A 136,784-nucleotide genomic window follows, 5' to 3' on the forward strand; every position below is an offset into this window, starting at 1 on the left:
GCACGTGACCTGCCCCCCCTCTCCCACGCACGTGACCTCCCCCCCCTCTCCCACGCACGTGACCTGCCCCCCCTCTCCCACGCACGTGGCCTGCCCCCCCTCTCCCACGCACGTGACCTGCCCCCCCTCTCCCACGCACGTGACCTGCCCCCCCCTCTCCCACGCACGTGACCTGCCCCCCCTCTCCCACGCACGTGACCTGCCCCCCCTCTCCCACGCATGTGACCTGCCCCCCCCTCTCCCACGCACGTGACCTGTCCCCCTCTCTCACGCACGTGACCTGCCCCCCCCTCTCCCACGCACGTGGCCTGCCCCCCCTCTCCCACGCACGTGACCTGCCCCCCCCTCTCTCACGCACGTGACCTGCCCACGCACGTGGCCTGTCCCCCTTCTACCACGCACGTGGTGACGATGCGCGATCAGCAGCTGTTCGTGACATCCGGTTGGTGCGTCACATCCGCCCCCCGCTGTCACCTTCCGCCGACGCCCCCCCCCACGTGGTGGCCATGTGCGCCGATTGGGAGTCGCAGGCGCTGGGTGCCATCGCTCCCGTTCTGTTGCTGCTCTTTGTGTTGTTGGTGGTCGCGACGCAATACACGTTCACAGGTAACCCCACGTTACCCCACGTTACCCCACCCCCCTCCCTCCCTTCCTGCCTCCCGCCGTCTGCTTCCGCTTAAGAAGCGGGTCCGCCCATCGCCCGCCAAGTGAAAGCCCAACGCTTTGGCCAACGGGATCCAAACACGCGTGTGTTATACAGCACTGTAGGGGGCACATGTGGGTGCATGGGCCAGTCATCTCAGTCATCTCAGTCGGTCGACCCGTGTGGCACCGGGGTCTCGCCCCGAGACCTCCCGCCGGCGGGCGTTCGACACTTCACGTGGCCTCAACGTGCACCTAGCCTGGCACAAGCGCCGCGGTTGTTGTGTTGAACTTCTATCTCACCGTACGTGACCAACCGTGCTGATCGGAGTTACGCGGGGGAAGGACGACTGACTAATGCTGCACATGTTGTTTGACTCGCTACAGTGGGCACGCAAGGCATGAAGCTTTTGAGTTGGTCACCGGTGGTGATTTCGCTTGTTGCTGTTCGAGACGGCCCTGCTACATTGAATACCCCGGCAGCATTTTTTTCCATGTCCACGCGCAATGATTTGGACCAACACCTGCTCGCCCCGTGCGTTCGCATCTTCTAGTCCGCTCTCAAGCCCCGTCGCTTTTCCAGGGTTCCGTGCCACCAAACTCCATCGTGTGTTGCCTCCGAAACGTCGTGATTTTTATTTTATTTTACTTTTATTAATTTTTATTTTTTACCTACGTGACTTTACCGAAAAAACCTAAGAATATAAATCCTTGCAGTCACGAAAGCTTCAAATCTAGAATCCATCTTCCCACTTTGTGGCCATGTGCTTCCCAATCTCAGTCTTTCTCTCTCCCTTAAAACGTGCTAACGTTGAACCAACGTTTCATATTTACGGTCATCTCCAAACTCAAAACATCGTGTCACTCGGTGTTCTCCCATCCCCCCCCCCGCAGATAACAATATCACTTAATAGAGATACTGTATATTCTTTATAACCTCCTGAGAGCTTTTCACGGCAACATGAGGCTTTAATGCGAGACCATAGGTTGCTGCTTACCTTCCTTAGAATACAAAACAAGTGCACGTTTAATATTAATGCATAATTGCACTAACTTATGCAATGGGGAACAGGACTAATCTTAAATTATCTTAAATGAGCTGCACACACTTGAGTGGAGAGAAACCCTTAGCCCAGAAAGTCTCTCGAATTTCAAAGTGCTCCTGAATAGCGCGACCCAGGGGCATGCTAACAGGCCTGATTCTCACCTCCAATGAGCACGATTGGCTGCTACGTACGGTGGCAAAGAAGTTTAACACAGACAACATTTGTCTGCTCAAGTAAATGTTGCCGCAAGACAGCGGCTTTGAACGCCGATCGGCTGATGGACAAACGCGTTATTATATTTTTTTGTAGTGGCAGACGCTTGCCTAATTATTAATTTATACAATCGTCAACAATGACAGACTGTATTTAATTACGTATAATCAAGTAAGAACCGATTGTCCTGGCTCACAAAAGCAAATACTCTAAAGCAGTGGCTCTTCTTCTGCTTAACCTGGGCTGCATCACGCACCGCCTGGGCGTACGAGATGTCCTTTCTGGGGGTGCGAGACAGGGCCAGACTTTTGTAAGAAGGTAAATAATCGAAAACACAAACTAAGCATGGGCATGTAAATACAGTTTCATCAAACCATATGTATTTATTAACATTGTACTTTTTTAACGAATTAAAATCAAAGGGATGCAAGGCTGCAGTAAATGTTATGTTGAGCTTATTTCGCACCGTACGTAGCCATCCGTGCTAATTGGAGGTACAAACGGTACAATAATTGCAACAACAAAAAACGTAAACATATCAAGGGCTTCATAAATTGGGTCGTGAACAAGACTTGCTTTCTTACCAATGCCGATATTTCTCTGAGAATGCAAAAAAAGCCAAAATCGCACATTCATATGGCAAAAATCCACTTTTGGCTTTCTAATAATTGGCGCTCATTCTGCTGGCGCTTGACAACATCGTACGTTGCCATTGGCAGAGATGTTTTCACTTGTGCACTGACCATTGAATCATTAATTGTGAGCGGTGTGTTATGCAGTTATCATTAGGCACCATTTCAAATATTAACGAACGTTTTCTAGTCCTTAGGCCCACTGGCCTTCCAGGACCAATGTGTTCCCAATGTGTTCCCAGCAGAATTTATTTAAGCAGGCAAATGCTGTGTTTAGTGAACAGTTAAATGCTGCTGGGTAGCCCATGTCTATGCATGCAGGAGCACTTTGCAAATTGTGAGAATTTCCACTCAAGTGTGTACAGCTCGTTTGAAATGAGCTTTGCCTCATTGCATAACTCGATCTTGTGCTTGAGCTGCACTGATTACGAGGTCACCGTTTGCCATCTACTGGGGAAATTGAAGACTTTCACCATATCCAAACAAGTAAAAGTAGGAGCAATTGTTCCACTTGTATGGATGTAAAAAATAAATCACCTCTCATTCACTGGTTCTGAAATACATTTAAAAAACCTAACATTAAAATGTTAACATTAAAAATATTTGACCGTGCCAATTATTTTTGGTAATTAAAATTTTTTACACCATCAAATTTTATGGATTGGTTCATTTAATGAGGAAAATAAAATGCCTCATGCAAAATAGTTTTCATGAAAATGAATAATGTACAGACCTTTTTAAATCCTCTATTGTATGACAATATCCCCATGCTTTGTTGGTTGTGGGGATGGTTTGACCATAATTCACGACACTCGGTCATTTGCGAGTTGATGAAGCAGAGGGACTGATTCACATAGGAATTCCCACTGAGATTCACCGTGGCTGGGAATTGAACCTGGTTCTCTGGGTTCATCGGGCAATGCGTTTTGGGAAAACAGGAATGCAAAAATACCGAGGCCAAAATATTAAACAAAACTGAAAAGTCTTCGTGCCAAATAACCTCAGAGCTGTGCTTTGAGAACATGAATATTGTCATGGTCATGTGGTTAAAAAAAAAAACCCATGCTCGCCTTCACTCGTCCATGTGATCAAGTTCATCATCACACACTGACACATTCTTCAGAATGTGTCGGTCAAGTGCACTGTATTCCCGGTAGTAATAATGAAGTCTTGCTTGGAAAAATAACATGATCGTAAAACATTTGAACACTTGTTCGTTTAAATTTAGATGTTGTTTATGTTACTGTTACACATGGGAGGAATAATGATGATACGTCAATGGCATCTTCGATTCCTAAGCTTAGCACACGTGCATTGCATTAAATGTTTACAATCAGTACATGTGTAATAAATGGACTCGGACACTTCCTTCTGTCTTCGTGTCTTTTATTGGGTTCTCGTCTTCACCCACACGGCACTCTGTTATAACTCTGTATTTGTAGCCCCCGGCTATTCACTGCTATTATAGCTTCTTCTTCCCTCTGACTCTCTGCTTCATCTACTGTAACCTCCTCCCTGCAGACTCGCTGCCACCTCTATGCAGACTCCCGCTGCCACCCCTATGTGCAGACCCTCTGGCTGCTACCGTATGCAGACCCGCTGCTGACTCTGTATGCAGCCCCGCTGCTGACTCTCTGTGCAGCCCCGCTGCTGACTGCAGCCTCCTCGCTGCTTCGGGTCGGTCACCGCTGGCCAACGGTGCCGATCCTCGCTCCCCCGTGTTCGTGGCGATCTCGCCACCCTCCGCTTCGCCCTTCGTGGCCTCTCTCTGTTCCTGGTTCCCCGTCACTCCCCGTCCTCTTCCGGTTCCCCTCCTTCTATAGCCTAACCCCTCACCCCCCCACGTGACCTAACTCCTCCCCTCCTGACGTCACCTCCGGAGGGCCGTTTACGCCCGCATTACATCACCCTCCCCCATAAAGAAAATCCAGCCGACCTCGGCTGAATTGCAACCTGACAAGAAATGCGGGTGTAAAGGGCCAACACGTAAAAAGACACGAAGCATGCAACAACAATATAACCAGAACACAACACAATACAATTTCAACGAAACGTGAGGGATTTCGAGCGAGTACGGGCAGCCGGGCCGTCCCGGACGGTCGGCAGACCACCCGCCGAGCGGGAACGTGGAAGGGTTTTAGGGGCGACGGGCGCAAGTTTTTCCGTCGCCATTGGAGGCCCGCCACCGTCCCGCTCGCGTCCAGAGACATCCCGTACTCGCATCTGCGGAGGGATAGGAAGAGCTGCAGGTCCCGTGGGTTCTGCGGCTCCAGTCGACGTCCCACGAGCGGAACGTCCTCCTCCCTGCGCTGTCACGGCCGGCTTGTCTGTGAAGGGTACGACAGGCGCTCTCGCAAGGTCAGCAGACACAGGCAAGGGCGAGTCGGCAGCAACAGACCCCGGCAAGGCAACTTCGGGAGATGACGCATCCGGCCGCGGGGCAATGTATGGCTTCAACCGGGATGTATGCACGAACCAGCGCCGTGAACCAACCTGAACACGCGCCGACTGTGGGTTGGGAACCTCAATGAGGCGGACCGGACCCTGCCAAGGTCTATGTAATTTAGGAGAGGTACCTGGCCGCACCTGTGGGCAATGAAGCCAGGCCAGGTCCCCCTTTTTCCAGGGGCACTCCCCCTTTGATCGTCGGGCACACCGCTCATTCCTGGCCTGAGCCTTGGCAGTAGCCATGCGGGCACTTTCCCTCGCCTCAGCGACACGCCGAACTTTGTCCTTAATATACTCAGGAAGAGGCTTAACAGGCCCCCTCGCGCCGGTTCCCAATTGTTCATTAATCGGCGGCACATTCTCACGGCCGTACATAAGGAAGAACGGCGAGTATCCAGTAGCCGCGTGCGGCGTCATGCGATACGCCGAAAGCACCCCAGGGATATGCAAATCCCAATCAGATTGATTTTCCCCGACTGTATGGCACAGCATGGCGGACAGAGTCCGATTCAACCGTTCCACCATACCATCCGTTTGCGGGTGGTAGGGGGACGTCCGTATCTTTTTAGTTCCAAGAGCCGCACACACCTCCCCCAACAATTTGGACGAAAAGTTACGTCCTTGATCCGTAAGGAACCTCTCCGGCGCCCGTTTGTCCATTACATACCCAAATAGAAAGGCGTCAGTGATAGACGCCGCTGACTGGTCAGGCAAAGGCCAGGCCATCGGCCAGCGAGAGAGGTACTCAACCCCCACCAGTAAATACTTATTTCCCTTAGCGGATGGCGGAAAGGGTCCCAAAATATCTAACGCCACCAGCTCATTAACCCGAGATACTTTAATCGATTGTATCGGCGGAACATATGGATGTTTAGGTGGTTTACGGCGGGCGCAATCGGGACACGCGCGAACGTGACCGACGACATCCGTCGTCATGCCGTGCCAATAATAGTCTCGTTGCAGCGTCAATAGGGTTTTCTGCACCCCCAGGTGTAAAAGTGTGTCACAGTGCAAAGATCTAATCAACTCATACCGCAATGACGCAGGCACAACGAGACGCCAGTGTTCCTGTATCCCTTCCCTCCACATCAGTAACCCATCTCGGAGAGCAGTTTCCGAAATACCACCCACACCGACTTCCTTACCCGCCTTCTCCGTTCGTTTTCGTAACGACACCAAAGATTCGTCCAACATTTGCTCCCGAATCCACACAGACCTTGGAAGACGCAAAATCCCGTCAGCCGGTCCCCCATCAACCGGTCCCGGTGTAAGCGGAGTTTCGAGAACATCCACTGCCAGCGCGACAGGCTGAGGGGGGGGCTGAGTCGGTCCACACCTATGCGTCCCCGACGCACACGCACAAGGGGATCGTTGCGGCAACCTGGACAGTGCGTCCGCGTTAGCGTGACGCACACCCTTCCGATGGTGAATTTGGAAGGAGAATTCTTGCAACGTGTCCAGCCATCTCGCCAGTTGTCCGGATGGCTGGTCCATCTTAAGAGCGTACTGCAAGGCCGCATGGTCCGTGCGGACAATAAACGACCGACCGTACAGATACGGTCGAAATTGTCGGAGAAAAAACACAATAGCCAAAAGTTCCCTGCGAGTGACGCAGTAACGGGTTTCCGCGGGAGATAAAACCCGACTCCCATACGCCACCACACGCTCAACACCACCTTTTGACTGGGACAACACCGCCCCAATACCAGTGTCACTCGCATCAGTATCCAGAATGAAGGGATGTTCAAAATCCGGATAATCCAACGTCGGCGCAGTAGCCAGTAAATCGCGCAGGCTCCGAAACGCCGCCTCCTCCGGCGGTCCCCACACAAATTTATGCCCCTTCCCAGTAAGGAGATGCAAAGGCCTGGCGATAGTAGCGAATTCGGAACAAACCTCCGATAATATGAGGCGAACCCCAAAAACCGACGCACATCACCCACCGTGGCCGGGGTTGCCCAATCCCGGACACACGCAGTTTTCTCTGGATCCGTGGCCACCCCGTCCGCACTAACAATATGTCCCAAGTATCGAACGGAGCGTTGCAGTAGATGACATTTCTTAGGCTTGAATTTCAAATTAGCAGAACGCATTCTGGCGAATACAGCCTCCAACCGCAGTAAATGCTCATCAAATGTGCGGCTGAAGACTATAATATCATCTAAATAAATGAGACATGTCTCCCACTGCAACCCCGTCAATACCAACTCCATCAACCTCTGAAAAGTGGCAGGGGCAGCATTCAACCCCATCGGAAGACAGTTAAATTGGAATAACCCCTGCGGCGTACGGAAAGCTGTCTTTTCTCGCGAGGGCTCGTCAAGGGGGAGCTGCCAGAAGCCCGAAGAGAGATCTAGCGTTGAAAAAAACTTAGCCCCTGACAAGGCGTCGAGAGAATCGTCCATACGCGGCAGGGGATACGCATCTGCCACCGACACTTTATTCAACTTCCGAAAATCCACACAAAATCGCAATTTACCATCCTTCTTTTTAACCAACACAACCGGCGCGCCCCATGGGCTATTAGACGGAGATATAATATCCGCTTTCAACATGTCTTCCACTGCCCCTCGAACATGCTCACGCTCAGCCGGACTCATCCGACGCGAGTTCAAACGGATAGGGGCAGCGTCCCCCGTGTCGATATGATGAGAGAGCAGCGAGGTGCGTCCCAAGTCCAAATCGTCCGAGCTAAACACATCGGAATAGCTCGATAATAATTTATGAATCGCACAACGCTGCTCGGTGGAAAGGGCCGAATTTTCCCCACATAATTCGGCGATCCAACGATCATCAACCCCTCCATCGTGTGAAACACCACCCACAAGCCCCCCGCCTGGCAGGTCACTCTGAGCCGTAAACGCCGTAGTGGCATGTGCCACAACGGTACCAGCCGGCACACACACGCTTTCAGCACTCGCATTTAACACCTGCAAAAACGGGCGCTGATCTGGACGGACAATAGTTTGCGCCCCTACCAGCGCTAAGCCGCCCGTAACCGCGGCGGACGGCGACAGCAAAATCCCAAGAGCACCCTGCCGACCCGGAACCGGCTTCCGGTATCGTAAGGGAATGAGCATCTGAGAGCCAGGTGGAATATCAACCGAAACTTCCGATAGCGCCTGCACCTGGGCGACAGGAGCCGGTCGCCCCCAGGCGGACTGTAAAAATTCCAATTTCCGGCCCCCCGGTAGTTCTATGCAATTTTCATTGATTCTAATTAGAATGGGCATCTTAGCCAAAAAATCCGTACCCAACAGGCAAGGAACCGCCAGGGACCTCGAAATCAACACAACGCCCGAGGCCGAGACACCCCCGATAGAAATGTTAGCGTCCACCTGTCCCACGATGCCCATACTACCCCCGTTCGCAGCGATGCAGGAAGCGTAAGCCGGCCTCACGGCCCCCGGTGGGATGTTCAAAAGATGGAATATCACATCCGAAATAATGGTCGCGGACGCACCGGAGTCCACCAAAATACGCACGTCCACCCCTTGGATGGACCCAGGTACAGTGGACGAACCGGTAGCGGCCGCGACAACCCACCGAGCCAGCTTACGCCACTGCGTTATCGAGCGACAAGGCTCAGATACTGGCCTCCCGTATTTTACAACATCCGCGTCGCATAACAACGGCGATGAGTGAGGTGCCAGGCCTTGCCGGGTGTCTGGTACGCACCGACTTGCCTGTGCCGGAGGGTCTTTCTTTGGGGCGTCCGCTGTCGAGGCCTCCTGCTGGGGCGGCCCCGGAACCCGGGCCCAGCAGTCCCTGGCATAGTGGCCCCGACGGCCGCAGCGGAAGCAGTCGACGTCGGGGTGGCGCGCAGCGGGCACCCCGTCCCGACGCGGCCGCGCCGGCGGCGGAGCCCGCGGCCCTGGCCCGCTTCGAGCCGGCCACGGAGTGGAGGCGGCCGACAACTCCTTTGGGCCGGTCGCATCCGGCACGTACATGGCCTTTGTAGGATCCCACCCTACGGCCCCCCCATCGACGACAGGACCGCCCGTCCACGCCGTGACTTGTTTCCAGCGGCGGAGATTGAACTGGGCGTCCAAACACTTGGCCGCGGCCCGGGACGTGAGTTTTTCGTGACCGCACGCCGGCATAGGAATGCCCAGATCCCGGGATAACTCCAACATCTTCCCCAAGATGAGAGGTTCCAGCAGGTCAGGCTCCGTCTCCGGGTAAGCGGCCATAGCGAGTTCCAACACGGCGCCCCTGTACGCTACAGGCGACTCCTCCGGTGCGCGTTGCCGCTGCACGAAGCGGCGATGGGCGTCATCCGGTGGCTCGTACGCGTCCGCCATTTCATCGAACACCCCACGCAGAGTTTTCTTCTTCGCAGCTTTTATAGAGCGAAAAAAACGAACGGACTCATCATCAAGAAGAGTCGGAAGCACCTCCAGTGCCTCAGCGTCCGTCCACCTTGCCGTACGTACCGCCGCCAAAAATCTACAGGCGAACGCACTCCAATCGCCCCCGATGGAGAACTCTTTGACGGTTGTAAGGTGACGACTGCGGCCCCTTGGCCTGCTTCCGTCCGTCGCTGACTCTTCCGGCGGTAAGTTCAGCAAGGCGTCGCAACGCGGTGTCGCCAAGATGGCGGACGATCCTCACGGCGGCCCCAAAATGGCGGCTTCCCGCCTTCCGTGGTGCGCCACGCCCAAGATGGCGTCTTCACGCCGCGTGGCCGATGGCGGCGCCATCGAAGACAATCCGGGCTCCTGCCGATCACCACCGTCCCCCTCCAACGCCGCCCTTGGCGTGACAAGGTCACACAACTCAGTGATGACGGTTTTAAGAGTCGCCAGCTGCTTCGCCATTCGGGTCCATCTTAAATCTTCGTCCTTCAACGCAGACGGGGCGGACGCAGCGGCAACCTCCTCGACACCCGGGCCCTCACGGATCTCTCCCTCCGCCGAAGTGAAGCCGACCTCAGGAGGAAGATCGTCGTCGTCCGATGATGAAGCCGACGCCGGAGATGGGATATTCTTTTTCCTCAGTTGTTTCGCCATGCCGTTTCACTTCTGACTCCAGTGTAATAAATGGACTCGGACACTTCCTTCTGTCTTCGTGTCTTTTATTGGGTTCTCGTCTTCACCCACACGGCACTCTGTTATAACTCTGTATTTGTAGCCCCCGGCTATTCACTGCTATTATAGCTTCTTCTTCCCTCTGACTCTCTGCTTCATCTACTGTAACCTCCTCCCTGCAGACTCGCTGCCACCTCTATGCAGACTCCCGCTGCCACCCCTATGTGCAGACCCTCTGGCTGCTACCGTATGCAGACCCGCTGATGACTCTGTATGCAGCCCCGCTGCTGACTCTCTGTGCAGCCCCGCTGCTGACTGCAGCCTCCTCGCTGCTTCGGGTCGGTCACCGCTGGCCAACGGTGCCGATCCTCGCTCCCCCGTGTTCGTGGCGATCTCGCCACCCTCCGCTTCGCCCTTCGTGGCCTCTCTCTGTTCCTGGTTCCCCGTCACTCCCCGTCCTCTTCCGGTTCCCCTCCTTCTATAGCCTAACCCCTCACCCCCCCACGTGACCTAACTCCTCCCCTCCTGACGTCACCTCCGGAGGGCCGTTTACGCCCGCATTACACATGTATGGGGGCGGAACGGTGGGATAGTGGTTAGCACACTGTATTATGAACCACGCGACCAGAGTTCAATTTCCGGTCACGGCTAACATCGGTGACGAGTGAAATCTGACCCTGTCCTGGAACCCTTTTTTACAAACCCATGCTGATTAGGGTGGGAAAAGATGATTAAACAACCCCTCACGGCTTACACAGCATGGGGAGACCTTCATCCAGCAGTGGATTGACAGGGGCTGCCACGTACCACGATGTTAGCATTCTCGAATCTAATCGTGGCAATGCAATCCCTGGGCAGGGGGCGTGTGAGCGCCAGGGGGTGGTGGGGATGGGGGGGGGGTGAATTATTCCACCCCGAGTCCACGTACACCTCGCACTAGCTGGCTTTGCTGTCACTGCTTCTAGCGGTCCACCACTTGTGGATCCATACGCTCGCCATGAATAAAAACCGAGAGCCCGTGGAACGTGGCCGTGGCCAAAGCGCTGTTGTGATGCCTTTTTGCAGTTTAAGGTGCGACGATGTCCTGGGCAGCGAGGCTGCTGGGCTGCACCGCTGTCCGCGCTGCTGGCAGGGCAGTTGGTAGTGTTCACGCGAGGAGGCACATTGCCCTGTCGACGACCTTAGTCGGTAAATGCACCGCGCACGTTTGTTGTTTTTTTTTCCCTTCCTACCCCAGCGGGCAAAACATCCTTGGCAATTGTGGATTGGCAAAATTTGAACGGCAATAAAACTTGGAACGAGTTTAGTAACAACACTGCGTCGGCTTCCGCGGCTGTTCTGTGTTGCTTTCCGGTGCGTTTTCTTCGCGTTGTTCCTCGTGTCGTTCTGCACTACGTACACATGGCCTAATCCAAAATCACACACGGATCATGAATGCATATCATTCCGCTCCACGAGCAATGGAGCGTTTTTGTTCGGCACCCGATTTCCTAGAAAAAGCTCCCCAGCACGTTGAGCGAACCGCCGAACATCGTGCCGAACGACACGCGGTTGAGCCCAAAGAGACGTCGGAGAGTTATTAACCGGCTTGCCAAGATCGCCGCTGCTTGTTTTTGTTGTCATTTGGCGGACAGCGAGCGATGGCGATGGCTTTTGAGGATGCTCTTATCCAACAGTGTATTGATCAGAGTTGATGATGGGGAGTCGTGGCGGAGTGGCTTGCGCAGGAGGCTTTGGACCCGGTGACCTGAGTTCTATTCTCTTCCTCGGCTGATGTCAGCAACGATTGAAATCTGAACCGGTCCTGGGTACCCCCCCCTCCACTTCACCAACCGGCACTGAGCAGCCATAGTAAAGTATGGTCAAACAACCCCCATAACTGACACGGTGAGCGAAAAGCTTTATCGAGTAGTGGATTGACGCACAGCCTTGTATTTTTTTGATTGTTATGGGAAGACAGAGATATTGATTTTGGCAAAACGGCATTTATGTTGACATTAGGGTATTGAAGCATTGCCCAGGTAGCATCAACTATTGAGTGCCGAGGATTTTAAAATGTTTTTTTTTCTTCGGGTAAATGTCAAGGACATATACAAACAACGCACAAAAATGTCAAAAAGTATTGTGGGAAAAAAAAATCCATTCGCTTATTTGAAAAAATCTGCGGCACCGATTTTAAAATGAACCTTGGGGCCGGAGGGGGGGGGGGGCCTTTATAGGCCAAGAGCAACACGGGTAAGCCGAGCGTGTTCGTTTGGCTCAAAACAAGAATGCCGTTGTATCCGCACCTTGTTTTATTTTCTTGAAGGAGAGTTCTGCGTGATGCTGTCTGAGAAGGTGCTACGTTGCCTGTGGGGAAGATGCTGGAGGTCCTGTTTTCCGCCGTGCAAAGCGCCCCTCTTTGGGGCCGTGTTTTATTTTGTGACTTGCTGAGCTTTCCTATAATTTGCACTCCGATCTGTTTTCGTATTGTTCAGTGTTGCAACTTCCTGGACATCTGTGATAAAGAGCTTCATAGCTCATCGGATTATTCCAGTCTAAATAAAGATTTCATTCTCATGATGGCTCAGGAGGCATCGGGTTGATTTTCCACCGCCGTGCCGTTAACATCACACAAAACGAACGAATCGAGTCGAGGCACGGTTGATGCTGTGTCTTCGCTGTGCTTGCGGCCAATGTCGCACGCAGCGAACCCGTCAATACCCCCACGTCCCGCTTAGCCCCGAGCCAGATACCGAAGTATTTTGATGGCAGCATGTAACAGTTATGTTCTGGCTCGGCTCGGCGAATAGCCAGTGCAAAACAGCCTGCGCCGTCGAGGGCCTCCCGCCGCGTGAGCTCCGCCTCAGGTGTGCCGCTGGAAAGAAGGTGGGGGCATGAGAGGGTTGCCTGCCCTGCGCTGTGCCCACAGCTTCGTGCAAGGACACGAGGACATGTCGCGTTAACTTTGCGGAGGAGGAGCTCCGCAAGAAATTGAGCCCCCTTGAGTTCCACGTGACCCAGGAGAAGGGCACCGAGCCGTGAGTGCCTCGCTCCGTCGTCGCCTTTCGTGCCGTGGTCGAGTCCGTCGGAAACGCAATCTTTATTTATCCTGGAGGGATTAAGCGGCCGCCCCATTAGATATCGACACGGTGTACCCCACGTGTGCCACCGTTGGGTGGCATGTTGTCTACAGTGACATGGGCGTTCGACGCCTGTTACACGTTTTGGATACAGCAATCACCCTGGATATTACTGCGGGCTGTAATGGCCTTCATAGTGTGAAAAATGAGAATAGGGTTTTACCCTTTCTGGCAATTAACCAGGTGTTAAGATGTTCAAACACCAAATAGAGACCTTTAGCAAGGAATCAAGTCTGCATTAACCACACGTACTTCTGTATTGTATGCACTGTCCTTGAAACTGATTTGCCTACACCAGAAACAGCCTTCTTTATGGCCTAGTCTCACCAGTGTCAGGCCAGAGAACAACGCCAAAAGGTTGACAGTACAAAGACAATGCACGCATCAGAAAATGTATAGCTCGGGGTGAGCAGCTGTATCATGGGGCCTTTTTACCAGAATCAAGGTATGAAAAATAAGAATAGGTTTTACCCTAATAATAATAACCTTAATAATACTGCTTCACAGTGGACCTCAAAGGATCCCCTGACGCAGGCGTGGCCAACCTGTAAGAGGCCAGGTGCCAAAAAGTAGCCATGAGTCCTGCAATGAGCCAAGTGTGTATATACAGGGTGGTGCTTCAAAAATGTTTTAACACTTCTGAGAATTTGCAACAACACCACAAGAAATGTGCCTCCGGGCTCTGGAGACCACCTGGAGAAGATTCCAGGCACGTGTTGAAAACGATGGCGAACAAGTGGAGATTCTTTGACTTTTTGAAGCTATTAATATTACATTTGTTATCATGTTACAGTGCATTATCCGTTCTTTTTCCATTAAAAACGATAGTCCCATATAAGTGTTAAACATTTTTGAAGCACCCCCTCTCTCTATTGACAGTATTCGGCACAGCACGGGATACATTCATTGTTCTTTGCCACTGTGGGAGCGCATTCTACGTCATGCCCCCTTCGATGGAGCCGCACGCGGCTTGGGAGACACCGGTTGGCCCTGACGCCATTCGCAGTGGTAGACCGAATTGACCAAAAATATTAAAATAAAAACTTGCCCGCAAATTACTCAATCGGCATTATACATCGTAGTCATCGCCCCCCCACCCACCCAGACGAATGCACCGTCACCCTTGCAAATGAGTCTCACCCTCGTCTCTTGACTTCTCACCTGGTTTTACAAAAAACTAAAATGTGAACCCCTGAAAAATGTTTTCGTGCACCACCCTGCAGTACAGACTCCAACGGTGTTCCGTGAAAGAAATTGAACGTGAAGCGGTGTCGCCGGACCGCTTCCCATCACGACCTTGCCGAACTGCAAGTGGTCTGCTGACCTCCGGTTTAGGAACCACTTCTCTATACGGCGACTCCTCTACATACGAACGAGTTAGGTTATCGTAACGAATTGGCATGTTTTGTTTAAGTGACAAACCTTACTAATTGGCAGTGTCGGGTGGTGGCGGGTTTAACGACACATTTATATTTACGTGATCTAACCCAAAAAAAACCTCATTCCATAGGTTTGTTCGTAAGTCTAATGTTCGTAAGTAGAGGAGTCGTGGTACTACGAACACCGTGGCATACTGTAGGACAGTGCTTTCATTCAGCGGGGGTTTGCTTACTCTGGCTCGCATGTGACACCTGTGCTGTCACCATATCCAGTTCTAATTTTGTTAATTAAGTTACCGACATAAAAATGTGTCAACAAAGTGTGATTTTATTTTAGTCAACGTTGATTGAGTGGGACAAAAGTCATCGTGCGTGACGATTGCTGCAGTGCTAACGACAACTAAGCGTGAATCATTTCAATTAAATTAACTATTCGGAATGCAGATAGTGTATTACCGAAGGAAGATCAAACATGGTATTTAGCTATCTTTCTACCTTAAAAGAATTACCGAGTTGACGGACTGGCCGACCTGATAATATTTGGGGGGAATTTAAAATGGGCGCCCCTCGCACCAACATTTAGTTACCTAAGCGTTGACTACACCTTAGCCTGCTTTTGTCGCTAAGGCAATGACTAAATGGGATCCACGGGCTAAGTAAGACTGGACTCGAATCGCGCAGTTTGTCGTCTACCGGAGCCGTGAAGCGTGCGACTAAGAAATGCTGACTGAATTCTACACTGTTCCCCGTTCCCTCCCCAGTGCCTTCACAGGGAAGTTTGCGGAGCACAAGGGTAAAGGGACGTACGGCTGCGTCGTCTGCCAAGTGCCACTCTTCACGTACGTTGTCGAGCGTTCACGGATATTTTTAGCGAGCCCCCCCCCCCACCACCACCAACCCACCCACCCCATCTACCCCAGCCATCCCCCATGGTGCAGTTGACAAATCACAACTTTTCAAAAGTGATTTTTTTTTACTGTAGCATAGCGGGGCTGCTTGTGTTGGCGCTTATCAGCCGCAGAGCGTTTGACGAATTTGGCGGTTGTAATGGCTGGTAATGCAGTTGCTTTTCTTTCAATACCAGCCTTTCAGTCCAATTTAAACGCCAGATTGTTTAACATTCTTTTTGAGCGGACGCATTTCGATTTATGATTGGCTTACGCCTCCACCTGCTTTCAACCGGCTTCCTTGAATTTTTTGATCGCCAGACATTCAAGGTTACGTTTTGTACAGTTTAACAATATATTGCTATTATTTTCAAATTGATTCCTGTGTTGTGCCGCGTGCTATGAATGTGGTAATTCACTTCATCAGCGGGGGGGGGGGGCCGTGGAAATCTTAAACGCGAGAAAAAATTCCATGTGCCCTGACGAATGTTTGAAAATGTGGTATTCAAACAGTGCCGTTATGCTGAACGCTTTTGTGCTTTATTTTATTTTCCAGTAAAAATTATTCCCCGGACGCCGTTGTGCTTTTTATATTTTAATGCTTGAAGGTGAGGTTTAAAAATGAACTGCACGCGAGGTCGCCGCGACATCGCTGGTGCACCTCAAAATGTTTTATTTGTCCCGCAGATGTATAATTTAATTACGTACGTACGATGCTGTGTTTTTTTAAATTTACGTTGTAAAGATTCTGCCTTTGGAAACGTACGCAATAAATAACGGGCTCGTGAAAAATAAAAATTGGAATTTTGAATGCCACTGAGAGAACGTTTCAGCTGGCTCAAGTTTATGATTAAGATGGGGGCGGGGGTTAACATGGTGAAATGTGTAAATAATTGAATTAAATACAATTATAATGGGGGTTTTTTTCAAGTGTGGCAAAAATAATTTGTATGAAAGGATGAGCTCTTTCCTCTCAGCAACTGTACAAGCACCATGCTGTGATTTTTAATTCACCTGCTAACCGCTTTATATTAATGTTACATGAAGCAAAACACAAATGATCATGTTTGTCCTATTTTTGTTTCCTATTTTAGATCACAAGCAAAGTATGATTCTGGCTCCGGTATGTTGTCTTCAGTTGAGCAACATTAGATGGGTGTATTTTTATGTTATTTAAAATGTGAGACATTAAATGTAATGTTAGCACAAATACTGAAAAATAATTTTAAAAAATTCATTACATGTAAGTGGCAGGGTGGGCAGCAGATAAATCTGATTGTATAATTGTGAAATTTCTCTCAACTGAAATTTTTATTGGCTCCATATTGTGCTTTTAATTTGACTTTTTAAAAATGATCTAATGGAAACCCCTGATTTGTGGAAGTGATTTAGTTACTCGTTAAATAGTCTGTTTCTTTCGGTAAAGTCACGTACGTAGAAAAATTAAATTAAATAAAAAATAATATATCACGACGTTTCGATCCAGCAGTTTCCACTGCTTGATTATTTTTTCCGCCTGAGGACGACCGCTTGTGTTGCGATCGAAACGTCGTGATTTATTATTTTTTATTTTATTTTTCTACCTACGTAACTTTACCGAAAGAACAAAAGAGTATGGATTCCTGCAGTCACGAAAGCTTCAAATCAATATACTCGTTAAATTTAACAAAATTCAACACATTCGCCTTAAAAGTAAAAAAATAATAGGTGGCATTTGGAGAAATGGTGCTTCTTCACAACACATAAATAATTTGTGTGAACAATTTTTTCGCATCTCCGATTAGCACCGTTGGCTACGTACGGTGCGAAAAAAGTTCAACATATACATACTTGTGCTCTGAAGAAGGTCATTGTCTGATGTCACCTACGGTATTATATTTTGTTATTTTAAGGCACTTTATTGACTGATGTGGTGAGTTATTTATTGCTCATTGTGTTTTTGCACAACTGCCAATGCAGCATTACCAAATTATTAAAGAGTCTGTGACAGCTGAACACGCTTTCGCGACCAACAATATCCATAACAGAGGTTATTTGGGTTCGATCGCGTAAATATAAATGTGTCGTTAAAAAACGTGTCCGTTAGTCTGTGACATGAGTGCAGTGTATTTTGTTCTGCAGGATGGCCCTCGTTCTACAATATCATAAGTGCAAATGCGGTCTCGCACTCCAAAGACCGTTCGCATGGAATGCACCGAACTGAAGTGACATGCGGCCAGGTAAGAACACCTTGCTTTTTGTGTTTAATTTGTTGTCCTTCCCCTCCGTACCTCCGTCTAGCACGGTTCGCTACGTGCGGTGCGAAAAAAGTTCAACATACATACACTATTCATAATCAACGTTTTTGGGTCAGATCACGTTATTTATAAATGTGTCGTAACCCTCCACCACCCGACACGGCCAATCGGCAAAAAAGTGTCACGTTGACAAAAGACAAATAGTTCACTGCTTTAGCCCACCGGTGTGTTGAAGCGTGAAACTACAACATTTAAAAAAAATTTTAGTACGATGTTTCGCTGGTAATTGCATCCAGCATCATCGGGCAATTCGCCAGCCTACGTGTTAATACATACACTACACTATTCACTACACTATACACTACACTATACACTACACTATACACTACTCTACGCTACACTATGATACACTACATTACTATACACCATCACTATACTAAATTGAAAACTAATTTTTTTAGATCTGCTTTTTGTGTTTGAATATGGGACCTTTCTTGGCAATATAAAAAGCTAACACTAGGTTTGGCCCTTTGGCAATAAAACAGTTGTGTTTAGATGTTAAAACACCAAACAGAAACCGTTTTCAATTAATCCTGTCTGCATTAACCACACGTACTTGTGGTGAACATGCAAACAAAAACATGCTATGATACTGGTAGGAACCTCCTGGTTACACCAGCCCACAGGGGATTATTGTGTCCATCCATCGTGCAGGGAGGGGCTGGGTGGGGAGGGAGGGGCTGGGTGGGGAGGGAGTGGCTGGGTGGGGAGGGGCTGGTTGGGGAGGGTGGGCTGGTTGGGGAGGGGCTGGTTGGGGAGGGTGGGGAGGGGCTGGGTGGGGAGGGGCTGGGTGGGGAGGGGCTGGATGGGGAGGGGTTGGGTGGAGAGGGTGGGGCTGGGTGGGGGTGGGAGTGGTGGGACTGGGTGGGGAGGGGCTGGTCACCCCGTGGTGCCCTTATAAAACTCAACGTTTAACCTACTCACGCCAGCTTGTGCCCGCCCTCACAGTCGGGCATATTTGCGGAATACACCACGCCGCCGTTGACCCTGGCCATTGACCGAGCAACCCAACGTTCCTACCAGCTCACTCCGCAGAAATGTGTTTATAATATATCCATTGTCTTTGAAACTGATTGGTCCACACCAGCTGTCTCTGGTGTGGACCAATCAGTTGTGTGGTTAATGCAGACAGGATTCCTTTTAAAATGATTCTGTTTGGTGTTTTAACATCTAAACACAACTGTTTTATTGCCAGAAAGGGTAAAACCTGTTGTTATATTTTTTGTGTTTCGTTTGTTGTCCTTCCCCTGCACCTCCGACTAGCATGGTTGGCTACGTACGATGCGAAATAAGTTCAACATACGTACATACAACACCTCGGGCTTCCTCTAGGCTAGTCCACTTAAGGCTATATAATCCTAGGATTGTAGGCAATTATTTTTGCTCAACCCACTCATTGTTTGCCGACTCAGACTTTATTTTAGCTGGTGAGGCCCCATTGAGCTCAGCAGTTATCTTCCAAGGACATGGCCACAGCCCATGACCATCGCTGGCAGTGGGCGGTTGCTGCAGGATTCGCAGGCGGGCAACGTGCAAACTAACAAGAGCCGAAAAAAAAAATATTCCCGCGAAAGTCAACATGCTTCCGTGGTTTAATGATTAGCTCAAGATTGGAAAAAAAAACTTCAAACAACTAAAGTCTCAATGGACAACCTTTCCTCAAATGTCAAGCTACACAGCCAGGAATTATTGAAAAGACTGCCACTCACGTATCGGTCTTCTTCGCAGCCACAAGTCATGATACTGTCAGCAGCATGATATGCGGTCCCACAGGACAGTGCCAACAATGGTTAGGGCCCTGGATCGTTGGATTCATCCCCCGGCACGACAGTGAAAATCATGTCCGAGTTTCTTCAATCACTCACGGCCTCTGTCGACCCAGCTAGTTCAAGTTAATTTATTTGGTATAGCCCTGTGAGCACATTCGGCTCTTGAATCGGGTGCAACCGCAACAAACAAAAATATGAACAAGAAAACATCTTAAAGTGACTATGTGACTAAGTGCAAACAGAAAATCCAGGAAAAAAAACAGCAATTTAACTTGATCGGCAGTTCTCGTTTGGTGGGTGAAAAGTGTGGGTACCCCCAACTCTTTGAAGATGCCAGGCGAGCAGGGAAGAGTAGGCAGAAAATACCCCTCAGCGGATCTCTAGAGCTCCCTCTAGTGGAGGCCCTTCCGCCAGCAGTGACGTGAGCAAGTAATTTCAGGGTTGCACCTTTACTTTTGCCATTGAATTTGGCAGACTATCTTACAAGACACTTTGTTTTGTAATGGTGTAAGTTATGCATAGAACAGTCGGAGACAAGTTTAAAAAATAATAAGAATAACCTTTTAAGGTTTTTACAATTAAAATCAAAACCTTCAGGCAACTGTTTCTCAAATGTCCCATGTGGTCAGTTGCCATGGTTTAGTAGGTTTTAAGCGAGACGATAATTGCTCAACGCACGTTCTGATAGCAACACAAGAGATTCACGAATATCATGTTCACGGTTTGTATGTACGTATGTTGAACTTCTTTCGCACCGTACGTAGCCAACGGTGTTAATTGGGAGGCACAGGGCAGCGATTGACTCCACCACCACTGCGTTCTCCCTCCTTACTACCCACTCCCCCGACAGTGTGGGGCACACCTGGGCCACGTGTTTGACGACGGGCCACCCCCCACAGGGAAACGCTTCTGCATTAACTCCGCCTCGCTGACCTTCAACCCCGGCGCAGAGGAAGAGGGTGGCGCTGAGGCTGTGGAAGAGGCGCCCGTAAAACCGGAGCTGTGAAAGTGTGCACAACGCGGAACCCTTTTACGTTAGCATTTTATTCGTGGAAATGTCGTAAATTAAGATGCAACTACAAACATACTGTTGGCTTTTATCTTTAACAGTGGCATAGCATGCTTGGCATAGGCTTTGGTGCAGGGAATTAAATGACGTGGCTGCCGCCCTGTCCAATTTCTCATCTCTCTTTGGAACCTGCCGTCTGGGCCTCTTGGGCCACCGGTTGCAGTTGCACCGACTGCACACTCGATAGCTAAACAGACCGATGTTGATAAATCACTAGAGCGTATGCGATGGTGGCGATGCCAGGCTTTAGATTTAGAGAATATATTTTTAGGATCAATGAAACTTGAAGCTCATGTTTTACAGTTCGAGACACAGCTAAAATACACGCCTAAAGAAAAAGGGGTGCCTGTTTATTTGGTTTTATATTTACACCTTGTGGATGTCGCTTGTAGCAACCAAAATTAATTGCACTTAAGTAATGTGCATGACAACCCTCCGCTGCAGGGACAGAGTTGCCCGCGTGTGAGGTGGTTAAAAAAAAATAGGTGACCGATCTACAAGTGTGGGATGTTATACAATACAAGTTGGATTTTGGACCGCATCCCAACAGACAAATTCAGGAACCTAAACAGGAGGTGGATTTCTCCACAAATCTGACTGCCGCCTGTTGATACCGGTTGTAATTATTTGGCGAAATGTCCTACTCAAGATTGCAAATGTTGTGGATTTGCTCTCCAACACACCGGTGTGCTGTACTAGTAACGATTTGACATGTTCTGTTTACGTGACGAAACTTACTAATTGGCTGTGTCGGGTGGTGGCGGGTTTAACAGCACATTCATATTTACGCGATCTAACCCAAAAAACCTGTATTATAGATTCTATTGGTCGAGAAAGCCTCGTGTTAAAATATGCTGTCACAGGTTTTGAACTATCCATTCCTTTCTCTGATGGTTATTTGTTTAATGTCTAGATTTTTTTGCACACAAATTGTAGGCCTATATATAATGTTGTTGCATCTTGGTCTAGCTACCTGCCCATTAGCTTGTACTTGTCCCCTATGAAGAGGCACACGATTATTAATGGTAAGTTTTATTATGAATCGTATACTTTTGTGATGGTGTATGCAATAATGTTCAAATAAAGGTCATTCAATGGATGTGTAGGTGTGCACAGTGTATTATATTGTAATTAACTAGTATCACGTCATACTCAAAGGCTATTATTGTTGTGTTTCAAAAGGTATATCAAAACAGTCCTAATACATTCTAGATTTGAAGTTTCCCTGACTGCAAGGATCCATACTTTTAGTTTTTTTCTAGAAAGTCACATAGGTAAAAATTTTAATGAAATCAACTAAATTAAATCACGACGTTTCGGAAGCAACACAAGCCTCCGAAACGTCGTGATTTAATTAAGATTTAATTAAAATTTTTACCTACGTGACTTTACCGAACAAAAACAGTCCTTATACATATTTGTGATCATCTACTTTCTTTGCAGTATTCACTGGGTAGGCATCGGCAGGATTTAATTTCCCACTTTTCAGTGCCGCTGATGGGGACTGCAGTAGGTGGGCATTCGTCTCCGTAACTGGACATCTGTGAAAACGAGCTTTTTATAGCTCATCGGATTCCTCCAGTATAAATAAAGATTCTTATTCTGTGACCACAACCAAAGTGAGTAGCTATACTGGATGTGGTGTGCCAAGTGAGGCAACAGTCATTCCCAAGTTCTTGACTTGGACAAGATCAGGGCTTTTATCTCCAAATCTTTAATGAAGGTTGTCAATGCCTTCCTAAAGTGTTTTTTTGCGTCATCTGATATATGTTTTGCTTTGTTAAGCTGTTGTTAACTTATTGTTTTCCAGTGTCCTTGGTTATTCAATACCATCCCATGGCCATCTTTGCTTTTTAATGGTGCCTGCAACTTGAGCTCTTCAAATTTTGTTTTAAAGCTTTCGTGACTGCAGGGATTAATATTCTTGGTTCTTTCGGTAAAGTCACTTAGAAGGGAAATAATAAACTCCAAAATATATAAAACAATAAAAATTCTTTTATTTTTATTATTTTATTATTTCCCTTTTACGTTACTTTACCGAAAGAACTAAGAATTTGAATTCTTAAGTTTCATTTTTTTTCCTACTGCTGTAATTGGTTCTCTTTTTGTTGTGGTTCTGCTTGGTTTTGGGCTTTAATGGCCTGTGTTTGGTGATGGCAGTTATTGTGTTTGAGTTTGTTTTCATTGTTCTTTTCTTCGTGTTTATGTTTTTTTATGTTTACTGATGTCCCACGATAATAGAAACGCCAAAGAGAGAACAACACGGAAGGCTGATTTTAACAATTCATTCGTTAAGGGGCCGTCCATAAATGACGTCACGCGATTTTGGTCGATTTTTGACCCCCCCCCCTAGTCACACGGCGTCACAAAGTCAGACCCCCTCTCAAATATGACGTCACAAAGCTCTGCCCCCCCCCCCCAAAACCATATTTCCATTTTGAAAATAAAACATGCTTCAAATCGCTTTAAACTATTGTCATTGTAGTGCGTATTTAATGTGGCGCTGCACTCTGATGTTGTAGTAGAAAACATTTATTAAAAAGTCTATTTAAGTAAGTAGAACGTGTTTATATTTTTTTTAAGTTGCGCATTTTGATGTGACGTCCCATTTCTCACCCCCCCCCCCCTCGTCACACATCGTCACAAAGGTCTGACCCCCCTAGGTGCGTGACGTCACAAATGCAAGTGTGGTCAAAATCAACCCGGCGCTGGAAATGAAACAATTCATAACGAGCCTTGCTGTGCGCGGGGAAGCTGCCGTTTTAAACCATTTGTAACACTTTCTGTAAGCGATGAGGAAATCCTCAGGACTGAAAAGCTCGTGAAAGTTTGAAGCAAAAGTGATGAATCCACACAATTATATTCCTAGACAGCAGCTATAGGTAGTAGGATCACTCCTCCCGTCGTGTCCCATGCTCGCACACGGCTGTTGCTGTGTGGATAATCACATTGAGTGTGTATTATTAATAATTTTATTTTTGGGGATAGTAACATAAAAACAACCTAAGGTGAACATACCCATATGCTTGGTTCTTTTGGTAAAGTCACGTAAAAGGGAAATAATAAAATAATAAAAATATACAAAATAAAAATTCTCACGACGTTTCGACTGCAACACAAGCAATCATCATCAAGTGTGAAATCCACAGCAAGAAATTTTAAAAAAAGTGATTTCAAATTTTCTTGCTGTGGATTTCACACCTGATGATGATTGCTTGTGTTGCAGTCGAAACGTGAGAATTTTCATTGTTTTATTATATTTTTATTATTTCCCTTCTACGTGACTTTACCGAAAGAGCCAAGAATATGAATCCCTACAGTCACGAAAGCTTTAAATAAAAAAGTTAACATACCCCTTATATTCCTGCATACATCCGTGGAAAAATTACGAGATTACACTTAACTTGTTGTGCAACAATAGGCCACTTTGGTGTTTAATTTTTTTTTAAATATCAATGACCACCCCGTCCACCCAAAGATCCCCTATGTAGCCTTATCAGACTGTTGGGGCAAGTGCAACAGCAGGCGAGCACCTTTGAAGGCCGGCATGGTTACACGAGGGGGTGGGTGTGCCAGCACCACGCCCGGCCGCCTTTGTCTCCCCAGTGGCGATGATTTTACACAACGCACCGGATACTCATTTTTAGGCTGAGTCGACCTAGGGTATTGGTGGCCGTGAGCGGGATTCGAACTCTGGTCGCTGGGTTCGTATCGCAAGCACGCTAACCGCTGCACCACCGCTCCCCCCATCTGAATCACGCCACGTGATCACTTCCGGCATATCCATATTTGGACATATCACGTGATGCACAATTCCCCCCCCCCCCACTTCCCCCCCACTCAACCCCCTCCCCACGTGAGAAACCGTCGCGCGCACGTGACTCCGGGGGGTGGGGCAGGGGGGTCGACAGCTCCTCCCCCTTTACAACCCCGCCCTCTGGGGGCCCCTCCCCTCCTACGCCGATGTTTATCCGTAGTATGAAATATAACAGGGGGCGCTCGGGCCTCGCGCGCGACACCGCAGTTAGGGTAGGCGGCACTCATTGCATTTACCAGCGCGGATAAGCACAGGCGGGTCTATGTGCAGTAGCTTACACACAGTGTGTATACACACACACAGACACACACAGAGAGACAGGGAAAGCACTGTACATAGGACGGGGCCGGTGCGAGGCGGTCCGAGGCGGCTTTTTATTCATCAAAAACTATGTTTCGAAGGCTTTTACAGAAGGCTCCGGTGGGTAAAATGTTTTCCTCGTGGGCGGTGACGATTTGGTTGGTCGTTGTCACTGAGACTACGGCTCGTTGTTGGGATTGACGAGACTAATGCGAGGCCTTAACAGTGGAGGAGGCGTCGGAGGCGAGCAGGTGCATTGTGTGTTAATGAGCCGCGCTAATTGACGAGCAATTAATTGTTCACCCGAGGTGAACGTGCTCTGTGGACGTGTGGGATCGTGTGTGTGTGTACGTGTAAGGAGCGGTGGCGGAATGGTTAGCGCGCCGTGCGACGAACGGGTTCCAACCCGGGTTCGATTCTCGGTGGCACGTGGTTGTTGTGAAGCCTGTGCCGAGCCGGCCCCTAGGTCGACTCGGCATTAAATGGTTGACGGAGACAGCCTTGAGTAGCAAGCTCCGGCGTGCGTGGGCTTTGTCAAATGTTGGGGAGACAAAGGTGTCCGGGCGCGGTTCTAGGCACGCCACTGCGTCTGCTGCCATTGACGTGCTCGTTAATGGCATTTGCCGAAAGCAGCCTGCTGTGTGTCCACACGGGGTTCGTGTGTGTGCGTGACAATGTCTTGTAATAATAACACACGAATCAAAGGCGATGGTTGATGGAGAACCCTGGGGCAGAGCTCATAGTACAACGTATTAGAGCCTGAACCAGGTGAGCCTTGTACAATAACCAGGTGAGCTGAGAGCCTGAAGCAGGTGAGCTGAGAGCCTGAAGCAGGTGAGCTGAGAGCCTGAAGCAGGTGAGCTGAGAGCCTGAAGCAGGTGAGCTGAGAGCCTGAAGCAGGTGAGCTGAGAGCCTGAACCAGGTGAGCCTCGTATTAGAGCCTGAACCAGCTGAGCTGAGAGCCTGAACCAGGTGAGCTGAGAGCCTGAACCAGGTGAGCCTCGTATTAGAGCCAGAACCAGGTGAGCTGAGAGCCTGAACCAGGTGAGCTGAGAGCCTGAAGCAGGTGAGCTGAGAGCCTGAACCAGGTGAGCTTCTGAGAGCCTGAAGCAGATGAGCTTCTGAGAACCTGAACCAGGTAAGCTGAGAGCCTGAACCAGGTGAGCCTCGTATTAGAGCCTGAACCAGGTAAGCCTCGTATTAGAGCCTAAACCAGCTGAGCTGAGAGCCTGAACCAGGTGAGCTGAGAGCCTGAACCAGGTGAGCCTCGTATTAGAGCCTGAACCAGGTGAGCCTCGTATTAGAGCCTGAACCAGCTGAGCTGAGAGCCTGAACCAGGTGAGCTGAGAGCCTGAACCAGGTGAGCTTCTGAGAACCTGAACCAGGTGAGCCTCGTACGGTGGCCTCATCCAGGTTAGCCTCATCTGAGAGTTTTGAACCAGGTGAGCCTCGTATGAAAAGATTAACCAGATTAACCTCATTTGAAAGCCTGGACTGCTTTAAGCTCCATTAGGAAGTGAACTCAGAAATCGACGCCCTTATTCAAAACGTCGCATCTTGATGTTAAAGTCGGTGGTGAAACATCTTAAGCCACCGGTGATGAGTTTTATTGGAATTAGATCATTACAAGATACACACACTATCTTTGTAAACCTGACTACCATGTTGAGTGGTGGAGGGTTCATGAAAATAATTTTGGAATGACCCCAAAAAAAACCCAGTATGGATCATTGCATTGGCTGTGATAAATTACGTTTTAAGTGAGAGGGATCTTTGATTATGTTGCTTAACTCAACTATCGAACGTGCAAGAGAGAGTCATTTTGTCAATGCATTGCAGCACGAGAGAGCCCCCCCCCCATGCTGTTGGTCGGTCCTGGACGTCATTTGACCTCTGGGACTGTGAAGACTGGGAGCATAGATGTAGAGTAGAACAATGCAGTTTGGTGCATCGTCATCTGCTGCTGCCCACCACACATAGCCCAACACACGTAGCCCCCCACACATAGCCCCCCAAACATAGCCCCCCAAACATAGCCCCCTACACAGCACCCTACACACAGCCCCCCACACACAGCCCCCCACACACAGCCCCCCACACATAGCCCCCCACACATAGCCCCCCACACATAGCCCCCCACACATAGCCCCCCACACATAGCCCCCCACACATAGCCCCCCACACATAGCCCCCCACACATAGCCCCCTACACAGCACCCTACACACAGCCCCCTACACACAGCCCCCCACACATAGCCCCCCACACATAGCCCCCCACACACAGCCCCCCACACATAGCCCCCCACACATAGCCCCCACACACAGCCCCCCACACACAGCCCCCCACACATAGCCCCCCACACATAGCCCCCCACACATAGCCCCCCACACATAGCCCCCCACACATAGCCCCCACACATAGCCCCCCACACATAGCCCCCCACACATAGCCCCCTACACAGCACCCTACACATAGCCCCCCACACATAGCTCCCCACACAGCCCTCTACACATAGCCCCCCACACATAGCCCCCCACACATAGCCCCCCCACACTTAGTCCCCCACACAGCCCTCCACACACAGCACCCTACACACAGCCACCCACACAGCACCCCACGATAACAACCTGCTGTGCACGCTCGTTAACCCATCCAAGTAGGTACAGTACTATCCAGTTCCTGCATCGTTTCTGAGATCTGACTATTTCCAGCACGCTCCAGATGATCTGGTTCACGGCAACATAGCACGTACACATGACACAATAAGAATAAGAATGTGGCAATTATGAGTGTCATACATAATAGTTTTTAGGTCAGATCACGTGAGGACAATTCAAATGTGTTTTGTCCACCCTCCTCTACCCAGCACAACTGAATAAAGTTGTCACGTGAACTAAAGCGCCACTCTCTATTGCTCCAACACACTTCTATGTTGAATAGCAGTCAGTCAGGTCGTCCGATGTTTCGCTGGTAGTTGCAACTAGCATCATCAGAATTGAACTGCTGAGATAAGTATCACCCAACATATTGTTGAGCCCAGTGACAATCCGATTATGTATGATCCCAGGCATTGTTAAAGCAATGCCTTTTTAAAAATCTTGTTTATCCAGGGGAAAACCCCTCACTGAGTCTTAAGATATTGGAGTGGCCTGCATAGGAGATGTTTAACCACATTCATTATAAAACGTCTTCAGTATGTGGGAGGAAAGCGACCCACTATGGGCAACGTGGAATAACACGCATAGTTCTGAACAGATAGATTAAGTAGCCACATATTGTAGTGGCATCTCCTGGCCACCTGTCAGCTCACAAACCGGTAATCCACCAACCTTTGACTCTAAAACATGCACCATAGCGCCCAGCAAAATACTCTATTCTTACTTCCTAGTTGTGCTGTGGATGTTGTATGACGTGTTAATCCTGGAGGTTTGTGTAAAATATTTTTTTTATTTTCAGTGGGTAACCAATTATGTGATACATACGATGTTGTCTCTGTTGTTTGGGCCCTGTGATGAGGCTGTGTTTTGTTCACCCCGTCTGTATGTTTGTGTTGTAACCCACTGTATGTATATACACACAGCACTTTCTTTGTGTTGTGTGCTGTGTCCATAGACTCCTTTCCAAATTGTATCACTGTGTTCCAACTCGCTGTATATAAACAGAATCATGAGCGATGGGCAATTCTGTGTAATATCTATCCAGTGGCAACACATAGACAAATATAGTCCTGTCTGTTTAATCTTGCCTCTCGTACGATTAAGGGCTGTGCATGTTTTTAATAATTTACAGCCCCTTGCCAATGCACTTCTGCATGAAGGTCTCTCCATGGCTTGGAGTTCGTGGGCAGTGTTTGACCGCACGTCACCCTGGTCAGTGCCGATTGGTTAATGAGCAGGAATTCGTACCGGTTTGTATGAGACGAGCCTCTTACGTGAACATATTGGGTCCATAGCGTCATGTGTGAACCCACTGTACCACTCTTCCCTCCCCCTATTAGACCGTATGAGTCACTTCTCTGCAAGAAGGCATTGTGTGCCAAATCCCATTTACAACATTATCAACAGGCAAGTTGTCTTTTTTGCTCAAATGAGCGTAGCGTGGATGTTCACGTCTGTTGGCAGTCACAAAGCAGTTGTGGAAATTCCACATTGCCTTAGAGGGGGGCGGGTCAAGCCTACCCACAGGGTGACTTGCCAGAAATTGGTATTAATTTCACGGACCCTGGAGGGGAATTACGTTACAAATTGACTCTTTAAAAAAAGATATTTGAACTCGCGTAAATCCTATTGCAAGTCGAGAAATACAACCGCAGTGCTAACCCACCAGAATTATTATACTCCGGTACATGCCTGCAGTGTTCAGTGGCTAACCAATATTTTATGTTTCGTCTCTCTTTGGGAAACAGACTTCGATTAGTCGATATTAGTAACTCATTATTTTGCATAGGATAGCCACACTGAGTGTCAAGACTCTTTTTTGTGTAGGATGGTGCAGATTTGGATGTTTAGGCTAATTACATTAAAGAGTGTTTGGCTTATGGGAGGAGGCTTGTGGGAGGAAACCACGCAAATCAGGGAGTTAATGCTCAAAGCGCTACGTGGATCGATTCGAGAATCCATTGCGATAATGTAATCTCTTGGCCACCTCATGGCTCAAGCCTACAATACCTGGCATTCCCAGGCACTCACCCAATCAGAGCACTAACACGGCTCAACCCAACTTATCCTGCGAGATCTGTTGAGATCGGGGACGTTTCAGGGTTATTTGATCTCGGACAAAAAGAGACTTTTGTTGCCTTAAGGCAACGTTCAAAGAAACATTACTGATTGACTGGCTTATAATATGACTACAGTAACACACTATTGTTCCTCCCACGATACCCTTTGCATAAAGAGCCGGAAACAAGTGTCGGGATCGTGGGTTGTCGAGCCGGAGTTGGCTCCTATGGACGTCTGCCAAATTGTGTCTAGAAGTATAGTAATAGGTTTTTACCCTTTCAACTGGTACAAAAACTGACACCTTTATACAAGGGATCGTGTTTGTAATAACCACAACAGAAGCAGTCAAAATGCAAACAAAAAAGAAACAACTCTGATTATGATAATGATATGCACTGTCCTTGAAGTTGATTGATCCACACCCGAGACAGCTTTTCTTAGAGCCCAGTCTCCATTGGTGTTGGACCAGATGACGCCAAAAGGCGTACCATTAGAGTATTGAGAGCTCGGGGTAAGCATTTGTACACTTAGACCTCCTTTACCAGTGGCAAAATATAGTAATAGGTTTTTACCCTTTCAACTGGTACAGAAACTGACACCTTTATACAAGGCATCATGTTTGCAATCACCACAACACAAGCAGTCAAAATGCCGTGCGAGGTTCAGCGTGGAAACGGGAGTGTCGCAGGCCACGCTTCGTGCGACTTGAGTCCAAGGTTCGCAGTCGGCGCACCTTGGACACCCCCGTCCCAGTTCCCATGGTGATGTTGCAGTGAAGGGGCAGTGTCAGAAAGGATTGTCGAACGTGCACTCTGTGATAATGCTGGAAGGTCATCCTTCTTCTGAGCCCCATCGTTGCATTGGGGTCGGCTGCTCATTATTCTTCGTTTTGTGCCTTCTCAACTCGCACCCATTACACTGGTCAACAACAAAAAACACATTTTTTTTTCTGGCCTGGACTTTTGCAGCTGTTTTGGACTAATTTTAGGGTGCTGATTCCAAATCTGATCTCAGATTTGCTCTATCACATCTAATTTTTATGCTATCGGCATACTCCATTTTCATTGATTTTACCCGAAATTAACTCTGTCACTTACGATTGCAAGGTGTTGCGAGTCAGTGACTGCTTTAGTGTTAAAATATGGTGCTGTATTTTTAGGATAGTGTGTTTATAATATCATTTTATGTAGATATCCACATTTATTTAATATTTTTCTTCTGCAGTTTTTATTGAAAATGCAATATTTGATATCTCAAAAACCTAATGTGATAGACAAAAACTGATGCCAGATTTGGAATCAGCACCCCAAAATTACATTAAAACCGTTGGAATACCTTATGCCAGAAAAAATGTGTTGACCAGTGTTATCCTTATCGAGATCCGTAGACTTACATACAGATCTATAGACTCACACGTACATGATTCGTCGACTTACATAGACAACCATAGTCTTACACATCGAGACGTGTGTATTATTCTAAGCCTAAATTCCTATTATTGAATGCGGTCGACTGCTTGAATATTTTTCCTCCATACACTGCTGGGGTGCCACGGTGGCAACAATATGTTACTGCCTTGTCTGGTACACAACAGGGCATGGGTTCGATCCTGACCCTGACACCTGTATTTCTGGAGTTTGCATGTTCTGCCAGTAGTCGCGTGGATTTTTGTCCGGGTCATCCGGTTTTTCCCTCCACATTTAGAAACGTGCGTTTTGGATGAAAATGAGCTAATGGCTCGGTGAGCTTCACCTGGTAAAATAAATAAAAATGATATGCTTTGCTCAGCTAGTCACATCCAATGTTCTCATCTTGCCCCACGGCATCCTTCCATCTCGCCCTCGGGTCTCTGCCTACTCCTTCTGCCCTGCACCCCTTCTCACCACATGCCCAGACCATCTAAGTCTCGCTTCTCTGACCTCGACAATATTAGTAACCCCTGCTGAGGCTATAACATCTTCTGTCTCCTTTCCCTTTGAGATATTCCCCAGATGCATTCAATTGTAGGTCATTGGATGCCACAAAAATCCCTGTGCAACGTGCACTGATGTTTTACGCTGGTGAGCATTCAAACTGCGTGGCCTTACTTTGAAAGCTTTGAGCAGCTTGGCAAATTGTCAAATACTGTATTGCTCTTCTTGGTTCTTTCGGTAAAGTCACGTAGAAGGGAAATAATAAAATAATAAAAATAAAACATAATAAAATACAATTCTCACTACGTTTCGGCCGCAACGCAAGCAGCCGTCCTCAGGTGAAGAACTTTGTATTGCTACCAAGATGTTTGTACATCCGAATGATGAAAATCATGGTCCACGTGTATGTATGGCTATCACACGTTCCAGGCATAGTGGTGCACGTTCCTGTAATACATATCTTTGTAAGGAGAGGTTCGTGGATCACGCAGAAATGTGTGAAACTCCCAAAGCTGATGGGCTGTGAGGTGGCCACTAGGTGGCAGTGTGGCAGGTCATTCTGTTCACCCACTCGCGTTCTCCCCGTGGTCGCGTGGATTTTTTCCCAGGTCCTCCGGTTTTTCCCCTCCACATTTAGAAACATGCTTTTGGAATATTTGGCTGCTATAAATTTGCACGTGGTAAGCCACTTCGTTCAGCTACCATTAGTAGCCAGTTCACTTCTGAAAAAGAGCTACATTGCTCAGTGGGCCTTATGTGGTAAAATAAAATAGTTTTTTGCCTTATCCCCATGACATCCGTGGGTTTTCTCAGGGTAGCCCGATTTAATCCCGCGTGAAAGAACGTACGCTTGAAATGGAGTTGAATCAAACATCCCGATGCAGGATCCTCATGGAAAAAACGTCTTGATACTTGGTGAAGTTTCCTCAAATGAGTACACGCCGTGCCCATTATTACAGTACAAGCTGTAACAACTCCTGCAGTGCCTCATTAAAACACGAGAGTGCAGAGAGACCCCCGTATTTATAGCCCCCAAGTAGCGTGCTCTAATTGTGCCTTGTTGCTACACACATGTGTTGACAAAGTGTCCCCCCCACACCCCCCCAAATTACATCTGTAGCACTGATGGCTAAAGATGTTATTTCGGCAAATTGTTGTGGCTCTTTCTTTGGCATTGCACTCAAAGAGTCTTAATCACGTGACAGATAGCTTCAGAACTCTATGCAGCTCCAGCTCTGCTCCCTTGGAGTCTGTTGTTGGGGTGGGGGGGGATGACGTTGAAATGCATTAATTTGCTTCTCCCAGTAATTGTCTGCATCAGTCAGCCGCAGCAGACGCTTTGCCACCACCGTTGTTGCCGTGGCTTTTCCCTTGGCCGTGCCACCACGATCGAGGAGTGACGGTGACCAGCTCGCCGCCACCACCACCACCGCCAAAACCCCCGTGGTCCGGCGCGAACGGATTGTGCGGGGACTGCGAGGCGACAGCGGCGGTGGCGGTGACAGCGAGCCCGGCCCTTAGCCAAAGACGCGTCGTGTAGGAGAGCACGTTGAGAGATGGTCGAGGCCGGTGGGTTGGGGGGGTGGTGGTGGTGGTGCTGTGTTCGGAATCGGAATGGTGGAGGAGCATGGTTGCGGCTCATGTGTCACTTTGACGTTGTGTGCACGTGCAGGTTTGGGAATCCCCTAAATGTCCCCCACACACCCCCCCAAAGCAGTAATGGGTCGGTGTAGGAATGTAGTGTTTCTGCCCTGCTTTGTGAGTCTTTCAATTGCCACGATTTGGTGTCATGATTTTTTTTGAGAATCAATTGTTTATTTTTATTTTTCGTCTTCTTCCGGTGTGGTGATTGTAGAACCAATACTGCCTGCAAGGTTTTTTTTATTGCTTGTCCACAAACTGCTTTTGTGTGCGTCTTGGCGACTAACCACGGTTTCGGAGCCTTTCCAAGTTTGCCATTCTTCTCCACTCAAATACAGATCGAGTTCTTGCACGCCGCACATGACTGATGATCGCTAAACATGGTCCACACAATGAATAGAGCGTTGATTAAAATTTAAAGCCCTCGCTGACGCATGGGACAAAGAGATTCGCGTTTATACATAACGCACACGCAAAATCTTGAATATTAATTTCAATCGCCGCTTTATATATCTTGTAGGACGTGTTTAGTAATAAGGTTTGTGCAGCAATGAACACATCAATGCATTTTATTTAAGAGAGAACATTGGTGAACATGTAAAGGTGCAGTGGGTTGCCACCACTGGACTTTGCCACTGTGTGAACGAGTTACAGCGTACGCATACGAAAACAAATCCGCCCGTTGAGATGTACGGTTCACCTAATTATAAGCATAAAAATCTATTTTAATTCATGCATCTACACATCGCTGCATGCATCGTGCGGCGTTAGTTTCTTAGAATCATTCATCAGCTCTGATGGTGGTCGGCACATGCGCGTGCTATTTTCAAATTCGTCATAACGCCATCGTAGTAGCCTTGGGAAAACGTGCGTGGCCCAGTTTTCCTACTCCCCTGAGGCTATTAAGCTCAAGAAAAAAAAAGATCTCTGCAATTAGAGGCGCGTTATTTTTAACGTTGAACGACACAACAGCGTGCATTGGGCCGCTTACCCCACTTACAAACGCAGAGACCACAACCCATAGGCTCCCAGCGGCAATGGTACCACCTTGACTTGGAAAATATATAATAGGCGACGTTTCAGGCAATGATCCGGCTTCATAGCGTTGTAATGCCGTCACGGTTATATGCTGCAGGATGTATACGCTATGAAGAAGGGCCATAGCACTAAACGTCAGGGGCGCTGCGGTGGCGAGATGTTAACTCCTTTGCCTGGTATACAGGAGGTCGTGGGTTTAATTCCGACCCTGATACCTTGTATATTTGGAGTTTGCGTGTTTTCCACGTGGTCGCGTGGATTTTTCTCCAGGTCCCTCCGGTTTTTTCCCTCCACATTTAGAAGCATGCTGTTCGAGTATTTGGCTGCTTTAAATTTCCACGTGATAAGCCACTTCGTTGAGCGATCATTTGTGGCCAGGTCGCTTCTGAAAAAAGAGCTACATAGCTCGGTGGGCCTTACCTGGTAAAATAAAAAATAGTTTAGTTTAAACGTCACCTATTATATTTTTTTTCCATTGAAGGCCGCAGTGTGGTGAGGTTTTGTTGCTGTTGGTTGTGCTTGTGCACCAACCAGCGAATGCGGGATCACCACATAATTTGTCTGGCAGTGGGACTTCCGTGCAGTATGAAGAGTGTTGATTGTAAAAGTGATGAATTTTAATGTCTTGGGGTAGGGGGCGCGGGTGACGTAATGGTTCGTGCACTGAGCTGTGAACAATTCCCAGTGCGCCCCCACTTCTCCCGGTCTCTCTTCTGACCAGCGTGGCTAAACAAATCACTTAAATACAGAAACATAGACTGAGAGGTCTTCATTCAGAGTGGAATTGCAAAGGGTTGTAAAAGATAATAACTTGAGTTAAGGGATATGTTCCGCGGAGGCGCGTGCACTGTTTATTGCACGTGCTTATTTTGTAAAAAAGTATATATATGATCAAAACTGTTGAACATTGATCGTGGCTGAGAATATGAACACACACGTCAGTATGTTGGAACACTCCAGCCTTTACTTCACAAGTGAGATATCTTCAATACGAATCATATTTCCTGAAGAAGGAAATGCTGACGATTTAGCATTTGCACAAAGGCTGTATTAGAGCTCTTCACACATTTTTTACGTGTGATATGAAACTCGTGGTTTTTCAGCGTGCACTATTATTATTCTGTTATGATGTTTTTTTTTCATCATTTGTAGATTTGATTGACACAAGGATTTTACAGTAGTAGTAAACATTAGCATGGAATACTGCTCCATCGTGTTAGGTTCATATCGCCTACGACCAATTTACCCCAAATGCACCCAATTGCATCATGTCTCGGATGCTAAGCAGGTTTGTTCCTGCTTAGTTCGAGCTAGCCAGAGCCAGACTAGCAGTACTTGAGTTTTACCTCTTTGTATCCGTGGGTTTTTTCCTTCAATGCAACAAAGGCAAACTCGTACTGGCCAAACATACCGATGCAGAATGTGCCTGAAAGAAAGTTTCACCAAGTCCCATTGCCCGTTGAGACTTTCCCAGGAAAATAATAGCATATTATCATTATTATAATATATGGACTGAGAAGTATTTGCATGCCACTAGAACCAGAGTTTGTAGCCTATCGGACAAGAGTAATTTGAAAATAATGACACCAAAACGCCTTTATGCCTCACGAACAACAGGTGAGTTTTGTTTCGTTTTTTTTTAAGGGTTTAATTTCTTTGAGCGAAGCCTGTTTTGAAGCACCCTGGTGAGTTTCAGCTGGGTTGAGCTTGATCGTGTGTCTGCAGAGGCTGTTTTTCTTCCTTAATGTCCGCTTCCTTTCCACCGCCAAAAAGGCGCCCCTTTGTGTTTGTGCCGAATGTTAATTATCGGGGGCCGCATGCTTTTTCTGCACCGCGGCTGTACCCTTAACAACTGCGCTTCCGTGCGGACGATTCTTCTGCCAAGAAAACGTGAATGAATTACTGTAATCGGTCAGTGGAGTGCGGGCGGAAGTTTCGTGCCCAAATGAAGTTTTAAACTTTTTTTTTGATGGAAAGCGTAACCCAAAACTGTGACCGCATCTCGCACTGTGTTTGATGTAGACTCCAGGAAAACCGGGTACAGATGACCCCTCGGCAGATGCCAACAATGACTCCTCGGAGGTAAGATGATGGCGTACACACCTACAACTCACGTTTGTGGTCGCCGGTCGGAGAGAGTGGCAGGGAAGTGTAGTGCAGCAGATGCAGGAAGGGTTAGTTAGGAGACAGCCACTGGCTTTTGTTTCAGTCGTCGGATGAATCACTCAACGTATTAATATCACAATTGCCCTTTTTTATGCAAATAAGTTGTGCAACTGCTTTTTTTTTAAGCGGTGTCTCTTTAACAGCCACTGCTTTAATTGTGTTCTTTTATTGATTAATATTTAATTTATACAGTGTTCCTGATTAGAACTGTCTCTTACTTTCGGCCGTAAAACACGCAGCATCCTAAATTGTATTTTTCAGCAAAATACAGAAAGCTGCATAATTTATTTGTCCTTTTGGCAAGGAGTATACTTTTTTTTGCAGGGATGTATACCTTATTTTATCCATCCTATCGATTTCCCAGCAACTTTTATATGAATGACCGATGGTTGTTCGGATAAAAAAAAGTGAATAGGCATCCTCGGTAACTGCCGCCTATAACTTAGCTCCACCTCGAGCTGTGATATCATGTGCCCTTTTGGGCAACAGAGGACCTGCATTGAATCTTCCCCCAAGCCCCCTATGTTAATAACTACACTGCTGATTCAGGTTCGGGGTGATTGCTATGCTCCATTACTGACCGCGGAGGGAGGATACGTTGGAGGGATGACACAATGGAGGGAGATCACAATGGGGGGAGAACACAATGGGGGGAGAACACAATGGGGGGAGAACACAATGGGGGGAGAACACAATGGGGGGAGAACACAATGGAGGGAGAACACAATGGGGGGAGAACAATGGAGGGATAACACAATGGGGGGAGAACACAATGGGGGGAGAACACAATGGAGGGAGAACACAATGGAGGGAGAATTCAATGGGGGGAGAACACAATGGAAGGAGAACACAATGGGGGGAGAACATAATGGGGGGAGCACACAATAGGGGGAGAACACAATGGAGGGAGAACACAATGGAGGGAGAACACAATGGAGGGAGAACACAATGGAGGGAGAACACAATGGAGGGAGAACACAATGGCTCTCAGGGGGAGACCTGAAGACACAATTTTCCTTTGCGGTGCAAGATTGGGTTATGTGGTTCTGCAATCATATATCCAGTGTCTACAACATTATCCCACAATTAAGTTACCAAAAAATGTAAATAATTATCCAATATATGGGTCTCGGGGAAGGAGCAGTGGTATAGTGGTGAACCTGGCGAGCCAAGTTTGATTTCCAGCCATGGATAATATCACTGGCGAGCGGTATCTGAACCGGTCCTGCCCCCCACCTTTCTCAATTTGCACTGACCAACATGGTGAAGTATGCTGAAATAAAATAAAAACGCGATAACTGACATAGCATGAGAGGCCTTCATCTGTCGGTGGAATGAGAATGGATTTAAATGTTTACATTTTATGGGTTGCAGGTCTCCCCTTCAAATAAAGAGTTCATCTCATTTCACAGTATACTATTCATTTTACCGCGCTTTATTGAACCAGGAATTATCCCACTGAGATCCATTATTAAACGGGACGCCCCTCTGGGCGTGCGCATCCGCCACGAAGGCACGCCGCTGCAGACGTCAACGTTTCTCAGCAAAGGCGACGTGACGGGAGGGAGGGGATCATCACCCCGGAGTGCCCGGGTTCGTTTGACTCTCGAGAGTGAACGTGTCTCCCCAGGGGTTCATCTGCCCCGTGTGCATGCAGCCGTACAGCTCGGCAGTGGAATTGTTCTCGCACCACGAGTCTGCGCACAGCGTTCCGCCGCTGGTCAGGGCGCCCGATAGCGCCGCCCCGCCACCCGGGCACCACACCGAAGTAGTTTTTTTGTCGTCGTCTCTTTACATCGCTGGCTTGCTGTGGCGCAAGGGCGACCTGCAGTGAGGGCGCTAGTGGGAGCGCGAGATGGATTAGGCTGCGCTTTTGAATTAGTGAAATGAAGCTTCCCCCCCCCAGCCCATAATTCGGGTACGGCCAGTCTCAGGAGCGGACGAATTTTGTTGATTGAATTACATGTTTCTGCACACCACGTCTTCTTTAAACGTAAGAAAACTAAAACAAATGTTGGCCCGCTCCTGTTTTGGCCTCCCTGCAAAAGAGCGGAGTGCCCAATTCTCTAATTGAAGTGCAGTTTAATTGATCCCTTGCTAATCTGGGTTTGCATGCTGTGTGCTCGTTATAGGGGGTTTTACTGTGTGTGTTCGCGCGACCTTTTAAAAGCAGACGTACCAACTGACCCACAATTTGTGGATCACACTCACGGTTTGAACATTGAAGCTCAATTTTGTATTGCAAATAAAACATTGAATTGATGGAAAATTGCAGTGCTATTTAATAAATCGATTAGAATGGTTTTCATATATATAAAGGCATTACACAGGATGCTAGTTCAATCATATCTCTCGCTACAGTAAAACCTTGGATTGCGAGCATAATTCGTTCCGGAAACGTGTTTGTAATCCAAAGCACTCGTATATCAAAGCACTCGAATATCAGTTGTGATCACGTGACGCTCGGCAGACAAAGCGTATACACGTACTACTTGTACTGCAAGACCTCGCTCGTTTATCAAATTAATATTTATTTACATTTTTGCTCGTCTTGCAAAACACTCGCAGACCAAGTTACTCGCAATCCAAGGTTTTACTGTATTCATAAATTGACCCACAAATGAGGACGAAAAAGTTGGCATCTGTTTAAGGCCACTGGGACTGCTCGAGTGTGGGTTTGTTTGTGTTGTTTGGCATTGATGAGAGAAGCGATTCTCTTCGAGGGAGTTTGCCGTGCTGGAAACCTGCTCTGATTTCACCAAATAGCATGCATGGCGCTGTCTTGGATTGCTTAAATGTTAATTGCAAAGGAGACCCATTGGTTTCTTCAATTAGCGGCATCCTGGAACAAGCCACGGAAGCCCTTTTACAAATGCTCATTAAAAAAAGTGTGTGTTTACCGTGGCTGGGGAGGAGACCATGTGTTGCAAGCAATCGGCTGACCAGAGCAAACGCGTCGCTTATCTGCCGTCCACGGTCCTGGTCGTTTCTGCATAACATCAGCGAGCAGCGAATGAGTGGCTCTCTTGCCACCCGTGCGACGACGTGTTTGCTTGTTTGTGCGCGCGTGCGTAGGGTTTCATTTGCCCCATTTGCATGAAGTCGCTTGGCTCGGCAGATGAGCTCAGCAGGCACTACCAGAGCTGCCACAGCGAGGGGTCGTCAGCGGATGGAACGCCCGACTCGGTCAGCGTCCCGTCCCACAACAGGTACCGGTCGATTGTGCCCACCCTCCCGTCATGTGTCATGCCACTTTCCCGGTTTTCCATAGTATATGCGGAAGCGTTTTGTTGGGGGAAGGACGTGCGGTTCGCAGGGTTTTATGAATCCCATTTACAGTACCCATAAATGAGGTTGAGTTAAACGCGTTTGTTTTTCCAGGTGAGAACTCAAAAGAGAGCAGGATAGTATAATTTGCAAGAGTTGACCTCGGTCACCGAAGTGAGAGAAGCAGATCAAATAAAAGTACGGCAATGAAGCGAACGGGAATCGGAGCGAAAAAAATTGTGTCACATGAGGAATCTAAAGTATTGCATGAGATTAAATCGATGTAAAAGGAAAAAAAAAACCCCGAACGTACATTGTCTCAGGCAGATTGTGTTTAGACAATTGAGTTAAAGAAACCATAAACAGATATAGGGTGACGGGTACTTTTATATAAACAAACAAGGATACAGTAAAACCTTTTTCACTCGCGTATTTTTCTTACGCGAAATTTGATGATACACGATATTATAATTGCATACCGGTTTCAGTTTTCATGCCTTTTCCCCTCTACTATTCGCGATTTGCCACCACTGCATCCTGGGGGGAGGGGTACTGTACTTGTGCAGTACAGCGGTGGATTGTGGACCATTTGCCACCATCCACAGTGCTTTTACTCTTTCAAGTGCCTTTTGCCTTCTGTGCAATTCTTTCCTTATTTTGTGATGAGGTTTTTTTCATATTTCGATCATGGGGCCTTAGAGTCAAGTGAGCGGTGGAAATGCGAGCCACAGTAAAAGGCAGAAATGAGTGATGAGTTGAACTCAAAAAATAGTCGGTGCATGACTGTCGATAGGCGTAATTAATGTTATGGAACATTTACATTTTCTCGCGTATGTTCAGTCAGATACGGGAATCTAACCCCCTTTATTGCCATATGAACATAGTCTCTACATTCGCGAATTCTACTTTCACGCAGACTTTCAACAACAGAACCCTTGCGGATGTCGAGGCCTTGCCGTGTATGTCAAATGCAATTGCAAATGAAGTCATAAAAAAAATCGATAGTTTAGCATCAAGTTCGTCTTGGTATTGATTTTGGCTCAATCACAGTTTTAAGGACATCCCGTGGATTTCCACAAAACAAACACTTTAAAATGTTTCTGATAATAAGGCCGATGTGCATTTCCAGGGACGGGGAGGTGACCATACTGAGGCAGGAGCTCAATGAAGTTCAGACATCGCTAAAGGTGAGGCATTCATTGTATATGGCGTGAGTCCTGAAGTCCTGTTGAGTAAAGACTTGCATTCTTGGAACCCAAAAACACACCCAGAGATGTGTGGTAAATGTACAAGCTACTTATGTTGTATACTAGTTTGTTTCTCCAAAACGTAACTGTTGGTGAAGTTCAAGATTATGTCATTTGCCGTGACTCGGTAGCGCATTCTACATGAGAGAAATTAAACTGCAAGGTGGCTGGGTGTAATAGAGGTCAGAGCATTGCGCTGACACCACTGAAATCCTGGATGTGAATCTGGGTTTCAGCTTCCCGCGATCAAATCGAGTTGTTAAGTGTGGTGCGTTATCTCAGCACAGTTCACCAACGACCTTACTAAAAAAAGACGTCACATTAAACTTAGTTAATATGGATACATTTGATCTCTGAAAATGCTAAATATTGGTTTTACTGCCATGTGATGATCATTTTCCGATCTAGCAGACATCTGATCGCATTTACCCACGAATGTATGAATACGCAAGGGCACTTGAAGGGGTCTCAGAAGTAGTTCTGTGGTATTTATTTTTTAAGAGCCAATTATTATAGGCATAGGTTTGCGTTGACACTGCGAGGAATCCGATTGGCACTCTTATGACATTTCACCGATCGTACAATTGTAAAAAAAAAATTCCGTTTAATGTTTTGGTAAATTAAATATTTTTGTCTTATTAAAGATTAAAGTCCCAAACAATTGGGTTGCACCAAATCAGTTCATATTTTTTTAAATGTATAAACGTCCTCGTGTTTGTCTCACAGAGGTGGTGTCAAATCTGTGGGACTGTACCAGTTAACATTTAAATAATCTATATAATTGTCTCCTTAGCCACTGAATGTGTGGTCTCAGCCTGCCTGACTTACTGAAGAGTTGTCGTGTTTGTAGGAGGAGAGATGGTACTCAGAAGAGCTCAAGAAAGAATTGGAAAAGTTACAGGGGCAGCCCAAGCAGGTTCGTTTAACTCTGGTTGAAAGCCATTCTCTGTCAATCGAATAATGGCATGCTTTGTGTATGATTGCTCCGAGGCATGGATTTCCGTTCAAGCGCAGGTGTTTTTTTCTGTACAAGACGGATTAAAAGTGATGTTTAAATGTCAAGAATGCAATGATTTACCATGCTCACAGTTTGGTGGATTTTCAGGTTTGACAATCAAAATTCCGTGAAAGAAAACAACTCGGCGCGTTCGTCAATAACACTTGAGTTATTTAGTTAACTGTACTTGTGCACTACTGCCAACCAGGCATGTCCAAATATTTTTTTCAGTTTGATTAAAGGGTCAGTTCTTCTTCAGGTGTACATTCATTTGTACTGTATGATATGCATTGCATGATATGTCTTCTTCTGTCTTACTCTTTATTAGGTTAAATTAACACTTGCATTACATTTGCAAAAAAGTGGAAATAATTATTCCATGTATGATTTGACACATACATTAAAAGTGAAAGATACAATTTAATTAAATTTGTGAGTCATTATACACGTAGTAAAATGTGAATGTGTGCAATTAACACATTCATTGATTCACGTGAACAACCCCACATTAGATTCTAATTAACAACACATAGCTGAGCAGTTATCGTGCGTTCGAGCCTAGTTTATGACTGTTTGTATCTTTGCAGGAAGGCGACAAAGACGGTGAAAAGGTTGATACGGCAGGTACATGTTTACCAAGGGTCTGCTCTCTCTTCAGATAAGCACATTTCGCAAGCCTGATACAAACCCCTTTTTACATTTAAAGACGCAAAACCATACTTTTTGCGAACCGCGTGGGCACGCAGAGTCGTCGAGTGTGCACGTGTGCCCGATTCGTCGTTGCAGAGGTGCAGGCCCTGCAAGCCCAACTGGACGATGCTCTGACGGCGAACCAGGAGATTCAGCGCATGAAGGATCTTCTGGAGCAGAAGGCGGCCTCCTTGGCCTCTGACATGGCTGGTGAGAATAATCATCATCATCATCATCGTCGTCATCATTTATTGTAAATTATGTCACACCTCACCTGTATTATGTGTATAAGGGGGAAGGCCCCGGGACCATACAGTGTAATTGTGGACATTGTCAAAGCAGCAGGACCGAAATTGGTGGACTTGTTCATGAAATGTTTTAAAAAATAATTAAAATACCATAATAAGGGAATGATGCCTCAGGCCTTCTTCTCAAAACAGGAGGAAAAAGTCTACAGCCCCAGAAGCCTCCTCTTTTAGACACCACGGAGTTGGAGTAAAGAGATCGCTTCATTTGCAGGTTGCTAAATGGATTGTTGCATCGATAGGATGGTGAAAAATGGTGGAGACTTGGGCAGGCCTTCATCCAGCAGTGGATTGATCATGGCTGCCCCTGATCATGACAGGACCTCACACCTCGGCGCCAATATAGTTCTCGCTCGTGTTATTAGTAGTAAGTTTATTACCAGTCTTGGTAATAAACATACATTTTACGAATCGTAAATCATCTGTATGCAGAACTGTTTGGGGCTCACTCGACAGGAGGGTCTGCTTTATGCACTCGGGCATGAAATCATTGCCTCTGACAAAATCACTTGGGTCACGCCTGGTATCGTTAGATCTCTGGAGCTAAGCAGGCCTGAGCCTGGATAGTGCTTGGATGCAGTGCCGGATTATCGTTGCAGCCATAGTAGCATATTCTATGGGCCCCGCACTTTCAAAGGCTCCCGGCTAAATGCTTTGAAGCTATCAATTCCGGTTCAGTGATTCTGCACTTGCTCTTACTATAGTACTATTCAACTTTATGAACGACTGGGTGTTTAAGGTTAGCGATTTGTCGTATTATCTGGCTGTATAGCAAATGAAAAAATACAATTACTTTACTATGCAAGTAAAAAAATTGTGTTTTAATATTTATGTGGTTTATTTATTAATTTAGGGCCCCTTTATAACATGTGCTACAGGCCCCGCGCTAGCTTAATCCGGCACTGCTTGTATGAATGGCCGCCATGTAGAACACGGGTTGTCGGCTGCTGTGGAACTGCATTGTTAACCGATGGTAGTGCAGAAAGATCCATTCTTGAGCTGTACTTTTCGTAAATGTTTTGTGCTGCACAACTTTTGCCAATCTGCACTGATCCAGCATTGTAAAGTATGGTCAAACAACCCCCAGAATCTTGCGCAACATGAGGGAGACCCTCATCCAGCACTGGCTTGACAAAAGGGCTTCACACGTACGTGACATTATCATGTTTGAAACGGATGTATTTTATCCAAAGTGTGATAATATATTGTTTATATAATTATTTCTCAGGGACATTTGAATAATTCCCATTTTAGAGCTCACAAAGTTACACATTCTTGCCTATGTAATTATCAGTGCTCTGAAGATGAAATTACAAAAAAAAACGTTGAAAACGTACATTTGAATTTCTGATTGCTAAAATCCCATGTGTTTTGGTTAGCGCTCTGATGTGCAGCCGTCATGCTTTGTGCCAGCATGTCGGGGGTCATTGAGAGCGGGCGAACCCGATGATTTCAGACTGGCAATGAACTCGTTTTTCTGCACTGCCACTGGCTCGCGACTGGCGTACGATGGCATGCAGCTGCTGTTCCCCTCCTGCCGCCCCGCAGGCGTGAAGTCGTGCGTGGATGAGGAGAAGGGCCTGAAGGAGGCCGCTGAGGAGAAGATCAGGGAGCTGAGTGATGCCCTCACGAAGGAAAAGGCCGTTGTGGAAGACTTAAAAACAGAGCTGGTATGATTGTGGCACGGAGGGACGAGTTGCGTTAAGAGGGGGAACCTCGCTGGCTCGTGCTGCGTTACGTGTTGGGAACGCTAACTACAGCCGCCTAATGTGCATGTGCTCGGTATTGTCTTGCTAATTATCCAGTCCGTCTGGCTGAATGACATTGCACAGCCTGATGTCATGAGCTGTGGTGTCATGTCTACCATTATTTACACTGGACAAAGTATAAATGTGATTTTTTTTTTCAACAGCTGTGTTTAAGTTTGTTTTATGCGTTGTTACCTAATGAATATTGCTCAGTAATTAAAAAAAATAATATGCACACATATCCATAGACGCTTGAGACATGTAACTCTATTGCCAAGGATAATGCGAATGTGAATACAAATTAACAGTTGAACCTGTGAGAGTGCACGTGTAATAATTTTAAATATTGGCAGCAATGTTTAATTGAGTCCCAAGATTTAGCTGTTACAGAAGATCCTGTCCAGGATTATTTATCTAATTCTTCGTTGTTTTTCTCTGAGCACATTTCCATTCTGGAGGAAACTTCGAGTGTCCAGGAGGAAAAAAAATCCTAACTCCTGCAAACGAAACGGGCAGACAACAGTCAAAACCCCTTTAAACACTCCGCTTTGCAGACTGACAGCCCATTAACAAACCTGCTTGCTCCGCTGCCCAGATGCAACGCCCAGGCGTGGATGATGTGGAGGTGCTAAAGAAGGAGCTGGTGCAGGTGCAGACGCTCATGGACCAGCTGACGCGTGAGCGCTGAGGAGGCATCCGAGCGGCTCAATGAGCAGCACCGACAGCTCCAGCAGAAGCACAGCCAGGCCCAGGTGAGGGGCATGGTCGGGAATAGGCACAAGGTGCATGCCGAGGTATAGGTGAAGGGCATGGCTGGGTTACAGGTGGGGGGCATGGTCGGGTTTCGGCAAGGTGCATGCCTAGGTACAGGTGAAGGGCATGGCTGGGTTACAGGTGAGGAGCATGGTCAGGAATAGGCAAGGTACATGCCTAGGTACAGGTGAGGGCATGGCTGGGCTACAGGTGGGGGGCATGGTCAGGTTTCGGCAAGGTGCATGCCTAGGTACAGGTGAAGGGCATGGCTGTGGGTACAGGTGAGGGGCATTGGCAGGCATAGGCGAGGGGCATGGTCAGATATCGGTAAAGGGGCATGACTAGGTACAGGTGTGGGGCATGGCTGGATACAGGTGACGGGCATTGGTAGGCACAAGTGAGGGACTGTGGCTGGGTACAGATGAGGCGCATGCCTGTGCACAGGTGATGGCACAGGCATGGGTAATAGTCAGCTCAAGGTGAAGGGTGCAGCTGCTTCCCACTTACTGCTACGGAGCTTTGCATGGCTGCATTTCATTATCTTTTTTTTTAAACAACGCCTATGCAATTAAATATGGATTTATAAAGTGTGTGTGAGAGGTGAATGGCTTGTTGCATTGTGAGAAATGGTAACAGCTTGGCGTAGACTTTCATCCAGCAGTGGATAGATGATGATGATGATGATGAAAGTGCATACTGTCCAACCCGACGAATACAAATGGAAGGCTGCCGTTTTTTTTAATCCTTGCGCCACATCCTCATGTTCAAAGCTAATTGTATCACTTAAAACATTAGCTGTGGGAAAAAAAAGTTGCTTTGACAATCGGTATGCGGTGAAAAGCCTAAAAAATCGGAAGCCTGACGCTTAAATGGGGGCAGGGTGTTTGGCAACTGTGAAAGTGTCTCAATGTGACCACGTGGCGAGACACTCTAGGGTCGTGATCAATTTATCGCAAGAAGATATTTTGCTTGGCTTGTCATGAAAGCTTAAGGCCTCAATATTTTGTGAATGGGACTTAATGTTTCGTGGAAAATTGACCTCTCTCTATGTTGTCAGTTTGGCCATGCCGTGGTAACATGAGAGGAAACTCTCCTTCCGCCACGGCACTAAAATGGGCTGTATGTGCGCGCGGCTGGAAGTGTGCTTTCTAACCAGAGTTGACGTAGCATTCGTGATTACTGCCATCATTATTCATGTATTAACCCCATCAATTGCTGCGGCTATGCTATTAGCGTTACCTTTGTGTTGCATTAACTTACGTCATGATTGTTTTAATATTCTTGTGCAGACAGGGGCGGCCGGAAGTCATGTTTTTTTTCCCCCATTGAGAAGCCCATTGCATGTGTTTTATAACACAAAAGTTGCACATTACTATAAGAATAAGGAATGTAATGATCAGCCCCTAGGTTATTCTTAATGACTTTCCACAAATCTGGATTACGATTTGATTCACGGATCGATTGTTTTCTAAACTTCGTGGTGAGTAGCGCCTCTCGTGGTAGCAGTGGGTCACCCAAAATGGTTGCGTACAACACGCAGATACAGAAAATAATCCATCCTTACGCACATGGTTTTAATCCATGTACCATGCCCTTAATAATCTATTTATTGATCTACCTAATGTTTGTAATTTTTTTCGCGCTGTACATAGCCAACCTCGCTAATCGGACAACAAGCTAACCTCAGAAAACAGTTCGAATTCAATTAGTTTTCAAGCGATTAAATATGAGCATCAATCTCTGTACATGCTGATCAAGCTTCTGTTAACACTCTACGACCAGCCTTTCTTGGCTTGGCTTAAGGTGCGCGTGCATCTTCATGTTCAGTGTGTGCCGTGCCATCGCTGTGTCTCTCCACTCATCCCCATTGTTGTCGTCTTTTCTCACTCACGCTGCTCCGAGGATGAGTGTGCTTTGGAGGTACTCATCGCAGCTTCCGTTCAGCGACCAGTTCCAACATTAATTGATTGCTGCCCTGACAAATGCTGCCCCCGAATGAGCGATGTTAGTTCAGCTGTCGCCTTCACAGTGAGTTGTTGCGGCCAATATTGTTTTTTTTAAATGACGGGCCCGCGTTGGAAGTTTTATCCAAAGTTGGTGCATATCAGCGCAGTCGTCATCAGTTTTGTCGCTGTTGTGCCAGCCAACTGTTGAAGAGTAGCTTATTAATGAGATCTAAGAGAACACTAGTTGTACAACTCACCTAATGTTTGTAAAAAAAAAGATTGACTGGTATAATTATATAATCATGTCGATTACTAATTTCTTAAATAATTTATTAAGTGTTTCTCAAGGCAATAACAAAATGTGATTTACATTCGCATTAACTTCAAAATTGTGTAATTACTATTTCCATTACCCGAGCGTCGACTGTTTTATTATCCTCGGGCTTCCACCAGTCGTAGCGGCACTGTTTGCTTGCCCCGTGAGTGCCGCTGCGTGTGAAACTTAAACGCAGACGACTCTTTCTGCCGTGCCGGTGCTGCCGTGAAAGGACACCATAAAGAAGCTGAAGGAGGAGCTCAAGAAGGCCCCCAAGGAGGTGGCAGCCCTCTCGGAGAAACTCAAGCAGCTGGGCTCCACCAGCGAGGAGACAAAGAGGCAGCGCCAGGTCAGGGCCACTGATCGCTCCGCGCGCGGGAACATTCACGCAGGGGATCTTGTCACTCCACCAAGCAAGCGCCTTATGCCAAAGGTTCTTGAACTGGCAGACCCTGGGACAGAAGCGGCCCACGAAGGCTCCTGGAATGGCTCTCCGAGCCTTGGCCCTCCAGGAGATAGTGGCTCCCCGAAACATAAAGAGATGCGGATCGGTGAGATGTCACGTGGCCTGCCAGCATGCGCTAGAAATACGCGTTGAGAGTATTCGGCTGCTGTACATAACCACGTGATAAGCCACTTCGTTGGGCTATCATTTGTGGCCAGGTCGTTTCTGAAAAAGAGCTCTATAGCTCAGTGGGCCTTACCTGGTGGAAAAAAATTGACTATAGTTTTATTGACTTATGTTGTCACCCGCCAGAAAATAAGTTTAATAGAGCATCTTTATAGCTTGATTTCAACGGCCACATCTAACCAGCACATTGCTCTGCTGCCGAGAACAAAGTCAAGTAGGAAGTGACTTTGTGTTGCAATACAAGATGAGATGTGCCACGACCATATCACCCTGAATGTGCCCGATCCCATCAAATGTCGTAAGCTAAGCATGGTCGAACCTGGTAAGCAGTCGGATGGGAGATTACCCGGGAATACCCATTCTCGGAGCTTTTTCTCGCGTCGAGGATGTGACGCCTGGGTGGCACATGCTTGCGGGATGGAGAAGGGCCGGTTGTCGAGACAGCCATTGGGATAGTCTCCACGAGTACGGCGACCGAGGGGAAGACCTGAGACCAGATGGTGCTATCGTACGGCACACCTTGCAGGCCACGTGTCTGCTGTGTAGCAGCTGCAGGATCTGGCAGGGATGGATACGCATCGACGGCCTTTGGCCACGATGACATCTTTGGTCTGGATCGTATTCTCCGCCGGCGCGTTACGCGAGGTTCGCCTTTTCCCCAGGCCCTAGAGCTGGAGCTGGTCGGGAAGCGTGCCGAGTGCGAGCGGCTGTCGGAGCAGCTGCAGGCAGGCGAGCCACGGCCAGGCCGGCCTGAGCGGGACCCTGGAGGAGCGGCGCACTCAGCTCGAGAAGCTGCACTCGGAGCTCAACGCTCTGCAGGTGCGGGCCTCGGTTTCATTGGCTCTGCGAGCGAGAGAGCCTCGTGGGGGGGGGGGGGGGAGTCAGAAGGGGGGTCGGTCTGATCGTCATGGGCAGTGCAGCTGAAAAGTATCCCTCACATCGTGCGAACTTCCTGCATGTTGCTCCATTAAAATGTTCGGAAGTTTGTGAAGCTGTATCTGTATGCAGAGGGGAGCTGTGGAATGAAGAGCGTGTGTACTGCACTGGCCCACAGCAGCCTACAGGCTTCGGCAGTGCAGCTCCTCTCCATTGGCAAGCGTTTAAAACCCACACGTGGTGATGACAGCAGCGGTGGTGCCGCTGTGGCGAGATGTTAACTACCTTGCCCGGTATACAGGAGGTCGTGGGTTCGATTGTGACCCTGACGCCTGTTTATTTGGAGTTGGCATGTTCTCCCCGTGGTCATGTGGATTTTTTTCCGGGGCCTCTGGTTTTTCCTTCATTTAGAAACATGCTTTTAGAGTATTTAGTCGCAATACATTTCCACGTGATAAGCCACTTCGTTGTCGGGCCTTCCCTGGTAAAATAAAAAATAGTTTCCAGTTTAGTTTCAGTCCCGTCGTCCCACAGGCATCACACGGGGAGCTCAAGGCGTCGGTGGCGACGCTGCGGGAGGCCAACGCTGGGCTGCAGGGGGCGCGCGGCACGCTGGAGGCCACGCTGGCGGAGCGCGACGGCGAGCTCGGGCGCCTGCGCGCCGAGCTGGCCGAGGCCGAGGCGCAGAGCCAGCGTCTGGGCCTGGAGCTGAAGCAGACGCGGCAGAGCAAGGAGGAGAAGGAGCAGCAGAACGCCCAGCAGCAGGGAGAGATGAGCCAGGTAAGAGCTGGCAGGTGTGCATCATCATTAGCATCGTCATCAGCATCATTCTCGAAATTGAAAACTCAGTTCTTTAGAACTGCTTTTTGTGTGTAGTTGTTTGTTCTTCCCCCGGTGCGAAAGAATTTCAATATACATAAATAACATCAGCATCGTCGTCGTGATGTCCGACGTTTCGCCGCACGTGCTGGGAGCTTCGGTAACTAACGGCGGTCCGCGAAGTCGATGCTCTTACAGCTCGCCGATGTGTTTTTGGGTTGCTTTCACGCGTCGTTTGGCACGCCCGGTAGTTTTATTCTCCACGTACTGCGAGGGGGGTTACAACCCAGAAAACGCACACCGGGAGAGCTGTAACGGTGGCGACCGCCGCCCTCGCCAATCGCTTCACCGCGGGGTTGTGTGCAGCTGCATGCACGGCTGCTGGAGACGGAGCGGCAGCTGGGCGAGGTGCAGGGCGTGCTCAAGGAGCAGCGGCAGGCCTCGGGCGAGCGCGTGATGGAACGGGAGCAGCAGCTCTCCGACCTCACCCTGCAACTGTCGCTCATGGAGGAACAGGTTTGTTATGCCCGGGTATCCCCTTCATCGCTCGATGTTGGATGAATTATCGCGTTTAGCCTTTTTTACCCCCACCCCACACCTATTTGTGGTTTAATCCCTGAGAGCTGCCTGGTCACCGCTGAATCACATACTTTTAAAAGTCACCCAACCAATGCCAACTCTACCCCCCCCCCTTCTTATATGATGCTGTCAGTGTACCCTGTACTCTATGCTTCTTTGAATACACCTTTTCGCCTGCTGAGCTGGACATATGTCCCGCTGTTCCCAGCTGGGCGGAATGCATTTGAATGAAAAAAAACAACGGTGGGTGATGCTGCCCACAATTGTAACATATGGCGTCATGGTGCCTTTTTAGACGAGGGTTTGTGTGGCGATAGGCGGCGCGCTGGAAGTTGACATCGTTATTATTGTTGTACGTGTCTGCGTGCGTGTGTGTGGGGAGCGGTCGTCGAGCGGTTAGCACTACGCTACGCTACGAACCGGATGACCCGAGTTTGATTCCCGCTCATGGCCAACACCAGTGACGATTATCTGCACCGGTCCTGGGCCTCAAATGAGTACCTGGTGCTGTGTGTAAAAACATCGCCATTGGGGAGACGAAAGGCGTCCGGCCGTGTTGTTGGCCACCCACCCCCTCGTGTGCCGTGCCGGCCTTCATAGGTGCTCGCTGACAGCACTTGCCCCAACGGTCTAATAAGGCTATACGTGTGATCTTTGTCTTTGTGCGCGTGTACGTGTATGCGCGCGTGTGCAGCTACAGCAGAGCATGGCGTCCGTGGCCGAGGTGCAGAGCCAGCTGGACAAATCGCACAAACAGAGCCAGGAGCTCCAGGCCGCAACCAGACCAGCACGGCGAAGCTGCGGGAGGCACAGGTGACATAAAATAATAAATAAACACACGAGCGTCCGCTCCAAAAATAACAGCAATTTCTATGTATATACAGCGCGTGCATGCAAGGTTCATGTGGAAGATACTTTACGCGAGTGTTCTTCGTTGCAAGGCCCGCGGGCCACTAGCGGCCCCTGGTGGCCTTTAGTGCGGCCCCTGACGTGCGGCCCCTGACGTGCGGCCCCCGACGATACATAAATCTGGAAGGCCACCCCCCCATCGCGCTGTCAAAAACCCAATGGTTTCACATGTGTGGCGGCCCTCGCGCTGATGATGTCTTAATGGCGAAAGTGTCCCACCCTCTCTGAAAATGAGTGATGAACACTGCTCAACACAAATGTACAAACTACATCCGGGTAGAATAGTGGGGTAGTGGGGGGCAGCGGGTCGGGAGAGAGGAGGAGAGAAGAGAGCAACATCGTGTAATAGCAACCGTCGCCCAACACTAATCAACAACGACAACGACGACGACGAGCGAGCGCCGGTGATAGCTGTGGCAGCCAGGGCAGCACCACAAGTCCTAGGGAATCCACCCAGGGGGCGCTGGGACCCCATTCACCAACAAGTTGAATGCAGCTCGGCAGTGTTTGATTGACAAGCCTCTCTCAGCTGATGACAACCCGAAAGCTCTAAACCATTCCAGAATTTACTTAGATCAATGCTGTTGGATAATATTAGTGTTCAAGGCCTTAAGGGTGATTTCACGAAAAAAAAATTATTTTTGACGAAAATATGTTTATTATTATTATTATCCATAAAGCTCCGCAGTGATGCATGTTAAGTTTTTGTTTGATCGTTATTTTATTACTCAAGATCGACCATGATCATGCATAATACATTTCGTGGCTCCCTCCAGCTTGTACGAGGTTATACAACCCAAAGAATTCAAACCGGCATGTGCCGAGCAATGCCATAGCGTAGTGTAAGCACGGCATCAACTCCTCCCCCCCCCCCCGCCCCTACTTGCATGGCAGAGCGACCTGGAGCAGGTGCTCCGGCAGATTGGGGACAAGGACCAGAAGACCCAGAACCTGGAGGCGCTGCTGCAGAAGTCCCGCGACACCGTGGGACACCTGGAGGCCGAGCGGGACGAACTCTTCGGGAAGATCCAGGCGGGCGAGGGTGCCGGCGAGGCAATCAGCCAACTGCAGGAGAAGAACAGCGGTCTGCAGGAGCAGGTGACGGTTCCCCGGGGGAATGGCGGAAAGATGGTTGGGGGTGGGGGTTAGAGTTAACGGTTAGGTAGAAGGGTGCATATGGATGGTATTCCTAAGGCGGCCTGGTCGTTGGGAGCTTCCACAATTTGGGGATGCGCTTGGAGAGTCGGTTGCCGAAGAAGCTCCCCAGCGCGTGGAGTGAAACGTCGGACTTCCTAGCCGAACACCGCGCGGTACGACCCGACAACACATCTGAGAGCTGTACAGCACAACCGCAACAACTTCCGCAGTTTTATTGCTCGACTATTGCTTCATATTAATTAAAATTATCCAAAAATAATGTTTATTAACAACCTGACTGACGTTGAAGAGTATTTACAGTGCAGTTGTTTCCATTTTAGCATTAGTCATTGCCGTGCTTTAAAAAATATTAAATGAGGCTTCATCTTCTTGGTTCTTTCGGTAAAGTCACGTAGAAGGGAAGTAATAAAATAATAAAAATAAAACATAATAAAATAATTCTCACGACGTTTCGGCCACAACGCAAGCAGCCATCCTCAGGTGTTTTATTTTTATTATTTTATTACTTCCCTTCTACGTGACTTTACCAAAAGAACCAAGAAGATGAATCCCTGCAGTCACGAAAGCTTTAAATCAAAATTTGAGGCTTCATCTCTTTGTATGAAACTAACTGACAAGCCACAGAGTCATCTTGTCCGATTGTGTGCCCCCTACTCGCCCAAAACCTCGTGACACTTTGTTGTTGTTGTCGTTGTCGCTGATCCTCGCTGCTCCTCGCCGCGCGTGTTGGTTTACCGCCTGCAGCTGTCGCAGCTGACGGAGCGGCTGGCCCACCAGACGGAGAGCCACCGGCAGGCGCAGGAGGACCTGCACAAGAAGGTGCAGGAGCTCAAGACGCAGCTGAGCGCCGCGCAGGATCGCTGCGCCACGCTGGAGGCGGCGACGTCCGAGCTGAACTCGCAGCTCGCGGACGTGCGGGAGAAAGCCGCGCAGCTCGACTCTCAGGCACGCGGTGGCACGTCCCTGTCCCATGCCTGCCACGTGGGCTTGAACCACACCTGATTCCACTGCTTCCTTTACACCAAGGCTTGGGAACCGATGTCCCACGCGGCCCATAAGGCCCCCTGCGGCTTCATTTCATAAGGCCCATGGCCGCGCGAGGTCAAACAATTAAATAAAAAGGGCTTACGCGTCACTTGCATTCATCATTGCCAGCATATTAGCAGCACGAATAAGGTACTGCAGGGGAATAGATTTGACCTGGCCACACTGTGTATGTATTTTAGTGCACTCGGTCAATTCCATTGGGGTATAACACTGAAAGCTCCACACAGATGGGACAGGAACCCACTTGCTGTACTGTCATTTCCCGCGCACACCGCAGACCCAGCAGGTTTGGGATCTTCACAAATATATGTGATCCAGCAACCCTTACTCTCAAAGCCCTGGATTATTGGTGCGTAAAACGTCGATCAAAACCCAGGGTTACGACACGCTGCTCACAGGAGCCGCGGACTGGACTTTCAACGCGTGGCATCGTGAACCCCTCTTTGCTGGTAAACGGTGCGAGCGCTGCGCACATGCCCGTGTGATCACCTTGGCTCTCGCTCCTTCAGGTGAAAGCCAAGTCGGAGTTGCTTCTGGCAGCCGAAGCGGCTAAAGCGGCCCTGAGGGCAGATCTGCAGAACCACACGGAGCAGTCGCAGAATGCCCTGCAGGACAAGCAGCAGGTGAGAGTTGAATGTTAACCTCCTCAGACTCAATGTGAATTTGTGTGTGTGTGCACACACGTAGTGGTTAGCACATTGTGCTATGAACCCGGTGGCACGAGTTCGATTCCCAGCCTCAAATGAGTAACACGGCGCTTCGCGTAAACATCAGCGCTGGGGAGACTACGGTTGCTGGGAATTGGGCTGGCCACACCATGCTCTCCTCGCGTGCCATGCTGCTCTTAATAGGTGCCTGCTAATGGCATTTGCCACAAATGTCTATGAGGCCTAGGTTCTGTTCCCAGCCACGCACATTAGCTGAGTTCTGCTTAAATCTGCTAAATCATTACGTGAAAGAACCTGGTTTATACACCGGTGTCTCAAACACAAATTGGAACCCAGGAAACTCATCGGTGCCGGCTCAGCATCCTGACTCCTGAGCCAGCCAACTGTAGGAAACAGGGCAACCTCCGTGTCCGAGGTATATTCCGTTTCTTCCCTTCACGCTAACCGCCCCCCCCCACCTCCTCCCTCCTCGTGTGCCGGGCAGGAGCTGAAGCAGTCGCTGTCGCAGATGGAGCAGCTCCGTGCAGAGCTGGCTGCGCGGGCCGAGAGCTGCTCGCAGCTGGAGGGCAGCCTCAAGAAGCAGCGGGAGAAGCTGCTTGTGGCTGAGCAGCAGACGGAGGAGCAGCAGGCGCGAGCCAAGGTCTCGTTGGTTCCCCTGCTTCACCGCGTCGTCCCAACTCTTTCGTTCATGTACAGCCTCTTCTCCTGTAACGCGTGGTTAAAATTCCGCGAGTTGGATATAACGAGATGAATGTATGAGGGAACGCATCTTTTTTATAACGCGGCTGCGAATTGGATATATAACGCGATCGAGTGAATGGAACTACGTCGCGTGAGTGGGAATAGGCGGTTGTGCGGGTGCCTCGGCACAGTATCGCACGAGGCGGGATGCAGCTGGATGCTGCTGGATGCTGCTGGATGCTACCCACACGCCTCGGTCTTTGTTCAGCCTGCGTACGCATCTCACGTGTTATCGCGGCCTGTGCTTTGCCCTACGCTATACATTATAACGCGACTTTTCCATAACGCGGTGTTCTTCAGGAACGCAATTACCGCGTTATAGGAGTACAGACACTGTCTGTACTTTATTTCAAGCCAGGTGAGAGCCCAGTGCCTTTGACCAAATCGTGCAGAATGCTCCCGATCTCATCAGATCTGAGAAGCTAAATAGACTTGAGCCTACTTTTAGCGCTTGAATGGACGACCGCCACGCACAGCAGGTCTCGTAGGCTGCGGGACTAAGTTGTGGGCAGCAGAGGGCAACGCAGGAAAACCCATTGTTGTATTGTGCTTCTATGCTCCTACGTCTATGTTTTCTACCTTCATCAACCAGCACCGACGAGCGTGGCGATTACGTTCAATTAACCTACCCCGCCCACGACCAACGTTCCTTGAGGAGACCCTCATCCAGCAGCGAACGGGGCCTGTGTCCATGTGCCATGCAGAAGCTGGAGGGGGAACTGACGCAGGAGAAGCGCATGATGGAGAAGGCCCGGCAGGAGCTGGGCGAATCCAACAAGCAGCGGCAAGAGTTGGACGCTCGAACACAGGAACTGGGACAGCAGCTGGAGTTTGAGAAGGAGAGGTCAGTTTCGATTTAAAGCTTTCGTGACTGCAGGGATTCATCTTCCTGGTTCTTTCGGTAAAGTCACGTAGAAGGGAAGTAATAAAATAATAACATTAAAACATAATAAAATAATTCTCACGACGTTTCGGCCACAACGCAAGCAGCCGTCCTCAGGTGAAGAAACAGGTCTGTCGAGAAGATACCATCTCGACAGACCTGTTTCTTCACCTGAGGACGAGAAGATACCATCTCGACAGACCTGTTTCTTCACCTGAGGACGGCTGCTTGCGTTGTGGCCGAAACGTCGTGAGAATTATTTTATTTTATTACTTCCCTTCTACGTGACTTTACCGAAAGAACCAAGAAGAAGAGAGGTCAGTTGCGCACCACTTTTCCCACTGCGTGTAGTTTGCGTTTTTGACATCGCCGCGAGGAACACTCGCCTTGCCTTTTTTAAGCAATGAGTGGTCGGTTTGTGAAGAGGAGCAGCCGGCGTCGCCGAGTGATTGGAGCCCGCCTGCTGTAGAGCCAGTTTGTGCGTCTCATGTTGTATAAGCCCGGAAGGTAAAAAAAAAAAAAATCCTATTTTTGCATAGTTTGTATTTTTTTAAATTAGATTTTTGTTGTTGTGATGTGCAGAATCCTCCAAGCATGCTATCTGGCCTGAAGCAAATCCAGCCCAATGTTCTGAATTCCATATTCTGTGGGCCTTTCGGTAAAGTCACGTGGATAGGTTGAAAGAAAAGAACAAAAAACTACGACGTTTTTGTTATTTTCTTTCAATATCAAGATAAATAGTTTCTTTCGTGGTTTTACCTGTCTCCCTTATGAGGTAGATTTGTTATATCAATATTTTGTCATCTAGTCAAGTAGAGTATTGATTTCATGAGTTATATTATTGACGAATCGTTGTTATGTGTGGGTACAGCGGTGTTGGATGCCCTCCTCCAGCAGCCGATTGACAAAATATGTCGTAGTGTACTTACATATGTCCCTACGTACACTAAGAGGGTTTTCATGGATTAATTTTGTTTCCTTGAGTCCGACAACCAAGGCGAAGACCTGATCACCTAGATAGCGTGGGGACTAGGACAGGTCTGGGGAGGCCGTTTGTCTACCGTGCAGCAGCCCTCGGCAAGTGGAAGGGGGTCGACGGCGTCGGTGAGCTGAGTGGCGGTATCGACCGCTCGGGCCACGATGACATCTGTCCGTTGTTCCCTTCAAGCCTCGCCCGGTCCAAGGCTGAGCTGGGCAAAAGAGCGAGGAGCTGGCATCTGCGGCGGCGCGGAGAGAGGAGGAGCTGCGCGGGGAGCACGAGCGACTGAAGGGCGCCGCCGAGAGGCAGCGAGCGGAGGCGGAGGGACGCGCCGCCGCGTTGGAGTCGCAGCTCGGCGAGGTTCGGTCGGAGCGAGATTCCCTCGCTCGGGAGCTCTCCGAGGGCAAGCGGCAGCTGGAGGAGCTGAGCGCCGGCGTCACGGACGCGCAGTCGCAGCTGGGAGCCGAGAGGGAGGCTCGCAAGATCGGCGTCGCCGAGACGGTGAGCACGTCCGTGTCACGAGCGTCCCTTTAAGTGTGCACGCCCCGGAGTCGGCGTTAATCTGCACCAAAGTGCGGTTAATCTGTACGCGGTATCTCTGATTATCATGGTTGGCTACGTACGGTGCGAGAGAGGTTCAACATACGCACGTACGTAGATCCGTCCGTATGTGTTCTAACAGGACCAAACAAGAAATATGCCGCATTGTAACGATATTTATGTATTGACGCCTTAACACAATTGTGTTTGTGGAATCAGAAAAAGAAGCACAAGGCAGCGATGAAGGAGGTCCAGGCGCAGCTGGAGAAGGCGAAGAAGGAGCATGAACAGCTGCTCGGCACTCTCACGCAGACGGAGGCGGTAGGTTTCTGCATCTTAATCATCATCGCGATAGTGGTTAGATCATGGCTGATGATGAAGACTATCAGCGATAATGTTTGGCGGCCAGAGAACAATTTCTGGTTGTGATCCAGTACGTTAAAAGGCCAGATGAGACGAAAGAAATCCTTCACTTTCCGAGAAATAATTTCATTTATTGTTTATCCTCTTGGGTTTTGTTGAGAGTCATTAGGTCTTGAACACAGAGAGTGCGCTTTGCTAATAACACCGATTTGAAATCGCTATTCAGTCTGCAAGAATCAATCGCGTGAACTCTGGAGAATCTCGTTGGTAATTTTACAGTAATTTGAAGCCACTCTCCCACATGATACACTGCACACTTGCGTGATAAACTGTACGCCGCTATAATGGGGGCCTTGCATGTACGTTCCCGTCTCAAGTGGTGTCTCTGGCACCCCTGTGAACTTTGGCCGACGGGTGTTCTCCTCCGGTCAGGCGGCGGTTAGCGTTTGTTGGTGTCAGGCGCGGCGCAGAATGTTTCAACTCTCGCTTTTTCGCCCCTCGCCGTGAACGCGCCCAGACGGCGCAGTCGCTGCGCGATCAGGCGGCGGGTACTGCGGCTGAGCTGGCGTCGCTGAAGCAGACCGTGGGGCAAAAGGAGGCGGAGGCAAAGCAACTCCGCGGCAAGGTAGCCGAGTCGGAGAAATCGGCCAAGCAGCAACGGAAGGACCACGAGGGGCAGCTGTCCAAAGCCGCAGCCGAACTTGCGGCTCAGGTGGGTGTGACATAACTTGTGGCGTCACGGTGGCGAGACGTTAACTACCTCGCCTGCTATACAGGAGGTCGGGGGTTCGATTCCGACCCTGACGCCTGTTTATATGGAGTTTGCGTGTTCTCCCCGTGGTCGCGTGGATTTTTCTCCGGGTTCTCCGGTTTTTCCCTCCACATTTAGAAATATGCTTTTAGAGTATTTGGCTGCTTTAATTTTCTACATGATAAGTCACTGCGTTGAGCGATCGTTTGTGGCCTTATATAGAGCAATATATAGCTCGTTGTGCCTTACCTCGTAGAATAAAAATAGTTTAGTTTTAGGTATGAGCCATCTGGGAAACAAACTGAAATACACATTTTTGTAGCCCTGTTAATTTCATTTCATGTCATTCATTCACCATTTATAACCCTTAATCAATCCACTGCTGGATGAAGGTTTCACCACGCTATGTCAGCCGTGGGGGTTGTCTGACCACGCTTCGGGGTTGGTGTTAAGGTGTTCTAAGCAGTATGCAGTCTCCCCTCCAAACGATTCTCCATGCCAGTAGGCAGGCTTACCCCGCTGCGCTTCCGAGATCTGCCCCGGTCGGGGCGATTTGGTCATGGGAATTGTATCGCTCGACCCGTCCCATTCGTGCCGTCCGACCGCGCTGCAGACGGAGGACCTGCAGCTCTTGCAGCAGGAAACGAAGGCCACCAACGAGCACCTGGCCCGGGAGAGAGGCCACGTGGAGGACCTGCAGGGCCGGCTCCAGGCGGCACAGGCCGAGAGCACCCGCCTGCAGGAGGACCTCTTCGGCAAGGAGTCGGAGGTCTCCGCCACCTATCAGGACCTCAAGGTAAGGCCACGGGTGTTACCCCGCCAACCTCGACAGAAGTTGCCGTTTTAACGCGAGTATCGCCCGCCACTGCGCCCGTTTGTATGGAGAGGTTGCGGTTTTAACATGGTGCAGGAGGCGGCCATGTATGTGGATAATCACGGGAAGGTGTTTACCCTTTCAACTGGTACAAAAACTGACACCTTTATACAAGGCATCATGTTTGCAATAAGCACAACACAAGCAGTCAAAATGCAAACAAAAAGAAACAACTTCTTCTTGGTTCTTTCGGTAAAGTCACGTAGAAGGGAAATAATAAAATAATAAAAATTTAACATAATAAAATAATTCTCACGACTCTGATAATGATAATGATATGCACTGCCCTTCAAGTTGATTGGTCCACACCCGAGACAGCGTCATCTGGTCCAACACCAATGGAGACTAGGCTCTAAGAAAAGCTATCTCGGGCGTGGACCAATCAACTTCAAGGGCAGTGCATATCATTATCAGAGTTGTTTCTTTTTGTTTGCATTTTGACTGCTTGTGTTGTGGTTATTGCAAACATGATGCCTTGTATAAAGGTGTCAGTTTTTGTACCAGTTGAAAGGGTAAAACCTATTACTATATTTTGCCACTGGTAAAGGAGGTCTCATAGTGTAAAATCTACGAGGTCAAATTTAGGAAGTCGCTGACTTCCTGGGTTTTCCTGAAGATGCTTGACATAGATTCAAGCGATAAACGTTGTATCTAATTGCCAATTTGGTTTATAAATTTGTTCTTCAGCTTAGCGGTGAGTGGAAACAATAATGACTGGCTCATTAAACACCTAGCACACATGAACATTGGAATAGTTTTTTTCTATGTAGGGTGTTGGAGGGTTTTTCGGCAGAAATATGGCCAGATCATTTCGTGGCCTAATCCTAAATTCAATATGTGAATAATCTCTTATAATTTAGGTGTTTGCCTAAGCTCTGTGCATTATTATACTCGCTGTCTGGCAAGAGCTTAAAGCTCGTTATATCACTGTGATGTCACCTCCATGCTTTTTACCTCCCAATATAATAATATCAGTAGGGCCCAGCCACAGACCACTTGAACCAAACGTCACAGCGTTGTTCTCCTCCATAATAAAGCTGAACACCTGTGCTGGACATGCAGATTATGTAGGTACATATCCACAGGATAAACATAAAGTGTCTTGTTGATATGCCGCTCAAAAACCCATCATCGCACGTTGTAACTGCCATCTCACAGCAGGTGGCAGCAGAGCTCCTATGCTGTGCATTTGTCACAGAAACGTGCACGTGCAACAGAAGCGTCACACCCATTTCCTGCTCCGCTCGTGCAGAATTCCGCGTTGCTCATCGGTTCCTGATGCGTGTGAGCGCTGCCTTGTTAATTATTTGTCATCCGTCCTTCCCTTGGTGGGGTGTCGGGGGCGCGGGGGGGGGGCACTCAGGCGGTGGAGAAGAAGCTGTCGGAGGCGCAGGAGGAGCTGTCGTCATCGCGCAACGAGCTGAGCGGTCTGCAGCAGCGTGTCGTCGAGCTCGAGCAGGAGAAGGCGGGGCTGGCGGCGCGAGCGGCCTCTCAGGCCCAGGAGCTGGAGGTCAAAGTTCAGGCCGCTCAGCAGCTCGAGAGCAGCAAGGTCAGGGCCGGCGCTCGGTGCTGTCCGACTGCTCTGCGTGGTTTTTTTTGTGTGCGCGTGTGTGTGTGTGCTGTACTGTATCGTGCACCAATCACACAGTGTATTGTAGGCACCGCAATCAGTGTTGATAAGTTGCGTCTGTCGCCGTAAGAGTCGGCGTCGTGACATCGCAGCAGGCGCGGTTTTCCGTCGATCTTGTCTGTTATTGGAATTGCCTGCGGACGTGAGGCCACAATATTATCTAAAATCTAACCTGAATCGAATTCCGTTGGAACGTTGTTTTGCAACTTTACAAGCTTCACCAAACTCTTTGTTGACGGACGTTGATGGTGAGCATGGCCTTCTCATCCCCACGTAGAGCCTGGATGATTTGTCGGTTAGTAAAATTATAATCGGCTACTTGTTTGGTGGTCGATAACTCGGGCCCCTTTCAAATTGATAGCCGCCCCTAAATGTTGCTACATAAAGGTGGGAAACCCCTCTCCAGTTCGATGTCATTACCAAGCCCCGATCTTCAACTTCCGTTTGGCGACACATATGGTAACAGAGGTGGCCATTTTTTTCGCGATTTGGCAAGTAATTGAACCTATAATTATTTATAGCCTAATCGATTACTTTAGTAATGGGATATCCCTGTGCCTGTGCCCACAGGCGCACAAGGAGGAGGAGCTGCAGGCGGAGAAGAAGGCCAAGGCTGCGTTGGAGAAGGCTCGCTCCGCTCTGGAGGAGAATCATGGCAAGCTGAGCGAGGAGCTTAAGTCCAGCAAGGCGCAGTGGGAGAAGGTACGGCTCACCTGACCGGCACACGTTGTCGCTCGCTGGCACTCGGGGAACTTCGGTGTCGAGATGTTAACACCCTCGCCTGGTATGCAGGAGGTCGTAGGTTCGATACTGACGCTGACTGATGCCTGTTGTAAATTTGGAATTTCCGTGTTTTCCCCATGGTCGCGTGCATTTTCTCCGGGTCCTCCGGTTTTCCCCTCCACATTTAGAATCAACGTGCATTTATAGTATTTGGCTGCTATACATTCCCACATGATAAGCCACTTCGTTGAGCTGTCATTTGTGGCCACATCGCTTCCGAAAAAACGAAAATCTTTGTATGCCAGCCACGCGGTACGTGCCCACCAGCTCGTGCTCACGCCTACCTCCGCGCTGTGACCCCAGGAGCTGGCCGGCTTGAACGAGGCCAAGCAGCTGCTGCTGCAGCAGAAGCGGGAGCTGCAGTCCAAGGCAGAGGGGGCGCGTTCACTCATGGAGCAGGAGAAGAAGGACCACCAGGCGACCCGCGACGCGTCCACCCAGCGGAAGCAGGAGCTGCAGCAGGAGGCCGCCGCGCTGCAGCAGAAAGTGGTGAGGGTTCCCCGAGACCGGCTCGGTCGGGAGGGCCTCACGCCCATCGAGACCTATCGCAGTCGGTGAGATGGACTGCCGGTTGGCCCACACTGAGAGGTGTAGTTTCGTTGGTGCGAGCAATTACGTGGAGTGAGCAATTGCCCGCTCACGTTACTACCGTTTCGAGCCGGGGTCGGCGACCTGCAGCTCCGGAGCCGCATGCGGCACTTTACGGACTGCTTAGTGTCGTAATGTACGCTATGTTATGTATCAATAATACAGGTTTTTTGGGTTAGATCGTGTAAATATATAAATGTGTCGTTCAACCCGCCACCAACCAACACAGCCAACTAGTAAGGTTTGTCACGTAAGCAGAACGTGACAATTAGTTACTAGTACAGCAACACCGGTGTGTTGGAGAGCCAAGCCACAACATTTACAATCTGAGTACGACGTTTTGCCAGTAATTCCAACTAGCTTCATCAGGCAACAGACAGATTTGTGGAGAAGTCCTCCTGTTTCGTTCCTTAAATAGAGGCGTAGATGTGATGACAACAATTGTGTGCTCTTCTCGCGCGAAGTGCGGGGGATTAATGAATGTATGTTACGTATTTATTCGCGTGCATCGTGCAGCTCTTGAAATATAGAGTTATGTACCGAATCGGAAACAAATAGCTGCTCTTGTTATTTTGGTTGACGACCCCTGATATCAAGGGAGCTTTAATTTGGCCTCCTCTTCCATGCTGACCAGATGGCTCAGAATAGGTGGGAACGCCCACACGTTTACTGACCCCACCACGCACGCGTGTTGCCGTCTTGGCTCGTGCCGCTCGCGTAAGCGCCCGTGCCCCCCCCCGCCCTCCCCGTGCCCCCCCCCCCCACCGCCCCCCCGCAGGAGGAGCAGAGCCGGGAGGTGGAGAAGCTGCGCAAGGCGCACGAGGAGGCGGAGTCCCGCGCCGCGCTGCAACTGTCGGCGCTCAACGAGAACCTGGGCACCATGCGCAAGGAGTGGCAGTCGGCGCAGCGGCGCACGGCCGAGCTGGAGAAGCAGGGGGACGAGCTGCGGGGAGAGATCGCGGTCATGGAGGCCACCGTGCAGAACAACCAGGAGGAGCGGCGTGTGCTTTTGGACAGGTTGGCGTTCAATAATCCACACGGAACCCTTGGGCTCTTAGCCACCTCGGGCTTTTCATTTCCCTGATACGGAGGCCACTGCGGTAGCGAATGGGGCATGACCCCTGGCACTCATGCGCAGTATTGTTTGGAGCATTTGGCTGCTGTATATTTCCACGTGATTTTAATAAGCCACTTCGTTGAGCTATCATTTGTGGCCAGGTCACTTCTGATGAAGAGCTGCATGGCTCAGTGGCCCTTACCTGATAATAGTTATTCTTGGAAAACAAGATTTTGCCACTGGATGCCAGACCTGCAATGTGATCAAAGTTGGCCGCGCCCTTGCACGAGTGCACGTTAGTGGAGCAGTGAGCTGTCGTTATATATTTTTTAATCTTGATCTGAGGGTGCAAAGGTAGAGTGAAATGGATACAACAACAAAGCTACAATCTGGGGACAAACACGTACGAATCGTGGTAATGTTTACGAAATGGTTGGATCGGGAAGTGAGCAGAAGTTTTAGGGCAGTTGATGCTTGAAACTCGAGCCAAGGAACAGCGACTACCCCTTGATATGTGAGTGTTTAACCCCTGACTGCCTGACTATGACCCCTTGACCTCTGACTTTTTTATTTTGCTCGTTAGTCCCTGACTCCCGCTGAGCCTGAGAGCTATTAGCGCTGTTTAAAGAGCTCATTGAGTGCTATGAACGCCATCATTTATGCTGATTGTGCTGAGCATGAGAATTACTCCACGCATGTAGTAGTGCTTAATAAGCGAGAGTTCTTCTGGGGGGTGGTAAACTGGTTTGCTCCTGAGTCGATTAACAGACTCGGTCATTTCCGAATATGTGTACAACCAGCCTATTATCAAGCCCTGTTGGGAAGTATAAGGCAATGCAGGAAATTGCATTGCTGTACTCTGCTTTTATGCTCACCACCCTCCCCAACCCACACCCACCAGCATGGGGAAGTATGGTCAATTAAACCCATTTTGAGCAAAGCAACACCGACAAAAACATTGTTGTCATCAGCATTCGTCATCATCATCAGTCGTGATAAATGCACTGCTGGTTGAAGGCCTCCTCCATTCCGTCGCTATCAATCACGGTCTTGCATTGTAGCAATCCGCCGAGCACCTGCACACGCCGATTTTGTTGGCTCCATTTCCGCGTTGGACATTCCCTCTCTGGCGCATTCGCTCATTGTTGTTGCTGCTGTGATGTTTGTCTTCACCACCAGCGATCATCCCCCCCCCCCCCCCCCCGCTTCTGAAGTGTCGTGCCCCAAGGCCGCTTACTTTTAATGAGAGTCAATGGGACGTGTACAACCTTCGTTGTTGACAACATTTTTCCGCTAGAAAATGACACACCACTAAACTTCGCCTGAAGGCAACGACATTGCGCAAACGTTTCCTGAATGGGGCTCTCCGCTGCGTCTCGATCTCGCACACTTTGCTCAGAGCCGTTTGTCATCTGCCGTCTCACTTGGCCCCATTGGCCCTTGCCGGCGCCGGTGCTGCCGGGTCTGGGTTTATTTTGTCGACAATTTCCTTGACTCACTTACTGGACCTAACGCTGACGCAGTCTGGCGGGATCCCCGGCTCTGTTCCCTGGCCCGCGGGAGGGTATTTTTAAATCCTTTATATTAAGTTCGCTTGCTTGCTTGCGTGCTTGCGTGCTTGCTTGCTTGCTTACGACCGTGCAAATCTTTCGGTCGTTTTTTAACCCACTTCCCGTGATCCAATCGAGCTGACATTTTGCACACATACTCGTTGTGCGAGACAATTAATATTCGTGAAATTTTTTTTCCAAAATTTTACACTGTTTAGGGAAAACAAATTAAATATTTAATTACCAATTGCTTAATACTGGCAGACAATCATCTGACCCATAGGTGGCAGCCATCTCAAGCCAGAGGACGAGAAGACTCTAGCCGCCACGCATATCAAGGATTTATAGTGAAAAACTTTGTTTTTACGGGTTAATTTTTTACCCACCCAATAATAAAATATTAGCGAGAGTTATTTCTGAACGCGCTCGCCTGAGCGCATCAGGTGTTCGCCGTATGGATTGCAAGTTGATAGCCGCAGTAGTGGCGGGCACAGAGTAATTCGAGTTAGCGGAGTTGCACGTACTCAATCTATCCTGCGCGTGCACAGCCGTAGGCGTTCAAGGGAAGGCTCAAAACATTTTGAGAACAAGACGCACAGAAGAAAAAGTCCGGACGACCTAGCATTTGGGTTTATTTAAAGCCGTTATATATATGTTAATGCATGACCGGGTGATAAGACAAATGATTTGATCCTACAGGTTGCTAAATTAAATACGTCAAAAGTGTGAATGTTTATTTATTATTATTACTGTGCTCGTACATGTTTAGAAATCCCCTTATTTGTTTATTTATTTGGCAGTTATCGGTCATTCAAATGCAGCCTTCTTGGGCCCTCATTAGGTTGGGTCAGCCCAAATGTACTCTGGTATTTTCATCTCTTTTACAATAAAAACTGTTTTATCCAATTGATCGTGGATGAGATTCTGAAGAGGCACCATCGTGCTAATTCAATAAAAAAATGTAAAGTAAGACGTAACCAATAAAACGATTCCGTTGTAGTGCATGGCATTGTGTTGAGGAACTCAATGCCAATGTTGAGGTCTGCTAGCCGCGAAGACGCCTTGAGAGAATTTGTGTGATTTTGCTGTTTACCTACGTGACTTTACCGAAAAAACCTAAGAGTATGAATCCTTGCAGTCACGAAAGCTTCAAATCTAGTATCAGTGCATCACTGCGCGTTAGAGAACGGCCCACTGAAGGAGATTTCGTAGAACTTCTAATGAGCTTCCTTCAAGCGATATATTTTTTTATCTACAAGCTAGGGGGCACACTTCTTCTTAAACACCTTGCCATTAGAGCCATATTGAGACATAATTATCACATTGCAGTAAAAAATACTATTTTTAAATTCTCAGAGCTCAAAATGTTTGCCGACTAAAAGCGGAAAACCATTTTTTTGGGTCTTTTTTTTCATTGGCGGTTGAGTTGAGACCATAAATTCGCCATGCTTGAGAGCCCGGTTTTAATCTTGTCCGACTCAAACTCGGGATCTCAGCGATACCGGCTCCGTGCTCACACCTCCTAAGCCACCCACCCAGGCCCACTCCAAATGTCCACGTGTTTTTTATTTTTGTGTCGTTTCAATCAAGGTGCATAAAGAGCGAAGGCAGATATCGAGAAGCTGCAGGCGAAGGTGACGGAGTTGAGACGGAAGCTGGATGACGTCACCGCGGCCATGCAGGAATTGGGCCGGGAGAACCAGTCTCTGCAGGTGGGTGGGGGAGTCCGCTAGCGCCGTGACGCCAGTGCGCGAACAAGCACCACTCAGCCACGCAAGTGGTCAACTTTCCCAAAGCGGGGACCCAAACTAAAATAAAAAAAACAAACTATTTGGTGATCTTGCTGTTCCTGCATTGCACAGCAGTCCACAAGGGACCAATAACAAAAACAAATTAATGCATTTGTCAATAACGCTGTCGCCTTAAAAGAAAAAACTATGTAATAGGTGATGTTTTGGGCAATGGTCCTTCTTCATAGCACGTGAAGGTCAATGATTTGGTGAACATGAGAATCTGGCCAAAGTTGTGAGATTTATCGAAACCATTTTTGGGTGAATAAAGTACATTGCTAATGTTTAATCCCTCAGTTTTATTTCAACTTGCAACCTTCTGACTTGTGGGTTAAGCGGCAAACCGTGGCCCCTTCTCGCACACGGTGTTAATTATCAACGTAAATGTCCCTCGGATGTTTGCCTAGCGTTAGCCATTGTGCGCCCGTGTCATGGAGCAAGAGATGCTCGAGTGACTGAATAATGAATCCCTCTTACGTAAGCGATCATTCCTGGCTTCTCTTGTCGTGACATAAAGGATGCTGGAATTGACCGTTTTGACGTGGCCCCTTGCAACACCCAGCACACGACACCGCACAACCAGTCATCCGAGCACAACACGCAGATTCGTAGATCACATCGTCTTCAATCAATTTGCTGGATCTTCGAAGCCCTTACCAATTTGCCTCCCATCTCTCACGCTCCAGCGATGTCGCAGTCCACCGAGTAACTGCACACGAGCTGGTATATGCTCGAGATAGATGCGCCGAATCATTAGTTCGAGAATCGATTATTTACAATGCATGGAAATGATATGCATGCGTGTTTGGCTATGACCAAATCACCCAGAATAGGTCCGTCCAATCTCGTGAATTGACAATGTAATCAGTGTTAAGCCTGGATAGTGTTTGCATGGGCGACCACCATGCCTTAACTGGTGTGGATAGACCGCTGCGGGGCTACGTTGCGGGCAACAGAGGACAGTGCAGCAAAATCCATTGTATTGCACTTTTATGTCCCCTACATCTATCCTCCGCAAGGTGTGGGAAGGCCCTTGTCCTGCAGGGAATTGAGGAAGGACTGTGCATGCAGACGCCCATGTTGCATTTAGGATAATGGAGGGAACAACAGTGTACAAATTAGAAATATGCACACTGAAAGGTACAAACAGATGGTAAATCCAATACATTACGATCACCCTTTGAATCGAATCCCGACAATGAGCCGTTAATTTTCTAAGCGGGTAAATAATTACACGCCCAATAGTCGCCGCCAAAGATTTAACGTCGCACGCATACTGAACTCCACGCAACCGTGCACAACGCGCGCCACGCCACGCTCGCTTGAGTCACTCGTGCACAAAACACTGAATTCGCGACAGCAGTCTGTTGCCGTCTCATCCATCCCGTGTCTATTTTGACACACTCGTCGGATAGATCGCCATGCATCATTCACGGAGCCGCCTCTCTCGCGTGCACCTAAACTCGGCGTCTGCCCTGTGACAGATCAAGCACACTCAGCTGCTCAGCCGAAAGTGGGCGGAAGATGGCGAGGTGCAGAACTGCATGGGGTGCGGGAAGGGCTTCTCCGTCACTGTGAGGAAGGTGAGCGTTGTTCTCCAGCCCTGCCTTCTTGGCCTTCACCGCTACACTTACCCACCCCTCTCATCATCGTCGTCATTATTTTTTTTATCGCCATCATCATCATTGCCGTCGTCGTCAGGATCATCACTATCAAACGCAGGCGGTGGCCGTAGCTATCGAGGGTGCAGGCTGTGCAACTGCACCGGGGCACACGGACAAAAGAGGCCCTTGCGTTGGGACACAAAGACCGGGGGTAGAATTGGACAGGGGGCCGACTCCATCTCATTCGTTGCCCCAGGGGCAATGCCATCCACGCTACATCACTGAGCACAAGTTTTTTTTTCTCATTCTCCCTACCAGGTTTGGTGTTGGGAGTCCAGTGGTGCAGATGACACCTTTTTAAGTTGGGGTTGCTGTTAATCATTTACTTGATACAGCAAGCGTACTGTGACGGTTCCTCCTGAAGATGGTAGCTTGTGTTGCCTCCGAAACGTCGTGATTTTAATTTTATTTTAATTTTATTTTAATTTTATTTTACTTTTATTAATTTTAATCTTTTTACCTACGTGACTTTACCGAAAAAACCTAAGAATATGAATCCTAGCAGTCACGAAAGCTTCAAATCTAGAATTGCTGTTAATCCTTTTGGCTAACTGTTGATAGCCACTTCAGTTTTGAACAAAGCGGGGGGGTTTTCTTTTTAATGACCGCATATGTGGGGACGCTCTTATTTTTTTGTCCAGTTTTTTGTTTTGTATAATATGAATCGTGGGAGAAAAATAAAATGTTTGGAACGTAGCGGGTCATTTCAGTCGGCGGCCGCCACCTTAAGTGACTGCGATTTGCCGAGGCACTCCGCCCCACACTGCCTCACCGGCCTCTGATGTCAGCCTGCTCTGTGTTAATGCATCTCTGAGATCCTTGACGCGGTCTTAGCATGCCGCGTGTTTCCGCGTGCACACACGTCTACTTACCGTCACGTTTCCCAAGCCGCTGCTGCAGTTTCTGTCGAGGTGAAAGGTCACAGCCAAGGCTGCGTGTACGGATCAAGTGCCGTCTTTTTTCCCACCCGTGAACCTTTTCGAACGAGGCAGTGGCTCTTTTGTGACAGTCAGCATTTTGTCGTCTTTTGGCCTGGTTAAGTTGCCTCGTGTATTTAATTATATAGATGTCAGAGGTTGGCTCTTTAGTCCCTATCTATTCCCCACTGAGTCTGATTATGTGGAAATTTGGACCAAATCCCTGGCTTGGTTGTGGCAGGATTTCATGAATATGTGTTGAGGTCGTGCACAACTATTTGTCATTGCCATGACTGCAGTGAAATTAAAGAAAAAATATTCACTATGTTCAATTGTATTCTGTTAATGAATTAGTTTTCTTTTACCGTCCATGACCACATGCCAATGCTTTGTCTACAAACAAACAAAACACAACATTTGTGAGACTGTTACAGAAAGCGAGGGTGAAGTGAAGATTGTGGCACTTCCATTTTTTGTAAACTAAATGTAGCCATGACACCATTAGGAGAGAACGCAACTAACGTACGTGTGTGTGCGTGTCTTTGTCTTTTTGTTCTGTCCCGCAGCACCACTGCAGGCACTGCGGGAACATTTTCTGCGGAGAATGCTCGGCTCGGAATTCGATGATCCCGTCCGCCAAGAAGCCAGTGCGGGTGTGCGACACGTGCTTCGAAGAACTGAAATGATGAGGCCGAGCCGAGTCCGCAACTGTGGCGGGCACCTACCCGTGTGTGAGTGCGCGTGAGTGCGTGTGCCTGCGTGTGCCTGCATTTGTAAAGTGTGCTGTCGAGCGTGCCGGTGGGTACGTGTGAGCGATACTGAGCGTCGGTGCTTGTGCTTGTCCGTGCGTGTACTCGCGCGTGCGTGCGTGCGTCTGCGTCGGTGTGTGCGTTGCGCGGTCCTCTTCAAACTCTCCGAGCGTCTTACCGTGGAAAGATCTTCTGCATGCGACCTTGAGTGTCTCATGGATTAACACTACACTGAATGACATCATATATATTTTTTTATTAATTGTTTGAAAGTCATCTTAAACATGAAGACCTTAGAAAACAGGATTTTAATTAATCTTTCAAGAGAACAAAGAAAAAACAATGCAGAAATTGTCTCAATTTTTATTTTGCATTCAACAGTTCCGGCTCGAAGGCGTTTGGGTCACACGCAGATTTGCCGCACAACGGGCGGCATGCACACGGTTTGCAGGCAACGTGCGAAACAACTACAGCCCCAGTGGTAATACCTCTAATCGGCACAGACAAAGCACTGCCTCACCACGGTGGGGATGCAGAGAGCAGCCTCACCTCGTCAGAGTGGGTTCGGCCATTCAGCGTTCACGTAACAGTCCGATAACGGCTCGCCTCTAATTCATCGAGAACGCAGCGGGCTAGCGTTGCTGGCGAGGCTATTTTTAGCGAATCACGTTTCACCGAAGTGGCTCCAAGAAGCGGCTCTCGCTCCATTGCCTTACAAGGTTCTCGTTGTTAAGTTCTCCACATTCCTTTTGCCGCATATTTGTTTCGTCGCCCGTGATGGCACGATCGTCGGGTCTCGCCCAGCGAGGTCGGGCATCCCGCTGTAACAGCTTCTCGTTCGTCCGCAACGCCTCGGCAAAAACGGTCGGGACGATCGCGGCCGGTGCGGGAGGCGTCGTGTTTTAAACGCTGCCCCTCGCATTCGAATGTGTCGATCCTTTTCTTTTTCTTTCGCGCGGCGCCGAGCGGTGCGGAAAACCTCGACCCGCCGATTCCGCGCCGGACGAGAAACGCCTTAAAAGTGACGGCGTTCTCGAGAGCTACCGCGATAATAATCACCGCGGCAAGTTCTCTCGCGCCGGAGCGCGGCAAGTTCTCTCGCGCCGTAGCGTGGCAAGCGGTGGCTGCCGCGAGCCTGAGCGCGTGCGTGCTCGCGAGGTACAAGCACGGCACGCTGGGGCGCTTTCCGCTTGCGCGGTGAAGGAGTTCGCGCTCGGGCCAGGGGGGGAAAGACAACCGCAGAACGACACTTAATGGCGTGAAGCTACCTGCCATCCTGCCCGTGTATACCGGGCACGTAAAGATTTTACCAGCGAAATTTAGACTTTTTTTGTTTGCCGTCGGGGAGAATGTAGCGCCTCTGCCGGCTGCAGGGATTGCGCGAAATCCAGTTCTTGCATTCGATGCGTTCGGATTGAAAATGATCGATTCATGCATGGGTTGTGAGTGCAAGAATCGGGTTTAATTGCCTAATTGGTGCATCGTTACATGCCTACTCCAAGTAAAACGTGAAGTTATGTAATATTCTGATAAGACTGATAATCACGTCAGCTGTATAAACTAGCGGTACACAGCTAACCAGACATACCACGTATCAACAAGACTGACGATTTTAACAAAATTATAATTTAAGAAGATAATATGATTTTTCTTATTGAATGTTATAACGTGTTTTAAGGTTACTTAATTCCTCGTAACGGAGATAAAAGACACTGGGATTGTGCATTGTGGCTTTGTTCTTGCTCTGATTTTCCTTAGCAGACGAAGGTGGGGGAAGGATGTCTGCTCGGTGCGGTGGCCATGATGAGCTCAAACCTTGTTCGTCAGTAACACCGTGTGGCCTTATCAGTAAAAGTTTATTCCGAAATCGGCAACTTCACGGACAGTGGCCCCTTCATCAGAGCGGATGGATCAGAAGTGCAACTAAGAAGGCACTGTTGCCCGAAATTGTCGTCCGCGCTCTATGCTGTCTATTTTAATGGCCACGGTGTCGATGACGAACGGGTCGAGTTTTATTTCTTGTGCGCCGCGGCCAATGTGGTGTCACCAACATGATGAGTTTCGGCGGGGTGAGGGGCGGTTTGTGAATCACACGAAGTTTTGCAGAGAGAGAACGAGGCACCCACCTGGGTGTGGGTGCCTTTGCAAGTCAATACAGCAAGTAGGTTTAATTATAGGCTCTGGGCAGCGTGGGAGCGGGTTTTCGTATTGTGTGGATGTTGTCGCACACGCTTAACGCACCCGAGGGACTGTCTGATGGGGCCAAACACGGGACCCAGCTGGATGTGAGGAGTAAACTCCGTGAGGATCTCGTGGGTAAAGGTACAGCCCTACAATTTATTTCTCGCACCGCTGCTGTCGGCAGGGCCTCCGTTGGAGGGTGTTGTAGAGAGCGCTCTCAAGAGGATAATGTGGCCTGCTTGCTAGACATCGTGGATAAAGGTGGGAATACTCACACTTTACCCCACCGTGCCACGACCTGCCCATGGACTGACTGCGGCCGTACCCAATTCACACGACTGGGAAATGCAGAGGAGCTGTTGTCCCCTTGGGCTCTGTTCGGCTGTGCCGGTGGTGCGACAGCTCGCGATGTTGTGGACAAAACCTCGCTAAAACTTAAACCGAGGAACCGGTTTAAGTTTGAGCGAGCGTTTGGTATCACAAGCACCGATACATTTTACTCCAGAGGCTGTGTTTTCACTCAACAACTTACGTTAACACACATCGACGTCTGAACGTTTTTTTTCATGTTGGCGTTAACTGTTCCGGTACATCGAGAGAGACGGTCAATTGGATGTGGATTCTCAAATGATTTGCATTTCAATGATTTATTTTTTGATCTCCGCCGTGGAATAAAAGGCTGGTGGTTGGCATAGAAACTACGATACTTTTGGCAATTTGTGGAGCTGCTTAACACGGAACTTGTTTTGCCAGTGAATACAGCATCGCTGTAAAAATCCTACCCTGCCCGTGGTCTTAAGTCGAGAGCAAAGCGTCGTCTCCTGCCTAAAATCTTAAGCGGGTGCGCTTGCTGTGCGCATCGCACGGTTCTTGTAAGGAAACGTCGGTTATTTTTTGTGTCATCTGGCCGATCCCAGATGCCTCTGTGCAGAACCGACACCAATTCTGTTCACCGTTGCTCCCTGTTCACTTTCCCAAACAACGTCCCGTGCCAAAAAAAGCGAAACGACACGGTCCCTCGTGTCAGCGCTGAGACACGCACGCTCCGGGTACACGCGCGTACACACGCGCGCCGACGTCGCATCTTAAAACTCGCGGTCATCTCGCGGCACCGTCGGTCTCGAACGCCCCCCCACCCCCATCTAAGTGTGTTTGGGGCACACTACGCAGAACACCCGGACGGATTGTGGAAACTTAGAAAAGGTTGCGTGGAAGTTGCGTGCGCGAAGGCAGGCGAACGCGGCGTGGTCTGACTTTTTTTTGCCGACGTCTCGCTCGCTCTTGTTGTGAAATCGTCGTCGAGGTGACGCCGAGCGCCGCCTCTTCGTTGTGATGGTCGCGTCGCGTCAAACCCCGCCAGCTGTTTCCGCGTCGGTCCGTCTGCGTTTGAAACTGTGGACTCTCGGTCGGCGGCTGTCGGAGGCATGGATGAGCGTTCATCCTCAAGCCCTGCCTGGAGGCCGTCGCTTGTTATTTATTGCTCGAGGAAGCTTCGATGCGCGTTGGGTAAAATGCAAGCTGCTTTTCAAATAAATCCTAACAACGCCTTCTAATCTCGCTGATGTTAATAGACGACGTCTGTTATCGTCATTCACGCGATCATCGTTTCTTACGTACATTTGTTAATTTGCACTGATTTGTTTTAATTGCGGAGGCCAGAAGTAATTTTTGCACAGCTTTGTAAAATGTAGTTTTTGCATTTTTTTCTTAAAACTACATCTCAACCATGCTTTGGCACCTAGATTAAAAAAAAAAACATCACATGTTCTTTTCAGGATTCATCTCCTACCCACTATCATGATGCGCAGAAAAACGAGTTGTTTAGTCTGTGCCTAGCTCCTAATTAAAAACAAATGTAAGCCTCTGTGCTCAGCTAGGTTAATTAAATACAAAATAAATTAACGTAACATGGGTGAAGATCAACTCCGCGTGCATCAGCCAGATGGATTGTTGCATCACAGGACGGTGAGGCACGGCTTGGGGAGGGAGGCCTTCATCCAGCAGTGTATCGATAATGGCTGATAGCTTATATCACACGGTGATTAGTGACTGGATATAGATTATCATCGAGATGTCGTTCAGAAGCTTTCACCTATCGGGGGCTCACTGGATTATTAGCAGAATCACGAGAGATGGCTGCGGCTTGAGAACGCTTTCGAACAGTAGTGGATTTGTCAGGGCCGATGACAACCCTTGCGGGGAGCTGCTTTTACCCCGAGTGAGAGCTCGCGAACTGCACCCTGCATTATTGGCAGCAGTTAGTTTTTTTTGTGACAGAGGCCTCAATCCATGTGATCCGGCCAATCTTCATCGCTCTCCTTTGCACAGTTCCGATGGCTTTGGTTTTGAAAACGGAATGCAGTCCTATGAAGCTATAACGAGTTGGCAAGCCTAGAGCAGCAGTGAGCTTCGAGAATCGGTGGCCGATAGGAAAGGCGAGGAACGTGGCGTGACGGCTTTTTAATGTTTTTTTTGTTTTTATATATTTTCATAACGTAACTTTCAAGTTGTAATAGGGCGCTGAGATTTTAAGTAAAGATTTATGTTGTGTAGACATTACGGATCTGCATGTGTTGAATCATATTTTTAAATAAAATAATACCTGGGGAAACTACTCTGATGGTGTAGAGCTTGTGGATGTATTTGTATTGTTTCTGCATAAATCCTCTAGGTCTGTCAGATGCGAAATAAACGTTTGACCGTTTTTTTTTAAACCAAACCGTTGGGGGAGTAAACTAAAACTTTAAATAAACATTTAATTTTACCAGGTAAGACCCACTCAGTTTTTTATCTATTTTTCAAATTATAGCTCAACGAAGTGGCTTATCACATAGAAATGTATAGAAGCCAAATACTATAAACGCGTGTTGATTCTAAATGTGGAGGGAAAAACCGGAAAACCATAAAACCGGAGGTCTCTGCACTTACACGTGGAGAGAGAACATACAAACTCCAAATATACAGCAGCAGGCGTCAAGGTGGTGATCGAACACACGACCTTCTGTATACCAGGCGAGGTAGTTAACATCTCGCCACCGCGGCGCCCAAAGCTATGGACTCACACAAGATTGGCATCCCATGATCTGATGCCGATAGAATTAGAATAAGCTGGGAAAACGACCCACGAAAGTTGCAGAGGTGGTGGTGCATTTAATGGTCCTGTTTCCTAAACCTCTTCGGATCTGTGCAACGATGACTTTTCCAGTGTTACCGCATTGAGTAAATTTATTACATCAAGCGAAACTGCTGACCTTAAATTATCCCTTTTAAAAAAGCCCATAAGTATACCCCCAGCAGATTCAACAGTACATTGGGCACGTAATGATATATTGGTTAAGATTGATTCTTATAACCACGATGCGTGAAACTGCAACGAAGCGCTACTTACAATTCATGCGACTTGTACACAAATGGTGGCTCTGGTTACATTTCGGCTCACGAGAGCGCACACAATGGCTTACCTGGGGCAGAACAAGAGAGTGGGAACACAAACACGATGGCAACAAAATGAATGGGAGGGAAATGTATTCTCAGATCAATTCGCGACAGCAGATCGTGATTATTGCTCAAATTTCTGATGGAAGAGGGCATCAGACTTTTTTGTAATTTTGTTTCCCCAATTGTGACTTTGCATTAAGACGAAGATTAGATTTGTTTCCCGAATCTCTCAAAGAGAACGGCTCACACATACGGATATCACAGAACTGCCTCCGATATCCCTTCAAGTGACATCTGGTCCGCATAGCAGCGGGCAGCACATCGCAGTCAAACTTTGCATTTTCCGAGCCGGAGTTTAGTCAAATTTTACTCTGCGTATTTTTTCGCGTGTGCAGCCATCGGTCACCGGGCTGGTACCAACAACTCGCTGTCCTTGAGTACCCAGGCTTCAATGAGAGGCGGCTGCCTGCAATCAAACCCAACATCTCGGCAGCTCCCGACACCCATGTAACGGGTACACGTGCGTGTTCAGTTGAATTCTAAGAGTTTTATGAAGGCGTGAGAGCTTTAGAGTAAAACCGTTTCAGGGCCTGCCGACGCCACTGCCGCCGCTGCCGCTCGTTGCTTATTTTAGCCGGAATCGATTAGTTGGGTTGCAGTTACAGGCATCTCCTTGCTCTCGACCGAGGGCAGCAGTGAAACGCGAGCCGGAGGTCTCAATTCGATCCCCATGCGTGCCATCTGCCGCTGCGCCCTGACTCCGTTGCCGCAAGGTCAAGTTAGCGGCAATGATGTCGCGTCTCGCACAATGGGACTTTAAACCGGCTCAGCTGTTGGTGGTGATGGTGCTGTCAATTCATAACAGCCCTTGTGTCAATCAACTTCTGGATCGTCTCCCCGTCTCCCCCTGTCAAATTCGTGTGAGGGGTTGTTTCGGTGCGCCGTGCTTCATCGCACGCGCTGATTATTGTGGGCTGGCGGAGAGGGCCTCGCGGTCCAGGAGTGGCTCTGAAATCACGCGCCACTGATGTTAGCCGTGACTGGCGAGGGATCGAACGCTGGTCGCCGGTCCCATAACTCGGGTTACGCGAACTCGTTATTGGGAAACTTTCTGGCTTAAACGCGTCTGACGTTTCACGCGTCTTGAAAACGACAATGGAGCGATAAATAGGTAATGAATGCCTTTTTTTGGTCTGCGGATTCCGCTGTTGATGCGCTCTCACTGCCGATTGAATGCAGCGGTGTCTGTGCCGCGACATGACGTCTTTCTGTGGTCGTAAGTCACGTGATCAGCTGAGCTCGATGATTAAAACATGTTTTTAATGGGCAAAATATTACCCTCGCATCGAAACAAACTTCTGCTGCAACGGATCGACGCGGTTATTTCTCTTTCTCTCTCCAAACCAACCCCCTCCCCCCCCGTCTGTGACATTCATGAATGAATGATGAGACGCACTGCAGGGGTCTATCCTTAATGCGGGTCGTCAAAGAGATGCAGTTTCTCCCTTCTCGGTCCGTTTCACTTTGCCCCCCCCCCCACTCCGAAAATGCGTGCGTGCATTCCACCACACGGCCAGGTGGCAGCGACCTGACGTCACGTGTCCACTGCGTTCACCAGAAACGAGGGCAGCCATGCGAACGTCACGTGTCCCCTCCATGAGAAACGAGGGGCAGCGATATGAACGTCACGTGTCTCCTCCATCAGAAACGAGGGGCAGCCATGCGAACGTCACGTGTCCCCTCCCATCAGAAACGAGGGGCAGCGATAAGAACGTCACGTGTCCCCTCCATCAGAAACGAGGGGCAGCGATATGAACGTCACGTGTCTCCTCCATCAGAAACGAGGGGCAGCCATGCGAACGTCACGTGTCCCCTCCATCAGAAACGAGGGGCAGCGATATGAACGTCACGTGTCTCCTCCATCAGAAACGAGGGGCAGCCATGCGAACGTCACGTGTCCCCTCCCATCAGAAACGAGGGGCAGCGATATGAACGTCACGTGTCTCCTGCGTTCATGCGCAACGCAAGTGGCGGTTGGTTGAAGACGTTCCATGAGCGGTACGCGATGTGCACGCTCGGTCGGGCCCGCACTCGTTATTCATCCACGTGGTCACCGCTGCCTGAGAAAGATCATCGAAGCCACGTCGAGGCTATTCCGGATACGACAATTTATTTTATTTGTGACATTAACAACGGCGCTTACAATTGGTTGATACATCATCGCAATAATGTCGATTGTTCATTCGGTGAAAGCGTCGCTGAGTGTCAAGACGTTTTTTTACATTTTTTTATTTTCAGGAGGGTCTTCCCTGCCACATTGGGATGTTTGGTGAGTATCGTTCACTGTTGAGCAATATATTAATTGGGATTGGGCAGGAGACGGCGATCGAATGAGTGGCAGCCAAATAAGCGAAAGACGCCTGAAGATGAACAGCTGCACCACGTGACCGCGAGGGGTGGCAGCAGCTCAGGGAGGCCTCCGTCCGGCAGCAGTGGATAGAGCATGGCGGACGACGAGGCCACGTGCGGGGACGCACGCGGGGTGCTGTCCGCAGACGCGAGGCATCTCACCGAAGTCTCCCTCGCAGAAGAGACGCGTTCGGCGCTTGGGACTCCGCTTCTGAGTAAAGGCCATTGATTGCGAGGGAGGAGACGTCGTGTCGAGCGTGGATTCCAACATCGAGCCCGCCCTGTTAGACTCGGCTCGTCTCAGAGGGCTTTCGCTTGCTTCTAAATAAAGGTGCAGCGATCGATCGATCGATCGATTGGCCGATTGGCTGCTCGAAGAGTGAACCCCAGAATGTGACGCGGCTGCGTTCTGATCGGACCGCCCCGGCTCACCACAGCAGCGGCCACTCGCTGTGTCAGCCACGATCCACTGCTGGATTAAGCCCCCCCCACCCCCCCGTCAAGCCGTCACCAAGTCAGACTAGAGGAGGAATCCGATGAGCTGTGAAGCTCTTTTTGGCAGATGTCCAGTGTGGATGGGCGGGTTAGCAAGTGACAACAACAAGAAAAAACACGATAAATAAGGGAAAAGGGGGAGCAGGTCACGAAAAGTAAATAAATGAATCGATTAAATATATTTCTATAAGTCCGATGTATCAATCTCTCACGGTCTCGCGTCGTAATAATCCACCAGAGCAGCTGCACAGACCTCATTTCATTGCTCCATCTCCTTCCGGGTACGGCAGCTCGAACACACTCCATTCTGCGGCCGTCTGGAATGCTCTCCCTTCCGATATTCGAAATCCACTGGTGGCTATGCACTTTTAAAGTCATCATCTCGATTGAAAACGCATCTCTTTACAACTGATCTTTCGTGTGTTCGTCTCTTGCCCTTCTCCCCCGCATCTCCGATTAGCACGGTTGGCTACGTACGGGGCGAAAGAAGTTCAACATACGTTCCTTGGCGACCGCTCTTGTCATTATTCTTGACGACAACAACAAAAACGAGAACACCAAATGTTGGTGCAAAATATGTAACACCGGCGGTGGTGGTGGGTGTTCATTTCTTTGACGTTAGCCACGTGTACAGAATACACGCAGATTCGAAAGTCGTCGCCCGTTCCGTTCATCTTTCAGAAACGTTGCTTGAACGTTTGTGGAACGTTGGGCTCGGCCGTGCCCCACGTGCAGTGAACGAGGTGACGCTGCTGCTGCTGCTGCGAAAATGCACGGTGCTGTTCAGCGCGGAGTGCTGCCGCAGCGAGCCTCCAATACCACTGGGGAACATTCCCCACTCACACCTCCCACTCACATCTCCCACTCACATCTACCACTCACACCCCCCACTCACATCTCCCACTCACACCTCCCACTCACATCTCACACTCACACCTCCCACTCACATCTTCTACTCACACCCCCCACTCACATCTCACACTCGCTCGCACGCGCGCCCACAATTCTGGAAAAATCGCCTGACGAAGCTGCTGGTGGTGGTTGTTGTTATCAATCACCAGCGGACACGTCACAGTACTCAAACTGTAAATGTTGTTCTGGGGTTGCTCTCCAACACACCGGCGTGCTGAAGTAGTCACTAATTGGCACGTTTTGTTGACGTGACAACCCTTACTAATTGGCTGTTGTCGGGTGGTGGCGGGTTTCACGACACATTTACGCGATGGAACCCAAAAAAAACCTTTACTATGGACCGACTGCCATGCCTGCCACTGCTCCACCCTTCCAAAGACAAAGATCCCCCGCGTAGCCTTAGACTGTTGGGGCAAGTGCTGTTTGCGAGTAGCACCAATGAAGGCCGGCACGGCACGCGAGGGGGCGGGTGGCCAGCGCCACGCCCGACCGCCTTTGTCTCCCCAGCGGCGATTTTTTGTTGTTTTTACAAACTGCACCAGATACCCATTGAGGCCGAGTTGACCTAGGGGGGAATCCCAGCACCGGGATTTGTACTCGGGTCGCCGAGTTCGTTGCGCGGCGCGTTAACCGCTGCGCCACCACTCCCCCTTCCACCACCACCACCACCGCCGTCGCAGTCTCCTCCATAATTGATGAGCGGCAGATTTGAATCTCCTCCAGCCTCACCCACCCACCCACTGCCGCCCTCCACACGCCCCGCAAGCAGGCGGGTCCTGGGTGATATTTCAACCGTGGACGCCTCTCCCCCATTGAATCGTTCTCTTCCGGATCTTCCCGATCGATCGTTATTGAAGGCTCGATTTGATTCCCCGCCCTCGTTGATAGGATCATTTTTTTTTTGCGCGCGCGTGTGCGTTTCCCGAGTTCGATTCCCGCTCACGGCCAACACCAGTGACGGATTATCTGAACCGGTCCTGGGCCGCCCCTAGGTCGATTCAGTCTCAAATGAGTACCTGGTGCGGTGTGTAAACATCGCCACGAGGGAGACAAAGGCGGTCGGGCGTGGTGTTGGCCACCCACCACCTCGTGTGTTGAGCCGGCCTTCAAAGGTGCTCGCTAACAGCACTTGCCCCAACAGTCTCTTAAGGCTACGTTGGGGGGGGGGGGTCATTGTCTTTGTGCTGATATGTTAAGTTCGTTGGGAGCGGCGGTGTTTGTGGTGGTGAGTGCACCGCTCTCCGAACCACGCAACCTGGGTTTTATTCCCGGCCACGGTTAACGTCAGTGCTGTCGAATTGATGTCTGAATCGGTCTTGGACTGCCATTATGTCGACTCAGCCCCGCAAAATGAGTACCTGGTACGGTGTTCAAACACAAAACAACACTGGCAAGACAAAGGCCCCCCTACATTGAGTGCTCTGCTGGCTTTTCATAGGCGCTCGCTAACAGCATTTGCCCCAACAGTCTCCTTGATCTACAGCGGAGAGGGGTTAGTGTCTTCCTCGTTCCGGACTCCTTCGATGGCCAATTAGTTTGCAAAAGACAATGCAAAGCACATTATTATCAGACCCATGTTTGTTTACACGTTTTGCCACAAAGTATTGTGTGTGCTCGATGCGGTACTCGATCCCTTGCGAAATGTGTCTATCTTGGCGTTTGAACATCTTAGCAAAACTCTAGTTTTATTGCCAGAAAGGGTATAAACCTATTTCTTGTTTTTCGCAACTTGAGGAATTGCCCCTCTCCCTGGTTACAGTGAAGGCCGCGTACACTTCACGTCTTCGTTGACGTGAACGAAATAAAAATATCCGCTTTTATACTTTATTCATTCCATCAAGGACACCGGAATGAAATATGCATCGTAAGTAAAAACACAAGTAACGTGCACCAATGTCACAATAAGCCTCCCTTTAATGTTTGACTGTTTCCAAAAGGAACTCAAAACCCAAGGCGGTGGAGAGATGGAGGCAGGGCGCGATAGATAACCGCGTTCCAGATTGGCACGCGGGGAGGGCGGGAATTTGGGGTTCTCACGTCTCTCGTGCCACCAGCAACAAACTCGGAACATCTCCTTTCTTCAACGGGCAGAGCAGTGAACCACGCTCCAGCCCTTTCACATCTCTCTCTGTGTCTCCCATCTCCGTGTCTCCCACCTCTCTCTGTGTCTCTAATCTCTATCTGTCTCCCATCTCTCTCTGTCTCCCATCTCCGTGTCTCCGTGTCTCCCATTTATCTCTCTCTGTTTCCAATATCTCTCTCTCTGTCTCCCATCTCTTCTGTCTCCCATCTCTGAATCTCCCATCTCCGTGTCTCCCACCTCTCTCTGTGTTTCTAATCTCTATCTGTCTCCAATCTCTCTCTGTCTCCCATCTTTTTTTGTGTCTCTGACCTCTCTCTGTATCTCCCATCTCTCTCATCTCTCTATCTCTGTCCCCCATCTTTATGTGTGTCTCCCACCTCTATGTGTGTCTCCCATCTCTCTCCGTGTCTCAATCTCTCTCCGTGTGTCTCCCATCTCTATGTCTCCCATCTCTCTCCGTGCATCTCCCGGCGTCTGCCAAACCCTCCTCTCCACCCTCCGCGCACTCCCCCCCCATGCCCCACTCCGCCTCTGCCTTTCAAAGTGCATCAGGCAAAGCTTCAATAATGCAGCTACGATGGGAGTGCTTAACCCTCGCCAGCCCACGGGCACGGGGTTGGGAGTCGCCACTTGCACCGGAGATGCCACTCCCACCCGCTCGCTGCGTTCCTTACGACGTTGTTCGACCGTGTGAATTGCGCTCTGCACGTGGACCGGGTTTCCTTTACCGACAATGTCGCGTGGTGCGACAAAGTCACCGTTCGGATGTCTCGCAGGGACCACGGCAACCCCATGTCGCGTTCGGAAACATTGGCCCCACGGAAGCGGATGCCGCAGGGCTATCTCTCAGAGATCCTGACACGGGACGTCTGCGATTCACGTCAGGGCCCATTTCAGTTTAATTTCATTTCAGTTTCATTTATTAGGTATAACCATGTGAGCCATGCGGCTCTTGACTCGGGTGCAACCGCAACAAAACAAAAAACATGAACAATAAACAGCCCATGGCATCCGACAGATGATTGCTCGTTTGAACAGGAAGACGTTTGGTCAATTGATTTTCAAATCGAGCCATGATCGGTCAACATTTATCCACTGCTGGCTGAATGAAGGCCTACAATATCACCGTCCCTCATGATGGGCCACTTTGTTGAGTTATCGTTTGTGGCCAGGCCGCTTCTGAAACATAAGTGAATATCTCTGTCGGCTTTGCCTGGTAAGATGGGGATGGTTTAGCTTAATTTGTATGAGTTCGGGTGATTTATTTTGCACTACTATGGTGGTTTTGTACTGTTTGTTGTTGGGACGCTCTTACCACGTGCACCGAACTGGACATCTGTGAAAAAGAGCGTAATAGCTCATCGGATTCCTCCTGCAGTAACACATACATATTCTGATTCTGTTTCGCCTCTCGGCTGCGTTTACCCTCGTTTGTCTTCCATTCCGTCACGGGTCTCGTCCATGGACCACCGCCCTGTCTTATATATATAAACACATTTAATACTTACTGTACGCGATTGTCAATACGATGTCGCCATGGCACGAGCTCGATTTTTTTCTCTTGCAAGACGGAATGACGATGGCCATTGGCGAGACCGGCAATTAAATGGCAGTGAAATGCGAGGACGTATCCAGGATGACGGCCTCCTGCGGAGATGGATAGACGAGATAAGCTCATGTAAACGAACTACATTTTACAAAATGTGTTTTTATTTTACTAGGTAAGGCCCACGGAGCTACATAGCCCCTTTTCAGGAGCGACCTGGCTATCACAAATGGTAGCTCTAACGAAGTGGCTTTTCATGCGGAAGTTTACAGGAGCCAAATACTCTAAACGCGTGTTTCTAAACGTGGAGGAAAAAATTAACCCGTAAAAACAAAGTTTTTCACTATAAATCCTTTATATGCGTGGCGGCTAGAGTCCTCTCGTCCTCTGGCTTGAGATGGCTGCCACCTATGGGTCAGATGATTGCCTGGCACCATTAAGCAATTTGTAATTAAATATAATTTATTTTTTCCTAAAAAGTGTAAAATGTTGAAAAAAATTTTTCACGAAAATTAATTGTCACGCACAACAAGTCTGTGTGCAAAATGTCAGCTCGATTGGATCACGGGAAGTGGGTTAAAAAACGACCGAAAGATTTGCACGGTCGTAAGCAAGCAAGCAAGCACGCAAGCAAGCAAGTGAACTTAATATAAAGGATTTAAAAATAACCCCACGCGACCATGGGGAGAGAGACGCCACAAACTCCAAACATACAGCAAGCGACAGGGTCGGGATAGAACCCACGATCTCTTGCACACCAGGCGAGGGAGATGACATCTCACCACCGTGGCGCCCAGGAGGAGTAAGACGATCGGTTAGCAGCACTGGACCGTTGACCTTTCATTGTTGTCGTGGTTTGGAAAAATGTTGGTGTGGTCCGTTTGGGCGATTGTGTATTGGTGTGGTTCGTTTGGATGATTGTGTTTTGGTGCGGTTCGTTTGGGTGATTGTGTTTTGGTGTGATCCGTTTGTATGATTATGTTTTGGTGTGGTCCGATTGGGTTTTTGTGTTTCTCTCCTACGTTCGTCTTTGTTTCCCGGGGCTGGGAACACGACCCCATTTGTGCGCGAGTGGGTGCTGGGGAGGGGGGAATCCTCCACTTTGCACATCGCTACTTGCCACTGGCGCCAGCCAACTTTTATGCAACCGCAGGGGTTTATCAAATATAGACCGAGTGAGTGGCAGCTCACGAACAGCGCCACGCAATTGCGTTTTGGACTTGAGTGGGGGGGGGGGGGGATATTCTGCTAGTTTTAAGGTGTACACACTGTATATGAAATGCCGTGTGAGCTTGGTTTGACCCTCTCCTATGCTGACTCGGTCTAAAATAGATATATTTTGCACAATGTTTTCAATATCATCACCGGGGAGACGAAGGCGGACGTGGGCAAATGATGCCTGTACCAACTGTGACCCTCTGTCCTCGCCGACTCCGACAATGATGAAAGAAACAGAAAATATAGCGTGCGTTTGGCTACGTAGGGTGCGAAAGAAGTTCAACGCGCATACAAACAATTAATCATAACCGGTCATGATCTATCTGCTTCTGGATTAAGGATTCTGCAAAATGCGCTGTCTCTCTCGCGATACACCAATCCCTCGAGCGAGCATCAGCACGTGGGCGAGATGCCATCTCTGGCCGTGTTCTCTCCTTTGGACGCCACTCATGATCTCAACTAACGACGTCTCCAGTGCCCAAGGTCCCTCTGGGTTATTTAACGTAGGACGCGATGCGTCTAATGGACGTTCTCTAATCCAAAAAATATTTCCATGCACCCAGGGAAATTTAATTTTTCTGGAGCCCAGCCCAGGCACAGCTTCGGTTGAAATTCAGTACGATGTACTAAATAAACTACTGTCAACTATTTTATTTATTTTACCAGGTAAGGTCCTCTGAGCTATGTCGCTCTTTGTCGCAGTGACCTGGCCACAAGTGATAGCTCAACGAAGCGGCTTATCACGTGGACACTTATATTCTTTGGTTATTTCGTTAAAGTCACGTAGATAGAAAAATAATAATACAAATAAAGTGAAAAAAATACACTTATAGCAGCCAAATACTCTAAACGCGTGATGTTGATTCTGAATGTGGAAGGAAAACCCAGAGAAACATCCATGCGACCACGGTGAGAACTCACAAACTACAAATATGCACGCGTCAGGGTTGGGATCGAACCCACGAACTCCTGAAAACCAGGCGAGCGAGTCAACATCTCCGAGCCACCGTGGTTCCCGGCAGTGTCGAGTCACGTGTTGCCGCGTGTCCTGCGGGCAGCCGCTCCACTCCGTGATTCTCCCGTCTCGTGGGACAGCAGCTGGGAGATTACTACCGCAGTGGTTCTCAGGTGGGTGGGTACGCAGATGCCCTGGGGGGTACGTGAGCTGATTAATAAATGCGTGACATTATATCATGCACCAGAGTCATTGGTGAATAATCGTGTATGAATCTGCCAATGTAAAATAACTAAGATAATATTAAATTTCGATTTAAAGCTTTCGTGACTGCAGGGATTCATCTTTTTGGTTCTTTCGGTAAAGTAACGTAGAAGGGAAATAATAAAATAATAAAGATTAAACATAATAAAATACAATTTTCACGACGTTTTGGCCACAACGCAAGCAGCCGTCCTCAGGTGAAGAACAGGTCTGTCGGAAAGACAGCGTCTGAATGAACACCACCAAGCTTGGCAGCGTATATTTAAGCTGGGTTAGAGGAGGAGAGCGCCTTGACAAATCTTTTTTAATCCACGTGGTAATCTATTAACGATATAAACGACATTTCTAAACTCATTGATCGTGAACAATGTGGTTCCCAATAGAGTGCTAACAAATTGCCTCAGTAGTTACTTAACCAGATTAGAATAACCTCACAACATTTACAATTTGGTAACAAAAATTATTCTTTCTCAGAACCATGTTGGGTCGGGCAAAGTGGCGGGGTTACTCGGTTGAAGCAAATTCAACACCTGGGGGACACGTGGGAGGGGGGGCTACACAGTAGGAGTCAAGCACAGGTTGAGAGGCACACTGCTGCGTATGTGTAACAACGACTTTGACGAAGTAGTGAGAGCCACATTTTACTTGCACACAGCGACAATACGGGACCCTAGGCTTCGTTCGTGTCGTCAGCTCGTAGCTTCCTCCCAGCGTCGCCACTTCTCGTGCTCTCAACTTTCATACTCCTCAGAGCCCCCCGTCTTCTGGAACCTTCTCGTCCTTGTGTTTCTTTTGGGGTTAGATCGCGTAAATGTGTGTCGTTAAACCCGCCACCACCCGACACAGCCAAATTAGTAGGAGGGTTTGTCGCGTTAACGAAACGTGCCAATTCGTTACTAGCACACCACACCGGTGTGTTGGAAAGTAAACCCACAACATTTACAATTTGAGAACCGGGACGTCTTGGTACAATGCAAAAAAAAAATCGCTTCTTCGTAACAAAGTTTTTTGGATTAGATCGCGTAAGTATAAATGTGTCGTTAACCCTCCACCACCCGACGCAGCCAGTAAGGTTTGTCACGTGAACAACACGCGCCAATTTGTTTACTACTTCAGCCCACCGGTGTGTTGGAGAGTAAATCCACAACATTCGCAATTTGAGTAGTACAGCGTTTCGCTGGCAATTACATCAACCAGCATCATCGGGCGATTTGCCAGAATAGTGAAGCCATCCACCTGCTTCCAGTCTTAAATCGAGCAGCAGCAGGACGACATCATCAGTGGACCCATCAGGGGCAGAGATGAGAGGCGGAGGACGTGGTGCGGTGGGGTTATTGTAATTATATAATAGATTAGTAATCAGTGAATAAGTATGTGTTTCCTCTACAAGGAATTATAGTTGTAAGATGTATTACCTAATCATAATAACACGCTTTCATGCCTACGCGTGCTTTATACAACAGCGAAACGCGACAAAACTGCCTCCTTCCCCCCCCCCCACCACCTCTCTCTGCACTGCACCAAGGATTTTTTTTATTGTCGGCAGACTTTGCTTGCTGACTTGACGACAACCCTCGCGAGAGAAAAAAAACCGCGTGCGTGCGCACGATGGGGTAGCCGGATTCACGCAGAAGCTTTTGGGGCTGCAGACCCGTGTTGGTTACCCCCCTATCCACTCCCCCTCTACCCCCTCCTACCCAAAAACAAATCAGAAAATGTATTTATAGTGGGGAAATCCGATGAGCTATAAAGCTCTTTGTTTTTTTTCTTCTTGGTTCTTTCGGTAAAGTCACGTAGAAGGGAAATAATAAAATAATAAAAATAAAACATAATAAATTAAAATTCTCACGACGTTTCGGCCACAACGCAAGCAGCCGTCCTCAGGTGAAGAACAGGGCTGTAGGAAAGACAGCGTCCGAATGAACACCACCAGGCTTGGCAGCGTATATTTAAGCTGCTGGGTTAGAGGAGGAGGGCGCCTTGACAAAGGGATTTGCATATCAGCAGAGGAATTGAGCATGTTTATGGGAAATGCAGATATGGGATTAGTCACCACTTGTGTAGGTGGTGGGGGGGGGGGGTCTCAAAGTCATATTATGCTCGTGTATTATGTAGGATTAGCAGTAATAAAGGGAGGAAGTAGGATTAGCAGTAATAAAGGGAGGGAAATTTTATTCGTAAGGAGCTGCAGCAGCCAAAACCGCCTCTTTGTTTTTCCCAGATGTCTTCAGAATAAAAGCCCCGATCTCTCGCAATGTGCGCTCTCTAAGTGCTGCGTGACGAAGACAAAGATCCCCCGTGTAGCCTTAACAGACTGTTGGGACAAGTGCTGTTAGCGATTCGCAGGTCCTATGAAGGTCGGCACGGCACACGAGGAAGTGGGTGGCCGGCACCACGCACGACCGCCTTTGTCTCCCCCAATGGCGATGTTTACACACCGCACCAGGTACTCGCTTGAGGCTGAGTCGACTGGGAGAAAGGCCTAGGAAAGGGTTCAGATAATCGTCACTGCTCCTTTTGGCGTTGTTCTCTCGTCTGACACCGGTGAGACGAGGCCATGAAGAGGGCTGTCTCTGGCGTAGGACAATCAGTTTCAAAGGAAACGCATCTCTTATAATTACCGGAGCATGTTTTTTTGTTTGCACGTGTGGTGAATGCTGAATTGATTCCTTGCAAAAGGTCTCTCTATTTTGTGTTTGAACACCTTAACACCAACTGTTTTGGTGCCGGAAAAGGTCAAACCTACTCTTACTTGATAATTGTTTTTTTACCCTTTTATCTGGCAACAAAACTGACACCTTTTTTTTACAAGGAGTCATGTTTGCATTGACCACAATACCTGCAGTCGGAATGCAAACAAAAAAACACAACTCTGATAATGTATGCACTGTCCTTGAAATTGATTGGTCCACACCCGAGACAGCTTTCTTGAGAGCCTGGTCTCACATGGTGTTGGACCAGATGACGCCAAAAGGCGCACAACTCAAGGACAATGCACCATCAGAGTATGAGCGCTCGGGGTAAGCATTTACACCATTGGTACCTCATTTGCCAGCAGCAAAATATGATAATAGTTTGTTTTACCCTTTTATCTGGTAACAAAACTGACACCTTTTATTATTATTATTTTATTTATTTAAAAAAAGGTGTCAGTTTTCTTGCCTGATAAAAGAATAAAAAAACAATTATCATATTTTGCTACTGGCAAATGAGGTTCTAATGGTGTAATTCTACTCTTACTTTTCATAGTCGCCACTGGGTGTTGGCCGTGAGCGGGAATCGAACTCGGGTCACCGGGTTCGTAGTGCAGCGTAGCGCTAACCACTGCACCACCGCTCCCCACTGCTGCGACGTGTGACTCACACGTGCGCACGCAGACACACACAATGCCGCTCGCTCGCTCGCTTTCTTTGTGTGGATTATCACGCCTCTGCATCGCGTGGGACACGTGTAATGGATTCGGCAATCTCCGCGCCACGCTGGGCTGTTGTTTAGCGATCGTCAGGCACGCAAGCTGGGTCACGACTTGATGTCGTGTTTGTCGACGGAGAAGATTGGTAATCATGCGCGGGGTGGACTGTGGTAAGGACGTGAAGAACAGAGTTTGGGAAGTCGTAGATTAGAGGTCGGGTGTAAGGCCGTGGCTGTGGCGTTTATCAATAAAGTACAAACAAATATACTCTTAGGTTTTTTTCGGTAAAGTCACGTAGGTAAAAATAGAAATAAATAATAAAAATAATAGAAATAATAATATAAATAAAATAATAAATCACGACGTTTCGGAGGCAACACAAGTCTCCGTCATCAGGTGGGACCGTCACAGCTAAATTTACTGTATCAAGTAAAGTTACCTACGTGACTTTACCGAAAAAACCTAAGAGTATGAATCCTTGCAGTCACGAAAGCTTCACATCTAGAATACACACAAATAATGAGTGATTGCAGGTTAAAAGTATTTGGAGGAAGGGAGATGTTGTGTGTGTGTAAGCTTGCCTTTATTTGATCCCTATTGTGCTATTAGACTCTTTCGATTTAAAGCTTTCGTGACCGCAGGGATTCATCTTCTTGGTTCTTTCGGTAAAGTCACGTAGAAGGGAAATAATAAAATAATAAAAATAAAACATCATAAAATAATTCTCACGACGTTTCGGCCACAACGCTAGCATCCACCCTCAGGTGAAGAACAGCTCTGTCGAGAAGACAGCGTCCCGACAGACCTGTTCTTCACCTGAGGATGGCTGCTTGCATTGTGGCCGAAACGTCGTGAGAATTATTTTATTATGTTTTATTTTTATTATTTTATTATTTCCCTTCTACGTGACTTCACCGAAAGAACCAAGAAGATATTAGCATTTTGTCACGAGATTAACAATACATTCGGATCTCTCACATGCCACTACAACCCTTCGTGCTCGATTACGGCCCACGGAACCGGACATCACAGAGCTACGTCTGAGATTCCTTCTCGTGACCTCTGGCCCACACAGAAGAGGGCAGCACTTTCCCACCCACTGCAAATAGAGATTGACATTCGTCACATCGAATTATTATTAAAACTATTTTTTATTTGACAAGGTAAGAAGGCCCACTGAGCTATGTAACTCTTTTTTCAGAAGCGATCTGACCACAAATGATAGCTCAACAAAGTGGCTTATCACGTGGAAGTGTATAGCAGCCAAATACTCTAGAAGCGTGATTCTAAATGTGGGGGGCAAAAACCGGAGGACCAGGAGAAAAATCCACGCGACCACGGGGAGAACACGCAAACTGCAAAAATACAGCAGGTGTCAGGGTTGGAATTGAACCCACGACCTCCTGCATACCAGTCAGGGTAGTTAACATCCCACCAGCGTGGCGTGCTAGGTTTGACATGACGGTGAAACCAATGTTTCATTCTTACAGCCGGACTTCAGCCGAATGAGTAATTTGTGACGGAGCTGAGAACATCAGCTCGCTACACCTGAGAGCCAGTTCCATCCCGGGCGGCTGCCGAGATTCGAACCCAGGATCTCCACGTTGCCAGCTCGGTCCTCTGACCTCTGACTCACTCGGACACTCCTGGAGGATTTCTCTCTCTCCAAACAACCGCAAACCCAACATTGCGACGTCGACATTTGTACGTTTCGCCCCCATAAATGTCACTGACGCACGTTTGGCAATGAAAACATAAGCAAGCATTTGCGTGAACAGTCGCGCCAGTAAAATTATTCCGTTTAATTTTTTATGCACTTTCATTTGCATTCATATGACAGTGGTAACTTGCAAAATCATTCATATACAGGATATAGTAAGACCCATGACATCTTCATATGTATAATATAACAGTAAGATATAAAATTTATATATATATATCTTTATACAGAATATGCTTGATTTATTTTTTACAATATTTATCACCGTGTAACCTTGAGATTACACATTACACCATGAGCGATGATGCTTTTAGCAGAATAATGTTTCTATTTTAGTTTTTGAAATTCATAACCTTACAGGAGTAAATTTGCATGCTGAAGGTTTTCACAGAATTTTTTTTTTGTTTTAATACCGTACGATAGTTTAACCGGCTGGGAAACTGCCATAAAAAATGTAGCTAATTTGATTTCATATTTTCACATTTTACGTGGTTCATGATTATTGAACAATCACCAATGTGTGCTGCTGCTAATTCCTTTCCCTCCTTCACGGAGCAGCTTGACTGACTCCCCAAGGTAAAGTTTTTTTATTAGTTTTCTTCTGAGCGCAGTGACATTTCACTGTGTCCCGCTTGGGAAAGAGGGTGGGGGGGGGGGGATCACGTGGTGTGACAGCGGCACATGCAACTGGGATCAGTGACTCAGCTCTCGATCGTGCAGGCGGTGCAGCTGCACGACCACGGCCCAAAAGCACGAGGCTATTTCCATTTTACACCCACGGCCCACGTTTGCCGGCAAAGGCGTCGTGACAAATGCAGGCGTTTCTTCAATCACGGGGTTTTTCTCTCCAAGGGTTTAAGGAAGATTGTGCAGGGAGACAGAGGTCCGGGACCCTTGCCGTTTAAAACAAACAAACCGAGATACGTTGAAGTCGCTTCTTCCTCGAATGGACTGACGTTGATGTAGAGCACCAACTGTGATCATTACATTCACGTGGTTCAGCCCAGATACCCGCGTCAAGAGTCGCGGAATGTACCGCTGTGATGATGATGATGATGCCTCCTTCGTATATACGCGACTCGGGCGCTGAGTCGTTCCATGTTTCGTGGTCCGCTCTGAGCGACCACAGTTCCCCACGCACTGCGGGAGAGTGTTTTAGTGTTTTAGTATTCTATTTGTGCATCACCAAGTATGCGCCGCATATGCCGCTTGCTGCCGTTGTTCGTGTGCCGATGCAGTTTAGGAAGCTAGAAAGCCATCGGCTGACTTGCAGATGTTTTATTTGTTCAGTTTGAATTATAAGCAAGGTTATCCTCTGATTCACAGTTGATTTTCTGGTTAGGGCACGTAATGACGACCCCCGGTTAACTATGAATCATGGTCCTTGGCTGCGAAAGCCTACGTCTTGACTTTGTATAAATAGCGTCGTGTTGCATCTTCCCGCGTGTAACCTTCTGCATTGTGCTTTGCGTTCAAACGCCGTGATCGCGAGTGGTGGGCGTCAGAGGGCAGATCTGGGTTCACGTCGAGATGGGCGGCGTGCGTGTGCTCAATGCCACGGTCTCAGCTTAACAAACCAAAATCAAAACCAAACTCAACAAATTCGTCAGTGACACCGCGTGGCCTTAAATAAAATAAAAAAACGCATTATACAACAAGGTGACATTTTGAGCATTGGCCCTTCTTCATAGCAGGTAACAAAAAATACGAAATTCATCACCAAATAATTCGTCAGGTTTTTTGGTGGGTCCCCCCCCCCCCCGATCTCATGCAGGCACAAACTGAATCGACGTCGTCAAAATTTGACGGGGAGAGATGTTCAAATAACGACGCCGATTGAGAGATGTTCAGCAAAAATTGCGGAATTTCACGCGGACGAGTAGAAATGTGTCTCTCCCACTGGTGCGGCGGTGGTTGGTATGAGCTCATTTGATTGCCGTCGTGTTCCGGGAACATCGTTTACGTTCGCCTCTGAAGCACTTTACGTTTTGAATAAAACCCATTTCATGCCTTCAGAGTAGCACACGATTTACAAACCGGATGCAGAATTGAAATTTGGTCCCAACCTCTCATCATTCCATCCTTGTTAAGGATGTCTCAAGCTGAGTCTCAAGTGGGATTAAACACTCAAACAGCGGCGTTGATTTTTGCCAACGTCCCGCCTTGGCTGCATTTCATTTAGGGCTGAGCTCGGATTCAAATTGAACCCTTGAGAGTGAAATACAAAACAGTTCATTTGCATTCTCGTGACCCTGGTTTTTATTTCCCCATCGTCTTCGCATCGGTAAAGTGAAGAACTCAAGGTGAATAATCTGCATTTTTGCAGCCCGTGCCGGCATGCTGTGTGCGAAGAGTGGGGCTCGTCAGACAAAAACAACCCAAATCGGACTTCAGGACAGTGGCCTAGTTGGTGAGAGCTGTCGTAATTTTTTACTTCTGAATTTAAATTATTCGGAGACATTTTTGCTCAACGTCTCCCAATGGCATCCCCAAATTGCGCCTTCGGAGCCTCTTGTCAGGAAATGAAACATCCATTCTCAAGTCTCGGAGAGCCAGGACATCACCGCTGAGCGTTGGGGAGCGGTCCGCAGAAGGAGACATCGCAGAGTCGCTTCTGAAATCTCTTCACGTGACCTCTTATCCATACTCGGGGGGGAGGGGGGAGGGGGGATGGTGGCAGCACTTTCCCAACCCACATTGCTACGCAGAGTAAATGTTGTCACATGGCAGCATGACAGCCAAGCCAGAGTTTTTAGTTCACGATTCTCAGAGCTGGAACTTTGGTGGAATGAAGTGCAAAGCCAAATGTGATGCTTTTGTCATGAGCAGCCGTTGGTGATCGGGCAGAGGCTGAGAGATTTGATTTGAACTCAGGATACCAACGGTGCCAGCGACGTGCTCTGACCTCTGAACCCCCCGAATGCTTCCGAATCCAAACCATTAAAATTTCTGATTCGCACTGCCCATGCATTTGCGCGGGAATACACGTGGGGTGGAGGGTTGATAGCCGGGGGGGTGGGGGGGAAGCGGCATGACGTCACCACCGCACACACTTGTCTGCCCCGCGCGCCAGCAAGCCAGCCAGCAAAACTTGTTTTCTCGCCATCGTACGACAGCGCGCACGCGCACGCCTGCCACGTGACGCACGCTGCTGTCGACCTCTGCGAATTAAACGTCGGGTGACCTCATCCACTCATGAACGTCAGGGTGACTTCACCCCGCACGTGAACCTCAGGGTGACCTCGCCCGCACGTGAACCTCAGGGTGACCTCACCCGCACGTGAACCTCAGGGTGACCTCACCCGCACGTGAACGTCAGGGTGACCTCACCCCGCTCGTGAACCTCAGGGTGACCTCACCCCGCTCGTGAACCTCAGGGTGACCTCACCCCGCTCGTGAACCTCAGGGTGACCTCACCCCACACGTGAACCTCAGGGTGACCTCACCCGCACGTGAACCTCAGGGTGACCTCACCCGCACGTGAACGTCAGGGTGACCTCACCCCGCTCGTGAACCTCAGGGTGACCTCACCCCACACGTGAACCTCAGGGTGAGCTCACCCCGCACGTGAACACGTCCGCCTTGCAGCCTGAAGCGTCCTCGCGAGTGGCGATGGAACTTGCTGACCACCCCACCCCCCCCTTGGGGGGTGAGGGAGCCCCCCCCGAGCCCCCCCTGAGCCCCCCCTCCCATCTGCGGCCCTCACAACGACACGATCGGCGTGTCGGAGTAGACGGAGCAGTTGGACTCCGAGTCCGACTTCATCTTGAGGATCTTGAGGAGGTGCTCCTCGTGGAAGTCGTCGCTCGGCAGCGCGCACGCGCGCCCGTTGTGGGCGCCCTGCCCCTCGGGCTCCATGATCGACACTCGCTTGACGCCGCTCAGCTTGCGCCTGAGCTGCTGCCCGGCTCCATTCTCCTCCCCCACCAGCTGCTGGTGGTGGTGCTTCTGCTGCTGCTGCATCTGTAGCTGCTGCTGCGGCGGCGTCGGTGGTGACATGGTGGCGTTGCTCAGGATGGACGCCTGCGAGTCGCGCATGCTCATCGCCGCGTCTTCCGCCTGACACCCGGACACCCCCACGTAGCGGCAGCAGCAGCAGCAGCGGCCGCAGCGGCCGCCGCCGCAACGCCGGCTGCGGCAGTGGCAGTCGCACGGAGGCAGGAAGAGGTAGACGAGAACGACGAAGAGGATGGCGGAGGAGGCGATGAGGGTGGTGAAGGCGGTGTTGAAGGGCTCCGCGGGCGGCGCCACCGTCACGTTCACCCACAGGGTCTCGTTGAGCTCCAGCGCCAGGTTGAGAGCCTGGCACGCGTACGTGCCCTCCAGCTTCGCGTTGAAGTCGCGGATCTCGAGCGAGCCGTTGGCGTGCACGTAGAGCGGCGAGCTGCCGTTGTCGAGGCGGCGAGGGTGCGGGTGCACGTGGCGCACGCCGCCCTTGTCGAGCCACGCGAAGGTGGTGCTGGGCTCAAGGGCGAGGCGCGAGTCGCACTGCAGCAGCAGCGTGTCGCCCACGTTGGCGCTGTACTCCGACCTGGTCTTCACGAGGAGCGACGCGTTGGGGCTGCAGCCCATGAGGTCCTCCTGCACCTGTGCAGGAGCGCAGAGACCCCCAACCCAGGGAAGGGGGAGGGGGTCAATGTGGGGGGTAGGGGGGGTCAATGGGGGGGGGGGGGCTTTTCCGTGCCGTGCAGGGTTCGTGGGTGAGATGAAAAACCCATCATTACGGACAAAAAAAACCCGACGTCTCAAAGAACACAGAGCAAGGTGCACGGAAAGCACTCGGCCCTTTTTGTGCATTATGAACAAAAACAACATCATCAGCAGTGCCTGAAGGGGTGCATTGTGGGTCCTCTCTCTTTATTGTTCGGGCATCGTCAACTGTTGCCTTGTCAGTCCGTCAAAATGTTTCTCCAATTTATTTCGATGGTGACCTCAGGAGACAAGGGGACCACAATGCACGTATTTTGTAAATGTATTTTTTAAATGTATTTATAACAGGATTATTTTAACGCGGAGTGTCTGATGCTGTGTCCTGTACAGCGCTTTGAGATCCTTGATGAGAAGTGCTGTATAAAATATAATTATAATTCAGGAACTGCTAATTGTTTTTTTACATAATGCACAAGGGCCTGAGTTATTTTAATGCAGTAGTTGTTTTATACACGTGTGGTTGTACGGCTGCACTTTGGTACATGTTTTACAAACGTGTGATTGTACGGCTGCACTTTAGCCATGCCGGTGAGTGCAGGTTGTGAAAGGCGTGGTGGAGGACTGGCGCTTACTCGAGCAGAGTGAATCGATAGCTTTGCTTTGACTTGCAGATAACTACCTGGTCAAGTGTCACTGTGACTAGAACATTCCACTCCCCACGTGGACATGTGCGGCCCATTGGTCAATCAACTGCCCGACGAGGGCCTACCCACGCCACGGGGCTCGTGGGGCTATTTGACCATACTTCACGACGCTGGTAAATGCAGCTTTGTGAAGGTGAGGGGGCATAGACTTGTGGGCATAGTACAAAACAACAATGGATATTGCTGCACGGCCCTCTGCTGCTTTTGCTCCCTAAGGAGCCATTCAATAAAGTTCAACTTCATGGCTTATGAGCAAAGAACATTAGCAGGGGTTTAACAAAAAGACTGGCCAAAAGGAATGTGGAATTTCCACTCTTGGCTCAGGAACACCGACAGCGATGAGTGCTGCCCATCGCGTGTTTAGGTGGCGTAGTCTGGGCACTACTTCATGTTTGACTCGTGGCACGGGCACGTGGTTTGCGTCTTGTCCTGCCGCGAGTGGCCTCCGTTACATTCCCAAGTCGAGGGAGATCCCAAATATTGAGCTGGCAGGAGTCGCTGCTGCTGCGGCTGCTGCTGTTGCCTGGCTTCCTCCGGTCGGTGAGTGGAAGTTGTCACTGACTGAGAGATGGTACCACGGGGAGGCGACCGCGCGCAGAGATGAAGCCCACGGAGAATTTGTGATGCCCGAGAGGGAAAAAAGAAATAAAACGCCGCTCCCAATCCGAGGAGGCAATTTCGTGCGGTGCAAAATTTCGGCCGCGTTTTTGTCAGAAGGATTTGCTAATCCGCAACCCTTTTTTTTCCCACGTGCTGGCTCAGCTTCCCGACTCGACACGAAATAAATTGCGTGATTTAGTTGTCGAGAAAGGGCCAAGATCGGAAAAAAGGCAAAGCGGTACCCCCATTCACTCGGCCTGGGACGTGCGACTGCTGTGAACAAGCAACTCTAGAGGCGCAGTCTCGCAACGTATTTATCGTGCTAGCCCCCCCCCCATCAGAGCCCCCTGCCCACTGTCACCACCCCCCCCATCCCATCAGTGCTCCCTACCCACCGTCACCCCCGCCCCCATCAGTGCCCCCTGCCCACCGTCACCCCCCCCCCCTCAGTGCCCCTGCCCACTGTCACCCCTCCGCCACCCGCCCCCACCCACCACTCAGAGCAATTCAATTATTTGTTGCAATTCAGTGTCACGATACGATTCCAGAATCAATGTTTAAATAAAATAAAAGTTGGTGATTGGCAGTGCCTGCAGGGGTTATGAAAACCCATTGTATACAACGTACTGTACATACGTACTGGACATACATCAAACAAAGATTGTCAGATGCTCGATTCCATGCATTTATCCTGAGACTCGGAGTCTGTCTTGACGAAGTAGCAACGGAGCAAATGTGCGCGTCGTTCAGCTACTCGCGAATGGCGTACGTCTCTTCATCGTATATTTGGTTCTACTCAAGGGACCATCTGTGCACAACTCTAACCTGGACGCGATCTGCGAGACAAACTCAACACGAAATCTGGAACCATCATTGCCAATGTATGGATTCAATCACTGAGTACGTGGATCCCCATGCTCAAGAATTGACTAAAAGCACCTTAATACGTAGAGGACCGCAGAGCTTTTGGTGGGAAGGTGGGCAGGTGGTGGTGTAATTTGGTTCCTGCTCACCGCCTGGCTGCTGCCTTACTGACTGTGGTTCCTCGTCCCTCTGACTCGTGCGGCACGGTGAAAGTTGACATCATGACTACTACTACTTTCAGGACTCACTCTGTAACATCGCCAACTAACTTCCACGGCCAAACCCACCCAACCGGCTTCATCACTGGGGCAAGAGCCGCATGGGCTCACGGGTAAATCGCTCATTGTTATTTTCGTAGACAATTGATTTCGACAGTGTAACAGCTCTCTCGCTGTGTTCCTCCTGGTTCAGCAGTTCCACTGCTGGATTATTTTGTCCGCCTGAGGACGACCGCTTGTGTTGCGATCGAAACGTCGTGATTTATTATTTCGGTAAAGTAACTTAGGTAAAAAAAGGAAATAAAATAAAAATAGATTAAATCACGACGTTTCGGAGGCAACACAAGCTTCCGTCTTCAGGTGGAAAACGTCACAGCAAAATGACCGTATCAAGTGACTTTACCGAAAAAAACAAAGAGTATGGACCCTTGCAGTCACGAAAACTTCAAATCTATAATTATTATTATTTAATTTTTCTACCTTCGTGATGACTTTACCGAAAGAACCAAAGAGTTTGAATTCGTGCAGTCACGAAAGCTTCAAATCAAGATAGAATATATATTTTAATACGACAATTAAATGGCTAAAGATACTCACGATGTGACGATACTTTGCTAAGCGGTCGACACGATGTCTATCATTGTTGCTCGACGCTCTGTAGAGTGGCGACCCCACGGCGACCTCGGATCTGCAGCGTGCTGCGCTAATAACTGCGACGCCGCTCCATCCCAAGCGTGCCTTATGCGGACATAAATATTTAATATTCCGTCGGTATATGTTCTATAACTAGGAAATTAAATGGATGCATCGAGACGCGTGAAAGTACGACGGGGGTTTAAAAACATAAAAGTTCGGTATCGTCGAGTCCAAATCTCAAGATGCATTGTCTGGATCTCAGAATGCACCGTCCGACCCTCAAGACACGGGACCGCGTAGCTGCACGTTTAACCCCCCCCCCTCTCCTTGCTCCCACCGCCCCCCCCCAACCCTCGCCATCGTCACCTGGAAGAGCCGAATGGGCTCTCGCGCGTGGGGCAGGCGGCACGTGAGCTCGCGATGGTGCCTCCGGACGGACGTGAGCTCGTGCCTCATCCAGCTCATGAGCATGAGGTAGAGCGCGCACGAGCAGCGCAGCGGGTTGCCGTGCAGCAGGAGGCTCTGGCGCAGCGCGGCGGGCAGCGAGCCGACGCGCGCCACGGGCACCTCCTCGATGCGGTTGTAGGAGAGGTCGAGCAGGTGCACGCGCGCCAGCGCTCCGGACGGCCACGCGTCCGCGGGGAACGCGTCGAGGGCGTTGCGCGCGAGCAGCACGCGGCGCAGGGAGCGCGCGTCCGCGAACGCGAGCGCTTCCACTTCGGCGATGCGGTTGTTGTAGAGCAGCAGCTCCTCGAGGGAGGCGAGGCCCGCGAGCGCGGCGCGACTCACGGTGCGCAGCCGGTTGGACGACAGGTCGAGGCGCGCGAGGCGGCTCAGGCCGTCGAAGGCGGACGCGGAGACGTTGCGGACGCCGCAGTGGCGCAGCGAGAGCGAGCGCAGTCGCCGGGCCCCGCTCAGCCAGCCTCGCGACACGGCGGGGAAGTGACCGCGGCTCAGGTCGAGGACGGATGCGTAGTCCGGCGCCGAGAGCGGCAGCAGCGAGGAAAGGTTCGCGCCGCTACAGTCGACGATCTCGCCGGCGCACACGCAGTCCCCCCTGATGGCGCACAGGTCCGCGTGTTCGCCTGCCCAGAGCGGTGGATGTCGGTGCCCGGAGCTGAACGGCAGCAGCGCCAGCAGCCACAGCAGCAGCGGCGGCTGCGGCGGTGGCGACCGCTCGCCTAAGATGCTTCCAGTTTGCGTCTTCATTGTCCTTTGCGCGACATTTGTTGTGTCCGTGACGATGGAGTTACTTGCGGAGACCCAAGAACACAGGCGCGCCCGGCTGCTGTTCGCTCTGCACTGTTGCCGAATTGCGGTATCTGCAATGTTTGGCCGAACGAATTGAAGGCTGCGTTTGGAGAGACACCGGGGAATTTGGTCGCATTACATTTCTTCAGTCTCGATCGCAGATCACATTACTGACCTCTAAGTATCCTTCTGCAGCATCTTGGCAACAACTTGCGTTAGCTGGGAATTATTTCTATTCTTTATTCACCGTGGTAACATTAAACCCGCTGCGAGAAGATTTCTGCAAAAAAAAAATAACTCCTTGCAGACAGAGTTTGAAGCTCGTGTCACGTGTCTTACCTGGCAGAGTTGTGATTTTGTTCTCTTAGAGACGTTGGCAGTCTTCACGGGCCCGGCAAGACGAGTCGTTCCCACTGCTCGTCGCGACTCCGAACGGCAATGAGAGCTCGCCACTTCGCGCCGCAGTGAGCCGAGTCGCGTATTTAAATGTTAAAGCCCAAGGAGACTAAAAAGCCGCCGCGCGATAAATCACCGCCAGCTGCCGCACGCTTTTTTTGTCCCAAAAAAAAAATGAACAAAAATAAATCCCAAAGTAAGTTCCTGCAGCCGCTGATCTGCCGAGAACATGAAGTGACGAGATTCGCTAGAAGACCCGGGGACTCGGTCCACTTGACCCCGAGAGGTGATGGCTTGATGAGCGTGGGAGCGTTCGTGGCCGCCGGCAGCGCCTCTTTGCGCGTTCCTCCCGCACCAAGGGCGACGCTCTGACAGCTCCTCTCCGCCAAACCCTCCTCGCGATATATAATCCAAACCCTGGGGCCAGTCACCCGCGGGGAGTCGTCATTGGCTGTGCGAGCACCAATCCGGCTCGGTGCGCGGACTTCATCATCATCATCATCTTCTTCTTCTGCCAGTGAAGCACACGGTAGTGGGGGGAGGGCTGGGGGTGCTCTAAGTGGCTCCGTCTACAGAAATAAAAAAAACCCACGTGTGCCTCCTCTTCTCAGCGTGGCGGAGCTGATGAATCACCGCAGCGATTAATGTATCTGCGCACCTCGAAAAAGGTGGGGCTGGGGAGGGGAGTGAGAAACAAAACAAACGCACGTCCCTGCAAGGATGTCACGGCGATTAACAGCGGCACTTTGTGTTCCAACGTCGCCGGACGAGCATTGCCACCGCTGCGGTACAAATGTCCAGGGACGCCGTCACGGGAAGAAGAATACAAATGCAGGGTGCTTCAAAAAAAGAATGTGAACACTTAGATGGGACTATCGTTTTTAATTGAAAAGGAACCGATAAGACACGGTAACATGATAACAAATGTTTGTTAATAGCTTGAAAAAGTCAAAGACTCTCCCACTTATTCTTTGGTTCTTTCGGTAAAGTCACGTAGGTAGAAAAATAAAACAAAAAATTATACATCACGACGTTTCGATCGCTCAGCTTTGTTAAATATTCGCGCGCGGCTCTGTCGCTCCGTGCTTCCCAGCTCGTGCAATGGGGCAGGACAAATTCATTACATTGGGGGTTCCCCGTGGGAAGAACATGCCCAACAAGAGACAGCGCTCGTGGCTAGCGAATCTTTACTTATTTTGTCACGCTGCGTATTAAAACATGACAATTGCGCCTGGGGTACATCTCTTGATTTGAGTAATTGCTCAATTAGAATAATTAGAATCTGTTTGCCATGTGCTTTCACAAAGACGTCGGTGATCTGTCCATGATATTCACTCAAAAACGTTGCATTTGGTCCTCCAAATTGCATACAATTATTGGAATGGCTTACGCACTTAATTTGCTGTCTTCCCCGTCGAAACATTATATTCCATTTAATCATTCCTGAACGAGAAGGCACCGATCTTGTGAGAAGGGCTGACACATCTCACTGTCGTGCTGTACTGGCAATGCGACGTGGGTCCTTGAAAATAACTCACTGCCGTAGTTCATTATTGGCCACTTATTTGGTTTCGATCAAGCAGTTCGTGAGATCTGCGTGGGTTTTGCTGCACCTGTGGGAGCTGGGTTGCTAATTGATAAATTTATGTTGGTAATACATAATCGTTTTGTCAATTAGTGAGTTTTTGGTTGCCTGCAAAGTCCAGTGTAATACGAAAAATAATTATAATCTCTTTTGGGTCTGGCAGCATCAACAACATCATCATAATGTGTGGGGGGGGGGACATGACAGTCGGCTCGATGTTCCCTCCCCCTTCGTTAGTCGTGATGGATTATTGAGAAGCCCGGACGGAATTGCCCGACTCGCACCGGAGGTTAATGGGGGTGGGGGGGGGCAGTAGCAAACGACGAACGCCACGCGCCAGCTCTCTCGGTGGCGGTGGGGGGGGGGGAGCAGACGGATGGCCACCGTCTCTCTCTGTCTCTGTTTCTCTCTGTCTTTCTCTGTGTGTCTCTCTGTGTGTCTCTCTGTGTGTCTCTCTCTGTCTATCTCTAACTCTCACTCTCTCTGTGTGTCTCTCTGTGTCTCTTTTTTTACGATCAGTTGAAACAAGAAAGATGCTCGGTGTAGTCGGCACTTTGCTTCGTTCATCATTTCGTAAACATTTTTTAATACCTTTGCTTTATGTAAACCCCCACCTCTCGCTCACTCTCTCGCTCACTCTCGCGCTCTGTCTCTCTATAACTGTCCCTCTGTGTGTGTGTCTCTCTCTCTCTGTCTCTCTGTCTCTCTCTGTATCTCTCTTTCTGTCTATCTCTAACTATCTCTGTCTCTGTGTGTGTGTGTGTCTCCCTGTTTCTCTCTCCGTCTTTCTCTCTGTCTCTCTCTCTGTCTCTCTGTCTCGCGCGGCGCTCGTGAGCGGTGGTGGGAAATGCCCGCTTGCGAGGCGCGGCGGTGTGGAATTGCGAAGCGGGCACAACAAATCTGGGGTGGTCAAGTTCCTGACGAGGGCTCCGCGTAATGGGTCCGAGGTATACCGAAATGTTATTTTAACGGACGGGGAATATAGTCGCGGTGAATTTTCATTTCCGCGTGAAATATGGGGCTGCATTAGGCCGTAGTTTGTTATTTTGTTTGATTTCCCACTGGCAGCTGACATTGATTTTAACGACCTGCGCTAATGAACCCTGAGTTGTGCACTGAAAGCACGCGATGGTTAATGTTTAAGTCACAGTCGTTAGGGATCTATGTCATCATCTTCACCATCAGTAGCAGCAGTAGCAGCAGAATCATCATCATTATTGCTATTGCAGTCATCATCGTCATCATCGTCAGTAGCAGCAGTATCCAAATATGTAACATCATCCTTATCAGTAATAGGAACAGCAGAGCAGAATCATCATCATCACCACAATTATTGTCATGATCATGAATGATTAAAATTCCCATTGAGGATTGGAAAGGCTTTTTTTAAGTCGTAATAATATTTTTCGATTTAAAGCTTTCGTGACTGCAGGGATTCATATTCTTGGTTCTTTCGGTAAAGTCACGTAGAAGGGAAATAATACAATAAATAAAACATAACAAAATGAAATTCTCAAAGACAGCTGTCTTTCCGACAGCTCTATTTCTTCACCTGAGGACGGCTGCTTGCGTTGTGGCCGAAACGTCGTGAGAATATCTTTTTATTATGTTTTATTTTTATTATTTTATTATTTCCCTTCTACGTGACTTTACCAAAAGAACCAAGACTAAAAATAGTAATACTATATCAGGCTAGCTTGCGTCACAATACAACAAAAAACCGTAAGCTGGCTGGACTATGATGATTATGGAAGAAGGGAAAAAATCCATGAGGTCTCAATTCCCCCGTTGGCTTTATGAAAAACGATGGATTGACGGGTTAAATTTCGCTTTTGCACGTTAAGCAAAAAAAAAAAACCGGGCAGTTCCACGTATTTGGTGTCTCGCGGTGCTTGGAAGGGCATCGATCACCCCTGTCACGAAGCCGGGATTCTCCGGGAACCCCAGACCCTATATCTGTGTTGTGAACCTCAAAATAGAAACGCGGAGTGCCCTTGCTGTCTCGTGCGATAAGCCGGCAGATTACATCTGCTGCTTGGCGGCCAGTTGCATTTTTTTTGCTAAGTTGCCCGACCACGTTGGGACGGCGCATTTGGAGCTGCTTCGGTCAAATGCGGGATGAGTTTAACCTCGGCGTTGATTGTAACCGAGAGCGGAAGTGTCAGTGTCGTTAATTATTCATAAGCGATGATATTTTTTCCCCCTGGCCATGTTTTGCAAAGTGGCGCCCTGCCTCTATGCACCACCCCCAAAGTACTTCATTGTGTTGGCCACGTTCGATGGGCAAGGTCGCGTGTGCGGGGTGGTGAAGTGTGGGTACACCGGCCCACCTTTTACACGAGGTCTGGCCAGCGTAGAAGAGTAGGCCAAAGAAAGTATACCCTTTCTAGGGGGCTTTCGAGCGTTGCCTCAAGTGGAGGGTCCTTCCCCGCCAGCATTGGCGAGAAATTGCAGGGCCGCGCCTTTACCTTCAAGCAAACCGAATGCCTGTGACCAGGGATGAATCTCACACTGATTATTATGTTCCGAGTTTGGACTGCAGGAAGGCGCGTGACGAAATAGCCACGGCTATAGCGAGAGGTAAATACTGGATGTGGTGTGCCGCTTTGCAGACACATCACACGGTTCGGCTGATCGGGACGCGGACCCCCTCTGGAATGAATCCCCGCCTGTGACCACACCACCCAGAATGCGCACGATCTTGTCTGCTTTCGGAAAGCGAATCAAGCTTGTGCCTGGATAGCGCTTGGGTGCGTGATCACCACACACGAGTGGTGTTATAGGCTGCGGGGTTACATGATGAGCAGTGAATCAAAATCAAAATCCCCCATTATACTGCTACTCCTACCCTCTCCGCCTTCACAAACGCGCACTGACCAGCGTGGTGAAGTATGGTCAAATAACGCTTCCCCGGTGGCATGGGCGAGGCCTTCATCCAGCAGTGGATTGACGATACGGGGGCCGCACGTGTACCCACGGCGTGTTGCAGCGCTCGCTGGGCGCGTGACGCCGCAGTTGGCAGGAGCCTCCGACTCTATCTATAATTCAACACAGCCGCACTTGCCCCGTGGCTCCCACCACCTCCGCTGTTTCACCTCGAGCGCGCCGTCTCGGGCGATGCACGCGATCACCGTCGCAGCGTTTAACGATCGCAGCGGCCACCGCCGAGGGCAGAGTTCACTTTGCTGCGCTCCGCGCCACGACGGGGAGGCTTGGCCGTGTTGTTTCTACTGTTAATTAATGCATCGATTTGATGAAACGAAGTTAGTTGCGCTTACGTGTCCCGGGATTCATTTGTGCGTTTTCGATGATTTACCTTTGAGAGAAAAAAAATCTGCGCCGTGTCTCGCACCCCCCCCCCCTCCCCCCCGAGAAAGGGCATCTCGCACTCCCACGGAGTGGCGTGAACCCCAGGTTAACAAGAAGAACCACTGCTACAGAGGGTGACGTGCAGCGCAATCCATTGTTGTAACGTACTTCTCTGTGCTTCCACGGCTTTGCTCCTCGTCCTCACCAACCTTGGCACTGACCCAGCGCGGTCGATTAACTTCCCCACGAGCCGCTCGGTGTAGGAGGGCCTCTCATCCAGCAGTGGATTGACAACGTGATCCATGCAATTGACGGACATCGAAAGTGAACCCTGCGGCGCGATCTTGCGACGTACGCGCGATATATTTCACGGAACAGAAAGTCGTTCTTGTGTGCGGCGAGCGTGAACAAAACAACAAACAACACACACAAACACAAAAAAATCGGTGCGAATTCGATCATTTGAAGTGCTGCTTCCATCTTGCTGAAGTGTTTACTCCGCTCACGTGACCGTCCGTCTTCGTTGGTTCTCTTATTTCAGTTGCGGCCGAGGAACTCGCTGGTCGGTGAAACGACTCAACAAGAACGTGCCAATTAATCTAGATCTGAAGTTTTCGTGACTGCAGGGATCTATACTCTTTGGTTCTTTCGGTAAAATCACGTAGGTATAAAATAAAATAAATTACATCACGACGTTACGGACGCTTGTGTTGCTTCCGAAACGTCGTGATTTAATTTATTTTATTTTATACCTTCGTGACAATACCGAAAGAACTAAAGAGTAACGTGCCAATTAGTTGCTAGGCTCAGCACACCGATGCCTTGGAGGGAAAAGTAACTCAACGATTGAATCCATACATTGGCAATGATGGTTCCAGACATTGTGTTGGGAGTTCGTCTCGCAGATCGCGTCCAGGTTAGAGTTGTGCACAGATGGTCCCTTGGACTCGAAATCGGCTAACGATCTCAGGAGTGAAACCAAATAGACGATGAAGACGGTGGAACACGTAGGCTGTCCACCTGATGATGCTAGACGCAATTACTGACGATACGTCGTACACCAGTTGTAAATGTTGTTGTGGGTTTATTCTCCAACGCACCCGTTTGCTGAACTAGTAACGAATTGGCACGCTTTGTTCACGTGACGAACCTTACTAATTGGCTGTGTCGGGTGGTGGCGGGTTTAACGACACATTTATATTTACGCGATCTAATCCATTAAAACCACCCCCTCTATTATGCTAATATTGGTCGTGAAAGCCCTATTACTGTACTACTACTACGTGTTAAACTAGTTGGTGTAACGTTTGCCACCAACACTACCGCCTGTGGTGTCTTCTCCGTGCTTACCGCCTCCTCCCCAGCGCCCGGGCAGACGAACCCCAAAGAGTTTTCTCGACGGTGCTCGATAGAGCGACTAAACGCATCGAAAATGCCAACTTAGACGTGCCCTCCGATGTTTTGTTCGGCACGATGTCCGACGTTTTTGGCCTCCGCATGGGAGCTTCTTTTAGGAAGATTCTTCAGGTGGCTCACGACAAAAATATCGCGGATGAGCTGTGCATCATGGGCAGCCGTGAAGAGCGTACGTGCTTGGCACATATCCGACATCGCAAACTCTTGAAGCTTCCTTGACACGCACCTGGACTTGCGCCTCGATCTGTAATTGTGACCTCGTTCCAATAAAAAGTCGCGAGAAAGTTTTCACTTTGACAATATGTTGTCGCTAATGAAAACCCACAAAGTGGCCTGATCTGGCGACAAATCGCTGAGTTGTCAACATGGCCTCATCCTCTCTCCTCCTCCTCTGGGCACGAATCCCGTGAGTGTTGGTCTCCACCGATGATCTCGTGCCGTACATCCCCACGTGAGCCGATGGTGAACCTGCAGTTCCAAACACCGTTAATATTTTATCGCACTTCTAATGGTTTGGGAGGGAGCGTTGTAAAGTTTAATGGCTCGTACCTGAGGGTGCTGATTACTGGAATTAAAATTGATTAAAGGCCATGTCAAGCATCGCAAAACATTGGACAATTGCATCATAAAAGGAAGCAGTATTATGTTGCGAATGCCCGTTCAACATTTTTTTATTGACCCAACGTATATCTCATAAGTGCCCTCTTTTGCTTGCCAATGTATTACGCTCACTAATGCAGAATATTATCCCCATATGTTCTGAGCAAAGCATTTTTGTTAGTTTACCGTGAAGCTTAAAATTGCAATATTTGTTTAGTTAGGAATGCACAATGTTAGTTAATAAGTGTTGTTCGTTACTGGAGAAAATCTGAAAGTCGACACGACATCGTCCAGTTGCAGATTATCCGAGTTCTTTAATGTCTAGTCGAGAACATTGTGCCACTGTCTGGCATGGAACAAACCTGTGATCTGCCCTAAAGCCTCCCTTCTGACTTCCCACTACAGATGTTGCTTCTCCTGCAGAGAATATTAAATCGGACTCTTAAAGTGGTTGGGTGGTAGCCCATGTGCCTGTAATCTGACGCTTTGGAGACAAGGCTTGAATGCATGTCTGTGTGTATGTATGTTGACCTTCTTTCGCACCGTACGTAGTCGCGGTGACTCGTGTAAAGTTTTGTGAAACTCCAAAGTCCACAGTGCTACGAGGAGGTCAGGAGACGGCATTTTATCAATAGCATATCTGTGTAGACCTCTGCAGTGTAATGCCCTTGTATATGTGGGGGGGGGGGGGGTTCTTCCATGTGCTCTGGTTCACGTCTACACGTCTAACATATCCTTTATTTTAACCAGGTGATAGTCAATTGATGATATTAAAATGTATTCTTAGGTCAGACAACAGCTTGGAGATGAAGATATTATCCATATTAAAACATAATATGGATATGTTTTAACCAATGCAGGACCCTTCTTAAAAAAAGAGGCATTGAGACTCAGTGATGCCCTCTTGGAAGAATTCCACGATTGTTCTTAAGGATTCGGGGTGAGGCGGTGGCGTAGTGGTTAACGCACTGCACTCCGAACCAGTTTCATTCCCAAACACTTCATCTTCCTAGTACGAACTAGTCAAAACTACGACATCACGTGTGTCTTGCTACAGAACGCTCGATCCTGATTTCCGTACAACTGTTTGTCTCAGTTTTCAAAGTGCGTGTCCTACTGACTGTTAATAACGAGCGGTGGGCATGGGCAGGACGCGCCGTGAGACGTTGAGCGACGGCCCGTGGTCGAGACTCGTGACGGAGTGGCAGCGGAAAGAGGGAAAGCGCCCGAGAGGCCGTCTACCACGGAGACGGAGCGGCGAAGTGTGCCAGGATTTGTTCTGTTGCATCGCAGGACGGTGAGCGGATGGCGACGGCTTGGGGAGGGCTTCATACGGCAATGGATTGTAAATTACATGATGATGATGATGACGATGACGATTCTGTCTAGTACTAAACACTGGACCTATCCTGCACAGGAGACCACATTTTTGCCTCTCTGCTACACGACTCTATATCTGTGAATAAGGGTAATTGCCCAAAACGTCGCAAATATTTTTTTTCTCGACGAATGACGGACGCACTGAGATCTGTGTAAGGACATCGTCTCTTTGACGGAGCGATGCGTAAGCCTGCGTAAACGCCCTGTGTAAAAAAAAATGATGAAACATTCAAATAGGTTTGACCCTTTTTGGGAGTTGTGTTTACATGTTTCAACGCCAAATAGAAACCGTTTTTGCAAGGCATCAAAGTTTGCATTAACCACACGAACTGGTGCTGAAACATGGAACCAAACATGCTCTAATACTAATATTTGCATTGTCTTTGAAACTGATTGGTCTACACCAGAGACAGACAGCCTTCTTTGTGGCCTTGTTATCTCTTGCCCTGGACCTCGGCATTCAAACCACGACGGCCTGCCACTCCTCTTGGAGCCAAGGGATAGTGACGGTGGGTTTGGAAATTATTGCAGAGCTCCTGGCTTCAAGTGAAAGCTGCTTTCCAGCGAATGTCAAGGTTGGTTAGAACACTAGTGCAGTCCAGCCTCCTGACTTCTAATCTCATGTAATATTAAAACCACGAGATATGTGCACCATACTTCTCTTTGGCACAAATAACCATGGGAGTAAAACAAATAATATGTATCTACTGTATACAAGTGGGTACTGCACATGCATCACATTTACCAAAATCTCTTCATTTCCCGAGGCAATGGGGTGAGCGGTTGCCCTGATAAGACAACAACATGGATACAATAATAAACGTTTAGTTTTATATCACGTCGTTCATGAAAAAAATTGCATCTTCACGGGAGCATCAATGCGGTGAGCCCGCGCCAACAGTTGTCCAAGCTCTGCAGTCCTCCGTATATTAAAATAAGTGTAGCAGCCAATGATTGAGTGCGCGAATACATACGGAAGGAAACCAGAGCACCCGGAGGAAACGCACGCGTGCGAGGGAGCAACACACTATCCCATACAGACGGGGGCAGGCGGAGTCCACGCTTGCTGTACCGATTTCTCCTGGCGAGCCGGGCTATGGCACATCGACAGGCCATAGCAAGAGAGTTTCACAACATCTTGTGTGATCCACTAACCCCCAGACTCCACAGTGCTCGATTACTGCCGTGCGTGCCACCACTGTCGGGATAATGCAACGCAAGTGTAAAACACATTCCTGCGGAGGGAGCTGGTAGGAACGTGTTGGGTTGCTCGGTCAATGGCCAGGGTCAACGGTGGCGTGGTGTATTCCGCAAATATGCCCGACTGTGAGGGTGGGCACAAGCCGGCGTGAGCAGGTTAAACGTTGAGTTTTATAAGGGCACCATGGGGTGATCAGCCCCTCCCCACCTAGCCCCACCCCTCCCACCTCCTACCCAGCCCCACCCTCCCTACCCAGCCCCACCCTCCCCTCCCCACCCAGCCCCTCCCTCCCCACCCAGCCCCTCCCTGCACGACGGACGGACGGACACAATAATCCCCTGTGGATTGGTGTAACCTGGCGGTTCCTACCAGTATTAGGTTACACAATGGTGCGTACTGTTTACCTGCCTAGAATCCGAGTGAAGACCTCTTTCAGTTTAACACAAAGGCTTTCGCGACCGATATCATCCATAACAAAGACCTCTTTGTTATTGATGATATTGGTCTTTGTTATTGTTTTGCGACAGAATCGGCTTCCTTGCCGACATGGCCAACGAGTCACTAACATCGATGAGTGGTGAGTGGCAGCTACTGACATCGGCATGCACCGGAAGATATATGTATAAACAAAAAATGATCACAAGCACGGTGAATCCTCATCCTGGATAATGCAGTGACGGGTGGCCTAGAGCGGTGGCCTTCGTTGCAAGGCCCGCGGGCCTCTGGTGACCCCTGGTGGCCTTTAGTGCGGCCCCTGGCATGCGGCCCCTGACAATGCACAAAGAGTGAGGACACCCCCATGGTGCTGTCAAACCCTCAGTGGCTTCAAATGGTGTGGCGGCCCTCACACTGATGATGGCTTATCGGCGAATGTGCACCCCCCCCCACCCCTCGTCTCTGAAAACGAGTGAAGAACGCTGTTCTTTAGCAACAACAAGAACAGCAGCTGCAGCAGAAGGAAACAAAAACAGCTGCTGATTGAACAAAATACACACGCACAGACAAATGCCATAGAAATCTGTAAATGATGAGAAAAAGCATCATAATGGAATTAATAGTGTAGGCAGGTAAACAATACGTTTTAAACGACACGCAGACATGTCTACAAAGCACTCGGCCTTTTGTGCATTATACCAAAAAACTAAAACACCAGCAGCATTTCCTGAAGAGGTGAATTGTGAACCTCTTGTCTTAGGCACCATCGTGAGCACATGTGACCGACTGAGAGCGGCAGTGATGCTGTGACAGGCAACTGTGGACCGGTTTCATCACCATGTCTGTCACTATAAAGAATTACAGCTCTTGCTACATTACAGCTACGCAACTACGGACCTATACTGACTGAGTGCTGCGCATACTATTAGTGCGCTACCGTGTATTTAAAAGTTCCATAATCACAATCAGCATTTATGTCACCTTGCTAGAAAGTATAAAAACGTGGGTGTCTCAGCCATATCTCGACATATGATGAGTATCTTGTAGCCACACCTAAAAATGTTGTGAGTGTCTCTTAGCCACAGCTGCACATGAAGGTGGTGATTGTAAATGTTGTGGTTTGGCTCTCCAACACACCGGTGTTGCTGTATTAGTGACGAATTAGTATGTTCTGTTTACTAATTGGCTGTGTCGCGATGTGGCGGGTTTAATGAGACATTTATATATTTACGCGATCTCTTAGCCACACCGAGCGATGTTGTGGGTGTCTCTTAAAAATGTCACGCGCGTCCAGAAGACGCAAGGCACGGGGGGTCGGGGGCCTTGGCGCTATGGACGCCGGCATCTCTGACGAGATTGCAATCGTCCGTTGCAGAACCCTCATCCGCCAGGGCCCCGTGATGTCGGGTAACGTAATCGCTGAACACTGCCGTCTATTTCACGCTCTGTGCTGACGCAATCCTCGGTTGTGGGGAATTTGTGGTCGGACAAAAAATAAGGTTGACCTTTTTGTAGTGTTTTTTTTAATTTATTTGATGCGGTATTTATTGCACAATTGGCGAAATGCAAGGTTCAAAACTTCTCACGGAATATTTGACAAGGGGCCACACAACTTCAAACCCGCTGGATTATTTACAAAGCTCAGCACAAGACAGCTCCGGCAGAAATGAAGCCCCCGGGAAAGCGGTGAAATTTTGTCGCGGCTGCGAATACAACGGAGGGTTAAAAAGAAAACAATCCCAGTCACAAGCGCGCGGCACAAACGCTGAGCGACGGAATTAGGTGGCGCCCGTCGCTTTCAATTAAAGGTAATCTGCGAGTAGTTTTAAGTCCCACATTTCTCCACTTGGCAACCTTTCAGAATACGTGGCTCGATACGTTTTTTGGCACAGTAATATATTTTATTAATGTAAAATTGATTGATAAAGTGCTTTAAATTATACGACATAAAACATTTTTGTTGTTGTTGCATTTGCAGATTTTTTTGCGAGACACGAGCATAGAGTCAGCATCGAAAGATGATAATAGAGGCTGTATAAATACAAACCACATGGTCCTATTGCATTGTTGGAAAAGGATTTCTGCATCTGCGAAATGTCCAATGTCTTATCTCATGCTTATTTAATTCCTTTCGGGAATTCAAGAGTTTGAAAGTTGATTCCATCTCCCAAAGGTGGGACAGCCCCTACAGTCCACACCCAGCATGACGCGGCCGACAATGCCGATGATGTCATTAAGCCACGCCCATCCACCTCCCGTCCAGTGGCACATGTGTGAACAGGGGTGAAACTTATTCCGTGATATCAGATTCGCTGAGTAATGTAACCAATAACCAGGAGAGGAATCGATTACTTTGGGAGGCCTTCATCATGCAGTGGATTGACCGTGGCTGCTGATGATGAATTGATGACAGAACTTTACATTTGTTAAAATTGCCCATATCCATTCATGATAAAAAAAAAAGTGGGATCGGTCGCTTAAATGTGAAAGTGTCCGTGCACCCACCTCCACCCGACACGGCCAATCAGTAAGGTTTGTCACGGGAACAAAGCGTGCCAATGTATAACCACTTCAGCACGCCGTTGTGTTGGATAGCAAACGCGCAACGTTTTCAATTGAGAACGACGTTTCCCTGGCGATTGCAACCAACCCAAAACAAACCTTCATCGTGGGAAAATATTGGTCGCGAGAGCGTTCGTGTTCGTCCGATATCTCGTCAAAGCATCCGCTTCCTAAGATGAGCATTCGGGGGATGTCGATGACTTCGTGATGTTACAATTACACATTCCCACGGTCGGCTTGAGGCTTGCCGCAAGCAGCATCACCACTATTGACATTCTGCAAAGTGGTACCTATTTTATCGATCGTGAAAAAGGATTAAGAGCTGAATCGACATCTAACCACAAAGTCTCTCCATTTCGGATATCCTTTTAATGTATGTACATTATGTTGACCTTTTTTTGCACCATACGTAGCCAACCGTGATAATCCGAGGTGCGGGGGGAAGGACTACAAAGTGATAGCCATTCTATCGACCGCAGAGTGATGATGGGCCGCGTTAAGACATTTCAAACATGCGATGTGCTCTAACAGTTGTTCTTCTTACCCTGGGGTGCAGGCATCCCTTGGGGGTGCGAGATGCCTTTTCTGGGGATGCGAAACGCGACCAGATTTTTATTTATTTATATTTAAGGTAAATAATCGAAACACAAATCAAGAACGGGCACGTCAGTTACAACCAAATTTGTTTCATATTCTTGGTTCTTTCGGTAAAGTCACGTAGAAGGGAAATAAAATAATAATAAATTAAACATAATACAATTCTCACGACGTTTCGGCCACAACGCAAGCAGCCGTCCTCAGGTGAAGAAACAGAGCTGTCGGAAAGAACCACTGCTCTAGAGCCTGACATCAGCAAGCTGCACTAACACTCCAGCAGCCTGCGTTCGTTGTTTATTTCAAAATATAGATTCACCTCCACTCCCGCGGCCTGCAACGCATTTGCACGTTGTGCTTTGTCGCGTCATCTTCGCGACATTTGGGCGCGGCGTCTCGCTCGTTAGCGTCACCCGCAGGTCCCCTGGGGTCACCCGCAGGGCCCCTGGGGTCACCCGCAGGGCCCCTGGGGTCACTTCCAGGCCCCCTGGACCGTCACCGCGTGGCATCACTGGGACCGCGCGCGCCACGCGGTAATGGAAACCACAAATCACGGAGCGCGCGTGGGGCTTGCACGGTCAGCAGCAGCAGTGGAGGCAGCCCGAGTCGGACTCTGCTGGAGGATGAGAGATGGGGGGATGGGGGGTGGGGGGTAACAAGCAGTCACGTAGATAAACAATTTAAATTATTAAAAGTAAAATAAAAATAAAATAAAAATCACGACGTTTCGGAGGCAACACAAGCTTCCGTCTTTTATGAATTTGATTTTTTTTACCTACGTGACTTTACCGAAAAAACCCTAAGAATATGAATCCTTGCCGTCACGAAAGCTTCAAATCTAGAAGGTAACAAGCAGCTTTGTTACACCGCACGCAGATGAAAAGGTGCAGCTCGTCATCACCGCACATCCTGATAAACAATCTATGATATATGCTGCACGGCTGGGTTTCTCATTCGTGTTATGTAGCTCTCTCCGACGTCTTTTTTCGGGGTTGTGCCGCGTGTTATTTGGGGCCGTCCATAAATGACGTCACGCACCTGGGGGGTGGGGGGGGGTCAGACATTTGTGACGATGTGTGACGAAGGGGGGGGAGGGGGTTTGAGAAATGTGACGTCACATCAAAATGCGCAACTTTCAATAAATATAGACAACACGTTCTACTTAATTAAATATACTTTTAAATAAATGTTTTCTCCTACAACACCAGAGTGCAGCGGCACATTAAATACGCACTACAATGACAATAGTTTAAAGCGATTTGAAGCATCTTCTTGGTTCTTTCGGTATTATTTCCCTTCTACGTGACTTTACCGAAAGAACCAAGAAGATGAATCCCTGCAGTCACGAAAGTTTTAAAACGATTTGAAGCATGTTTTATTTTCAAAATGTAAATATGGTTTCTGGGGGGTTTGGAGGGCAGAGCTTTGTGACGTCATATTTGAGGGGGGGGGGGTCTGACTTTTTGTGACGCCGTGTGACGACGAGGGGGGGGGGGGGTAAAAAATCGTCTAAAATCGCGTGACGTCATTTATGGACGGCCCCTTTAGTGCAATGTCTGGATTATTCTCCAGCACGTGCTGGGAGATTCTTCAGCGCGTGGAGGGAAACGTCGTTCCGACTTAAGCAGTACAAGGCCGCAAACGAATGTCGAGCACTGCACGTGATGAACGCACATCCCCATCTCTGCTTTTTCCCTACGTGCCACAAAACTGCAGTCACATTTGGGGCACGATTTTGCCGTATTACGTTGGTTACTTTGCATTCAAGGTAAAACAAATAACATAACGCGTGGCGGCTGATTTATTTGAATGATAAATGCTGAGATAGCCTATTCATAATCGATATAAGGCTTGAAAAAGTTTGCTGTTGTATCGCAGGATTGTGACAGATGGCGATGGTTTGGGGGGGAGGCTTTCATCCGGCAGTGGCTTGATTACGACTGACGATGACGATTCTTATTTTTTGAGCTTTATTCTGTTACCGTGAAAATACCCAAATACATCTCTGCACCGTGGCCCTCTATTTTACTGGAGGAATAGACAATCACGTCGTCAAGGTCAACATGCGACATGCACTGTGCTCATTGCTTATATTCTGATTTCTCATATTATCTCATGTCTCCAAGGCTTTAACTGCGCACGCGAGGCTCGCGTTACCTGCGCGCTGAGGTCACGGGGATCGCCTTTCTGCCGGGCGATTCCACAAAGCCCTTCCCGACCGCCCCAATGCCCATTAAGCCCGGCACGGTACCAATACATCAACCACGAGTCCATTGGCGGTGCTCGTTAGGCTAAGCAATTGCTCACCACGTGCGCGCACCGTGGCGATGACTTCTTGAGTAACAATATTCTTGCCTTCGTGGTTCCCCCTCCCCTCCACCCCTGCGCTGCGGAAAAGGTCATTGCCCATTATGTCGGCTTGTCGTTCATATGTTTTGCACACCTCATTATTGCAGCCGTGGTCAATCCATCGTTGGACGAAGGGCCCTGTCCGAGCCGCCGCCGTGAATTTCTCACGATCCTGCGAGGTCCCTCTCGGGACGCTTTACATCACCCCCTGGCTGCCACTGCCTTTATCCTTTCCTCTTTACGAATGGCCATCCGTCATTTTAGGCTCACGCTAGGGCGTTGCGTTAATGTCGTTGGTCTCGCGTGGGTGTTACTCTCTCAGGGTGCTTTTCTCTCGCTGACCTGGCGAATCCACCTGTGTCAACGGGTAGATACCGGTGTTCAGTGCCGGACTCAGCTCGTGCGGGGCCTGTAGCATATGTTATAAAGGGGCCCTAAATATATAAAAAAAATAAACACGCAAATATTAAAACACACATTTTTAACTTGCATAGCAAAGTAATTGTATTTTTTCATCTGCTTTCCGGCCAGATAATACGACAAATCGCTAACCTTAAATACCCAGTCGTTCATAAAAGTTGAAGGCGCTATAGTACTATAGTAATAGAGCAAGTGCAGAATTTCCGAACCGGAATTGATAGCTTGAAAACATTTAGCGCGTAGCTCTTGAAACTGCGGGGCCAGTAGATACTACATATGTAGTAGCTACATATGTAGTAGCTACTGGCGCGTAGTAGCTACATACTGCACATGTAGCTACTACACATATGTACCTACTTTGCTACTAGGATCATGCGACACTGCGATATTTCGTTATCTGCGTTGATTACCCTCACCACACCCGTTCGTGCACGTGGGAACCCTTTTTGAAATGCAATTTTACTCGTCCTAAAACCACAGGGAAGGGAGTCGTGTTGGAGGCCTCTTTACAAGCACACTGTGAATTTTATTTCTCCCCCGATTGCTTTGCAGACATCGGTAGGTCGAAATGCTTTTCCATGAAAGTGTCCGTGGCAGCATTTGGACCGGAGAAGAAATATTCAAGCCGAGGAAATAAAAATCCCATTAAGGGCCATCCTCGCTGACTTGCCATGTGGAGGCTATGCGGACCTTAATGGCCAGCCAGTTCACTGCATTAGGTGGTAGCTTGTCTGAGGCTGCACGCATCATCATAAATTCCTCTGGAAAAGTGCTGTGGGTTATGAACCCAATTTGCTCACTGCCTGCCTAATAACAATATATCATACCCCATGTGTACCAAGGCATAATGACGCCACAACAGAGAGCAAGGCTGGTCTAATGTGTTGACAAAGATCCCCAGTGGTCACGAAGTCCAGAAAAGCATGTTAAATGTCTCGTTATGTTTGATTGTTGACCTTTCGAATATTTCCGGGATTTTTTTAGTTAGACGTAAGCTAAACCGTTTGTTGTTGTTGTGTGGTAAATGATGATTAATTTTATTCTGGCAGTAATATGGGGGTAGCTCATCAGTAAAATATATACAATCTCTAGTCGTTGCACTCTGCTGGGCTAAGAGAATCAAGGTTTGTTCTGGACCTGGAACAAAAGATGGTAATTCAGGGCAGGCATTTTCTTTTAAATTTTTTTTAATAAATGCTATTTAAACACACGCAATGCAATGTCAAACATTAATATCTGGGTCAAGATCCCAGGATTAACTTTCAGTCATGTGAGCATAATCTTACGATCTTTCGTACATTGGGTATTCGTGCCATTCTTTGAGGGCAAAGCTATCACGAATAACGCTACGCTTCAGTCTGCAGTACCGTAGGGAACGATGTTGCCACGTGTAATCCCAGATTTGAAGCTTTCGTGACTGCAAGGATTCATACTCTTAGGTTTTTTCGGTAGAGTCACGTAGGTAAAATAATAATAAAATAGTAATAAATGAAAATTACTAAATTAAAAAATTATAAATAAAAATAAATTCAATGTTTTAGTTATTTTCATTTATTATTATTTTATTATATATATATTTTTTACCTACGTGACTTTACCGAAAAAAACTAAGAGTATGTGTAATCCCGATTGGGTAACATGCGGCCAAGTTAAAAAATGTGTATGACACCAGCGCACAACGGCTTGCTCTCGTCAAACGACAACGGGACCTTGAACGTCCACCCTGAAGACAGCGCCGTAGTGTTGCATGGTTCATGTACCTGCATTATTAACCGGTGCGGCCCACCGGATTCAAACCGTGGAACCCCTGCAACGAGTGGCAAAAACGCACGACCGCGGGCCCACATCACCGCTCCAAGTCACGCGCGTGCGCGGTCATTAACGCCACGATTTCATCGGTCTTTAATATATTGGCCCTCAAAGCTCCCTCGTCAACACATTTTACTTTTGTACTCGGCCAGGGCTCGGCAAACCTGCAGCTCTTCCAGGGCCTGTATCGTGACGTTGTTTATTTATAACCCCACCGTCTCGTGTTCACCACGCGCATTGCGGCTGTTGAAAGGTTTTTTTTTTGTTACACTGTTCGAAAATGAAAATGTCTTCTTGTTATTTTGGTTGCCGATCCTTGGACGCATCGTGGGGAAGGTCGTGTTATTACAATTCTACTCCCTTGCGTATGTACGGCCCTTTGTCAATCCACTGCTGGACGAAAGCCCTCCCATTGCTGTCAGTCGTGAAAGTTAACTGCCACCAAGGACCAGTTCAGATATCACTCAAATTAATCACTGCATCACCAACTTCCCCATTGACTCTCTTATTCAACTTGAAAAAACAATTTCAAAGGAAACTGCATCTACTTAAACGGATTTAGTCACGCACTGCGCCATATATATTTCACAATATATAGCAAATGCAAAATTAAAATGCGGATGCCAGACACGATTTCACTCCATCCACCAACAAGTTTTAATAGAACCAGTCGTTACAATTTTACATATTTTAATCTCAAAATGATAATATGCCTATTCATGAATAGGATTGTAATAGTGTTATTCTCCAAAGCAAAAATAAAAATAAGGCATTCAGTTTAGACGATATAAAATGTTACGTACACTTCATTAAGTGCACGTGATTTAACTTCATTTGGGTGTGAAAGACATGTCTATAAACAAGCACTGCATTTGCAATTGTCTTATAATGTCGACTACCATATATATGCGACCGGCTCATTTTAAACAATTTACAGTAATACAATTATATGCGTAATCGAATCTCCGTGACCCAGTAAAAACACTGCGCTGTACCATTTTCGAATTCGGGTAGATTGCAATGCAGGCAGGCATTTAAGAAGTCAGTAGGCTTCTCAGAAAAGACAAAAAGTATTTCCTACATGTAGAAATGTTTTGCAAGTTTTTCCTGCACTTGAATAACGTTTCCCGTTTCGTGGTTTACTTAACAGGCAATGCTTTACACAAGGCTGCTAAGAGGACGCCTATTGTATTTGCAACTTAAGTCCACCATTTGGCAAGACTGGTTAAACATCAACAAAAACCATGCAGACATGTGAAATGCACTGTTTTTTTGTTTTCTAAGCAGCTTCATAAATATTGCAATCCCCTTTTGTCAACTGCAATTGCCTCCGGTTGGAGAGACCCTAAACAATCGACAGTGTTCCACTTCAAAATTTGAAAACGGACCTAACTTTTACACATTAGAAGAACCGATCTCGGCTTGCAGCAGTTTTCTTCTTTCCAAATGTTCACAGCCGTCCACAACAACAGCAACAACGTGATGTTTCCGATAAACATTTTACAATATGTTACAAGTTTTTTATCGCCATCAGTGGGCGACTTCTCAGCTGGATGCATGCGTCATAGTGAACGAGAAACATCCCGACCGGGCCATCTGGTTTTCCTTGAAAACGCACGTAGGATCGAAAGACGGATGGTGTCCACTTGTGTCGGTGTGCACATATTTTATATATGTCAAGAGCATCCCATAAGCCAATTGACCTTTCGTAAATAAAAAGAGAAAAGACTCGAGACGAGACAGAAAGCGCCGCGCGGACAGGGATCTCGCTTTCTCCGCGTTTCTCACGAGACGGAGCGAGCGCTACATGATGATCTTGGGCTCAGGAACGGAATCGGCGATGGCCTTGTGGGGCAGCACGCTCGCTCCGTTCAGGTACAGCTCGTCGTTCACGATCACGTCCTCGCCGAGCACCGTCACGTTCTCCATCCTCACCTGTGGCGCGGAGCAGGGCAAAAACAGACGCGATGCCTCAGTTGCACGGGTTCGCTGTGTTTAGTATGTGGTCCATCCTCCGCACCTCTGATTGTCACAGTTGGCTACGTACGGTGCAAAAGAAGTTCAACATACACGCACAAAATAAAGATGTAGACGACTCGGGGAGGCCTTTACCCAGCAGTGGATTGATCGCGGCTAATGGCAGTGACGACGGCAATAACAAGTGTGAGCATCGTTAACTCTCGCTGCTGCCACCACCGCTGATGGCCGCTGCTGCTGCTGCTGGCGTGAGCGCGAGTGAGAACTGACCCACTGCCCGACGACAGAGCTCCAGCCGATGAGGCAGGAGTCGAGCCACGAGTGCGACTTGATCCGCGAGTCACGCAGCACGGTGCAGCGCTGGATGCGCACGCCGTCCTCGATCACCACGCCCGGCCCCACCACCACGTTGGGGCCGATCCGGCAGTTCTGGCCGATTTTAGCGCTGGGGTCCTAGAGGATGGAGCACAAAGACAAAGGTTCACCCCTACATATAGCCTTGAGCAGAATGCTGGGGAAATTGCTATTAGTGAGGCATATGTTACGGCCGGTACGGCACACTGGGAGGTAGGTGGCCCAGCTCCATGCCCGGCTTGTCTGTGTTTATACTTAATTTGGAGCTTTTGTGACTGCAGGAATTATCCTTTGATTCTTTCGGTAAAGTCATGTATAAAGAGAAAATAATAAATTAAATACTAGCATACGACGTTTCGATTGCAACACAAGCAATCATCATCAGGTATAAAGGAAATAGAAACACAAATCTAGTATACCTAGAAATGTAATGTAATACAACAGAGAGTCGGATAACATAACAGTCAACACCCTACCTGGTTGATTACGTTCTTCCTGTGAATGCTAAATTTCAGAGAGAGATAAAACACTCTTTATACGTGACTTTACCGAAAGAACCAAAGAGTAATTGCCTGTGTATCCCAAAGTGGTGATGTTTACACGCCATACCAGTTATTTAATTGGGGCAGGAGTCAAGCTCGTGACAGGCCCAGGACTAGTTCAGATATTAGTCATCGATGTTGGCCGCGAGCGAGAATTGAAGCCGGATCGCCGGGTTCGTGGTGAGGTGCGTTTACCGTTACGCTACGGCTCCGCAAGCAGACACGCCACCATCGCGAGTAAGGTTTAGAAAAATAACATAAAAATCATGCATGTGCATGGGACACCGACTCTTTCAAAGATGCGTTAGTCTTCAGAAGTATTTCGCTTATAGCAAGGAAGTCGACGGGCAGCTCAGGGCAAATGCATTTACTTATTTGCAAGTACTGCTCATTGCGCTGGTTTGTCCCTCTGAGTTTTGGCCAATCCGTTAATGAAATAGCAACACAACTAAATACTACAGGTTAATTTAAACTGGATATCCTCTTCCCCCACCAAAACCCCATTAAGGAAGGAGATAATACATAAATGCTTAAAATCTTAGTTGCTTACAATCTTAGCTGTAAAGTTTTGCAACATTTTATAGCTATTTATAGAATTTTAAAAAACGTCCTTATAATATAAAACTTTTTTTTTTACTAGTAAACAAATAGATTTATAATGCAACTCATTCTTTAGAGTACATCTTTAACGACTCAATCCGAGAGCAATTTCCCCACTTTACTATGCGTATATAAAGCACCTTCTAGTGGTGAGCAATACATGTAATACAATGCAATCTATTGCCGTACATGGCGCGCGTTATAAATATCAATGCGGGTCCTTCGCTCGCCGTTTCAGTGACACGGGTGCGCTGCGTCAGCATACCACCAGGACGTTACCCAGAATCCCCGGCGCGTGATGGAGCCGCTCGGGGGCTTTGAGGCGCACGGCGTGCAGATAAAGGCACATGCCCGTGAGGAAGTCCTTGGGCTGCCCAATGTCCATCCAGAAGCCTGCGCACACAATGTCACGTGGCTCCACTTTGTACATCCTGACGCAGCTCAAGGTCGGCTGATGTGACTAGGATAACAACTTAATTTTCACTCCAATGACACGTGGACGATTATTACACCCCAAATTTGAAGACATACTCGGCGCTAACACCAAGACACTCACATCAGCCACTGTGAGTTTTCGCTCTTTAACTCATAAGGCCTTATCAGAGCTTGGCACATTAAAACACTGACTCAGCATACACAAGTAATAGTTTGCATGAGCATGCAGTGTCCAGAAAGATAAGCGTATTATGATTCGTGGCATCAACAGAATTGTTACCTTGCAGCTCCAGGGCATAAAGCTCCCCTGCTTGAGCCATTGCTGGGAAAATTTCCTTCTCAATGGATGTTGGTCGAAGCTGCAATAAAACACACAAAGCTCCCATGTCAACAAATATGACACTATCATGCATCGATTACACATACTGCAGCAGCGGATTTTTACCAAGTAAGCACAATCGGAATACATTTGTGAGGAATTCCAAAGGAGTAACCGCTTCAGCACAATGTCCAATTGTGCAAATCTTCCAGATTGTTGATCATGCAGTGCTCTTAACAATGGATGTCTTGTGCCATAGGATAGAGTCGAGGGGGACAAGAAAAAGGGAACGCTCCGGCTCGTACCTGGATGCGGTCAAGGATGCGCGGGCTGAAGATGTACATGCCGGCGTTAATCTTGTTGGAGACAAAGACTTGCGGCTTCTCAACAAAGCGGTGGATCCTGCCATCCTCGGAGTTGTAAACCACCACGCCGTACTTGGAAGGCTCCTCTACCTTCGTAACCTGTGTATTACAATGCATATATATATATATAAAATACACTACCATAAAATTATTTGGATTATAAACGTCTTTAAATATCGGCATTTCAAGACACTGTACATAGAGGAGTGTATTCACATTATTGTTGTTTTGAAAAGAAGGGAGCTGGGGGTAGAAGGCTACAAGGTTATAAAGGAGAAGACCGTTGTGATATAGGGCGCAAAGGAACCTTTTGCAATGTGAAGGGGCATTCGGTAGGAGCTAAAACAGTTCAACAGTAACTTCTGATTTCACTGCCTTTTGTTTTTAGTTTATGGTCCTTCCTTCGTACCGCCGATGAGGATGGTTGTCTACGTACGGTGCGAAAGAAGTTCAAAATACATATATGTATAGCATCGAAGTGCAATCACATCTGAAAACACTTTGCAAGATTTTTTAAACTAAATGAGAGTAGAAGAGAGGGGTGGTGGGGTCAGGGCAGGTAACACACAAAAGGGAGAGAGGTTAAAGCAACATCTTGGAATAGCCCAGAACAAATCCACACACAAGTACAGCAGAGCATTAAGCCGGGATTTGAACAAAGGAATTAATAGGCAGTGTGAATAGACAGGGGATGGGGGTTTCCATTCCAAAGGTGTGGCAAGAGAAAAAAGTTACCTCTCAAAGAGTGGATATTGACTGGGGGCTTTGACAGAAGGCCTTGGATGCTGAAAGCATGTATGCGTGACAAACTTAATGCATGTCTTTGGTTAAAAGGAAGATCAGGGTTTGTTGGTACATCCCATTCATGAAATTGGACCTACAATATTTTATATAGTTTGTGTCACTACATCAGCCAACTTTACGTATGCCACAAATTTGATATAATTTTCAGAAAATAGATATATTTTAGTTGGGATAACAGCCAGGGCTGGTTTAAGCCTGCACACCAGAGGGAATGACATTCTTTCTTTGATGTGCCACTGAAGAATGTACAGCCCTTTGAATACGGAGCAGTTTCTGATCAGACAAGCACGTGTGACGAATTTAATGTTAAAGTGAAGACAGACTGCAGAAATATTAATAGTATTCCAATTGTGTGTATTTGAAGGTAACAATTACCTGACCTGTCAGCATCCAATCCAAATTTAGCTCATGAATGAACCACATTGTTGATTCTTGCCAATGGTCATCTTGACTTTGGCAATTATCTCTGCATATACAAATTGGCAGACAACCAAGACGGCATAACCTTGAACACCGGTCACACTGTGGTACTGTAACAAACGATCTGATGTAGCTGTCCTGAGAAAGCCATCTTCCCATGACATAAAATGATAAAAGTCCAGTTGTTTTGCCAGTTAAACAATAACACACCACGAAGGAAACTGCATTCACACGTAATTTTCCCCTCTTTTGGCATTGCAAGGTATTATTTTTCTCACGATATGCCCCAGGGTACTTTTGGTATCTTGTATGTGGCAACCCGAGTGTTCGGACGTACCACAAGAGTGCCCTCCCTGTTGCTTTGCTTGTGAAACTTGATCATGTCCTCGAAGGGGAACTCGCAGATGACATCGCTGTTGAGGACAAAGAAGGGCTCGTTGTCTTCTTTGAGAATGTCTCGTGCCAGGGCAAGTGGTCCAGCTGTGGCATATCACACACGCAAAACGGGAAGCCCCTCCATTCACGACATGGTAGCAGCAGGTAGCAAGGAAACGTGTTTTAAGGTGCTTTCAGTTACACGGCATGCGGTGGATGTTTCGGCCACATGCCTTTGGTAAGCTTACCTGTACCGAGCGGCTCCGTCTCATGGGACATAGATATTCTGATCCCTAACTGCAATGGGGAAAACAAAAATGTAGATTGATATAGGCAGCCAAGAATCTTCATGGAAAAGTTAAGCTACAAGTTATGATGTATCAGGAATGATCATAAATGAGCGATATTATAAAGAAACATATTTTATATATTATCAGCACTCTGTCAATAACACTGTTGAAGGCATCCCCAATTCGTGTCAGTCATGAGGATAATTTGATCACATTTCCCATGTTGGTCAGTGTGGGTGAGGAGTTGGGAGAAGAATCCTGGACTGGTCCAGATACCACTCTCCACTTATGTTACACATGGCAAGGAATCCAACTCGGATGACCAAAATATTAGTACCTTGTGCTCACCACTGTGCCACCACTCCACTCTACCCAGAGTTATCACCGTCATGAAAATTGTTGAAATGTTACATTTAAAAAGAAACCCTTAAGGTTTGCTGGTATGTACCAACCTTCTTTTCCTCTCGCTTGAGTTCCTTTTCCAGCAACTCGGACATATAACTTACCGCCAGGATTACATGGTTAACGCCAGCCTGCATTTCCGACACATGTATCAATCAAGGAATAAAAAGGGTTGTACATACTGTCAAAGGGTTTAATATACTATTTGGACAAGTATAAACGGATACAAACATACCAACTACATAAGAGTGCCAGGGTGTGGCCAGCAAAGACAGCAAGCATTTACGGTCTAAGCGTGATGGCGCAAACTTTGTGAGGACTTTGAAATACATTCAGATCACAGCTTTGTGCGTTTCAATGTTAAACAATGAAACATTCCATTGCAAGATCCGCACCTTGACGAGTGCCTCCACCTGGTGGAACAGGATGGGCTTGTTGCAGAAATCCACCAGCGGTTTGGGGAGGCTGAGTGTGAGGGGTCGCAGCCTGGTGCCATACCCACCCACCAGGATCAGGGCCTTCATTATTGCTCTTCTGTGAAAAGACAAATCAAACAGCATAGGTTTTCAGCTCTGCGATGTTTTTTTGGTTGTACCACTTGTCGTTGGGCATCATGTCCAAATTTTCGCTCTGCTTCCTGGCAGCTTCAAAAGTGGAATTGTATGTTGTTTTGCACGGTGTTCCGATGTTTCGCTCCACTTGCTGGAAGCTTCTCGAGGAACTTAATTCAATTCGTATACAACTGAATTGTAAAGTGCCTGACGATACCATTACGTGGAGCGAAAAGTCGGACATCATTCCCAACATGTGGTACAACCCAAAACACGTCAAATATTGCAACGGTGCAGGTCACTCACTGGCCTTCCGTGAGTACACAAGTACAAAGAGCAATTATTAGTTGTTGTCTAGCTTGCAGGATTTTCTCACATTGTTCTCCCCAAGTTTTTGCAACCCATACAAATATGAGATAATTTCATTGCATAATTTTGGACAAAAAGAATGTTGCCATACCAGGAATTTACATTAACTTCCTCTTTTCTCTTCTAATAAATAACAATTGAATCGTTATTCAAAGCACGGCTATATATATTTTTTTACTGTCATTGAGACCTTTATGCTTTGTGGCAGTAGAAAGAAGTAACGTTAGTTTAATTAGCCTGCTATTGTAAAACAAATAACTGAAGTAGCCAATTTAAATCTTAAATTTCCAAAAAAAGATCTTGCCCATTGCACGGGGCAATGTGAAATGAGGTCTTCCTGGCTGGTAGCACAGATTATAAACAAGCACAGGTGCACGCGAATTATCTGAATTACTAATATTGTTTACCAATACTGTACACGACTTATGGAGGATTAGCAGTGCCTGCCGTCATATTTAGATTAACAGTTTTACAAAAAAAAACGGCGTGGTTTGTAATTCGAAACATCCTGCAAATTTAGTTTCAAGGTGGGTGTTTTGCCCAATTTACTGGGATTCATCATGGATTTAAAAAGACCTCCCCCATTTAAAATGTACCTCGCTCACAGCAGCTCCGGCTGGTTGCATATAACACAATTCAATGGCAGGTGAATACCCGAAAATGTTTCCTACAACTCGCTGCAAAAATGTTTCAAATTGTCCGTATAGTTGCATTTAGGAAGCGGTGTTATAAGGACCTGCAGTTGGAAGTAGGACCAATTCATTTTGAAGAGTGTTTTGGTTGAAACCGGAATACCCAGTCACAAATCACAACATTATAACACACAAAGGTCTGCAGAAACAGGCCAGTTACTAACTTTCTGTACTGCCCTCCTCCAGCAGGTTTGTAAGTTTTGAAAACACCGACTCGAATCGCCAACCCTTGCCTCCAAAGGGCAAGACCACATGGAAGCAACGCCCCGCCCGGTAATTCTATCTCAAGTACAATTGGAAATCCGGTAAATGTTTACTTTTCGAATGCCCTATACTGGCGTCAACACTCCCCCGTTCTCCGGGCATGTTTCTAGGAAAGCCCGTAGGCTCGATCCAGGCCTGGCTTTCGCGGAGCCAAATTGAGCCGTCCCGCGCGCTAATTTCACCGGAATTCAAGCTCCACGCTCTGTTAAGTGATGCGCTTTCAGTACGTACCACTGTCGACGTATCTGTATTTTTTGAGAATGAAACGACTCGCACGGAAAAGCTGCCCGACCCACCGCAACAGCCAAGGCCAATGCCATTCAAAGTTTCGCAAGCAGGAAGCTGCGCGCCGATTGGTCCACGTTGCAAGTCACAGGGCCAGCGGTGACGCCGCTCACGTCGCGAGGAAGTGACGGACACATTTTTTTTCTCTACCCCTCAAAAAATGTATTGATAATAACGACCCTCGCTAATGTCGCTCTCATTAATCTATCGCCGATAACCTCATCAATTAACAAATAGGCACGCGCCTCGCGCGCTGTCCCGTCACGCGCCGCGTCGTCAAGGCAACGTCAACTCCGGGCGACGTGACGTCACGGGGGGGAGGGGACCGCGCACGTGGCAACAGCGGCTTCTGGTGACGTCAAAAGCCAACGTGGCGGAGTAAGCCCCCACGTGCTTCGAACAAATGTGGGCGTGGGTGGGTGTGTCGTGACGTCACGCATAATTAGCCACCGCCCCCGCCACATTCCAACAGGCGCCACGAAGTGACGGTGACGTCACCACGACGGCGCCTGTGCCAGACCAGGTGCACTTTGAGGCTGCCACGTGAAAGTGTTGAAAGCTCGCTGCTGGCAGGAGGAGGTCATCGGAACAGACCCAGCAGGTGCCATGGGTTGGCCGACTGAGATGACCGGTAGATGCACCACCAGCTGTACCCCCTACTGTGCCAGGCTAGGTGCAGGAGGTTTCGGGACAGACCCAGCAGGTGCCATGGGTTGGCTGACTGAGATGACCGGTAGATGCACCACCAGCTGTACCCCCCCTATACTGTGCCAACTTGCTGCGTTTCAGCCGGTGGAGGGATGATTGCCTCCCAACTGCCCAGTCGCAGCAGCGTCCTTCACGAGCCTCCAATACCCGGCCATGCACCTGTGCCAGGCCAGGTACACTTTGAGCACGAGCCTCCACCCCCAACTCACGCCACGTCCAGCTGCCGGTGGTTGTGTTGCAAAACGTGGCCCGCTTTAATGGACAAATATTTGACGTTTCGCTTGTTATTATGACTCACGTCCGGTTTGTTACGTGGTTCTTTGACGGGGTCAATTGTTTCCAGGTCGTATTTGTGTCGTCTTGAGTCACCGTGTTTGCGGAGCGTGCGTGGTGCATTTGTACACGTGCAAAGGGCTGTCCAAGACTGATACTGTCAGGGTTGCAACTGCATGGAGTTTAAGCAGTGGTTTTAAGTGTCCTGACCTTGCTGCATTTTATATGGCGACGTTTCAGGCAATCCCCCAAAAAAGGGTTAGGGACCACCTAACACCTTGGGCCCTGTTCAGAGTAAAGTTTAAAAATAGCTTCATTTCCAATTGTTGAAATGTGACCATAATTTGTGCATTTCTTTTTTCCAAACGCCAATACAATACTCGATAAGTTGTTACATCGTTAGGGCTCAGAGACGAGCCTTCTTTTTCTTGGTTTAGACTAACACTTTAAGATGTTTTCTTGTTCATGTTTTTGTTTTTTTTGTTTGTTGCGGTTCCACCCGATTCAAGAGCCGAATGGCTCACAGGGCTATACCTAATACATGAAACTTGAAACATGATGACTCACATATAGCTGAGGAACACTAACATCAATTCAAACTGGAAGCAGATGTGCAGACCTATAGTGTACTGAATTGTAACCGTTATGAAATGCGTAAATCAACTTAAAACTACTGTTCTGATTATTCCTGATGCTGGTGAGTGAAATTGGCACGTTTCAAAGTGTTAGTATTAAGAGTTGAGTATTAGTAACAAGCATATCCCAAAATATGAGAATAGGTTTTCTCCTTTTTTCTGGCAACAAAACAGGTGTTAAGATGCTAAAACACCAAACTGAAACCTTTTACAAGGAATCACGTCTGCATTAACCACAATACTTGTGGTCAGAATGCAAACAAAAAACATGCTCTGATAATATTTGCATTGTCTTTGAAACTGATTGGTCCACACCAGAGACAGCTTTCTTTAGAGCCTCGTCTCAAACGGTGTCTCTGGTGTGGACCAATCAATCAGTTTCAATCAGACAATGCATATATTATCAGAGTATGTTTGGTGTTTTAACATCTTAACACCTGTTTTGTTGCCAGAAAAAAAGGGGAAAACCTCTTCTCATATTTTGGTACTGGCAAAGGAGGTCCCATGATGAAGCATATCCCAGTTCAAGCTAGTAGTGATCACTCATTACAGTGACCTGAAATATCCAACTTAGGTCATTCATGAAAGTTATTGTTTTCTCTCTGTGTGTGAATAATAACACGAAAGTTGGCTTCAACTTGTGTTGTTTGCCAAATGTAGTTGGTGTCAATCCTGTTGGGAGACTTGATCCGCCGTTCCTTGCCCAGACGGTTCCAATTTGGTTATGAGTGCAGGGAAAAAACATACCGTATAATTTCAATGAGATTTTATTTCAATTATTACAGGCTGTACATGTGGGTTAAATGTGTTTAATGCCACATGGGTTTCTAAAGCACGCATTTCAGGCCAGGCACGGGCGTGTGTACGTAATCCATGCCCCTAAATCACACCAAACCGCGGCTCGCATTTCTGAGTAATTGACTTTCTCCAATTATGTGTTCTACTTTATCCACCATTGACCTCGTTGTGAGTGCTTTTGAGGTACCTTGCCGACGTAATTATAACGACCTAGTTTAAAAAAATTCATATCCAGTACTCCTTTCCCCTCAACCAATTTCCTGCGTTTTCAAATTTATATAGGTTTCACGTTAACAAAAAAAGTGTTTTTGTGCAATATATTTTTTCTTCGGTTTAAACTTCGTTTGACCGTCGTGCGGTCGATAATATTCGCTTTCAATACGTACAGCAGGTAGGAACATTTTTCCCCATGTACTTGTGTGGAGCAGGCGTCGTCACTTCAACTAATCTCGGAGGTGACCGAAACACATTCCTGCGGAGGGAGCTGGTAGGAACACGTTGGGTTGCTCGGTCAATGGCCAGGGTCAACGGCGGTGTGGTGTATTCCGCAAATATGCCCGACTGTGAGGGCGGGCACAAGCCGGCGTGAGTAGGTTAAACGTTGAGTTTTATTAGGGCACCACGGGGTGACCAGCCCCTCCCCACCCAGCCCCACCCCTCCCACCCCCCACCCAACCCCACCCAGTCCCTCCCCACCCTCCCCTCCCCACCCAGCCCCTACCTCCCCACCCAGCCCCTCCCTGCACGACGGACGGACACAATAATCCCCTGTGGGCTGGTGTAACCAGGAGGTTCCTACCATTATTAATTCACCATCTCATGACAACGCCTATCGCACAATCCGTCCGTCGGGATTACATTGTGTTGGGGTGGTGGGGGGGGGTACATTACAATAACAAAAACCCTTCCAGGAAATAAATGAAAGGATGTCATTATTTACACAGTGACTCCCGTTTCACAGCAACGTGTCGAGTTTGACAAATATTATTCACACCACCTCCATGTATAGTGTTCTCAAAATGAAATAAAGATGAAGAATGTATGCGATCAAGAGTCCTGAGAAATGCATCATAGGCCATGATCAATCCACTGCTGGATGAAGGCCTCCTCAAACCGCTGCCACCTCTGACAATATTTCGATGCAACAATCCATCCAGCATCTGCACTTTCACCGATTTAATCGCTCCGTCTCCTCCACCGTTCTCTAGAACGCGTTACGCTCCTTGACTGCGTTGTTAAAATATTCAAGTTAATTAACGTAAATTTGCTACGTTTAAAATAAAAACAAGATCAAAGTCCTGCCATCAAGTAACAACACATTCCTGCGGAGGGAGCTGGTAGGAACGTTGGGTTGCTCGGTCAATGGCCAGGGTCAACGGCGGCGTGGTGTATTCCGCAAATATGCCCGACTGTGAGGGCGGGCACAAGCCGGCGTGTGTAGGTTAAACGTTGGGTTTTATAAGGGCACCACGGGGTGACCAGCCCCTCCCCACCCAGCCCCACCCTCCCTACCCAGCCCCTCCCCACCCAGCCCCACCCCCACCCAGCCCCACCCTCCCTACCCAGCCCCTCCCCACCCAGCCCTACCCTCCCTACCCAGCCCCTCCCCACCCAGCCCCTCCCCACCCTCCCCTCTCCACCCAGCCCCACCCCTCCCATTTTTGGATGCACGACGGACGGACACAATAATCCCCTGTGGGCTGGTGGAACCAGGTGGTTCCTACCAGTATAAAGCATTACTTCTCTATCATCACACTGCAGGCACTCACTTCCAAATCCCTGGACCCTTCATCCAGCAGTGGATCATGGCTGATGTACTTGGTGCCGTCGAGGAAACGTGGAATGTCGACAATCTCCTCGATCGCCACGTGTTCCGCAGGTTCCGTCGTGCAATTAGAACCGCATAAAGGCTCGGGGTTAAGGGGCCGTCCATAAATGACGTCACTGACCTAGGGGGGGGGGGGGTCAGACATTTGTGACGATGTGTGACGAGGGGGGGGGGGGGTTGAGAAATGGGACGTCACATCAAAATGCGCAACTTTAAATAAATATAGACATCACGTTCTACTTAATTAAATATACTTTTTAATAAATGTTTTCTCCTACAACATCAGAGTGCAGCGCCACATTAAATACGCACTACAATGCCAATAGTTTAATGCGATTTGAAGCATGTTTTATTTTCAAAATGGAAATATGGATTCTGGGGGGGGGGGGGGGCAGAGCTTTGTGACGTCATATTTGAGGAGGGGGGGTCTTACTTTTTGTGACGCCGTGTGACGAGGGGGTGGGATCAAAAATCGTCCAAAATCGCGTGACGTCATTTATGGACGGCCCCTAATCACTCACTCCGGGGGGGAGGGGGCTAAGCCATTTAACTCAGAGGGGGGCAGTTGCGTGTTTTGTGCAAGTCAGTCCGCGTGTGTTAAGGTAATCAGGTAATTTATCATTGTTATACTATAATTGATCATTGTTAGGTTAGCCGTCTGTTCGTCCATTTATTGGGTTTATTTGGATTTATGTTTGCTGTGTTCATTACTTTGTCAATGTGTCTTGTTTTATGTTGATGTATGCGTATTAGTTAAATTGTTGCATTAAACCCTGTTTCGATTTCATTGCATGCGCGTTTGTTTTAAGTTGATGTGTTCTGTGTCTGCTTATGTGTTAATTATTTAATTTAACTTTGTTTAATGTCAGCGTATATGCGTCGTTGTATGTTGACGTCTGTCTGCGTATTTGTTAATTACATTTAACTGTGCGTCTTTTCATTTCAATGCTTATGCGTCTTTTAATTGTTTTATGTCGTTGTGTCTGTTGGATCGATTCCAAAAAACTGTCAGTATTGAGGAATGTGTTTATTAACCATATACATCTTTACTTCCTCTTTGTTTTCACCTAAGCATGCCAAGACATTGTTGAAATATTTGCCCATTAAGCGACAACTCGTAAAAATGTTTTGTTAAAATATCTCGTTTGTGTTTTATAGGTGCAAACTCCAAATTACCAAGTTTAAATTTTCCTGTATGGTGTAGAATGCAGTTGCCTTCGATTTGTGGTTTACGTGGGCGTTTTATGGAATGTGTTCAATGCGTGACTCATGTTTTCGGCAAATGTTGCTTTATTAAAACTAAACCCCACCAGGCATGTGCCGAACCCCTGAAAAACTTTCTCAACGGATGTGCTCGACCGAAATCCTCCACGTCCTGCGAGCGCTAAAACCCATTAATTTCCCCTGCTAGCGTTAAAATCCATTCATTTACCCTGCAAAGCGTTAAAATCCATTCATTTACCCTATACTCGCCCCTGACTACAGAGAACACAAGCGCACATAATTATTCACGCTCGCTGTCTCTTTGGCGTTAGTTGTTCGTGGGAGGACTTTGGCATAAATGTAGGAGGTACGGGTGACCCTGACACGTTGTGAATTTACCAAAAGCATGAAGATAGCACACACGGGCTATACAGTATGGTTTAGTAATTATTTTGTTCTCTTTTAACGAATGCGTACTCGTCGAAGAATAAAGTGTGTGTAACTTTTAAAATAGTTGGACAAAAACTTGATTTTCCCATTTACTACTTTGTCCATTACTTTAAGCTTTACTGTTTATTTAGATTGTAAACGGGGGGAGGGGAAGGGGTGGCTAAGGTTGCTACATCTGAGCTACAAATAACCGGGATATATCTTAAACAAGATACATATATTTTACATTATCAGAATGGAAAACGATACGCCAGCATTGTTTTGAGCGATGTACTGTATTATTATTCTAACTTAAAAAAAACTGAACTTTTAATGCGCTGGGAAGACTTAAGAGATTTTCTCAGCACAGCTACCTCCAAAGAAGAGGACGATCTTGGGAAAACCAGTACAGGTGGCAAACATGTGGGGTGGAACAGTGGTTCGTGTACTGCACTAAACCCCGGCCTGCTGAGTTTCATTCAGAGGTCGCAATCGGGTACCCGATACCCGTACCCTACCCGATACCCGGCTACCCGTACCCGGCCGGGTATGGGTACCCGTTTGCGACCCTGGTGCGGCCGGGTACGGGTAGACCGTGAGTCACTGGTGAGTAACTGTTTGTCACTCATTTCCCAACGTCTTGTCTCTTCTCACAATTCAAGTTCCTAGAATCAACCCACCCGCGCCTGCAACATGGCTTCATCCCATAGGTCGCAATCGGGTACCCGATACCCGTACGGGTACGGCCGGGTTTGCGACCCTGGTGCGGCCGGGTACGGGTAAGGAATCAAAACCCGTTTGCAACCTCTGGTTTCATTCCTGGTCATGGCTTACACCAGTGGCAGGCGATTGCTGAACCGGTTTTTGAGCTTCCACATCACCGACCTGTACTGACCAGCGTGGTGCAGTACGGGCTCACGACCACTCATAACACGTCATGGAAAAGCAGTAGGTTTGACTAAGGACAATGCAGTAAATGATGAGTTATAACTAAAACACAATTAGCCATGGCATTAAATGTAAAATTATTGTCGTTATTTTCCACTTGATAACATGCTGATAGAACACTTTATTTTGAAATTAATAAAAAAATTGCACGTGTTCTCGAAATAGTATTTGAAGTTTGATAACACTTCCGGTGGCTATTGCATCAGCCGATGCTTTCAACTTCACTGCTCCCTACTGGATAGAAAATGCATTGACAGATACAATGCAGAATCGCTCTCTCCACGTCAATATTCACTTTTGTTGTCACTTATGCAAGATATATTTCCAACAAGATGAGAGCCTATCGAAACTAACATTTGCCTTTAAGGAGATATGGTTTACAAAGTTGCTCACAGCCAAAATATAATCTACAGCATGGTCCAGATGTCTTGTGACCCCCCATTAAATTTTTCGAAAACTTAATATTTTTAAAGGTAAGGTTTACTTATAACGAAAATGAATATGCGAATGAAAAACATTAGGTATTAATTAATTGGGGGTCACACCACATCTAGACCACCCTGTACATTGCCTGTTAATACCCAATACAACAACCACCACGTCTCACTTATATTCTCACTCTCCCCCTCTTATACCAGAACTAAAGTAAAAAAATGTTTCGATTTAAAGCTTTCGTGACTGCAGGGATTCATCTTCTTGGTTCTTTCGGTAAAGTCACGTAGAAGGGAAGTAATAAAATAATAAAAATAAAACATAATAAAACAATTCTCACGACGTTTCGGCCACAACGCAAGCAGCCGTCCTCAGGTGAAAACCAGGTCCGTCGAGGCGACAGAGTCTGAATGAAACAGCACACGGGCTTGGAGCATATATATAAGCTGGGCGCATTGACAAAGGAATTTGCATATCAACAGGAATTTAGCATATTTATGGGAAATGCAGGAATGTAATTAGTACTGCATATGCATGTGCATTATGCAGGATTAACAGCATCAAAGGGAGCTGTAGTTACTGCTGCTGCAGTAGTTGCTGCTGCTGCTGCAGTTTCTGCTGCTGCTGCACTTGCTGCTGCTGCTGCAGTTTCTGCTGCTGCTGCACTTGCTGCTGCTGCTGCACTTGCTGCTGCTGCTGCACTTGCTGCTGCTGCTGCACTTGCTGCTGCAGTTGCTGCCTTATCCATTTTAATATAACACTATGTATTATTCTACCCACCCTAATGTGTATCATACTGCTATATGTTTACTGTACAATTACGACACCATACATTACTCTGCACAATGCACCATGCCAGTGAGTGGAACGCGGTCTGAAAGTCACCGTTAACGTGAACACAATCAGTTAAGATCCGAAATGGTTTATTACGTCCTTCCAATGATTGCTAAGCCAGAATCCATCTTCTCGGTTGAACCATTTCGGATCTTAACTGATTGTGTTCACGTTAACGGTGACTTTCAGACCGCGTTCCACTCACTGGCATGGTGCAGTGTGCAGAGTAATGTATGGTGTCGTAATTGTACAGTAAACATATAGCAGTATGATACACATTAGGGTGGGTAGAATAATACATAGTGTTATATTAAAATGGATAAGGCAGCAACTGCAGCAGCAGCAGCAAGTGCAGCAGCAGCAGCAAGTGCAGCAGCAGCAGCAAGTGCAGCAGCAGCAGCAAGTGCAGCAGCAGCAGCAAGTGCAGCAGCAGCAGCAAGTGCAGCAGCAGCAGCAAGTGCAGCAGCAGCAGCAACTGCAGCAGCAGCTAAAACTGCAGCAGCAGCAGCAGCAACTACTGCAGCAGCAGTAACTACAGCTCCCTTTGATGCTGTTAATCCTGCATAATGCACATGCATATGCAGTACTAATTACATTCCTGCATTTCCCATAAATATGCTAAATTCCTGTTGATATGCAAATTCCTTTGTCAATGCGCCCAGCTTATATATATGCTCCAAGCCCGTGTGCTGTTTCATTCAGACTCTGTCGCCTCGACGGACCTGGTTTTCACCTGAGGACGGCTGCTTGCGTTGTGGCCGAAACGTCGTGAGAATTGTTTTATTATGTTTTATTTTTATTATTGTATTACTTCCCTTCTACGTGACTTTACCGAAAGAACCAAGAAGAAAAAAATGTTTGTTTATTTTACCAGGTAAAGTTCACTGAACTATATAGCTCTTTTTTCAGAAGCGACCTGGCCACTAATTATAGCTTAACAAAGTGGCTTATCACGTGGAACTGTATAGCAGCCAAACACTCTAAACGCAAAAATGTGGAGGGGAAAACCTCAGGACCCGGAGAAAAATCCACACAACCAGGGGGAAAACATGCAGATTCCAACCGTACAACAGGCGTTGTCAGGGTTCGGGATCGAACACAAGACCTCCTGTATATCAGGCGAGGTAGTTAACATCTCACCACCGTGGTAACCTAAGCTATCCAGTATAGCTCTTTTTTCAGAAGCGATACATAAAGACTTATATAGATACATAGATACCCATTAGATTCATATAGACCCAGCCTTACAAGAACACCCATAGAGATATTAATTCCAAGCAATGGTAGAGAAATTGTGGCCATGCATTCCATACTATATGAACCTTGTAGGTAAACCAGATGTAGTTTGGCGCCCCTTCAACTGAGGAACAGCGAAACGACTTGAACTTCAAGTCTAGAACTGTGAAACAAGAATGGAAACAGTAACACACTAAACTGTAAACTAATTTATTTTACCAGGTAAGGCCCACTGAACCATATAGTTATTTTTTTTTAGAAGCGACCTGGCCACAAATGATAGCTCAACGAAGTGGCTTATCGCGTGAAATTTCTATTTTTTAGCAGCCAAATACTCTAAACGCATGATTCTAAACGTGGAGGGGAAAACCACCCAACCACGTGGAGAGAGACATGAAAACTCCAAATATACAGCAAGAATCTTCAGTATCAGGATCAAACCCAGGACCTCCTGTATACCAGGCGAGGTAGTTAACATCTCCTAGCCACCGTGATGATGATGAGAGAGAGAGACACGCAAACTCCAAATACACAGCAAGAATCTTCAGTTATTGGGATCAAACCCACGACCTCCTGTATACCAGGCGAGGTAGTTAACATCTCCTAGCCACCGTGATGATGATGAGAGAGAGAGACACGCAAACTCCAAATATACAGCAAGAATCTTCAGTTATTGGGATCAAACCCACGACCTCCTGTGTATCAGGCGAGGTTGTTAACATCTCCTAGCCACCGTGATGATGATGAGAGAGAAACACGCAAACTCCAAATATACAGCAAGAATCTTCAGTTATTGGGATCAAACCCAGGACCTCCTGTATACCAGGCGAGGTAGTTAGCATCTCCTAGCCACCGTGATGA

The 136,784-nt window shown here is 48.2% G+C and overlaps 4 protein-coding genes across 6 annotated transcripts; 2 read left to right on the forward strand and 2 right to left on the reverse strand.

Annotated features, from left to right (window-relative positions):
• Positions 1-411: 411 nt before the first annotated feature.
• Positions 412-21,633, forward strand: MSRB3 (methionine sulfoxide reductase B3). The gene is given in 7 exon segments (XM_061562811.1): positions 412-486; positions 489-606; positions 12,923-13,031; positions 15,274-15,351; positions 16,494-16,522; positions 17,521-17,618; positions 20,316-21,633. Coding segments are annotated over 7 exon segments (663 nt in total). The 3' UTR covers positions 20,472-21,633.
• A 2,968-nt stretch (positions 21,634-24,601) lies between these two features.
• Positions 24,602-73,670, forward strand: EEA1 (early endosome antigen 1). Its single transcript, XM_061562812.1, is given in 36 exon segments — positions 24,602-24,771; positions 35,985-36,044; positions 37,759-37,896; positions 39,204-39,337; positions 40,525-40,582; positions 41,493-41,558; positions 42,227-42,263; positions 42,426-42,539; positions 44,183-44,304; positions 44,978-45,067; positions 45,069-45,134; positions 47,630-47,746; positions 48,691-48,756; positions 48,758-48,847; positions 49,439-49,684; positions 50,090-50,239; positions 50,997-51,078; positions 51,081-51,115; positions 52,106-52,309; positions 53,114-53,314; positions 53,926-54,039; positions 54,569-54,724; positions 55,530-55,669; positions 56,877-56,896; positions 56,899-57,188; positions 57,447-57,548; positions 58,108-58,302; positions 58,955-59,137; positions 60,579-60,764; positions 61,416-61,547; positions 61,932-62,117; positions 62,995-63,233; positions 66,414-66,429; positions 66,431-66,535; positions 68,098-68,196; positions 69,761-73,670. Coding segments are annotated over 36 exon segments (4,389 nt in total). The 5' UTR covers positions 24,602-24,741; the 3' UTR covers positions 69,881-73,670.
• Positions 73,671-90,643: 16,973 nt separating this feature from the next.
• Positions 90,644-100,296, reverse strand: LOC133349410 (amphoterin-induced protein 2-like). 3 transcript variants are annotated; one of them, XR_009755941.1, is made up of 3 exons: positions 98,615-100,296; positions 93,902-95,163; positions 90,644-93,845 (listed from the first exon to the last, which is right to left on the reverse strand). XR_009755941.1 is itself a non-coding variant. In XM_061562814.1 (3 exons), the coding sequence occupies exons 2-3, from the start codon at positions 99,455-99,457 to the stop codon at positions 94,279-94,281; spliced, it is 1,728 nt and encodes a 575-aa protein (XP_061418798.1). In that variant the 5' UTR covers positions 99,458-99,570; positions 99,839-99,848; the 3' UTR covers positions 90,644-94,278. The 3 variants fall into 3 exon arrangements, 2 of the variants coding, with proteins under 2 accessions (XP_061418798.1, XP_061418797.1); XM_061562814.1 differs by having other exon boundaries at positions 90,644-95,163; positions 98,615-99,570; positions 99,839-99,848; XM_061562813.1 differs by having other exon boundaries at positions 90,644-95,163.
• Positions 100,297-118,188: 17,892 nt separating this feature from the next.
• On the reverse strand, positions 118,189-126,844 carry GMPPB (GDP-mannose pyrophosphorylase B). The gene is made up of 10 exons (XM_061562815.1): positions 126,546-126,844; positions 124,834-124,972; positions 124,489-124,569; positions 123,995-124,043; positions 123,709-123,851; positions 122,088-122,246; positions 121,744-121,822; positions 121,294-121,421; positions 119,803-119,985; positions 118,189-119,490 (listed from the first exon to the last, which is right to left on the reverse strand). The coding sequence occupies exons 2-10, from the start codon at positions 124,960-124,962 to the stop codon at positions 119,359-119,361; spliced, it is 1,083 nt and encodes a 360-aa protein (XP_061418799.1). The 5' UTR covers positions 124,963-124,972; positions 126,546-126,844; the 3' UTR covers positions 118,189-119,358.
• Between the last annotated feature and the right edge of the window lie 9,940 nt (positions 126,845-136,784).

The sequence above is a fragment of the Lethenteron reissneri genome, chromosome 30 (assembly GCF_015708825.2).
Source record: "Lethenteron reissneri isolate LAM-NWPU_2019-01 chromosome 30, ASM1570882v1, whole genome shotgun sequence".
Classification (NCBI taxonomy): domain Eukaryota; kingdom Metazoa; phylum Chordata; class Hyperoartia; order Petromyzontiformes; family Petromyzontidae; genus Lethenteron; species Lethenteron reissneri.

Coding starts and splice junctions, on each gene's coding strand:
- LOC133349410 (XM_061562813.1), bottom strand. CDS start 99,457: ATGAAGACGCAAACTGGAAGCATCTTAGGCGAGCGGTCGCCACCGCCG. Junction 95,164..98,614: donor AGCCCATTCGGCTCTTCCAG/GTGACGATGGCG, acceptor GCTCCTGCACAG/GTGCAGGAGGACCTCATGGG.
- GMPPB (XM_061562815.1), bottom strand. CDS start 124,962: ATGAAGGCCCTGATCCTGGTGGGTGGGTATGGCACCAGGCTGCGACCC. Junction 124,044..124,488: donor TCAAGCGAGAGGAAAAGAAG/GTTGGTACATAC, acceptor TCCCCATTGCAG/TTAGGGATCAGAATATCTAT. Junction 121,422..121,743: donor TTATGCCCTGGAGCTGCAAG/GTAACAATTCTG, acceptor TTGTGTGCGCAG/GCTTCTGGATGGACATTGGG.